At 41.7% G+C, this 142,397-nt stretch overlaps 4 protein-coding genes and 3 pseudogenes across 9 annotated transcripts; all 7 read right to left on the bottom strand.

The window, feature by feature from the left end:
• Positions 1 to 13,454: 13,454 nt before the first annotated feature.
• Positions 13,455 to 18,565, bottom strand: LOC139311942 (zinc finger protein 436-like). 2 transcript variants are annotated; one of them, XM_070936465.1, is made up of 2 exons: positions 18,493 to 18,565; positions 13,455 to 15,916 (listed from the first exon to the last, which is right to left on the bottom strand). In XM_070936465.1, the coding sequence occupies exon 2, from the start codon at positions 15,097 to 15,099 to the stop codon at positions 14,302 to 14,304; it is 798 nt and encodes a 265-aa protein (XP_070792566.1). In that variant the 5' UTR covers positions 15,100 to 15,916; positions 18,493 to 18,565; the 3' UTR covers positions 13,455 to 14,301. The 2 variants fall into 2 exon arrangements, with proteins under 2 accessions (XP_070792566.1, XP_070792564.1); XM_070936463.1 differs by having other exon boundaries at positions 18,489 to 18,557.
• A 2,099-nt stretch (positions 18,566 to 20,664) lies between these two features.
• LOC139310035 (zinc finger protein 208-like) lies at positions 20,665 to 59,179 on the bottom strand. Its single transcript, XM_070934206.1, has 8 exons — positions 58,714 to 59,179; positions 58,122 to 58,629; positions 43,935 to 45,412; positions 43,497 to 43,615; positions 42,881 to 42,952; positions 35,978 to 36,950; positions 33,896 to 35,893; positions 20,665 to 22,948 (listed from the first exon to the last, which is right to left on the bottom strand). The coding sequence occupies exons 1-8, from the start codon at positions 59,177 to 59,179 to the stop codon at positions 21,846 to 21,848; spliced, it is 6,717 nt and encodes a 2,238-aa protein (XP_070790307.1). The 3' UTR covers positions 20,665 to 21,845.
• A 6,793-nt stretch (positions 59,180 to 65,972) lies between these two features.
• LOC139311941 (zinc finger protein 268-like) lies at positions 65,973 to 74,035 on the bottom strand (annotated as a pseudogene).
• A 12,546-nt stretch (positions 74,036 to 86,581) lies between these two features.
• LOC139310036 (zinc finger protein 84-like) lies at positions 86,582 to 95,132 on the bottom strand (annotated as a pseudogene).
• Positions 95,133 to 101,400: 6,268 nt separating this feature from the next.
• LOC139311943 (zinc finger protein 850-like) lies at positions 101,401 to 105,069 on the bottom strand (annotated as a pseudogene).
• Positions 105,070 to 114,697: 9,628 nt separating this feature from the next.
• Positions 114,698 to 121,613, bottom strand: LOC139311945 (zinc finger protein 268-like). The gene is made up of 2 exons (XM_070936471.1): positions 121,551 to 121,613; positions 114,698 to 117,885 (listed from the first exon to the last, which is right to left on the bottom strand). Exon 2 carries the CDS (start codon positions 117,158 to 117,160, stop codon positions 115,298 to 115,300), a length of 1,863 nt encoding a protein of 620 aa, XP_070792572.1. The 5' UTR covers positions 117,161 to 117,885; positions 121,551 to 121,613; the 3' UTR covers positions 114,698 to 115,297.
• A 3,317-nt stretch (positions 121,614 to 124,930) lies between these two features.
• Positions 124,931 to 139,511, bottom strand: LOC139311944 (zinc finger protein 84-like). 5 transcript variants are annotated; one of them, XM_070936466.1, is made up of 3 exons: positions 137,772 to 139,511; positions 127,309 to 127,526; positions 124,931 to 127,059 (listed from the first exon to the last, which is right to left on the bottom strand). In XM_070936466.1, the coding sequence occupies exons 1-3, from the start codon at positions 139,371 to 139,373 to the stop codon at positions 126,753 to 126,755; spliced, it is 2,127 nt and encodes a 708-aa protein (XP_070792567.1). In that variant the 5' UTR covers positions 139,374 to 139,511; the 3' UTR covers positions 124,931 to 126,752. The 5 variants fall into 5 exon arrangements, with proteins under 5 accessions (XP_070792567.1, XP_070792570.1, XP_070792568.1 ...); XM_070936469.1 differs by having other exon boundaries at positions 124,931 to 127,479; positions 138,223 to 139,511; XM_070936467.1 differs by having other exon boundaries at positions 124,931 to 127,540; positions 138,122 to 139,511.
• Between the last annotated feature and the right edge of the window lie 2,886 nt (positions 139,512 to 142,397).

The following is a 142,397-nucleotide window of genomic DNA, read 5'->3' on the forward strand; positions in this document are numbered from 1 at the left end:
CTTCCCTCCCTCCCTACCCAGGCTTCTTGCATGGCCCCAGGTGGTCTGGACCAGGAGCCAGTGTGGGCAGGGTGGTGGGCTGCCTGCGCAGATGACCCTGTGGCTGGTCTCCACCCCGCTGGGAGCCACCCTTTCCCGGCTTGCCATGTGCCTACCAGGGAAGCTCTGAACACGCGGCTTACCTGGGCTCCTTACCTCTATGAGCCACCATTCCCTGGCTGATGGCCACACTCTTGGTCCCGCCGGGGAAGCTTTAAACGCGCGGCTTGCCTGGACTCCTTCCCACTGGGAACTGCAGGTCGAGCAGGTGGGGACGGGGACTGGCTGTGCCCACCACCTAAGTGGAAAGCCCAAAGAGGAGCATCACGGACGTGCGTGCTGCCCTTGGCGCTTCCCCGACACCTACCTGCCGCCCCCGCGCCTTGCCTGCTTCCCCAGCTGCGGAGAACAGAAGGCAGGAGAGAATGAACACATTTAGCAGGAAATTTGTGAGTTGCCTGATCATCAGCCGAGCTCACAGTGGGGAGATTTGTTCCCGGTTTCCGCCTCCTGTTCTCCACAAGCACAGCTCTTTAGTCAGATTTCTCCCCCCTACAAGCGCGGCCCTTTTAAACAGGGAAAGAAGATGGGTGAGAGAATGAACACTTTTAGCAGGAAGCTTTGGAGTTGCCCGATAATCAGCCAAGCGAATTCCAGCTCTAGAGCCACCCCAAACTCCACAGCCCACGAGCGGGGCGGCAGAAGTGAAAAGCCCCACTCTTTTCAGTTCCCCATCGGGCTGGCTCCGCCAAAGGCCACCTCCCGGTCTCGCAGTCATTTCTCTCCTGAAGTTTCAAGGGCCACCATATGATTTCCATGAACTTGAGCTGAGCAGATCTGCGGGGGCCGAACATGGGGAAAGCGGTGGCTCCTGTTTTTCCTGGCCAAGCGCTCAAATAATAATAATAATAATAATAATAATAATAATAATAATAATAATAATAATAATAATAATAATAATAATAATTTTATTTCTATACTGCCCTTCTCCCGAAGGACTCAGGGTGGTGTACAGCCAATTTAAAACACAAGACAAAACAATGATTAAAAATTAAAATAATTAAATAGATTTGGCCCGGTTTAAAATCCCGAAAATTTAAAATACCCCAATTTAAAATTATGTTGATAGCCCGGCCTGGCAGAACAACAGGGTCTTCAGTGCGCAGCGAAACACCCGGAGGTGTGTTAGAGAAGAGCAGCTGGGGAAGCAGGCAAGGTGCAGAAGCAGTGGCAGCAGGCAGGTGTCGGGGAAGCGCCGAGAGCAGCACGCATGTCCGGGATGCCCCTCTTTGGGCTTTCTGCTTAGGTGGCAGCGGGCGCAGCCAGTCCCCGTCCCTATCTGCAGCTCCCAGTGGGAAGGAGCCCAGGCAAGCCACCCGTTCAAAGCTTCTCTGGCAGTGCCGAGAGCGCGGCCATCAGCCAGGGAACAGCAGTTCCCAGCAGGAAGGAGCCCAGGCAAGCCACACGTTCGGAGCTTCCCCGGTGGTGCTCTCAGCCCCACCATCTCAGCAGCACCGTGTGCCGGCCGGGGAAAATCTGTCTCGCTAGGGAACGGGCTGGTACCTAGTTGTCCTCTGGTAAGAGGCATGCTGGCCCTCTTGGAAAAAGGGGGGGGTGCATGTGCAGTGCAGGGTGCATGCATAGAGGGAGCCTGGGGGGTATATGTGCACATGCGCAAATGGGGGGGGCGCATTACATTATGGTGCCAGCATGCAGGAGCACGACAGCTCTCGTGCACTCAGACTTTTGGCATGCAATGCCAAAAAGGTTTGCCATCACTGCTCTATAACATTTCAGACAAGTGGCTGTTTAGTCTCTTTTTGAAATCCTCCAGTGATGGAACACACACAACTTCTGAATGCAAGCTATTCCTTTTGTTGATTCCTCTAATCCAGGGGTGTCAAACTCGTGTTGTCATGACGTCATGTGATGTATTGAGACTTTCCCCCCTTTCGCTAAACCAGACATGGGCTTGGCCAGCACATGACGCATCTGGCCCGTGTGCCACGAGTTTGACAAACTTGCTCTAATAATTAGGAATTTTCTCTTTAGTTCTAGGTTGCTTCTCTCCTTAGTTTCCATCCAATGTTTCTTCTATTGGAACACTGCTATCATGTCTCTGCTAGTCCTTTTCATTAGACTAGACTAGACATACCCAATTCCTGTAACCATTCTTTGTATGTTTTATCCTCCGGCACCCTAATTACCAAAGATGCATTTTTGGTTTCAGACTTTACCAATACTAGTAAGTGATACTCCATTTAAACAATGGCAGATGGAGATCTCTAAGTTTATATTGCAAGGGGAAAAAACCAAGAATGAAATATAAATTATTGCAAGATGCTAAGGAAAGAGGAGGTTGGGTTTACCAGATTTGAAATTGTATTTTGATGCTTGTTGTTTTGTCTGGCAAAAAAAGTGGCTCAGTGGGTAAGAGGCTGAGCTTGTCAATTGAAAGTTTGGCAGTTCAGCCGTTTGAATCTCTAGTGCCACATAACGGGGTGAGCTCCCGTTACTTGTCCCAGCTTCTGCCAACCTAGCAGTTCGAAAGCACGTAAAAAATGCAAGTAGAAAAATAGGGACCACTTTGGTGGGAAGGTAACAGCGTTCCATGCGCCTTTGGTGTTTAGTCATGCTGGCCACATGACCACGGAGACGTCTTTGGACAGCGCTGGCTCTTTGATTTTGAAACGGAGATGAGCACCACCTCCTAGAGTCAGCACATATATGCGAGGGGAACCTTTACCTTTACCTGAGCTAGAGGGCCATGAATTAAGATTTTGATGGCACAACTATTTCTGGTATGATAGGGTTAGGGAATGATATAAAGGCAATGAAATTTGGATATATAAAGAAGAGCTTTTTATAATTTATGGTGCACATGTGACAAAGCAAAGAAAGTGATCAGTTCCAAGTAAGGGCAGAATATATTTTCCACAAGCACTCTGGTGATATCCCAATTCAAGTAGTCCTCATTTAAGTGACTGCATTTGGGACTGGCATCTGTGTCACTAAGCAGCCTGATCATTAAGCATGATGTACCAACTTACATTTGTCCCTCTGCAGTTGTTAAGCAAATCCCTGTGGGTTGTTAAAGGCCATTTCACATGACTGCACTTGCAACTTCCTGCCGACATCCCCACTGATCCTGCTTTTCAGAAGCTAGCTGAGAAGGTCACAAATAGGGATCATGAGTGTGGGATGCAACCATCCTAAAAGTGCAGTGGTTGGTAACACCTGAATTGGTGCAACTCCTTTTCCTGCACTTTCATAACTGTTGGAAGAAATATCTTTCTGTGTTCAGTTCCAAGTGGGGAAATAGACACTGGATTCATGGAAGTTGCTTGGAAAGAAAAATTATTGGTGATCACAGGCCTTGGAGATCTTGGGTGAAAAAAGGGAAGAGTTGCAGAGACTCCCTGGTTTTATAGCCTCTCTGGCCTTGAACTTCCTGGGGCAAAGGAAGAGTATCCTGATTGGTTGCTGTCAGAGGTCATAGCTAGCTTTTTAGGTTGTCTGTGCTAAGTTTGGTTGAATCTTGCTGGGTGATGCAATGAAGGGCAATTAAATAGCTCTACCTGAAGGAGGTAGATCTTTGTTATGTAGAATAGACTGGTCCAGGCCTTAATGGCCCATTAACAAACGGTGAGTTTCTCCCTTCATTTTGGGGGAAATATTCTGCCCTTTTAATATTTCCTAAAATATTTCATTTTCTAGGAGAGGTGGGTTTTAACTTCCTACATAACCATAGGGCCAATAACACAAATTAACCACAAATTTGTGGACCAGGTGTGCATCTGTGTAACTTTGAAATCTCATGAAACAAATGGCAAGCAAGGAGTAGATATACAACTAAACATCCCAGAAGGTTGTCAATCGCTATTTTTTTTTTTTTAGTTTAACCTGGTTAATTCATGGAATGGGGCACCAATAGGAAATAGTGTGCTTGTTGGCTAGACATGGAAGTAAAAAAACAACAACACCACAGCAGGTACATACAGAATAAGAAAATTAAAAGGGACCTTGGTGGTCTTCTAGTCCATCCCCTGTTCAGGCAGGAGACCCTATTCCATCCAGAACAAATGGCTGTCCAATCTCCTCTTAAAAACCCTCCAGTGACGGAGCAGCCACAACCTCTGTAGGGAAGCCATTCCCAAAGAATCAACCTCCACTTGAAAGAGGCTTTTTCAAGCTTCCCACCAGCAGAAATTGCAGCCCCCAGTTTCCCAGCCTGCAGCACCAGTGGGCTTCCATTTGGGGAGGGAAGAAACCTGCAGCAGCCGCAGCTGAGAGGCTTCAGCCCAGTTGCTTCTCCGCTTCCAGGCCGTGGAGGGAACCGAACAGCCCGACTCTCCTCCCACCTGCTGCCCTCCACTCACCTGCCAGCTGCTGCTTCGACCCTGGGAAGAGCACAAAAGCCGCTCTGCACACCAACTTCCTCCCATCAATCATCCGGAAGAGGAAGATCTTCTCCGCTTCCCCTCGCCTCCCATCCTTTCTAGCAATACAATACTCGATGGTTTTAACCCCTTAAAGCTCAACCACAGATGCCTCTACTGTACTGAGGGGTTCTAGTCACTGATGCTGCCTATCTGACCGCCATCTCCCCATAAGAGGCAAAAGAACACTTTTATATGTGGGTATAGGCATAATTTTGTATTTATTTATTTTGTCATGTTTATGTAGTGTATATTGGAGGGGGTGACCCTTTGAGAGCTGTATGCCATAAAATTTCATTTTAATGTATGCTGATTAGTGTACGTTCAAAATGACAATAAAGTTATTCTGAGTCTAAGTCCCATCCCTACCTAAGACGTTTTCACTGGCTAAATGCTATCAAGTCGTTTTCGACTCCTAGAAACCGACCTTTGCAAGTAATCCATGTGAAATAGTGAAATGTGATGCTACTTAGCTTGTGAAGATTAGCTGTGTGCTGAGTCCTAAAGGTTTATGAAGGTCTTACAGATTGATTGATTATTTATTTATTTATTTATTTATTTATTTAGTTAGTTAGTTAGTTAGTTAGTTAGTTAGTTAGTTAGTTAGTTAGCTAGCTAGCTTATATGCCACCCTATCTCACAATGGACTCAGGGCAGCTCACAACAATAAAACGCAAGCCACAATAAAAATAAAGACTAAAATCTAAAAAATTTAAAATTAACCCATTAAAACCCTTAAAACCCCATCATCAGACCAGGTCAAGGGATTTGAAAAGCCAAGTTTTTAATTCCCGGAGGAGACCAACTCTCCAAGCAGGAGACCCAGTGGTGGGATTCAGCCAGTTCTCACCACTTCGGGAGAGCCGGTTGTTAACTTTCTGAGCAGTTTGGCAAACTGGTTGTTGGAAGAAATCATTAGGGCAGAGAACCGGTTGTTAAATTACTTGAATCCCACCACTGAGGAGACCCTACTGTTCCAGACAAATGGCTGTCGAATCTCCTCTTTAAAAACCTCCAAATGGACCACCCTCAACTTCTGGAGGCAAGCCATGGAAGCTGTCAGGTCATCCTTACTTCTTCTCTGTGTTAGAATGGACATGTCCTGCAATCATTCATTGTATGGTTTAGCCTCCAGTCCCCTTAACATCGTTGTTGCTCTTCTCTGCATTCTTGTTTCAACATCTGGGTTTTCTCATGGTGATGAACCCTAAACTGGTGTAGTCTTACCAGTACAGTATAACACAGTACTAATACTTCTTGCAATCTTGATACTATCCCTCTGCTGATGCAGACTAGGACTGTGTTGGCTTTTTCTGCAGCTGCAGCACACTGGTAGCGGATACATAAGAGGGGTTGTCCACTAAAATTCCTAGATCCCTCACAGCACAGTTCCTGCTGTTCAGCCAGAATCAAAGTCAAGATCCTTTTTCAAATATTGGGCTAGAATTCAAAAATGGATTTTAGAAATCATAGGACATAGAATAGATTTGAACCCGGAAACGTTTTTACTAGGCATGAAACCAGAGAACTTAAACAAATCTAATTGGTATCTCGCTCTCCACATCATCACTGCAGCCAGGATCTCGTTCGCGCAAGAATGGAAATCCAAAAATATCCCATCGGAGGCTACGTTAATTGCAAAGATCATGGACTGTGCAGAAGCAGACAAGCTTACTGGACTTTTGGGAGATAGACAAGAATCGGGGTTATATAGGAGCTGGGACAGATGGTATGCTTGGCTGCAAAAAAAGAAATCTTAAGAAGAATGAAAATATTAACCTTAATGTGAACGTGGGTAAATATTTATAGGAGCATTGCATGGCAGTTGAGAATTTTTTCTCCTGGATAAACTTTTCTTTCTTTTGATGAGTTGGCTTAATGGAGGTTTGTACTTTCTCTAGGCGAAAATTGATACTTTAAAACTCTATATGTATTATATTACTCTCTGCAATTCTATCCATATTGTTATACTTTTTTTCTGTATTTTTTAATAATTTTCAATAAAAATTAAAAAAAAAACAAATGTTAATCTGAATGTTCATATTTTCTTTTCCCTGTATCCCTACACCAAGGAAGTTTTTAAAAATTATTTTTAACAGTACTTCAATATGTGGGAACATGTGTGGGAAATGCCCTTGGCATTAAACTTACTGAACAGTTTTGCATTAAAAATGATTGATCCAGGCACTGATTTATCCTTTCAAAGCGCCTCGGGAAAAGGGACCTTGCCCTCCCCTTTAAAAAAGCCCAAAATACCATCATCCATGTGCCAACCTGAAGTTAGTAGGCTCTGAAGTGCCTCGATATTTACTTTATGTTAAAATACTTAAAATAATATTTACAGAAAGGGAAAGCTATGAAAGCAAACTGAGGAAACTCAGGGAAATTCTCCACCTGATAAAGACATGGAATTTGGAGAAAAACTGAAAATTGGCAAGGGGAGAATGTAATACAATAACTAGAGGAAGCTGGATAGGATATGAACAGAAATGCACCATGTGGCATTTTATTCCAACAATTTGAAGCTTCTCTGGAGCCCACCAACCTGGCCTTTCTGCACACTAGTCTCTGTTCCCCAAAATGCTCTGCAGGCAGATACTAGAGCCGTGATGGCAAACCAATGGCACGTGTGCCACACGTGGCACGCAGAGCCATATCAGTGGGCACGTGAGCATTGCCCTACCTGAGCTCCAGTGCACATGTATGTGCCAGCCAGCTGATTTTCGGGCCCCCGGAAGTCGGGAAATGGGCTGTTTCTGGCCTCCGGAAGGCCTTTGGGAGGATAGGGAAGGCTGTTTTTGCCCTCCCCAGGCTCCTAGAAAGCCTCTGGAGCCTGGGGAGGGCGAAAAACAGGCCTACCGGGCTCACCGGTTCATTGCATGCCAAAAGGGAGTACGGGGGGGAGGGGGCATGCGTGGGGGGGCAGGGCACATTGAATTATGGGTGTGGGCACGCGCATGACCCTCCCACACTCCCTCTGCTTTTGGCACGCGACGGCAAAAAGGTTAGCCATCACTGTACTAGAGCTTCCAGGCCTGTCACTTGACCTGAAATTCGCTTATCTTTCTAAATACAGTTAATCCTCAGTTTACGGCCACAACTGAGTCCAAAATGTATGTTGCTAAGTGAGAAATTTGTTAAGTGAGCTTTGCCCCATTTTACAACTTTAAGTGAATCACTGCCATTTTAATTTAATTTAATTTAATTTGTCGCATTTCTATGCCGCCCAACTCCCAAGGGACTCTGGGCGGCTTACAGCAAAACTAATGCGAACAATGAACATAAAAAAATTATTTTAAAAAATTATAAAAACATTTTAAAAACATTAAAAGCCCATGCACATTATTCATGGCTGGATCTCGCAAGATTGCAACAGCGAGATCAATGGCCCCAGGCCTGCCGGAAAAGCCAGGTCTTCACCGCTTTCCAGAAGGCCAATAGGGTGGGGGTAGTCCGGATCTCAGGAGGTAACTGGTTCTACAGAGCTGGGGCAGCCACAGAGAAGGCCCTCCCCTGTGGGCCTGCCAGCCGGCATTGTTTAGCTGACGGGACCCGGAGGAAACCAACTCTGTGGGATCTTACCGGTCGCTGGGAGCTATGCGGTAGAAGGCGGTCTCGAAGATAGCCTGGCCCTGAGCCATGTAGCCATTAAATTAGTAACACGGTTAAGTGAATCTGGGTTTCCCCACTGACTTTACTTGTCAGAAGGTTGCAAAAAGGAATCACATGACCCCAGGACACTACAACTGTCATAAATATGAACCAGCTGCCAATATAAATCACATGACCATGGGAACGCTGCAATGGTCATAAGGGTAAAAAATGGCCACAAGTTCCTTTTTTCAACACCAGTGTAACTTGAGAAATGTCACTAAATGAACTGTTGTAAGTCGAGGATTACCTGTGTATATCACAGAACCCCCTTCATCTCATCTCATCATCTCGGTTTGTAAACACAGCAGAAAGCTTCTTTTTCAGGGTAGATTGTACAGCCCATAAAAGGGCTAAAATTAAAACTGAAAACTTCCATGGGTGATGATCAGTTAGTGGGGTGGAGATGAATAGGGATGCATTTCATTTCATTTCATTTTATTAGATTTCTATACCGCCCTACTCCCGAAGGACTCAGGGCGGTGCACAGCCAAACAATAAAAAACACATACAATACAAAATTTAAAAATAGAATAAAATCAAATTAAATAATTTTGGCCCCGACAAATTTAAAACCCCAAACCAATTTAAAATTGAATATATAAAATACTAAAAGATATTTAAAATTTTAAAAATCTTTTATAAAAGAGGGGGAAAATTAGGCCAGGCCGGCCTGGTGAAATAGTAAGGTCTTTAAGGCGCGGCGGAAGGTGCGCAGATCCGGGATCCTCCATATCTCTGGGGGGAGCTCATTCCAGATAGTAGGTGCCCCCACAGAGAAGGCTCTCCCCCTGGGGGCCGCCAGTCAGCATTGTTTGGCTGACGGCACCCGGAGGAGCCCCTCTCTATGGGAGCGTACCGGCCGGTGGGAGGCTATTGGTGGTAGTAGGCAGTCCCGCAAGTACCTGGGTCCTAAGCCATGGAGCGCTTTAAAGGTGGTAACCAGAACCTTGAAGCGCACCCGGAAGACCACCGGGAGCCAGTGCAGCTCGCGTAGGAGGGGTGTTACATGGGAACGCCATGTCGCTCCCATTACCACCCGCGCGGCCGCACTCTGTGCCAGTTGGAGCCTCCGGGTACTCCTCAAGGGGAGCCCCATGTAGAGAGCGTTGCAATAGTCCAGGAGGGAGGTGACAAGGGCATGAGTGACCGTGCGTAACGAGTCCCGATCCAGAAAGGGACGCAACTGGCGAATCAGGCGAACCTGATGAAAAATCCTCCCGGTCACGGCCGTCAAGTGCTCTTCTAAAGACAGCTGTGAATCCAGGAGGACGCCCAAGTTGCGAGCCCTCTCCGTGGGGGCCAGTGATTCGCCCCCAATAGTCAGTGATGGCGTCAACTGACTATATCGGGATGTCGGAAACCACAGCCACTCAGTCTTGGATGGGTTGAGCCTGAGCCTGTTCCTCCCCATCCAGATCCGTACGGCCTCCAGGCACCGGGACATCACTTCAAGGGCATCATTGGGGTGATCCGGTGATGCAGCGGTCACCGTGCAGATAAGAGAGGCAGATCCAGGTGCTGCATCTCCAAGCAAGCCCACCTGGACAGGGCTGCCCATTGGCCAAGCCCACCTGGACGCCTCTCAGGTCTCCATCACCCGCCATTCAGATGCCACTGGGCTCCTACTAGCAGGGTTCCCGCCCTCGGAGGGAGCCCCGAAAGCCACGATCCCTCTGAGCCCAGATCCTCTTCCTCTCCTCCAGACTCTGGGAAGCTGATCCTCCCCAGCAGCCACAGGGGAACGAGGGAACAGCGGTGCCGGAAAAGACCAAGCGGTCTCACCCTGGGAGCCGATTTGCACCAAATGTGGGGCTGCGGGGAAGGAGAAGGGCTCGAAGGGAGGATTTTAAGGGGACCGGAGAGCCGTTTGCAGAAGTAGTAACCGAGGAGGAGGAGAAAGGGCGGGGTAGCGGTTCTCACGGGAGCAGAAAAGCTTGCAAGGAAAGGTGGAGAGTCGGAAGGGGAGGGGACGCAACTGGGGAAACCCCACCTCGCTCTCCTTCCCTCCCCCAAGGAATCCCCCCTCCCTTCCCACACCTGGGGATTCCCCCCTCCTCCCCTCTCCTGGTCCCCTCCCCCTCTTGCAGCATCCTCGCCCACCTGGCACCCCTCCCCGAGAGGGGATCTCTGTAGCCCTGGCTTAAGAAGCATTGGGAGACCAGAAAGGGGGGCAAGGAAGGGCCTGAAACTGGTTCCCAGCCCCCCTTTCCCCCTTTTTTGCCTCCTCTCTAGTCGCAAAAGCTCTCTGCGTTTAACTCCTTCACTGAAGCTCTGCAGGGAGGGGGCGACTGGGGCGCCACGGGGATCGCTAACGGCTGTCACCCCTCAAGGGAAGGCCAAAAGACCCAAAACAAGGGCCCAGATTAAGAAAAAGATAGTTGCATGTGCTAATCTGCACCTCTAAATGCAAATTAGGAATTCATGGCTATTGAAGATGGGCGAGAAAGTCCTGTAGATGTGTTTGGACATCTTCACCCTGGCAAAGGATGTTGCGATTTGCTAAATACAAATACAACATCTCACCTTATAAGGTATGTCCAGTAGTGGGTTTCAAATTTTTTTTACTACCGGTTCTGTAGCTGGGTGGGCGTGGCATGGCCTGGTGGGCATGGCAGAGGAAGGGTTACTGCAAAATCCCCATTTCCTCCTGATCAGCTGGGACTTGGGAGGCAGAGAATAGATGATAGTCAGAATATTTACTACCGGTTCTCCGAATCACTCATATTTTCCGCTACCGGTTCTCCAGAACTGGTCAGAACCTGCTGAAACCCACCTGTGGGTATGTCAAGAGGAGTCTGGTGGCATCACTTCTGACTAACAAATTGCATTGAAATGCATAATTCACTCCAGTGGTGAAATCTCGCCAGGCTCAAGGTTGACTCAGCCTTCCATCCTTTCTAAGGTAGGTAAATTGAGGACCCAGTTGTGGGGGCAATAAGCTGACTTTGTATAAATATACAAAAGGATGAAGGCTATTGCTTAGCGCATTGTAAGCCACCCTGAGTCTCCGGAGAAGGGCGGCATATAAATCAAAAAATTATATATATATATATATATATATATATATATATATATATATATATATATATATATATAAAAATTCAAATTTTTTTACTACTGGTTCTGTGGGCATGGCTTGGTGGGCATGGCAGGGGAAGGATACTGCAAAATCTCCATTTCCACCCCACTCCAGGGGAAGGATACTGCAAAATCCCCATTCCCTCCCCACTCTGGGACCAGCCAGAGGTGGTATTTGCCAGTTCTCCAAACTGCTGAAAATTTCCACTACCGGTTGTTCAGAACCTGCTGGATTTCACGCCTGATTCACTAATACTCTGCAAAAGGGCTATTCGATACCATCCAATTTTTGGCTCCCATAGACTCACAAAAATATGGAAAATCGCTCACTCTGAGTAGATGATCCATTTCCTGCCTTCCTTCTCCTGTTCTAAAATGAAGGGGAGTGAGTGATAGGAAGGAAGAAAAACTGAGCTATAAAGTAGGAGATACAGGAAGCATAGCCATGGTTAGCCATACAGGATTCAAATGCCTATGCTCAAAAGTTTGGGGGACAAATGGGGTGAACATGGAAGAACTAATACATAAGGGTGAGTATGATATAATTGCAATTTCTGAAATTTGGTCGGATAAAACTCAGGACTGGAATGTACTGATGGAAAGATTCAAACCTCAAAAGAAAAGGCCCTTACAAAAGAGCTGGAGTCACACTATTTGTAAGCGATCACTACATCTCTACAGAAATGCACAAAATCGAGAATAAAAGCCTTATTCCTAGAGGGGTGATGAGGGTAATAGTCTTTTGCAGGGTCCCAGCTGGAGCATTTTGTATTGTTCACTCCAGTCACCCCCTCACCACAGCTGCTTCAGTAAAGGGGTTAAAAGGAGTTGTGGGATTCAAATTTTTTTTACTACCGGTTCTGCGGGCATGGCATGGTGAGTGTGGCAGGGGAACGATACTGTAAAATCTCCATTCCCACCTCACTCCAGGGGAAGGATACTGCAAAATCCCCATTTCCTCCTGGGAGGCAGAGAATAGATGGGGGCGGGGCCAGTCAGAGGTGGTATTTACCGGTTCTCCGAACTACTCAAAATTTCTGCTGCCAGTTCTCTAGAACTGGTCAGAACCTGCTGAATACCACCTCTGGTTAAAAGAAAAGAGAGCTTTCCCTTTGTGCCTAGAGAGGAGGCAGAAAGCGGGGGAAAAGGGGCTGGGAGCTCAGTTTCCATGCTCTTCCACTCCCCTTCCTGATCTCCAGCCACTTCTGTGTGCCAGGGCTGCAGAGATCCCCTCGCAGGGAAGGGTGCACAAGGGGCACTAGATGGGCAAGGACACTGCAAGAAGGGGAGGGAACCAGGAGGAAGGATCAGGCTAAGGGGCGGGGGGGGGGGGGGGTGGGAGAATCCCCAGATGCAGGAAGACTCCTTGGGGTGAGGAAAGACAGGGCTTTTCCCCAGCTGCTCCCCTCTCCTTCTGAGTCCTTTACTTGCCAGGTTTTCTGCTCTGTGGAAACTGCTTGCCTTATATGACCATGTAATTTGGAGAAAAACGGAAAATCACCAATAAAGGAGAATATTTGTAGCTCAGGTTTGAAATAAGGGGTCCTTGGTGGTCACACTGAGCTTGCTGGTTTTCTTGCAAATGTTTCATTGCCCAAACAAGGTAACATCAACAGTGCTAGTGAAAATTGGAAAGGGGAGAATGTAGTGGAATAACTAGAGGAAGCAGGACTGGCTCGATCGATTGTAAACAGCGGCATTTTATTCCAACAACTCAAGTCTCTTTGGAGCTCAACCAACCTGCCTCTTGTGCACACCAGTCTCTCTTCCCCAAAATGCTCTGCAGGCAGTTATTGGAGCTCCCAGGCCTGTTCCTTGACCTGAGAATCTTTTATCTCTCAATATATATCACAGAACTCTCTTGATCTCTTTGTAATGATGTTTGTAAACACAGTGGAAAGCTTATTTTTCAGTGCGGATTATGCAACCAGTAAAAGAGCTAAAATTAAAATTGAAAACATCCATGGATAGGGCTGTTCCCTTACACGGGCAGAGAGAAACAGGGATGCAGCAGTCACCAGAAAGGGAATCTGGGCATGTAAGAGAGGCAGATTCAGGTGCTGCATCTCAAAGCAAGCCCACCTGGACAGGGCTGCCCATTGGCCAAGCCCACCTGGACGCCTCTCTGGTCTGTCACCCATCTTTCAGATGCCACTAACCTCCTCCTAACATGGTTCAAGCCCTCGGAGGGAGCCCCTCCAGCCACAATTCCTCTGAAGTCAGATCTCCCCAAGTCTTCTCCTCTTCCTCCCCTCCACACACTGGGAGGCTGAGTCTCCCCAGAAGCCACAGGGGAACATGGAAACATTGGTGCCCAACCTTTCAGAAAACACCAGGACACTTCACCCTGGGAGCTGGGCTGCACCAAGGCGTCAGGCTGAGAGGAAGGAGAGGGGCTTGAAGGAAGGATTTTAAGGGGATTGGAGAGCCATTCACAGAAGCAGCAACCAAGGAGGACAAGCGACTGGATGGACCATTTTTAATGCAAAGTAAGTTTACTGCCAAGGGCATTCCCCATACATTCTCCCACATATTAAAAGTTTCTTGTAGGATACAGGGGGTGGGGCAAGCCTGGGCCTGAACTAGCCCTCCATGAGTTTTCCCCAACACTGAGGTAGCCAGTGTCCTATTTAGCGACTTGCACATTCATTTAACAGCTGCATAAGAGAGATCAGTGGGTGGAGTTAGTTAATCAAAGCACTGTCGCCATTGCTAAATGCATCCATAAGAGGTAGGCCTCATTACAGTTGTATCTCGAGGATTACTTGTATGCTGGCTGGCGAATTGTGAGGATCAAAATCTGGTGGACACCAATATAGAAGGCTGAAACTCCAAATGTAGGATTTCAATAATCTCTATACAAAAAACACCACCCACAGGTCGTTTTGAGAAATTTCACAAATTCTGTAAAAGGAAATATCCAATAACCTCAACACAGACAGGTAGTTAGCCTTTATCAAACTAATATTTTCCATTTTTTTCTCCCAACCTAAAATTATAATCCTGGGAGATGCTGACTAAAACGAATCAAGTCACAATTCAAATTGTCAATTTCTCACTTACACTTCCAATCGGAAATCAGAAATGGAATTCAAGCCTTCTCTAAACCTGGTAGCGTTTGCCTCATATGTATTACCTTGTGTGCAATAAAGGATGATTTTCGTCTGAAATACCGTTCACAGACAGGACATCTGAAAGGTTTTTCCCCTGTGTGTAGAACTACATGACTAATAAGACTAGATCTACTACTGAAATCTTTCCCACAATCCGGACATTCGTATGGTTTCTCTCCTGTGTGAGTCCTTTGGTGTATCACCAGGCTAGAATTCTGACTGAAATGTTTGCCACAATCAGGACATTCAAAGGGTTTCTCTCCTGTGTGAGTCCTTTGGTGTGTCATCAGGTTGGAATTCTGACTGAAACGTTTGCCACAATCAGGACATTCAAAGGGTTTCTCTCCTGTGTGAGTCCTCTGGTGTGTTGCCAGGTTAGAATTCTGACTGAAACTTCTGCCACAATCAAGACATTCAAAGGGTTTCTCACCTGTGTGAGTCCTCTGATGGTTTACCAGGTCAGAATTCTGACTGAAACTTTTCCCACAATCAGGACATTCAAAGGGTTTCTCTCCTGTGTGAGTCCTCAGGTGTTTAACCAAATTGGAATTCCAACTGAAACGTTTTCCACAATCAGAACATTCAAAGGGTTTCTCTCCTGTGTGAGTCCTCTGATGAATCACCAGGCTTGAATTCTGACTGAAACCTTTCCCACAATCAGGACATTCAAAGGGTTTCTCTCCTGTGTGAGTCCTCTGGTGTATCACCAGGTGGGAATTTGCAATGAAACCTTTCCCACAATCAGGACAGTTATATGATTTCTTTCCTGTGTGCATTCTCTAGTGTACCACCAGGTTGGAATTCCGACCGAAAGTTTTCCCACAATCAGCATATTCAAAGGGTTTCTCTCCTGTGTGAGTCCTCTGATGTATCACCACGTTGCCATACTTGCAAAAGCATTTACTGCATTGGGAGCAGTTACAGGCCTTCTCTCCTGTTGGGTCCTTTCATGAAACACAAGGGAACTGGTGTAACTAAATCGTTTCCCACATTTGCTTTCCTCCAGTGTAGATCCTAGTATGCATAATCTGTGATTTGCTATGTGTGCTTTACCCACAATAGGCACTTCTATGGCCTTTTTCCACCACTGATGTTCTTGAAGAGGTCAAAATACATGTGTATTTTGTTGGGGTGTGTGCACTGAGGGAGTTCAACCAATCTCATTGTACAAATGTTGTGCACTGACAATAAAAATTTGAAATTTGTGGCCTTTTGTTCCATGGAGCTTTGATTCAAGCTACTGTTTTCTTCCTCACAGGGCAAGGCCTGTATTACTGTCTAGAGACCTGCATTACTTTCTACCTTTTGTGGCTATCCAATTGTCTTTTTCCGCCCCGCTCACCGCTAGATATTTCCCTCTTTTTCTGAATGGAAAAAATAATCTCCTTTGCCATTTTCATGTAATCTATTGCTGAGTTCTGAATCCTCTGCTTTTTCCAGTTTGAAATCTTTCTTGATTTTCTCCCCTTTGTCTCTCACCAGCTGGGGAAAGAGAAGAATTGTGTGCTTTTCTGAAGGCTGAGTTTGCTTTCATTTTCAAAGTTGCTGGTCATTCTCAGTTATCCAGAGTGCTCTCATTGGTATCCTCTTCATCTGTAAGATTTAAATAAAAGTGTAAGTTTAAAATTGTTTCTTTATAAAATGGTTGCACAAGATGCGAAAAAAGTATATATTACAAGTAAAAAACAAACATGCTTGAACACTGGAAGACTATAACAGAATTACAGAGTTGGAATGGATCTTGGAAGTCTTCTAATCCAACCCCATGCTCAGGCAGGCAGCTCTATACCAAATGTTTTTATGATGTTGGTATCTAACTTTGAATAAATTTTCAAGAATGTATAAAGGCACCTTGAATGTTGGAAATGTAAATAAAAGATTTTATCATTTATGGTGGACATGTGACAAAGAAATATTGGAGAAGGATTCATATCTTCATACAGAAGATTCTTAAAGAAAATATAAAGATAAAACCAGAAAGTTTTTTTAGTGGATAAAGAACTTGAAAAAAAATGAAACTTTTCTCTTTCTCTTTTCCTCCCATTTTTCCATTAGTTTTATTGCTACTTTGCACTTTTGTATTTTACGTTTTGATGACGTGTAAAAATAAATTCTTAGCACTGTAAAGGGTTATTACGAAATATATCTAGAAGTTCTTGGGATGGATTATACAATTGTAGATAGATGTATACAGAGAGAAGTACAAAACACACATCTACAAGTATGTACATAGGTGGAAAATCCATGTGTTTTTAGCCTGAAAGCTGTCCCTAAACCCAAAATGGTTACAGTCAAACCTTCTGTGCTAATTTAAGAGATATGGGGGTTTAATTGATAAAATGATGCCTAAAGACTCTGCAAGATTTGAAACACCACTTTTGCCATGGAAGTCCTCCGTTCCAAGTAAGGGCAGAAAATACTGTCCACAGCCATTCTGGTGACATTCCTATTGAAGCAGTCCTCACTTACTGACTGCACTTGGGACTGGCATATGTGTCACTAAGTAGCCTGATCAGGAAGCATGATATCACATGAAAGCGCCAACTTAAATCTGTTCCTCTGCAGTTGTTAAGGGAATCACTGTGGGACAATTTTACCTGACTGTGGCTGGCAACTTCCTGCTGGCATCCCCACTGATTTTGCTTGACAAGAATCTAGCTGGGAAAGTCACAAATGGGGATCCCGAGTGTGGGATGCTGAAACCATCATAAATGTGCACCGGTTGGCAGAACCCAAATTGTTGCAATTCCTTTTCTTTCACCTTCATAACCACTGGAATTGCTGGCTTGTTCAGGTCACTGAACAAGTGCTACAGTGAGCGCTAATTTGTGGACCAGATGTATATCTGCTTTACTGTGCCATTGTAACTTTGAAGGCTCAGGGATCAAATGGTAAGTGAGGACTACCTATACAACTGAACATCCCAAAGGTTCTCAAAGCTATTTTTAAAAAAGTGCTGGCTTAAACCCAGTTGAACCTGATTAATACATGGATGGGGCACCAATAAGAAATCAAATGCTTATTGGCTAGTTCAGGGCTCAGCAACCTGTGTCTCTGGAGCTGCATGTGGCTCTTTCATCTCCTTGTTGCTGATCAGCTCCACAATTGATAGGGCTTTCAGTTAGGACAGGTAGAGGAAAAAGGATGCCCCACTAGGAAGCAACTCTATGGTGGGGAAACCAACTTCCGGTCAGCAGAGAAAAAAGGACGCTGCGATAGGAGAATTTGATGTAGGACCTGGATTTCCAGTCGGGTCCAAAATTGAACGGGACCTTCCGGTTAGGACATTTGAGGCTCTTTGGGTGTTTACGGTTGCCGACCCCTGGGCTACATATTTGAAATAAAAAAGCAAAAATCCCAGATGAGATTTCTGGGGATTTCCGATATTATTGCCAAAAAACCCAGCAGGTCCATAACAGAACAACAGAGGTGGAAGGGATCTTGGAGATCTTCTAGATCTAGACCAATCCCCTGCTCAGTCAGGGGGAGAGCCCGTACCATTTTGGATAAAGGGCTGTCCAGTTTCTTCTTAAAGGTTCTTGAGGAACCTAACAACTATGTTGTGCAAAAAATAGAGAAGATAATTAGAGGGTCAGCTATACTGGATTTAATACTTACAAATAGGAAGGTTCGTTTGAAGAGAAGAAATGAAAGAGGAAGAAACATGACTGGGGGCTTGAGGCGAAAAGATATGAAGAACAGTTGTAGGAATTGGGTAGGTCTAGTCTGGTGAACAGAAGGATTAGAGGTGACCTGTTCCAATACTTGAGGTGCTGCCACAAAGAAGAGAAGATTAACTTCTTCTCCAAAGCACCAGAAGGCAAGGCAAGAAGTAATGGATGGAAAGCAATGAAGGAGAGAAGCATCCTAGAAACCAGAAGAAATTTCCTGACAGCGACCAGTGGAAGGAAGGGCTTCCCTGCCCAAGTTGTGGGTGCTTCTCACTGGAGGCTCTGAAGAAGATACTGGACGGCCATTTGTCTGAAATGGTCCAAGTTCTCTTGCTTGAGCAGAGGGTTGGACTACATGACCGCCAAGGTCCCACCCAACTCCGTTTTTCTATATTCTATTCTATGTTCCGGTTGCTTCTCTGCTTCCACGCAGCGGAGGAAATCAAGCAGCCTTTCCTGCTCCCAGCCTCTCCTCCGACCTGCCCTCCACTCACCCACCAGCTGCTGCTTCGGCTCTTGGAAGAGCAGAGAAGCCACTCGGCGCACCACCTTCCTCCCGTGAGCGATCCGGTAGATCCAGCCCTTCCCTCCCCTCCCCTCCCCTCTAGCAATGCAGTACTTGATGGTTTTAACTCCTTAAGGATCAGCCCCAGATGCCTCTGTAGCGACGGCTTCCTAGGCGCCGATGTTGCCCATCTGACCGCCATCTCCCGATAGGAGGCGGTAAAACAGGCTCCTCCCGTCTCTACCCATTACGGCGTTTGCGAGACGTTTTCACCGATTCCACGCCGTCAAGTCAGTTTCCACTCCTGGCAGCCGATGCGAGTGAAATAGTGAAACGTGACCCTACTTAACTTGGGAAGATTAGCTACAGGCTGAGCCTTAAACGTTCATAAAGTTATTAAAGAATTACAGAATAAGAGTTGGAAGGGACCAATTCTCCATGCAGGGAACCCTATACTGTTCCGGACAAATGGCTCTCCAGTCGCCTCTTAAAAAACACGGGTGATGGAGCAGCCACAACTTCTGGAGCCAAGCCATTCCACTGATCAATTGTTCCGACTGACAGGAAGTTTCTCCTTGATTCTAGGTTGGATCCCTTTCTGATATGTCTCCCTCTGTTCCTTCTCGTCCTACTCTCAGGAGCTTTGCAGAATAGGCTCCCCCCCCCCTTTCTGTGTCAACCCAGCTCAATTCTGGTTGTATGTCGAGGATTACCTGTAGCATCTGTTGGAAGAAATATCTTTCTGGGTTCAGTTCCAAGTGGGGAAAAAGACACTGGATTCATGGAAGTTGGACAGGATTAATGGTGGACAGGATCACATGCCTTGAAGATCTTCATTTTTGCATAGCCTAAAGAATTTCTCTGAACAACCTTCCCAATTTCCAGAGGAGGTAGATTTCCACCTTGATTTTTTCCGAGGCAGGCACCTTGGGCAAAACCCTTAGAGGGTGTTACATTGTAAAAAGCTGATCTAGAGATTCCTGATCTTTTTTTGGTGTGACTCTCAGTGGAGATCAAAACTGCTCTACATCCTGTCAGAAGAAAAATGCAGGTCCAGTTCCAAGCTGGGAATAAATGGAGGCTGTTTAAGAAAGGAAGTCAGTTTATTGATGAGCAGAACCAGCCTGTGGTTCCAGGGCAGCTGACCGACTGGTTGAACGAGTAGATCAGTGGTTCTCAACCTGTGGGTCGGGATCCCTTTGGGGGTCGAATGACCCTTTCACAGGGGTCGCCTAAGACCATCGGAAAACACATATTTTCAATGGTTTTAGGAATAATTTTATGGTTGGGGGTCACCACAACAGGAGGAACTGTATTAAAGGGTCGCAGCATTAGGAAGGTTGAGAACCACTGGAGATGAATCTTTATTGGTTTCTGTGATGCTGCTGGAGTTGTATAATGTAGTGAGCTCTGTTTTGCTATTCTAATGGTGGTGGGTTAATCCTATTATATCCTGTTCTTAGATGCCCCAAAGGTGCTTTTTCAGAAGGCAATTGGAGTTCCTTCTTTGTTTTCTTTTGAAGATGTTTCCCTTCTCATCCAAGAAGCTTCTTCAGCTCTGACAGGATAGTGGGGAATGGAATCCTGTCAGAACTGAAGAAGCTTCTTGGATGAGAAGCAAAACATCTTCAAAAGAAAAAAACAAACAAGAAAGTCCAGTTGCCTTTGGGACAACCATGACAAACCCACTGGCACAACCAATGGCTGCTTTAGGGGTTGTAAACTTACAAGGAAAACCTTAGTTGTCAGTTTGAAATGTCCTAATTTTATTGTCTCAGACTGGCAATGCTGGAGAAGACCATCCCTGAATCTGAGAATGCCAATCAAAACAGATCCAGTTTAGCCATTCTAATTTTTTAACTCTGCATAAAGAAATGTCATTCTTTCATAGAATTTAGGACTGAGGTAAATAGCAATGCAACAAATTAAGAGGCAGAAGACTAATTACAGCTCACATCAGAGGCAGAGTGGCTGGATTGAGGTTCTAGTGAAACTGAAAATTTAAATTTATAATGAGGGAAATGAAGCTGAAGAAGACAGATTGGTTATAGTGGTGCAGAATGCAAAAGAGACAGATTACAGGTAGATTAATAATTGTAGAGTGTTAGAAACCCAATGTATGCATGGAGAACTCACCAGTGAAGAATTGAGAAAGGGGCTTTGTGTTACAATGTTATTAATTTTATTATTAAACTTATTCACTGCACATCTTTGAGGCCATTCCGAGTGCCTTGCCTTGCCCTAACATTCATAGCAACATTGAGGCCACCCGATTTTTTCTTTGCCAAAAGATATTGATACTTCTTACATTACACAATGCATTATTAAAAATGAAAGATTTTCCACCGTTCAACTTGTTCCTCATATCGCCACCACCAAAGGGGATACAATAGAAATGTCAGAGTGCTGTTATTACCCAGCAGCCATCAAAGGGACACAACCAGGCACCTCCAAGAAAATAAGATCAAAGCAGGAGTTGCTAATAAAACTTTTAGATCCTGTCATCAAAGCCACGATCCCTTTTCTCAACTCAATATTTTTTCTAGATGCAAAGGAGAGGAGGCAGCTATGAGGCCTGGTGGGGTGGGAGTCAGGCCTAAGGACTGCGGGGACGCAGCAGGAGAGGAAAAAAGCCTTTGGGGACCCTGTGGATGGGGAAAAGGCCTGTGGGGACTCTGTGGGGAAGGAAACACCTGTGGGGGTCCTGGGAGGGAAATGGCTATAGGGACCCTGTGGGAGAGGGCAAAGCTTGGAAGGATCCTGTGGAGAGGGAAATGCTTGATAACAAACAAAAAAAAAAAAAAAAAATCCCAGATAGTACACCTTTTTCAAATTAATATTTTCCATTTTTTCTCTCCAATCACAGGTCTACTTCTGAAATATCTTTCAATAAAATAAATGAGGCCAGAACTTAAATAGTCAATTTCTCACCTACACTTCCAATGACAGATCAAAAATGAAGTTTGGCCTTCTCTAAACTCATCAACTTTTGCCTAATGTGGATTTCCTTGACTTTTACTCCTGTGTGTAAACCTACATTACTTATAGGCCATATGTATTGTTAAAATGGGGATTTTTCACACAATCCAGACATTCAAAGGGTCTCTCTCCTGTGTGAGTTCTTTAGTGTATCGCCAGGTTGGAAATCCGACTGAAAAGTTTCCCACAATCTGGACACTCATGCGGTTTGTTTCCTGTGTGGGTCCTTTGATGTTTCACAAGGTTGGAATTCTGACTGAAAATTTTGCCACAATCTGAACACTCATATGGCTTCTCTCCTGTGGGAATCCTCAGGCATTTCACCAGGTTAGAATAGTAAGTGAAACTTTTCCCACACTCTGGACATTCATACAGTTTCTCTCGTGTGAGTCCTCTGGTGTACCACCAAGTTGGACCTATGACAGAAACTTTTCCCACAATCAGGACATTCAAAAGGTTTCTCTCCTGTGTGAGTCCTCTGATGTTTAACAAAATTGGAATTCTCACTGAAATGTTTCCCACAATCAGGACATTCAAAGGGTTTCTCCCCTGTGTGAGTCCTCTGGTGTATCACCAGGCTTGAATTCTGACTGAAACATTTCCCACAATCAGGACATTCAAAGGGTTTCTCCCCTGTGTGTGTCCTCTGGTGTTTCACCAGACTGGAATTCTGACTGAAACGTTTCCCACAATCTGGACATTCAAAGCGTTTCTCTCCTGTGTGTGTCCTCTGGTGCTCCAACAGGTGGGAATTCTGATTGAATCCTTTCCCACAAACAGGACATTCAAAGGGTTTCTCTCCTGTGTGAGTCCTCTGGTGTATCACCAGGCTGCAGAACCAACTGAAACTTTTCCCACAATCAGGACATTCAAAGGGTTTCTCCCCTGTGTGAGTCCTCTGGTGTTTCACCAAATTGGAATTCAAACTGAAACATTTGCCACAATCAGAACATTCAAAGGGTTTCTCTCCTGTGTGAGTCCTCTGGTGTTCCAACAGGTGGGAATTCTGATTGAAACATTTCCCACAAACAGGACATTCAAAGGGTTTCTCTTCTGTGTGAGTCCTCTGGTGTATCACCAGGCTGGAGTTCCAACTGAAACTTTTCCCACAATCAGGACATTCAAAGGGTTTTTCTCCTGTGTGAGTCCTCTGATGGTTTACCAGGTCGTAATTCTGACTGAAACTTTTCCCACAATCAGGACATTCAAAGGGTTTCTCTCCTGTGTGAATCCTCTGATGTTTAAGCAAATTGGAATTCCAAGTGAAACGTTTGCTACAATCGGAACATTCAAAGGGTTTCTCTCCTGTGTGAGTCCTCTGATGAATCACCAGGCTTGAATTCTGACTGAAACCTTTCCCACAATCAGGACATTCAAAGGGTTTCTCTCCTGTGTGAGTCCTCTGGTGTTTAACTAAATGGGAATTCAAACTGAAACGTTTGCCACAATCAGGACATTCAAAGGGTTTCTCTCCTGTGTGAGTCCTCTGGTGTTTAAGCAAATTGGAATTCCAACTAAAACGTTTGCCACAATCAGAACATTCAAAGGGTTTCTCTCCTGTGTGAGTCCTCTGATGAATCACCAGGCTTGAATTCTGACTGAAACCTTTCCCACAATCAACACATTCAAAGGGTTTTTCTCCTGTGTGAGTCCTCTGGTGTATCACCAGGTGGGAATTTGCAATGAAACTTTTCCCACAATCAGGACAGTTATATGATTTCTTTCCTGTGTGCATCCTCTAGTATATCACCACGTTGGAATTCTAACTGACAATCAGAACATTCAAAGAGTTTTCCCCTCCTGTGAGTCCTCTGATGTATCACCAAGTTGCCATGCTTGCAAAAACACTTACTGCATTGGGAGCAGCTATAGGGCTTCTTCCTGTGTGGGTTCTTTCATGAACCACAAGGGAACTGGTCTTACTAAATCGTTTCTCACATTCGGATAATTTGTATGGCTTTCCTCCAGTGTGGATCCTAGTATGCATAATCTGTGATTTGTTATGTGAGCTTTTCCCACAATAGGCACACCTATGGAGCTTTTCCACCACTGATGTTCTTGAAGAGGTCAAAAATACGTGTGATCTTTTGTTGCATAGAGCTTTGATTCAAACTATTGTTTTCTTCCTCACAGGGCAAGGCCTGCATTACTGTCTACCTTTTGTGGCTATCCAATTGTCTTTTTCCTCCTCATTCACCTCTAGATATTTCCCTCTTTCTCAATGGAAAATGTAATCTATTGTTGAGTTCTGCATATTCTACTTTTTCCAGTTTGAAATCTCTTCTTTTCTCCCCTTTGTCTCTCACCAGTTGGGGAAAGAGAAGAATTGTGTGCTTTTCTGAAGGCTCAATTTGCTTTCATTTTCAAAGTTGCTGGTTATTCTCAGTTGTCCGAAGTGCTCTTATTGGTATCCTCTTCATCTGTAAGATTTAAATAAAAGTGTAAGTTTAAAATTGTTTCTTTATAAAATGGTTGCAGAAGAGGTGAAAATTATACATTACAAGTAAAAAGGAAACATGCCACAATACTGAAATAGCTTCTAATGTTAATTATGATTCATTTGACACATTGCAGATAACTGAGATCAAAGTTCAAATATACATTTAATCATGAAGACTTGGAGAAATGGAAGAATCTTCAATTGTCACTTATGGGAAGGATAGCAATTATAAAGATGAATTTATTACCAAGATTATTATTTCTATTTATTTGTTTGTTTGTTTGTTTGTTTGTTTGTTTTATATGCCGCCCTTCTCCGGAGACTCAGGGCGGCTTACAATGCATTAAGCAATAGCCTTCATACTTTTGTATATACCTGCTTAGTAGGGCTTTTTTGCCCCCCCACCCAAGCAGTGTTCTATTTCTATACAAAGTCAGCTTATTGCCCCCACAAACCGGGTCCTCATTTTACCTACCTTGAAAGGATGGAAGGCTGAGTCAACCTTGAGCCTGGTGAGAATTGAACTTGCAGTAATTGCAGGCAGCTAAGTGCTACTTTTAACAGTAGTTTAGTCTGCTGTGCCACCAGGCTCCTATTTTATCGATATTTCAGACAATACCGAGCCTGGATAGCTCAACAGACTAAGCACTGTAATTTAACACCAGCTGTCTGCAATTAAAGTAAGATCGAATCTCGCCAGGCTCAAGGTTGACTCAGCCTTCCATCCTTTCTAAGGTAGGTAAATTGAGGACCCAGTTTGTGGGGGCAATAAGCTGACTTTGTATAAAAATATACAAAAGGATGAAGGCTATTGCTTAACGCACTGTAAGCCGCCCTGAGTCTCCGGAGAAGGGCGGCATATAAATCAAATTAAAAAAAAAAAAATTGAAAATACTTATTTTCAATATCTAAATAAGATAATAAGGAAATTTATATGGCAAGCCAAAAAAGCAAGAATAAGTTTAAAAATGATTCAGGATACAAGATTACAAGGAGGATTCGGACTCCTGAATTGGGAATTATATTATCAAGCAGCAGCATTGACATGGTTGAAAGAATGGATTGAATTAAGAAATATAAGACTATTAACATGGAAGGACATGATTTACAATTGGGTTGGCATGCTTTTTTATGGTATGGTAGAAGTAAGATACAAACGTACTTTCAAAGACATTATTATTATTATTATTATTATTATTATTATTATTATTATTGTTGTTATTTATATACCGCCCTTCTCCTGAAGGACTCAGGGCGGTGAACAGCCATGATCAAATACATAAATATAAAAATTAAAAACAATTTAAAACCAGATTAAATACTTTGGCCCACAATTAAAAATATCCCATTAAAATCCAATTTAAAATTTAAAACCGTTAAAATTAGGCTAGCCCGGCTTGCTGTAAGAACAAAGTCTTCAGGGCACGGTGGAAGGTGCGCAGGCCTGGGATCCTCCATACCTCCGGGGGCAGCTCGTTCCAGAGGGCAGGAGCCCCCACTGAGAAGGCTCTTCCTGGGGGGTCGCCAGTCGACATTGTCTGACCGACAGCAACCCGAGGAGCCCCGCCCTGTGGGAGCGTACTGGCCGGTGGGAGGCTGTCGGTTGCAGAAGGCGGTCCCGTAAGTACCCAGGTCCTAAGCCATGGAGCGCTTTAAAGATGTTAATCAACACTTTGAATCGCACCCGGAAGACCACTGGAAGCCAATGCAGCTCACGCAGGAGAGGGGTTACATGGGAGCGCCCCGCCGTTCCCATAATCACCCGCGCGGCCGCATTTTGGACCAGCTGGAGCCTCCGGATGCTCTTCAAGGGGAGCCCCATGTAGAGAGCATTGCAGTAGTCCAGTCGGGAAGTGACGAGGGCATGACTGACTGTGCGCAGGGAGTCCCGATCCAGAAAGGGACACAACTGGCGGATCAGGCGAACCTGATAAAAAGCCCCCCTGGCCACGGCCATCATATGCCCTTCTAAAGATAGCCGCGCGTCCAGGAGGACACCCAAGTTGCGAACCCTCTCCGTGGGGGTTTATAAAAGAAATGCATTGTTATTGGTATGGGGAAAAGTTAAGAGATAAATATTATGTGAAAATACCAATATGGTTATCAACAATGTAAGCTTTAATTCACCCAAATGTTTTTAATCTTGGAAATATTGTTAGATATAAAGATTTGTTAACAAATAAGGTGGAGTTGAAAGGGAAACATGAACTGGAAGAACAGAGAATTGAAATGGATTGGTATATGTACATGCAGATACAAACAAAATATGAAAAGGATGTTAAACTACAGGGTTTTTATTTAGAGAAGACTGAGCTTGATAAGATACTCACGGGAACAGAGGATAAATTAATTAAAAAATGTTACAGTTTTCTACTAAATATAGAACCAGAGGAAGAACAAGTAAAAAAAACAATGATAGCCTGGGCAAAAAACTTTGGATATTCAATTGAATTGGATAAATGGCAACAATTATGGGAAAGAAATTATAAATTAACAATGTCCACTGCATATAAGGAAAATCAATATAAAATGTTTTATAGATGACATATGCCCCCTGAGAAACTGGCAAAAATGTTTAAAGATAAATCAGCTAAATGTTGGAAATGTCACCAGTTACCAGGTTCATATTACCATATGTGGTGGACATGCCCCGAAGCGAAAAACTATTGGAATAAAATTAAGTTATGGGTGGAGAAAATGATACAACAACGTATAGATTTGAAACCAGTGCTATTCCTACTGGGTATCTTACCAGAGAAAATTAGTAAAGATAATATATATTTGATTATACATGTAATAACAGCGGCAAGGATTGTTTATATACAAAATTGGAAAGCAGAGAATATACCTTCGGAGGGAGAAGTAATTAATTTTTGTTAGATTGTGCAGAAATAAATAGTTTAACTATGATGATAAAGGAAAGAGAAGATTCAGAATATTTTAAGATATGGAATAAATTTTACTATTGGTTAGAAAAAAGATACAAATAAGTTTTTAAGAAAGATTGAAAAAAAAATTGGTTGTAATTAGAATATTATATTAGTGGAAAATCTTTGTAATAGATTTGGTGAGATTGAAGACAGAAGAAGTAGAGAAGAGAAGAAACTTTTGAAGATAACACCGAAATGTCACATGGAAGAAATGAATGATGTACTAAATGTTTGTTGTCTTAAAAAAAAAAAAACTTTAAATATATAGATATATCTATATATATACATATATATATATATACACATACATTCAAACATAAAATATACTTGTTGACTTGGGTCAATCACAAATTCTTCATGCTGCAATTATTGGGTAGAATCAATTTAATTTAAACTATGGTAGGTGGACATCTCTAAGTTTATATGGCAAGGGGAAAAAACCAAAAATTAAACATAAATTATTGCAAGGTGGTAAGGAGAGAGATTTGAGTTGACCAGATTTGAAATTGTATTTTGATGCTTGTTGTTTTCTGGTAATGAGTGAGTGACTCTTGAAAATAAGAGGTTCCTTGAGCTTGACAGGCATGAATAAAGATTTTGATGGCACAGCTCTTTATGGGATGATAAGGTTAAACCAAATATTGATTTTAATCATCATTTTGTTAGACATGCCTTCCTCTTTGGGTGTCTCCCCAGGAAGCTTTTTTAGAAAAGAAATGGTGGCGAGGCCAGACTGGGGGATTTATGGTCAAGTAATATCATTCAATTATCATGATCCTATCCTCAAATCTAAAGAGGGAGTTGGAATCAGAAGGATGTATGCCATTGATTTATATATTTACAATTGAAAGGCAAAAAGGACTATGGATACGATTTTGTGAAAAATGAATTGGAAATGAATTGTTGAACATATTAAGCATGCTAAGGTTTATAAACTGCTATTGAAATTGAATTTCAGCCCTGGGGCCCATCTTTTCTTTTGGATCTTCAGGGCTGCCACATTTAGTGCCTGGGAAATCGGGAGTGGGGATTGTGAGCTGGTTGAGATATATAGCCATAACAATATTCTTTTCTCTGCTATTTTTTAATAAGTGCTGGCTTAAACACAGCTGAACCTGATTAATACATGGATGGGGCACCAATAGGAAATCAAATGTTTGTTGGCTAGATATGGAAATAAAAGCAAAAAACCCAGAAGACATTTCTGACATTATTGCCAAAAAACCCAGCAGGTCCATAACAGAACAACAGAGTTCGAAGGGATCTTGGAGATCTTCTAGATCTAGACCAATCCCCTGCTCAGTCAGGGGGAAAGCCAGTACCATTCTGGATAAATGGCTGTCCAGTTTCTTCTTAAAGGTTCCTGAGGAACATGACAACTCTGTCATGCAAAAGATAAAGGAGATAATTAGACTATACTGGACTTAATACTGAACAGGAAGGTTCATTTGAAGAGAAGAAATGAAAGAGCAACCAACATGACTGGGGGCTTGAGGCGAAAACATGTGAAGAACAGTTGTAGGAATTGGGTAGGTCTAGTCTGGTGAAAAGAAGGATTAGAGGTGACATGTTCCAATACTTGAGGTGCTGCCACAAAGAAGAGAAGATTAACTTCTTCTCCAAAGCACCAGAAGGCAAGGCAAGAAGTAATGGATGGAAAGCAATGAAGGAGAGAAGCATCTTAGAAACCAGAAGAAATTTCCTGACAGCGACCAGTGGAAGGAAGGGCTTCCCTGCCCAAATTGTGGGTGATTCTCACTGGAGGCTCTGAAGAAGATACTGGACGGCCATTTGTCTGAAATGGTCCAAGTTCTCTTGCTTGAGCAGAGGGTTGGACTACATGACCGCCAAGGTCCCATCCAACTCTGTTTTTCTATATTCTATTCTATGTTCCGGTTGCTTCTCTGCTTCCACGCAGCGGAGGAAATCAAGCAGCCTTTCCTGCTCCCAGCCTCTCCTCCGACCTGCCCTCCACTCACCCACCAGCTGCTGCTTCGGCTCTTGGAAGCGCAGAGAAGCCACTCGGCGCACCACCTTCCTCCCGTGAGCGATCCGGTAGATCCAGCCCTTCCCTCCCCTCCCCTCTAGCAATGCAGTACTTGATGGTTTTAACTCCTTAAGGCTCAGCCCCAGATGCCTCTTTACTGTAGCGACGGCTTCCTAGGCGCCGATGTTGCCCATCTGACCGCCATCTCCCGATAGGAGGCGGTAAAACAGGCTCGTCCCGTCTCTACCTGTGAAGGCGTTTGCAAGACGTTTTCTCCGATTCCACGCCACCAAGTCAGTTTCCACTCCTGGCAGCCGATGCGAGTGAAATAATGAAACGTGACCCTACTTAACTTGGGAAGATTAGCTACAGGCTGAGCCCTAAACGTTCATAAAGTTATTAAAGAATTACAGAATAAGAGTTGGAAGGGACCAATTCTCCATGCAGGGAACCCTATACTGTTCCGGACAAATGGCTCTCCAGTCGCCTCTTAAAAAACACGGGTGATGGAGCACCCACAACTTCTGGAGCCAAACCATTCCACTGATCAATTGTTCCGACTGACAGGAAGTTGCTCTTTAATTCTAGGTTGGATCCCTTTCTGATATGTCTCCCTCTGGTCCTTCTCGTCCTACTCTCAGGAGCTTTGAAGAATACCCCCCCCCCCCTTTCTGTGTCAACCCAGCTCAATTGTGGTTGTATGTCGAGGATTACCTGCAGCATCTGTTGGAAGAAATATCTTTCTGGGTTCAGTTCCAACTGGGGAAAAAGACACTGGATTCATGGAAGTTGCTTGGAAAGAAGGTTAATGGTGGACAGGATCACATGCCTTGAAGATGTTGGGTGAAGAAAAAAAAGGGAAGAGATGCTGAGAGTGCCTGAGTTTTATACTCTCTCTGGGCTTTTGAATTTGAGCTTGCTGATTGGTTGCATGACTCCCATGGGGCCATGCAGGGGCAATCTGTAGGCTGTCCTGAGTCCCATGCTTGGTTGAGCCTTGCTGTGTGATGTAATCTTCCCAGCTGCCATGTGGACAGTTCTGTTGCTAGATGGGTAGAGGGCTAATCCTACCTTTGTTGGAGCTTGGGTGAGAGCATTTGCCTATGAATAGACCTAGCAATCTCTTTATCTCTTAAGTGAGGATGATAGGGGCTATTAATAGTGAGTCCATTTCCTGCTTAAAAACATGTTTCTCCATTTGTCATTCAGGGAAATATAATATTCTGCTTTTTTAATATTTCCTGAAATATTTCAGTCTTCTAGGAGAGGGGTGGGTGCTAACTTCCTACATATCTTTTCATCTTCATTCTTGCAGAGCCTAAAGAATTGCTCTGAGCAACCTCCTCAATTTCCAGAGGAGCTACATTTCCACCTTGATTATTCCGAGGCAGGCACCTTGGGTAAAACCCTTGGAGGGTGTTACTTTGTAAAAAGCTGATCTAGAGATTCCTGATCCCTTTTTGGTGTGACTCTCAGTGAAGATCAAAAATGCTCTACATCCTGTTAGAAGAAAAATCCAGGTCCAGTTCCAAGCTGGGAATAAAATGGAGGCTGTTTAAGCAACGAAGTCTGTTTATTGATAAGCTGAACCAGCCTGTGGTTCCAGACAGCTGACCGACTGGCTGAATGAGTGGATGGATGTTTATAGGTGTAGGAAGTGTAGGAAGTTAGCACCCACCCCTTTCCTAGAGGAATGAAATATTTTGGGAAATATTAAAAAGGCAGAATATTATGTTTCCCTGGATGAGAAATGGAGAAGCATGTTTTAAAGACAAAGCAACTCCCACCTTCCTGCCTGCCCCCCTTTTGTCAATAGGCCAGAGGCAGAAACTCAAAACATCTTTCCAAGCAGTCTCCATGTTTCCAGTGTCTTTCACCACTTGGAGCTGAACCCAGAAGGATATTTCTTCTTACAGAAGTTAGCACCCACCCCTCTCCTAGAAGAATGAAATATTTTAGGAAATATTAAAAAGGCAGAATATTATGTTGTCAAGCCCTGGCTTGCCATACCTGGGGGGTATGGGGGAATGGCTGCCGGGGGCGGCGTGACGGCTGCGGGAGTGGCGTGGCTTCAGCACCTGACGTCCCAGGTGCTCCCAACGGCTTCTTGCTCCTTTGGCCAGCAGGTCCTTTTCCATCAGCTGAGTGGTGCTGATGGTGGAACAGTGGAAGGGCGGAGGACTGTGAATCGCCATTTCGTAGCTTCTGTGGTTCCTAATGGCTGCGCCTGCGCCATGATAGCCAGGGAGACTCAGGAGGAGGAATAAACACAGCCGGATGCTGGCTATGGGGGTGGACTGGGCCGTGGGCATGCCTATGTTAATTCAGAGCTATTTACAACGCTGGCAGTAGCTCCCAGCGCTGACTTTGTATCTGTCAAACTCAGTCCTGCTGGACTGCGGCGGCATTAAAACCTGCAGCAAGTAACCTTGTTTCCGAGTTTGATTTGCCTGGAAAGGAACGCCTGTGATATATTTCCCTGGATGAGAAATGGAGAAACATGTTTTTTTAGGCAGGAAACAAACTCACTCTTAATAGCCCCCACCCTCCTCAATAGCCCACAGCAGATGTCTGCACTTAAGAGATAGCTAGGTCTATTCATAAGCAAATGCCCTCACCCAAAATCCAACAAAGGTAGGATTAGCCTTCTAATCCTAATTGGAGCGGAATTGGTGAACACTGTATGGAACTGGGTGAGAAGAATCCTTTTTATTTAATGTGTAACTCCAAAAGAATATCCAGGAAAAGAGAGACTCATAATTATTTTTAAAATGGCTGCGACTTAACACCTTGAGTAAAACTTTAAAATGGAAGGAAAAAGAATCAAAGGTAAGAAAACAGAAAATTTGCTAAAAATACAGAAAGTTGGATTTTCAAATTGGACAGGCGTTGGTTTTGGATAGGCATTTTAAAATGCTGGAGTTATTTACATAAAAAGCTAACCATATTTATATTTTGGAGTATTCCAGTAAAATTGGATAAAAATGGTTAATATTGAAATCTGATTTAAGATTGCCACCTGCTGCCAAAGGAAGGTACAACATATTCCCAAAATCCTGGAAAGACTTGGCTCTTGGAGATCTAAGTGTGATAATAACATTAATGACGGTTAATCTTGAATATGTTTGAATAATATGGTGATGGGTATAAAAATAACATATTGAAATATTGAAGAATCAAACAATAGAAGATTATAACTTAACCTAAATATATGTATTATTAGTAGAATTATATAAGTTTGTTAAATGTAACAAATATGATTACCAACATTCTATTTGTAGTAAAAGGAATGATATTCAGAATTTGATCAGCATAAAAACAACATACTAAAATATTGAACAACTTAATAAGGAAAGATTAGAATTTAACAAAAACATGTGTATTATTAGAATTATGTAACGTCAAACGTAAATATGATATTATTTTATTTGTAGTAAAATGTGACTAGAAAGGGAATATTTTTAAATATAACAGTGGCATAACTAAAAATGAGATTATAATTTAATATAAATGTGTGTATTACTATTAGAACTATATAAGTCTTAAATACAACAAATATGATTATTAATATTTTATTTGTAGTAAAAGGAGTGACATTTAGTATATGGAGATTGGCATAAAAATAACATACTGAAATATCGAATAATCAAATAATGAAAGATTATAATTGAACAAAATAGGTGTATTATTACTAAAACTATATAAGATTGTCAACTGTATTAAATATGAAGAATATTGTTTTATTTGTACCAAAATGTAAGACGCTCCGGTGTCACACTGTTCACATAACAATATGTTTGTAAAAAAATAAAAAATAAAAAACTTGGGGGGGGGGGAAAGAATTTGGGTGGTACAGAACGTAAATGTTAATCCTATCACTGGAGATGAAGGTCTTTCTTAATGAACACAAACTATCTGCTGGGGGCTATTAAGAAAGACTGCTTTCTTTCTTTAAAAGCCTGTTTCTCCATTTCTCCTTTTGGGAAATATAATATTCTGCCTCTATAAACGATTTCCTGTGGCTCCTTGTTGTGGCCCCCCAGCTGCCAGGGGAGGCCTGTTCCAGATGCACATATGCACAGAGCAGTTAGGAGAGGTGAAAAAAGGAGGACAAGGAGTCCACTCAGGAAGCAAATGCTGAATGGCTCCTCCCTGGGAATAAATAGAAGGAAAGGGGAGTGGTTGTTCTAGGAGACAACAGTCCTTTTTCTGGAGATTTTGCTCATTGTGTTTCATGCAACAAAGACTGCTTGCCAGAACTTAATTTGCAGCCTTTTCGTTGGGAGCTCAAGGGTTTGCAATTATCCTGAGGAACTGATAATTGATTGCTTATTTGTACCCTATAACTATCATTAACTGCTGTACCTTATGATTCTTGATGAACGTATCTTTTATGTGCACTGAGAGCATATGCACCAAGACAAATTCCTTGTCTGTCCAATCCCACTTGGCCAATAAAAATTCTATTCTATTCTATGTGTAAAGCTACATTACTTAAAGGTAATTTGTATGGTTTCTCTCCTGTATAATTCTGAGTGAAATCTTTCCCACAATCAGGACATTCAAAGGGTTTCTCTCCCGTGTGAGTCCTCTGGTGTATCACAAGGTGGGAATTTGCAATGAAACGTTTCCCACAATCAGGACAGTAATATGATTTCTTTCCTGTGTGCATCCTCTAGTGTCACACCAGGTTGAAATTCTGACTGAATTTTTTCCCACAGTGTGGACATCCATATGGTTTTTCTCCTGTGTGAGCCCTCTGGTGTTTCACCAGGTCAGAACAGTAAGTGAAACTTTTCACACACTCTGGTCACTCGTATGGCTTCACTCCTGTATAACTCCTCTGGTGTATCAGTAGATCAGAATTCCGACTGAAACTTTCCACAATCTGGACATTCATATTGTTTCTCTCGTGTGAGTCCTCTGGTGTTTCACCAGTTTGGAATTCTCACTGAATTTTTTCCCACAAACCGGACATTCAAAGGGTTTCTCCCCTGTGTGAGTCCTTTGATGTATCAACAGGCTGGACCTATGACAGAAACTTTTCCTACAATCAGGACGATCAAAGAGTTTCCCCCTTTTGTGAGTCCTCTGGTGTTTCACCAGGCTGGAATTCTGACTGAATCGTTTCCCACAAACAGGACATTCAAAGGGTTTCTCTCCTGTGTGAGTCCTCTGGTGTACCACCAAGCTGGACTTCTGACTGAAACTTTTCCCACAATCAGGACATTCAAAGGGTTTCGCTCCTGTGTGAGTCCTCTGGTGTTGAACCAAATGGGAATTCAAACTGAAATGTTTGCCACAATCAGGACATTCAAAGGGTTTCTCTCCTGTGTGAGTCCTTTGGTGTTTTGCCAGGTTGGAATTCTGACTGAAACTTTTCCCACAATCAGAACATTCAAAGGGTTTCTCTCCTGTGTGAGTCCTCTGATGAATCACCAGGCTTGAATTCTGACTGAAACCTTTCCCACAATCAGGACATTCAAAGGGTTTTTCTCCTGTGTGAGTCCTCTGGTGATCCAACAGGTGGAAATTTGCAATGAAACTTTTCCCACAATCAGGACATTCAAAGGGTTTCTCTCCTGTGTGAGTCCTCTGATGTTGAACCAAATGGGAATTCAAACTGAAATGTTTGCCACAATGAGAACATTCAAAGGGTTTCTCTCCTGTGTGAGTCCTCTGGTGTTGAACCAAATTGGAATTCAAACTGAAATGTTTGCCACAATCAGAACATTCAAAGGGTTTCTCTCCTGTGTGAGTCCTCTGATGAATCACCAGGCTTGAATTCTGACTGAAACTTTTCCCACAATCAGGACATTCAAAGGGTTTCTCTCCTGTATGAGATCTCTGGTGTATCACCAGGTAGGAATTCTGACTAAAACGTTTCCCACAATCAGGACATTCAAAGGGTTTCTCTCCTGTGTGAGTCCTCTGGTGTTTCACCAGGCTGGAATTTTGACTGAAACTTTTCCCACAATCAGGACATTCAAAGGGTTTCTGCCCTGTGTGAGTCCTCTGGTGTTTCACCAAACTGGAATTACAGCTGAAACGTTTGCCACAATCAGAACATTCAAATGGTTTTTCTCCTGTGTGTGTCCTCTGGTGTTTCACCAGGATGGAATTCCGACTGAAACTTTTCCCACAATCAGGACATTCAAACAGTTTCTCCCCTGTGTGACTCCTCTGATGTTTAACCAAGCTAGAATTCAAACTGAAACTTTTCCTACAATCAGGACATTCAAAGGGTTTTTCTTCTGTGTGAGTCCTCTGATGAATCAGCAGGCTTGAATTCCGACTGAAACTTTTTTCACAATCAGTACATTCAAAGGGTTTTTCTCCTGTGTGAGTTCTCTGGTGTTTAACCAAATTGGAATTCCAACTGAAACGTTTTCCACAATCAGAACATTCAAAGGGTTTCTCTCCTGTGTGAGTCCTCTGATGAATCACCAGGCTTGAATTCTGACTGAAACCTTTCCCACAATCAGGACATTCAAAGGGTTTTTCTCCTGTGTGAGTCCTCTGGTGATCCAACAGGTGGGAATTTCCAATGAAACTTTTCCCACAATCAGGACATTCAAAGGGTTTCTCTCCTGTGTGAGTCCTCTGATGAATCACCAGGCTTGAATTCTGACTGAAACCTTTCCCACAATCAGGACATTCAAAGGGTTTCTCTCCTGTGTGAGTCCTCTGATGAATCACCAGGCTTGAATTCTGACTGAAACTTTTCCCACAATCAGGACATTCAAAGGGTTTCTCTCCTGTGTGAGTCCTCTGGTGTTGAACCAAATTGGAATTCCAACTGAAACGTTTGCCACAATCAGAACATTCAAAGGGTTTCTCTCCTGTGTGTGTCCTCTGGTGTTCCACCAGGATGTAATTCTGACTGAATCGTTTCCCACAAACAGGACATTCAAAGGGTTTCTCCCCTGTGTGAGTCCTCTGATGTTTAACCAAACTGGAATTCCAACTGAAACGTTTGCCACAATCAGAACATTCAAATGGTTTCTCTCCTGTGTGTGTCCTCTGGTGCTTCACCAGAATGGAATTCCGACTGAAACCTTTCCCACAATCAGGACATTCAAAGGGTTTTTCTCCTGTGTGAGTCCTCTGGTGTGTCACCAGGTCATAATTCTGACTGAAACTTTTCCCACAATCAGGACATTCAAAGGGTTTCTCCCCTGTGTGAGTCCTCTGATGTTTAACCAAACTGGAATTACAACTGAAACGTATGCCACAATCAGGACATTCAAATGGTTTCTCTCCTGTGTGTGTCCTCTGGTGTTCCACCAGGATGGAATTCCGACTGAAACTTTTCCCACACTCAGGACATTCAAAGGGTTTTTCTCCTGTGTGAGTCCTCTGGTGTTTCACCAGGTCATTATTCTGACTGAAACTTTTCCCACAATCAGGACATTCAAAGGGTTTCTCCCCTGTGTGAGTCCTCTGATGTTTAACCAAGCTGGAATTCAAACTGAAACTTTTCCCACAATCAGGACATTCAAAGGGTTTTTCTCCTGTGTGAGTCCTCTGATGAATCAGCAGGCTTGATTTCCGACTGAAACTTTTTTCGCAATCAGTACATTCAAAGGGTTTTTCTCCTGTGTGAGTTCTCTGGTGTTTAACCAAAGCGGAATTCCAACTGAAACGTTTTCCACAATCAGAACATTCAAAGGGTTTCTCTCCTGTGTGAGTCCTCTGGTGTTGAACCAAATTGGAATTCAAACTGAAATCTTTGCCACAATCAGAACATTGAAAGGGTTTCTCTCCTGTGTGAGTCCTCTGATGAATCACCAGGCTTGAATTCTGACTGAAACCTTTCCCACAATCAGGACATTCAAAGGGTTTCTCCCCTTTGTGAGTTCTCTGGTGTTTCACCAGGCTGGAATTCCGACTGAATCGTTTCCCACAAACAGGACATTCAAAGGGTTTCTCTCCTGTGTGAGTCCTCTGGTGTACCACCAAGCTGGACTTCTGACTGAAACTTTTCCCACAATCAGGACATTCAAAGGGTTTCTCTCCTGTGTGAGTCCTCTGGTGTTGAACCAAATGGGAATTCAAACTGAAACGTTTTCCACAATCAGGACAGTTGTATGATTTCTTTCCTGTGTGCATCCTCTAGTGTACCACCACGTTGGAATTCTGACTGAAAGTTTCCCCACAATCAGCAAATTCAAAGGGTTTTCCCCTCCTTCTAGGTATTTCCCTCTTTTTCTGCATGGAAAAAAATAATTTTCATGTAATCTACTGTTGAGTTCTGCATACTCTACTTTTTCCAGTTTGAAATCTCTTCTTGATTTTCTCCCCTTTGTCTCTTACCAGCTGGGAAAAGAGAATTGTGTGCTTTTCTGAGGGCTCAATTTGCTTTCATTTTCAAAGTTGCTGGTTATTCTCAGTTGTCCAGAGCGCTCTTATTGGTATCCTCTTCATCTGTAAGATTTAAATAAAAGTGCAAGTTTAAAATTGTTTCTTTATATAATGGTTGCAGAAGATGTGAAAAAAGTATACATTACAAGTAAAAAGCAAACATGCCACAATGCTGGAATAGCTTCTAATGTTAATTATGATTCTTTTGACACATTGCAGATTACTGAGATCCAAGTTCAAATATACATTCAATCATGAAATACACTTCTTGACTTGGATCAATCACAAATTCTTCATACTGCAATTATTGGGTAGAATCTTTGTAATTCAGATAAATGTTTTACCAAACATGCTATTTCTCTTTCATACTTTAAGTGTTATAACTGAAAATATGGCAGATGGACATCTCTACGTTTATATGGCAAGGGAACAATCAAAAATTAAACATAAATTATTGTAAGGTACTAAGGAAAGACGTTTGAGTTTGCCAAATTTGAAATTGTACTTTCATGCCTGTTGTTTTCTGACAAAAAGAGTGAGTGACTCTCCAAAATAAGAGGTTCCTTGAGCTTGACAGTCATGAATAAAGGTTTTGATGGCACAGCTCTTTATGGTATGATACGGTTAAACCAAATGTTGATTTTAATCATCACTTTGTTAGACGTGCCTTCCTTTTTGGGATGTCACCCCAGGAAGTTTTTTTAGAAAAGAAATGGTGGCGAGGCTAGATTGGTAGATTTATGGTCAAATAATATCGTTCAATTATTGTGACCCTATCCTCAAATCTAAAGAGCATTTGGATTCAGAAGGATGTTTGGAAATAAATTGTTGAAAATATTACTGCTAAGGTTTATAAGCTGCTATTGAAATTGAATATCAGCCCTGGGACACATCTTTTCTTTTGGATTTTAACGGCTGCCACATTTAGTGCCTGGAAATCAGAGGGGGGATTGTGTGCTGGTTGAGATAGATAGCCATAACAACATTCTTTTCTCTGGGAGTCAAGGATGTTCAGCCTCCACCTGGATAGGCCTGATGGGGGATGTCTCCAGTTGGGAAGGTGGAGTGATTGGATCGTGTGATGGACATGTGGGTGCAGGGGATGGAATTATGACTTAATTTTGGGTGGCAAAAACCAGAAGTGTTCAGATTTGGTTTTTCCCAGATGTGCCAATATGACATCTTCAATAAATTGGAACTTTGAGGAATTGCCTGCCTTGGAATCTTCATTAGTTGAGGGTGTTACTTCGAACCCTGACACTTAACTTGCAGAATGAGTATGTAAAGCATTGTATGATTCAGTGGGCAAAGAACTTTGGATTTAATATAATGCTTGAACACTGGAAGAATGTAACAGAATTACAGAGTTGGAAGGGACCTTGGAGGTCTTCTAGTCCTACCTCCTGCTCAGGTAGGAAGCTCTATACCAAATGGTTTTATGATATTGGTATCTAGCGTTGAAGAAATTCTCAAGAATGTATAAGGCACCTTGAATGTTGGAAATGTAAATAAGAGATGTTATCATTTATGGTGGACATGTGACAAAGAAATATTGTATTAAGATTCACATCTTAATACAGAAGATTCTTATAGAGAAAATAATGATAAAACCAGAAAGTTTTCTTTTAGATAAAGAAATTGAAAAAACTTCGATGTTATATGTGTTGTTGGCATCAAGAATGCTATATGCACAAAAATGGAAGGATATTTTCATTCCCACAATGGATGAATGGCTGCAAAATCTGATGGTTAGCAGAGATGGTTAAATTGACTGCTTTGATTAAAGAAAAGAACAGGATTAAGGAAACCGCTTTTGGACTTTGTTCCTGAGATAGAAAAAAATGAAAGTTTGATTTTGGGTTTTGTTGATTAAATACGTTTGTTGTTATACAAGTAGCTAGTTCATATTATCAGATAAAAGTAAACAGTTGAGGTTTTATATTATTATTCTACTGCACCAAGAGAGTCAGAAGACAATGCTTTTCTTTTTCCTTTCCCCTTTCCCCTACACTTTCCTCTCTTCCTCCATTTTTCCATTATTTTTATTTCTTCTTTGTACTTCCGTATTTTACATTTTGATGAATTAATAAAATATTTGGTTAAAAACAAATTCTTAACACTGCAAAGGGTTATTATGAAATATATCTAGAAGTCCTGGGAATGGATTATACAATTTAGATAGATGCATACAGAGAGAAGTACAAATAGACACTCCTACAAGTATGTATATATGTGGAAAATCCATGTTTTCTGCCTGAAAGCTGTCCCAAAACCCAAAATGGTTACAGTCAAACCTTCCGTGTTAATTTTAGAGATGTGGGGGCTTTAATTGATAAAATGATGCCTAAAGATGAAATGAAAGAGCAACAAACATGACTGGGGGCTTGAGGCGAAAACATATGAAGAACAGTTGTAGGAATTGGGTAGATCTAGTCATGACCGCCAAGGTCCCATCCAACTCCGTTTTTCTATATTCTATTCTATGTTCCGGTTGCTTCTCTGCTTCCACGCAGCGGAGGAAATCAAGCAGCCTTTCCTGCTCCCAGCCTCTCCTCCGACCTGCCCTCCACTCACCCACCAGCTGCTGCTTCGGCTCTTGGAAGAGCAGAGAAGCCACTCGGCGCACCACCTTCCTCCCGTGAGCGATCCGGTAGATCCAGCCCTTCCCTCCCCTCCCCTCTAGCAATGCAGTACTTGATGGTTTTAACTCCTTAAGGCTCAGCCCCAGATGCCTCTGTAGCGACGGCTTCCTAGGCGCCGATGTTGCCCATCTGACCGCCACCTCCCGATAGGAGGCGGTAAAACAGGCTCGTCCCGTCTCTACCTGTGAAGGCGTTTGCGAGACGTTTTCTCCGATTCCACGCCATCAAGTCAGTTTCCACTCCTGGCAGTCGATGCGAGTGAACTAGTGAAACGTGACCCTACTTAACTTGGGAAGATTAGCTACAGGCTGAGCCCTAAACGTTTATAAAGTTATTAAAGAATTACAGAATAAGAGTTGGAAGGGACCAATTCTCCATGCAGGGAACCCTATATTGTTCCGGACAAATGGCTCTCCAGTCCCCTCTTAAAAAACACGGGTGATGGAGCACCCACAACTTCTGGAGCCAAGCCATTCCACTGATCAATTGTTCCGACTGACAGGAAGTTTCTCCCTGATTCTAAGTTGGATCCCTTTCTGATATGTCTCCTTCTGGTCCTTGTCTTCCTACTATCAGGAGCTTTGCAGAATAGGCTCCCCCCCCCCTTTCTGTGTCAGCCCAGCTCAATTGTGGTTGTATGTCAAGGATTACCTGTAGCATCTTTTTATCTCATTCTTGCACAGCCTAAAGAATTTCTCTGAACAACCTTCCCAATTTCCAGAGGAGGTAAATTTCCATCTTGATTATTCCGAGGCAGACACCTTAGGCAAAACCCTTGGAGGGTGCTTCTTTGTAAAAAGCTGATCTAGAGATTCCTGATCTTTTTTTGGTGTGACTTTCAGTGGAGATCAAAACTGCTCTACATCCTATTAGAAGAAAAATGCAGGTCCACTTCCAAGCTGGGAATAAATGGAGGCTGTTTAAGAAAGGAGGTCAGTTTATTGATGAGCAGAACCAGCCTGTGGTTCCAGGGCAGCTGACCGACTGGCTGAATGAGTGGATGGATCTTTATTAGTTTCTGTGATGCTGCTGGAGTTGTATAATGTAGTGAGCTCTGTTTTGCTATTCTAATGGTGGTAGGTTAATCCTATTATATCCTGTTCTTAGATGTCCCAAAGGTGCTTTTTCAGAAGGCAATTGGAGTTCCTTCTTTGTTTTCTTTTGAAGATGTTTCCCTTCTCATCGAAGAAGCTTCTTCATCTGTGACAGGATAGTGGGGAATGGAATCCTGTCAGAACTGAAGAAGCTTCTTGGATGAGAAGCAAAACATCTTCAAAAGAAAAAACAAACAAAACAAGGAAGTCCAGTTGCCACCTGAAACAGTACCTTTGGGACAACCATGATCTGGATGACTGAGAATCTCTACAAACTCCTGTTCTTAGAATTTGGGTGGTGGAGAATGTAAATGTTAATGCCATCGCTGGAGATGAAAGTCTGTTAAGTTGTGAATTGGCTGGCCCAGTCTTTCTTAATGAATACAAAATATCTGCTGGGGTCTATTAAGAAAGACTGCTTTCTTTCTTTAAAAGCCTGTTTCTCCATTTCTCCTTTGGGGGAATATATTCTGCCTCTTAATATTCCCCAAAATATTCCATTCTTCCACGTGTAGGGTCTTTCCCACAATCCCAAAACTTTGACTGATTTCCTGCAGTGCCCAAGAATTTAGGATACGGCAGCACCATGAAGCCAGACACTCCAAGGGAGCCAGCTTCATTCCTGCTGGCCAGGGCTGCATCCAAGAGCACCCACAGCGCCAATTCATTCCTGGAGGAAATTTTATATCTGAAAAAATGCCATGTGCTTCTGTAAATCTGCCTGCATGGAAGTCTCCATTAGGTCAGAGAGAGAGAACAATATGCAGCAGGGCCTAGAAAACGGGGTCTAAAAAAGAGGGGTTGATTGTATATGGTAGAAGAAATGTTTCAAAAGAAATATTTGTAAAGTTACAAGGGAAACTTTAGTTGTCCAGTTTGAAATGTCCTAATTTTGACCTCTAGCAATCCTGGAGAAGACCTGAATCTAAGAATGCCAATCAAAACAGATCCAGTTTAGCCATTCTAATTTTTTAACTCTGCATAATGAAATGTCATTCTTTCATAGAATTTAGGACTGAGGTAAATAGCAATGCAACAAATTAAGAGGCAGAAGCCTAATTACAGCTCACATCAGAGGCAGAGTGGCTGGACTGAGGTACTAGTGAAACTGAAAATTTAAATTTATAATGTGGAGGGAAATGAAGCTGAAGAAGACAGATTGGTTATAGAGGTGCAGAATGCAAAAGAGACAGATTTCATGTAGATTAACAATTGTAGAGTGGTAGAAACCCAATGTATGTGTGGAGAACTCCCCACTGAAGAATTGTTGAGAAAACGGCTTTGTGTTATAATTTTATTATTAAACTTATTCCCTGTACATCTGGCAGTTTGAGGCCATTCTGAGTGCCTTGCCTTGCCTTGCCCTAACATTCATAGCAACACTGATGCTGCCCAATTTTTTCCTTGCCAAAAAATATTGATAGTCCTTACATTACACAATGCATTATTAAAAATGAAAGATTTTCCACTGTTCAACTTGTTCCTCATATCGCCACCACCAAAGGGGATACAATAGAAATGTCAGAGTGCTGCTATCCCCCAGCAGCCATCTAAGGGAAACAAGCAGGCACCTCCAAGAAAATGAGATCACAGCAGGAGTTGCTAATAAAACTTTTAGATCCTGTCATGAAAGCCACAATCCCTTTTCTCCTCAACTCAATATTCCTCCTGGAGGCAGCCATGATTTTTACTGCACCCACAATCCCATAATGCAGTTTGCACAGTGTTAAGGAAGCGAAACAGAGCATTTTCTCCCTCTCCCACACAACAATGACTCAGAAGCAGCCGCCATTTTGGCCCTGAGGGAGGTGTGACAAAATGGCAGCTGCTTCCACAAGTCCATCACATGGCCCAGGGTTGAATCCCGGGCACACTGAAAATAACGGCTGCATCCAGGACATAGCCATCCGGCCCTGGGATGCGTGTCCTGGCCTTCTTCACCAACTTGATGGTCAGAGATCTTCAAAGGAGAGGAGGAAGCTGTGAGGCCTGGTGGGGTGGGAGTCAGGCCTAAGGACTGCGGGGACAGAGCAGGAGAGGGAAAAAGCCTTTGGGGACCCTGTGGGTGGGGAAAAGGCTTGTGGAGACCCTGGGGAGAAGGGAAATGCCTATAGGGACCCTGTGGGAGAGGGAAAGGCTTGGAGGGATCCTGTGGAGAGGGAATTGCTTGATAACACACACACACACACACACACACACACACACACACACACAAAACACCAGACAGTACACCTTTATCAAATTAATATTTACCATTTTTTCTCTCCAATCACAGGACTACTTCTGAGATATATTTCAGTAAAATGAATCAGGACGGAACTTAAATAGTCAATTTCTCATCTACACTTCCAATGACAAATCAAAAATGAAATTTAAGCCTTCTCTAAACTCATCACCTTTTGCCTAATGTGGATTTCCTTGACTTTTTCTCCTGTGTGTAAACCTACATTACTTATAGGTCATTTGTATGGTTGAAATGGTGACTTTTCGCAGAATCCAGACATTCAAAGGGTTTCTCTCCTGTGTGAGTTCTCTAGTGTAGGTTGGAATTCCAACCTCACGAGGTTGGAAGTTAGGCTGAAACTTTTCCCAAAATCTGGACACTTATGTGGCTTCACTCCTGTATAAGTCTTCTGGTGTATCAGTAGCAGGGGTGAAATCCAGCAGGTTCTGATAGGTTCTGGAGAACCGGAAGCAGAAATTTTGAGTAGTTCAGAGAATAGGCAAATACCACCTCTGGCTGCTCCCAGAGTGGGGCAGGAATGGAGATTTTGCAATATCCTCCCCCTGCAATGTGGTAGGAATGAATACTTTGCAGTATCCTTGCAGTATCCTTCCCCTGTGACGCCCACCAAGCCAAGCCCACCAAGCCACACCACACCACGCCCACCAAGCCACACCCACAGAACCGATAGTAAAAAAAATTGAATTTCAGCACTGATCAGTAGATCAGAATTCCGACTGAACCTTTTTTCACAATCTAGACATTCATATCGTTTCTCTCGTGTGAATCCTCTGGTGTTTCACCAGTTTGGAATTCTCACTGAATTTTTTCCCACAAACAGGACATTCAAAGGGTTTCTCCCCTGTGTGAGTCCTGCGGTGTTTCACCAGGCTGGAATTCTGACTGAATCGTTTTCCACAAACAGGACATTCAAAAGGTTTCTCTCCTGTGTGAGTCCTCTGGTGTATCACTAGGCTGGAATTCCGACTGAAACATTTCCCACAATCAGGACATTCAAATGGTTTCTCACCTGTGTGAGTCCTGTGGTGTTCCACCAGGCTGGAATTCTGACTGAAACGTTTCCCACAATCGGGACATTGAAAGGCTTTCTCCCCTGTGTGAGTCCTCTGGTGTTTCACCAGGCTGGAATTCTGACTGAAACGTTTCCCACAAACAGGACATTCAAAGGGTTTTTCTCCTGTGTGAGTCCTCTGGTGGTTAACCAAACTGGAATTGAAACTGAAACCTTTTCCACAGTCAGGACATTCAAAGGGTTTATCCAATGTGTGAGTCCTCCGGTGTTTAACCAAACTGGAATGGAAACTGAAACTTTCCCCACAATCAGGACATTCAAAGGGTTTTTCTCCTGTGTGAGTCCTCTGATGGTTCACCAAGTCATAATTCTGACTGAAACTTTTCCCACAATCAGGACATTCAAAGGGTTTTTCTCCTGTGTGAGTCCTCTGGTGTTTCACCAGCTCAGAATTCCAAATGAAACGTTTGCCACAATCAGAACATTCAAAGGGTTTCTCTCCTGTGTGAGTCCTCTGGTGTTTCACCAGGCTGGAATTCTGACGGAATAGTTTCCCACAAACAGGACATTCAAAGGGTTTCTCTCCTGTGTGAGTTCTCTGGTGTTTCACCAGGTCATAATTCTGACTGAAACTTTTCCCACAATCAGGACATTCAAAGGGTTTCTCCCCTGTGTGAGTCCTCTGATGTTTAACCAAGCTGGAATTCAAACTGAAACTTTTCCCACAATCAGGACATTCAAAGGGTTTTTCTCCTGTGTGAGTCCTCTGATGAATTAGCAGGCTTGAATTCCGACTGAAACTTTTTTCACAATCAGTACATTCAAAGGGTTTTTCTCCTGTGTGAGTTCTCTGGTGTTTAACCAAATCGGAATTCCAACTGAAACGTTTTCCACAATCAGAACATTCAAAGGGTTTCTGTCCTGTGTGAGTCCTCTGATGAATCACCAGGCTTGAATTCTGACTGAAACCTTTTCCACAATCAGGACATTCAAAGGGTTTCTCCCCTGTATGAGTCCTCTGGTGATCCAACAGGTGGGAATTTGCAATGAAACTTTTCCCACAATCAGGACATTCAAAGGGTTTCTCTCCTGTATGAGTCCTCTGGTGTTGAACCAAATTGGAATTCTGACTGAAACGTTTTCCACAATCAGGACATTCAAAAGGTTTCTCTCCTGTGTGAATCCTCTGGTGTATCACCAGATGGGAATTTGCAACGAAACTTTTCCCACAATCAGGACAGTCATACGATTTCTTTCCTGTGGGCATCTTCTACTGTAACACAAGATTGGAATACTGCATTGGGAGCAGCTATAGGGCTTCTCTCCTGTGTGGGTCCTTTAATGAACCACAATGGAGCTAATCTAACTAAATCGTTTCCACATTCGGATAATTTCTATGGCTTTCCTCCAGCATGGATTCTGTTATGCATAATCTGTGATTTGCTATGCATGCTTTTCCCACAATAGGCACATCTATGGAGCTTTTCCACCACTGATGTTCCAGAAGGAGTCAAAAATACGTGTGATCTTGTTGCATGGAGCTTTGATTCAAGCTACTGTTTTCTTCCTCACAGGGCAAGGCTTGCATTAATGTCTACCTTTTGTGGCTATCCAATTGTCTTTTTTCTCCTCACTCACCTCTAGATATTTCCCTCTTTCTCTGAATGGAAAAAATAATCTCCTTTGACCTTTTCATGTAATCTATTGTTGAGTTCTGCATACTCTACTTTTCCAGTTTGAAATTTCTTCTTGATTTTCTCCCCTTTGTCTCTCACCAGCTGGGGAAAGGGAAGAATTGTATGCTTTTCTGAGGGCTCAATTTGCTTTCATTTTCAAAGTTGCTGGTAATTCTCAGTTGTCCGGAGTGCTCTTATTGGTATCTTCTTCATCTGTAAAATTTAAATAAAAATGTAAGTTTAAAATTGTTTCTTTATAAAATTTATAAAGCAAACAGGCCACAATGCTGAAATAGTTTCTAATGTTAATTATGATTCATTTGACACATTGAAGATTAATGAGTTCCAAGTTCAAATATATATTCAAATATAAATACACTTGTTGACTTGGATCAATCACAAATTCTTCATACTGCGATTATTGGGTAGACTCTCTGTAATTGAGATAAATGGTTTACCAAACATGCTATTTGTCTTTCTTTGGTGTGTTTCTGGCCAGAGAGATGCAATTCATGCCGCCGCTGCCATTATTGTTATTAAGTGCGGTGGCTGTGGCAGTGTGGCCACCACTGCCACTGGTGGCAGCTTTGCCATCACTCACCCTGACCAGCGGTGCTTGTTTGGCCCGCATCTTCTCCAACTTAGCCTTCCACTCTTCCAAGAAATGGGTTGTGGCAGCACCGCTGCCCCGATAGCCGCCGGTGGCCATGTTTCAGGGGAGCTGCCGATTCCTTGGCGCCCTCCCAACGAGCCCCGACGTGGCTGCTGACCTTCCGAGTTTTACTAATCAAAAGGACTGGCAAAAGTTGCTGGCCAACCAAAGGAGAGTCACCGAGCGGGGTGGGGAGGACTCCACACAACCCTCCTCTGATGTTGCCTAGTAAGAAGGCTACAGAGGCTGCGGCTTCCCCAGGTAAGTTGTCTGGTTGCGGCTGTGGAATTACATTCCTCTGGCCAGAAACACCCCAAAGGAGCCCCAGCTGGCAGCCAGAACCAGAGCAGGAGGCGGAGCCCCCGGGGAGCAGAACCAGCGTGGCGCCAACTTCCCCTGAGGAGGAGAAGTGGCTCCCAAGGGCAAAGACTCCTCTGGCCCCAGTGCTTGGAAAGGAAAAGGGCAGATCGAGAAAAGGAAGCTGAGGGAGAAAAGATGCTCGACAGGTGTCGTGAACATCCCAGCCACCGAGAGCTTGGATGAATATGATGATGATGAAGCAGGACAAAAAGAACATAAAAGAGAAGATACAATCACACAACAAAATACAATACGAAACAAATCCACTGTTTTGGATCCAAATCCTTCATATATACTGCAGATGGCGGTGGCGGCAACAACACCGCCACGGAAAACAACACCGGAAACTCTTCGGCTCCTGCTCGAGAAAACATATTAAAAATTCCTTACCTATCGAGATGAGGATTGCTGGAGGAATAATATCTCCCTTAAAAAAAACACCTGATCCAGCTAGCCCGGCTGGTAGCACCTCGTAAGGGCTCCTTTCCAGGGTTACAGGAGAAGGTAGTCAATGGTTTTTGATGCCAGAAGAGAGCTTTATGCCCCAACGGCAGATAAAATGGCAGAACCATCTTCTAGGAGAAGGGAAACTTTGATTACAAACCTCCACTGCCTTGTGGCTATATCTACTATTGGAAAAGGCTTCAGGAGTCAACCTCGAGGCAAAATCCGGAGCCAGAGCCCTGGAAGGAGTTCGTGATTGTGTACAATCACGTTCTGATAACTCCTGCGATGTAGCTGGAACTAATCATATCTGCTCTGCTGTTCCATTGGACTATTCCAGCAATGTGGAGAGGGGGGATCTGCTGCTTTGGTAACAGTTTATCCTCCATATTAATATACTGAGGCTTCGTGCACTGAAGAGGACAATCCAGCTTTGCATACAGCATTGAAACAACACGGGAAGTGGCAGTTACTGGTTATAAGTCTTTGCTCGATTGGCGTAGAGCATGACGCCAGGGCCCACTTTCGACGGTCAGAGAGGTCATCATACCTCATTGGGCGCCTACTGCCTGTCTTAAGCAGGGCAGCCCCCAGCCAGTAAGGTGCTGCCCCACCACAGTCTGCCAACCTCACAGGGTGCATGGGATTTAAGGTCAAAGCCAACAAGCAGATTGATAACTTTGCACCATGCAACAAACATAAGGAAACTTTAGCCCTGAAGTTGGGCACTTAGAATGTTCGGACAATGACCCCCCCTAAATCATTTCAGACGATTTACAAGAAATAGATGACTTACGTAAGTCAGATGTCATAGACACGGAGCTGAGCAGACTGCAGATGGATAGGATAGGATAGCAAGGTTTTAGCCTGCCAAGACTTTGGGCTAACAATCAGCCTGAAAAATACACAAGTCTTGGGTCAGGACGTGGATTTATCTCCCTGTATTACAATCTCTGCACCAGAACTGGAGGTCGTTCATGACTTTGTGTACCTCGGTTCAACTATATCCGATACTCTCTCTTTAGATACTGAGCTGAATAAATGTATTGGTAAAGCGGCTACCACGTTCTCCAGACTTACAAAGAGAGTATGGCTTAATAAGGAACAGGTCTATAGAGCCTGTGTCCTGAGCACACACCTGTACTGTAGTGAGTCTTTGACCCTCTATGCACGGCAGGAGAAAGTTGAACACCTTTCATATGCGCTGTCTCCGACATATCTTTCGCATTTCCTGGCATGTCAAAGTTCCAAATAGCACAGTCTTGGAATGTCCTGGAATTTCTAGCATGTATACACTATTGAAACAGCGACGTCTACGCTGGCTTGGACATGTTGTGAGAATGGCTGATGGTCGGATTCCGAAAGATCTCCTGTATGGAGAATTAGTGCAGGATTAGAGGGAGACCACAGAGGGAGTCTTAGAGGGAGCCTTAGAGAGAGAGTCTTAGAGGGAGCATTAGAGGGAGACCACAGCTGCGATATAAGGATATCTACAAGAGGGATCTAAAGGCTTTGGGAATGAGCATTAATGACTGGGAAACCTTGACCTCTGATCATTCAGTTTGGAGGCTAAAGACACAGCATGGCCTTCTTCAATTCGAAGAGACACTTGTTTGGCAAGCTGAGGCAAAGAGGCAGTCCCGGAACCAGCAATATCTGGGGGCTGGGCAGGGGACAGAATGTACAGTATCTGCTCTCAGTGTGGAAGGGATTGCCACTCTCGAACTGGCCCGTTTAGTCACACCAGATGCTGTTTTAGGACCTCTTTCCAGAGCACAATACCAGTGTCTTTTGAGACTGAAGGTTGCCAATGAATATTTCTCTTTCACACTTTAAATGTTATAACTGAAACTCTTTCTTTTGGATTTTAAAAGCTGCCATATTTAGTGCCTGGAAATCAGGAGGGGGGGATTGTGTGCTGGTTGGGATAGATAGTCATAACAACATTTTTTTCTCTGGGAGTCAAGTACGTTCAGCCTCCACCTGGATAGGCGTGACTGGGGCATGTCTCCAGTTGGGAAGGTGGAGTGATTGGATTGTGTGATGGACATGTGAGTGCAGGAGATGGAATTATGACTTACTTTTGGGTGGCAAAAACCAGAAGTGTTCAGATTTGGTTTTTCCCAGATGTGCCAATATGACATCTTCAATAAATTGGAACTTTGAGGAATTGCCTGCCTTGGAATCTTCATTGGTTGAGGGGTTTACTTGGGACCCTGACACTTAACTTGCAGAATGAGTATGTAAAGCATTGTAAGATTCAGTGGGCAAAGAACTTTGGATTTAATATAATGCTTGAACACTGGAAGAATATAAGAGAATTACAGAATTGGAAGGGACCTTGGAGGTCTTCTAGTCCTACCTCCTGCTCAGGTAGGAAGCTCTATACCAAATGGTTTTATGATGTTGGTATCTACCATTGAAGAAATTCTCAAGAATGTATAAGGCACCTTGAATGTTGGAAATGTAAATAAGAGATGTTATCATTTATGGTGGACATGTGACAAAGAAATATTGTATTAAGATTCACATCTTAATACAGAAGATTCTTATAGAGAAAATAATGATAAAACCAGAAAGTTTTCTTTTAGATAAAGAAATTGAAAAAACTTCGATGTTATATGTGTTGTTGGCATCAAGAATACTATATGCACAAAAATGGAAGGATATTTTCATTCCCACAATGGATGAATGGCTGCAAAATCTGATGGTTAGCAGAGATGGTTAAATTGACTGCTTTGATTAAAGAAAAGAACAGGATTAAGGAAACCGCTTTTGGACTTTGTTCCTGAGATAGAAAAAAATGAAAGTTTGATTTTGGGTTTTGTTGATTAAATACGTTTGTTGTTATACAAGTAGCTAGTTCATATTATCAGATAAAAGTAAACAGTTGAGGTTTTATATTATTATTCTACTGCACCAAGAGAGTCAGAAGACAATGCTTTTCTTTTTCCTTTCCCCTTTCCCCTACACTTTCCTCTCTTCCTCCATTTTTCCATTATTTTTATTTCTTCTTTGTTCTTCCGTATTTTACATTTTGATGAATTAATAAAATATTTGGTTAAAAACAAATTCTTAACACTGCAAAGGGTTATTATGAAATATATCTAGAAGTCCTGGGAATGGATTATACAATTTAGATAGATGCATACAGAGAGAAGTACAAATAGACACTCCTACAAGTATGTATATATGTGGAAAATCCATGTTTTCTGCCTGAAAGCTGTCCCAAAACCCAAAATGGTTACAGTCAAACCTTCCGTGTTAATTTTAGAGATGTGGGGGCTTTAATTGATAAAATGATGCCTAAAGATGAAATGAAAGAGCAACAAACATGACTGGGGGCTTGAGGCAAAAACATGTGAAGAACAGTTGTAGGAATTGGGTAGATCTAGTCATGATCGCAAGGTCCCATCCAACTCCGTTTTTCTATATTCTATTCTATGTTCCGGTTGCTTCTCTGCTTCCACGCAGCGGAGGAAATCAAGCAGCCTTTCCTGCTCCCAGCCTCTCCTCCGACCTGCCCTCCACTCACCCACCAGCTGCTGCTTCGGCTCTTGGAAGAGCAGAGAAGCCACTCGGCGCACCACCTTCCTCCCGTGAGCGATCCGGTAGATCCAGCCCTTCCCTCCCCTCCCCTCTAGCAATGCAGTACTTGATGGTTTTAACTCCTTAAGGCTCAGCCCCAGATGCCTCTGTAGCGACGGCTTCCTAGGCGCTGATGTTGCCCATCTGACCGCCATCTCCCGATAGGAGGCGGTAAAACAGGCTCGTCCCGTCTCTACCTGTGAAGGCGTTTGCGAGACGTTTTCTCCGATTCCACGCCATCAAGTCAGTTTCCGCTCCTGGCAGCCGATGCGAGTGAAATAGTGAAACGTGACCCTACTTAACTTGGGAAGATTAGCTACAGGCTGAGCCCTAAACGTTCATAAAGTTATTAAAGAATTACAGAATAAGAGTTGGAAGCGACCAATTCTCCATGCAGGGAACCCTATACTGTTCCGGACAAATGGCTCTCCAGTCGCCTCTTAAAAAACACGGGTGATGGAGCACCCACAACTTCTGGAGCCAAACCATTCCACTGATCAATTGTTCCGACTGACAGGAAGTTTCTCCTTGATTCTAAGTTGGATCCCTTTCTGATATGTCTTCCTCTGGTCCTTGTCTTCCTACTATCAGGAGCTGTAGGCTGTCCTGAGTCCCATGCTTGGTTGAGCCTTGCTGTGTGATGTAATCTTCCCAGTTGCCATGCGGAGAGTTCTGTTGCTAGATGGGTAGAGGGCTAATCCTACCTTTGTTGGATCTTGGGTGGGAGCATTTGCCTATGAATAGACCTAGCAATCTCTATCTCTTAAGTGAGGACCTCTGCTTTGGGCTAGTGAGGATAATAGGGGCTATTAATAGTGAGTCTATTTCCTGCTTAAAAACATGTCTCTCCATTTGTCATTCAGGGAAATATAATATTCTGCTTTTGTAATATTTCCTGAAATATTTCAGTCTTCTAGGAGAGGGGTGGGTGCTAACTTCCTACATATCTTTTTATCTTCATTCTTGCAGAGCCTAAAGAATTGCTCTGAGCAACCTCCTCAATTTCCAGAGGAGCTACATTTCCACCTCGATTATTCCAAGGCAGGCACCTTGGGCAAAGCCCTTGGAGGGTGTTACTTTGTAAAAAGCTGATCTAGAGATTCCTGATCCTTTTTTGGTGTGACTCTCAGTGAAGATCAAAAATGCTCTACATCCTGTTAGAAGAAAAATGCAGGTCCAGTTCCAAGCTGGGAATAAATGGAGGCTGTTTAAGAAAGGAGGTCAGTTTATTGATGAGCTGAACCAACCTGTGGTTCCAGGCCAGCTGACAGACTGGCTGAATGAGTGGATGGATGTTTATAGGTGTAGGAAGTTAGCACCCACCCCTTTCCTAGAGGAATGAAATATTTTGGGAAATATTAAAAAGGCAGAATATTATGTTTCCCTGGATGAGAAATGGAGAAGTGTTTTAAAGACAAAGCAACTCCCACCTTCCTGCCAGCCCCCCTTTTGTCAATGGGCCAGAGCAGTGGTGAGATTCTGCCGGTTCTAGGCAGTTCGGCTGAACCGTTTGTTAAATTGCTGGTTTGTCCCACCCCTTGCCCCGCCCCTCTGCACCACTGGGTGAGGGGTGGGCGAGCCAGCAATTGAACAAACAGTTCAGTGTTTTTTATAATTTTATTGGCCTCGCAGCTGCCACGGCGCTTCAAAGGGCCACCCTAGAGCTGATCAGTGTTAAAAGAAAACAAATGAGTAGACCAACGCCTGCAAAAATAAATGGGTAGATCCAGAGGTGGGATTCTACTTTGGTAGAACCGGTTGTTAAGTAGTTAAGCCAGTGGTTGCCAAAGTGGGCTGTACCGCCCCCTGGGGGGCGGTGGAATGCCTTAGGGGGCAGTAAGAGGCAAGGGGGGCGGCAGGGGGGGCTAAGTGGCAAGGAGGGTGGCCCCCACCCTTTGGCCTGTGCCTCGCAGCACTTACCTCCTTGCAAGCAAACAGCAAGAAAAAACAGCCCCTTTAGCTTCAGCATCGGTTAATTAGCACAAGTTGATTAGATCAGCCTCCCGACTCTCAGCTGATTTGCTCTCAGCTGATTTTCCAGGGCTCTGTTGCTATCTGCAAAGAGTGCTGGAGCAGATTTTTTTCCCCCAGCTATGCTGAAAAAGCGAAACTGAAAGTAAAGTAGGGTCTTTGCTGCAAGGTGACAAAATGAGGCAGAGAGAGATTTCTTTTTCTTTTTCCTCACCAAAAAAGGTAGGTTCAAAACTGCAAACAATGGGAAATTTAGGGCAAAAGAGGAGAGTTCAAGATTTTAAAACACAAAAGAAAAAAAGCTCTATTTAACTAGGGAATTGTAATAATTGAGATACTATTAATTGTAAATTGTGTTGAAAGCAGAAATGGTTAAGTTGTGGTTTGGAGGAATATATGGGGGAAATTATTTGGTTTATTATTATTATTGGTAAATATAATTAATTGATTTGTAAGAAATTGGGTTGCATGGAAATAATTGGAATATTCATGTTCATATTGATTAATATACAAAAAAGATAGTTATATAACTAATTGATTTATATTAAAATGTTGAATTTGTATTAAACAACTGTAATATTATATAATTAACCAATGTGAGGATGGATATAAAAATAGATGACAATGGGAAGGGGTATAATATAGAAGGAAAAATTGAATTTGATTAAGATTAAAGATGAGGATGAAGAGTAATATTGGCTTTTTTAAAAAAATAGATGAGGAATAAATATGGCAAAAAGGAAATATAGAAATTGTAAATTTAAATGAAATGACTAAACACTGTTTAAATTTGTGAACTGGCCAAATACTCTGTTCAAAGAATATACATTATATGTTTGTATTTGTGTTTCTAATTATTGCTATTTATTCATATTTGTTCTCTTTTATTCTTTAAAGTTTAACAAGTCATTCTTTATCTTAATATCTTTATATTTATTTGGGGTTGGCTTTCTTCCCTTTTTGACTGGTCCTCGCAGTTTTGACCAGTCCTCGAACTTACGACTGTCCTCACATTTTACGTTTTTGCCCTATCTTGTCACCATGATGAAGAGAAGCAGTTGTGAAATGAGTGACACAGTTGTTAAGAATGCCGCAACGGGCATAAATGTGAGGATGGTCATAAGTGCGAGGACCGGTCAAAAGTGCGAGGACCAGTCAGAAATGACTTTTTTCAGCCCTCTGAGTAGTCCCTATGCAGATAGCCATGCCCACCCAGTCACATGACCAGCTAGCCACGCCCACCCGGTCACATGACCAGCTAGCCATGCCCACCCGGTCACATAACCAGCTAGCCATGCCCACCCGGTCACATTAACACCAAGCCACACCCCCAACTAAGCCATGCCGACAGAACCGGTTGTTAAAAAAATTGAATCCCACCACTGGGCCAGAGGCAGAAACTCAATCTTTGTCAATGCAACACAATAGGACCCATCTAGGGACAGAAACTCACCACATGGCACCTGAGAAGATTACATCAGCCAGCAAGGCTAGCTAAGACCCCCCACCCCCTTGGAGTCTGACAACCATGGAATAGGACCTAGTTTTCTTCAAGACCGCCTGCTGCTACCGACGACCTCCCACCGACCTGTGCGCTCCCACAGAGAGGGCCTCCTCGGGGTGACATCAGCCAAACAATGTAGGCTGGTGACCCCCAGGGGGAGGGCCTTCTCTGTGGGGGCACCTACCCTCTGGAATCAGCTGCCCCCTGAGATAAGGAGGATCCAAGACCTCGGTGCCTTCCGCCGTGCCCTTAAAACTTTCTTTTTTCAGCAAGCCGGGCTGCCTTAACATATTTTTTAATATTTTTTTAATTTTTAATTGGTTTGTTATCTTAAATTGGGGCCAAATTAATATCCTTTTAATTGTTTTTTAATGTTTATATTCTATGTTTTTATCTGGCTGTACACTGCCCTGAGTCCCTCGGGAGAAGGTGCGGTATATAAATTTGAGATAAAATAAAAATAAATAAATAAATAAAACCAATCAAGGTACACTTTCAGGGCCCCAGTTCAAAGCCAGAGAGAGCATAAAAACCCAGGGACTCGCTGTATGTCGCTCCTTTTCTGTTCAGGAACTCAACCATGTGATCCTGTCCACCATTAAACCATCTTTCCAAGCAGTCTCCATGTTTCCAGTGTCTTTCCCCACTTGGAGCTGAACCCAGAAGGATATTTCTTCTTACAGAAGTTAGCACCCACCCCTCTCCTAGAAGAATGAAATATTTTAGGAAATATTAAAAAGGCAGAATATTACGTTGTCAAGCCCTGGCTTGCCATACCTGGGGGGTATGGGGGAATGGCTGCCGGGGGCGGCGTGATGGCTGCAGGAGTGGCGTGGCTCCAGCACCTGACGTCCCAGGTGCTCCCAACGGCTTCTTGCTCCTTTGGCCAGCGGGCCCTTTTCCATCAGCTGAGTGGTGCTGATGGTGGCACAGTGGAAGGGCGGAGGACTGTGAATCGCCGTTTCGTAGCTTCTGTGGTTCCTAATGGCTGCGCCTGCGCCATGATAGCCAGGGAGACCCAGAGGAGGAATAAACACAGCCGGATGATGGCTATGGGGGTGGACTGGGCCGTGGGCATGCCTATGTTAATTCAGAGCTATTTACAACGCTGGCAGTAGCTCCCAGCGCTGACTTTGTATCTGTCAAACTCAGTCCTGCCGGACTGCGGCGACATTAAAACCTGCAGCAAGTAACCTTGTTTCCGAGTTTGATTTGCCTGGAAAGGAACGCCTGTGATATATTTCCCCGGATGAGAAATGGAGAAACATGTTTTTTTAGGCAGGAAACAGACTCACTCTCAATAGCCCACAGCAGATGTCTGCACTTAAGAGATAGCTAGGTCTATTCATAAGCAAATGCCCTCACCCAAAATCCAACAAAGGTAGGATTAGCCCTCTAATCCTAACTGGAGCGGAATTGATGAACACTGTATGGAACTGGGTGAGAAGAATCCTTTTTATTTAATGTGTAACTCCAAAAGAATATCCAGGAAAAGAGACTCATAATTATTTTTAAAATGGCTGCGACTTAACACCTTGAGTAAAACTTTAAAATGGAAGGAAAAAGAATCAAAGGTTAAGAAAACAGAAAATTTGCTAAAAATACAGAAAGTTGGATTTTCAAATTGGACAGGTGTTGGTTTTGGATAGGCATTTTAAAATGCTGGGGTTATTTACATAAAAAGCCAACCATATTTATATTTTGGAGTATTCCAGTAAAATTGGATAAAAATGGTTAATATTGAAATCTGATTTAAGATTGCCACCTGCTGCCAAAGGAAGGTACAACATATTCCCAAAATCCTGGAAAGACTTGGCTCTTGGAGATCTAAGTGTGATAATAACATTAATGATGGTTAATCTTGAATATGTTTGAATAATATGGTGATGGGTATAAAAATAACATATTGAAATATTGAAGAATCAAACAATGGAAGATTATAACTTAACCTAAATATATGTATTATTAATAGAACTATATAAATTTGTTAAATGTAACAAATATGATTACCAACATTCTATTTGTAGTAAAATGAATGATATTCAGAATTTGATCAGCATAAAAACAACATACTAAAATATTGAACAACTTAATAAGGAAAGATTAGAATTTAACAAAAACATGTGTATTATTAGAATTATGTAACGTCAAACGTAAATATGATAAATATTATTTTATTTGTAGTAAAATGTGACTAGAAAGGGAATATTTTTAAATATAACAGTGACATAACTAAAAATTAGAGAGGGGATAAACAACGGAAGATTATAATTTAATATAAATGTGTGTATTACTATTAGAACTATATAAGTCTTAAATACAACAAATATGATTATTAATATTTTATTTGTAGTAAAAGGAGTGACATTTAGTATATGGAGGTTGGCATAAAAATAACATACTGAAATATCGAATAATCAAATAATGAAAGATTATAATTGAACAAAATAGGTGTATTATTACTAAAACTATATAAGATTGTCAACTGTATTAAATATGAAGAATATTGTTTTATTTGTACCAAAATGTAAGACGCTCCGGTGTCACACTGTTCACATAACAATATGTTTGTAAAAAAATAAAAAATAAAAAACTTGGGGGGAAAAAAAGAATTTGGGTGGTACAAAATGTAAATTTTAATCCCATCACTGGAGATGAAGGTCTTTCTTAATGAACACAAACTATCTGCTGGGGGCTATTAAGAAAGACTGCTTTCTTTCTTTAAGAGCCTGTTTCTCCATTTCTCCTTTTGGGAAATATAATATTCTGCCTCTATAAACGATTTCCTGTGGCTCCTTGTTGTGGCCCCCCAGCTGCCAGGGGAGGCCTGTTCCAGATGCAGATATGCACAGAGCACTTAGGAGAGGTGAACAAAGGAGGACAAGGAGTCCACTCAGGAAGCAAACGCTGAATGGCTCCTCCCTGGGAATAAATAGAAGGAAAGGGGAGTGGTTGTTGTAGGAGACAACAGTCCTTTTTCTGGAGATTTTGCTCATTGTGCTTCATGCAACAAAGACTGCTTGCCAGAACTTAATTTGCAGCCTTTTCGCTGGGAGCTCAAGGCTTTGCAATTATCCTGAGGAACTGATGATTGATTGCTTATTTGTACCCTATGACTATCATTAACTGCTGTACCTTATGATTCTTGATGAACGTATCTTTTATGTACACTGAGAGCATATGCACCAAGACAAATTCCTTGTGTGTCCAATCCCACTTGGCCAATAAAAATTCTATTCTATTCTATTCTATTCTATGTGTAAAGCTACATTACTTAAAGGTAATTTGTATGGTTTCTCTCCTGTATAATTCTGAGTGAAATCTTTCCCACAATCAGGACATTCAAAGGGTTTCTCTCCCGTGTGAGTCCTCTGGTGTATCACAAGGTGGGAATTTGCAATGAAACGTTTCCCACAATCAGGACAGTAATATGATTTATTTCCTGTGTGCATCCTCTAGTGTCACACCAGGTTGAAATTCTGACTGAATTTTTTCCCACAGTGTGGACATCCATATGGTTTTTCTCCTGTGTGAGCCCTCTGGTGTTTCACCAGGTCAGAACAGTAAGTGAAACTTTTCCCACACTCTGGTCACTCGTGTGGCTTCACTCCTGTATAACTCCTCTGGTGTATCAGTAGATCAGAATTCCGACTGAAATTTTTTCCACAATCTGGACATTCATATTGTTTCTCTCGTGTGAGTCCTCTGGTGTTTCACCAGTTTGGAATTCTCACAATTTTTTCCCACAAACCGGACATTCAAAGGGTTTCTCCCCTGTGTGAATCCTTTGGTGTATCAACAGGCTGGACCTATGACAGAAACTTTTCCCACAATCAGGATGATCAAAGGGTTTCTCCCCTGTGTGAGTCCTCTGGTGTTTCACCAGGCTGGAATTCTGACTGAATCGTTTCCCACAAACAGGACATTCAAAGGGTTTCTCTCCTGTGTGAGTCCTCTGGTGTACCACCAAGCTGGACTTTTGACTGAAACTTTTCCCACAATCAGGACATTCAAAGGGTTTCTCTCCTGTGTGAGTCCTCTGGTGTTGAACCAAATGGGAATTCAAACTGAAATGTTTGCCACAATCAGAACATTCAAAGGGTTTCTCTCCTGTGTGAGTCCTCTGGTGTTGAACCAGATTGGAATTCAAACTGAAACTTTTCCCACAATCAGGACATTCAAAGGGTTTTTCTCCTGTGTGAGTCCTCTGATGAATCACCAGGCTTGAATTCTGACTGAAACCTTTCCCACAATCAGGACATTCAAAGGGTTTTTCTCCTGTGTGAGTCCTCTGGTGATCCAACAGATGGGAATTTGCAATGAAACTTTTCCCACAATCAGGACATTCAAAGGGTTTCTCTCCTGTATGAGTCCTCTGGTGTTGAACCAAATTGGAATTCAAACTGAAATGTTTGCCACAATCAGAACATTCAAAGGGTTTCTCTCCTGTGTGAGTCCTCTGGTGTTGAACCAAATTGGAATTCAAACTGAAATGTTTGCCACAATCAGAACATTCAAAGGGTTTCTCTCCTGTGTGAGTCCTCTGATGAATCACCAGGCTTGAATTCTGACTGAAACCTTTCCCACAATCAGGACATTCAAAAGGTTTCTCTCCTGTGTGTGTCCTTTGGTGTTTTGCCAGGTTGGAATTCTGACTGAAACTTTTCCCACAATCAGGACATTCAAAGGGTTTCTCTCCTGTGTGAGTCCTCTGGTGTATCACAAGGTAGGAATTTGCAATGAAACTTTTCCCACAATCAGGACAGTTATATGATTTCTTTCCTGTGTGCATCCTCTAGTGTACCACCACGTTGGAATTCTGACTGAAAGTTTCCCCACAATCAGCAAATTAAAGGGTTTTCCCCTCCTGTGAGTCCTCTGATGTATCACCAAGTTGCCATACTTGCAAAAGCATTTGCTGCATTGGAGGTACTTATAGGGCATCCTTCCTGTTCTTTTGGGTCCTTTCATGAACCACAAGGGAGCTAATCCAACCAAATCTTTTCCCACATTTGGATAATTTCTATGGCTTTCCACCAGCGTGGACCCTGTTATGCATAATCTATGATTTGCTGTGTGCTTTTCCCACAATAGGCACATCTATGGAGTTTTTTCACCACTGATGTTCTTGAAGAGGTCAAATATACGTGTGATCTTTTGTTCCATGGAGCTTTGATTCAAAGTATTGTTTTCTTCCTCACAGTGCAAAGCCTGCATTACTGTCTACCTTTTGTAGCTATCCAATTGTCTTTTTTCTCCTCACTCACCTCTAGATATTTCCCTCTTTTTCTGAATGGAAAAAAATAATTTTCATGTAATCTACTGTTGAGTTCTGCATACTCTACTTTTTCCAGTTTGAAATCTCTTCTTGATTTTCTCCCCTTTGTCTCTCACCAGCTGGGAAAAGAGAACTGTGTGCTTTTCTGAATGCTCAATTTGCTTTCATTTTCAAAGTTGCTGGTTATTCTCAGTTGTCCAGAGTGCTCTTATTGGTATCCTCTTCATCTGTAAGATTTAAATAAAAGTGCAAGTTTAAAATTGTTTCTTTATATAATGGTTGCAGAAGATGTGAAAAAAGTATACATTACAAGTAAAAAGCAAACATGCCACAATGCTGGAATAGCTTCTAATGTTAATTATGATTCTTTTGACACATTGCAGATTACTGAGATCCAAGTTCAAATATACATTCAATCATGAAATACACTTCTTGACTTGGGTCAATCACAAATTCTTCATACTGCAATTATTGGATAGAATTTTTGTAATTCAGATAAATGTTTTGCCAAACATGCTATTTCTCTTTCACACTTTAAATGTTATAACTGAAACTATGGCAGATGGACATCTCTAAGTTTATATGGCATGGGGAAAAAACCAAAAATTAAACATGAATTATTTCAAAGTGCTAAGGAAAGAGGTTTGAGTTGACCAGATTTGAAATTTTAGTTTGATGCTTGTTTTCTGGCAAAAAGGGTGAGTGACTCTCCAAAATAAGAGGTTCCTTGAGCTTGACAGGCATGAATAAAGGTTTTGATGGCACAGCTCTTTATGGTATGATACGGTTAAACCAAATGTTGATTTTAATCATCACTTTGTTAGATGTGCCTTCCTTTTTGGGTGTCTCCCCTGGAAGTTTTTTTAGAAAAGAAATGGTGGCGAGGCCAGATTGGTGGATTTATGGTCAAATAATATCATTCAATTATCGTGACCCTACCCTCAAATCTAAAGAGCAGTTGGATTCAGAAGGATGTTTGCCATTGATCTATACATTTATAACTGAAAGAAAGATTTGAACTAGACAAAAAAAGCTATGGATACAATTTTGTGAAAAATGAATTGGAAATTGGAAATAAATTGTTGAAAATATTACTGCTAAGGTTTATAAACTGCTATTGAAATTGAATATCAGCCCTGGGACCCATCTTTTCTTTTGGATTTTAAAGGCTGCCACATTTAGTGCCTGGAAATCAGAGGGGGGATTGTGTGCTGGTTGGGATAGATAGCCATAACAACATTCTTTTCTCTGGGAGTCAAGGATGTTCAGCCTCCACCTGGATAGGTGTGACTGGGGGATGTCTCCAGATGGGAAGGTGGTGTGATTGGATCGTGTGATAGACATGTTGATGCAGGGGATGGAATTTTGACTTACTTTTGGGTGGCAAAAACCAGATGTGCTAATATGACATCTTCAATAAATTGGAACTTTGAGGAATTGCCTGCCTTGGAATCTTCATTAGTTGAGGGTGTTACTTCGAACCCTGACACTTAACTTGCAGAATGAGTATGTAGAGCATTGTATGATTCAGTGGGCAAAGAACTTTGCATTTAATATAATGCTTGAACACTGGAAGAATATAACAGAATTAGAATTGGAAGGGACCTTGGAGGTCTTCTAGTCCTACCTCCTGCTCAGGCAGGAAGCTCTATACCAAATGGTTTTATCTACCATTGAAGAAGTCCTCAAGAATGTATAAGGCACCTGGAATGTTGGAAATGTAAATAAGAGATGTTATCATTTATGGTGGACATGTGACAAAGAAATATTGTATTAAGATTCACATCTTAATACAGAAGATTCTTATAGAGAATATAATGATAAAACCAGAAAGTTTTCTTTTAGTAGATAAAGAAATTGAAAAAATTGAAACTTTGATGTTATATGTGTTGTTGGCATCAAGAATGCTATATGCACAAAAATGGAACAATATTTTCATTCCCACAATGGATGAATGGCTGCAAAACCTGATGGTTAGCAGAGATGGCTAAATTTACTGCTTTGATTAAAGAAAAGAACAGGATTAATTTTGTTTCTACATGGAAACCACTTTTGGACTTTGTACCTGAGATAGAAAAAAATGAAAGTTTGATTTTGGGTTTTGTTGATTAAATACGTTTGTTGTTATACAAGTAGCTAGTTCATATTATCAGATAAAAGTAAACAGTTGAGGTTTTATATTATTATTCTACTGCAGCAAAAGAATCAGAAGACAATGTTTTTCTTTTTCCTTTCCCCTTTCCCCTACGCTTTCCTCTCTTCCTCCATTTTTCCATTATTTTTATTTCTTCTTTGTACTTCCGTATTTTACATTTTGATGAATTAATAAAATATTTGGTTAAAAACAAATTCTTAACACTGCAAAGGGTTATTATGAAATATATCTAGAATTCCGGGGAATGGATTATACAATTTAGATAGATACATACAGAGAGAAGTACAAATAGACACTCCTACAAGTATGTATATGTGGAGAATCCATGTGTTTTCAGCCTGAAAACTGTCCCAAAACCCAAAATGGTTACAGTCAAACCTTCCGTGCTAATTTTAGAGATGTGGGGGCTTGAATTGATAAAACGATGCCTAAAGAAGAAATGAAAGAGCAACAAACATGACTGGGGGCTTGAGGCAAAAACATATGAAGAACAGTTGTAGGAATTGGGTCATGATCGCAAGGTCCCATCCAACTCCGTTTTTCTATATTCTATTCTATGTTCCGGTTGCTTCTCTGCTTCCACGCAGCGGAGGAAATCAAGCAGCCTTTCCTGCTCCCAGCCTCTCCTCCGACCTGCCCTCCACTCACCCACCAGCTGCTGCTTCGGCTCTTGGAAGAGCAGAGAAGCCACTCGGCGCACCACCTTCCTCCCGTGAGCGATCCGGTAGATCCAGCCCTTCCCTCCCCTCCCCTCTAGCAATGCAGTACTTGATGGTTTTAACTCCTTAAGGCTCAGCCCCAGATGCCTCTGTAGCGACGGCTTCCTAGGCGCCGATGTTGCCCATCTGACCGCCATCTCCCGATAGGAGGCGGTAAAACAGGCTCGTCCCGTCTCTACCTGTGAAGGCGTTTGCAAGACGTTTTCTCCGATTCCACGCCATCAAGTCAGTTTCCACTCCTGGCAGCCGATGCGAGTGAAATAGTGAAACGTGACCCTACTTAACTTGGGAAGATTAGCTACAGGCTGAGCCTTAAACGTTCATAAAGTTATTAAAGATTTACAGAATAAGAGTTGGAAGGGACCAATTCTCCATGCAGGGAACCCTATACTGTTCCGGACAAATGGCTCTCCAGTCGCCTCTTAAAAAACACGGGTGATGGAGCAGCCACAACTTCTGGAGCCAAACCATTCCACTGATCAATTGTTCTGACTGACAGGAAGTTTCTCCTTGATTCTAGGTTGGATCCCTTTCTGATATGTCTCCCTCTGAAGAATAGGCTGCCCCCTCCCCCCTTTCTGTGTCAGCCCAGCTCAATTGTGGTTGTATGTCAAGGATTACCTGTAGTATCTTTTTATTTTCATTCTTGCAGAGCCTAAAGAATTGCTCTGAGCAATCTTCCCAATGTCCTACCAATCGAGGAGGTAGATTTCCACCTTGATTTTTTCTGAGGCAGGCACCTTGGGAAAACCCTTGGAGGGTGCTTCTTTGTAAAAAGCTGATCTAGAGATTCCTGATCTTTTTTTGGTGTGACTTTCAGTGGAGATCAAAACTGCTCTACATCCTGTTAGAAGAAAAATGCAGGTCCACTTCCAAGCTGGGAATAAATGGAGGCTGTTTAAGAAAGGAAGTCAGTTTATTGATGAGCAGAACCAGCCTGTGGTTCCAGGGCAGCTGACCGACTGGCTGAATGAGTGGATGGATCTTTATTAGTTTCTGTGATGCTGCTGGAGTTGTATAATGTAGTGAGCTCTGTTTTGCTATTCTAATGGTGGTAGGTTAATCCTATTATATCCTGTTCTTAGATGTCCCAAAGGTGCTTTTTCAGAAGGCAATTGGACTTCCTTCTTTGTTTTCTTTTGAAGATGTTTCCCTTCTCATCGAAGAAGCTTCTTCATCTGTGAGAGGATAGTGGGGAATGGAATCCTGTCAGAGCTGAAGGATCTTCTTGGATGAGAAGCAAAACATCTTCAAAAATAAAAACAAACAAACAAGGAAGTCCAGTTGCCATCTGAAACAGCCCCTTTGGGACAACCATGATCTGGATGACTGAGAATCTCTACAAACTCCTGTTCTTAGAATTTGGGTGGTGGAGAATGTAAATGTTAATGCCATCGCTGGAGATGAAAGTCTCTTAACTTGTGAATTGGCTGGCCCAGTCTTCTTTAATGAACACAAAATCTGCTGGGGTCTATTAAGAAAGACTGAGTTTGCTTCCTTTAAAAGCATGTTTCTCCATTTGTTCTTTAGGGAAATATAATATTCTGCCTCTTAATATTCCCCAAAATATTTCATTCTTCCGGGTGTAGGGTCTTTCCCACAATCCCAAAACTTTGATTGATTTCCTGTAGTGCCCAAGGATTTAGGACATGGCAGCACTATGAGGCCAGACACTCCAAGGGAGCCAGTTTCATTCCTGCTGGCCAGGGCTGCATCCAAGAGCACCCACAGCGCCAATTCATTCCTGAAGGAGAAAATTTTATATCTGAAAAAATGCCACATGCTTCTGTAAATCTGCCTGCATGGAAGTCTCCATTAGGTCAGAGAGAGAGAGAACAATATGCAGCAGGGCCTAGAAAACTGGGTCTAAAAAAGAGAGGTTGATTGTATATGGTAGAAGAAATGTTTCAAAAGAAATATTTGTAAAATTACAAGGGAAACCTTAGTTGTCCAATTTGAAATATCCTAATTTTGTTGTCTCAGACTGGTAATGCTGGAGAAGACAATCTCTGAATCTAAGAATACCAATCAAAACAGATGCAGTTTAGCCATTCTAATTTTTTAACTCTGCATAAAGAAATGTCATTCTTTCATAGAATTTAGGACTGAGGTATATAGCAATGCAACAAATTAAGAGTCAGAAGCCTAATTACAGCTCACATCAGAGGCAGAGTGGCTGGATTGAGGTTCTACTGAAACTGAAAATTTAAATTTATAATGAGGGAAATGAAGTTGAAGAAGACAGATTGGTTATGAGGTGCAGAATGCAAAAGAGACAGATTACAGGTAGATTAACAATTGTAGAGTGTTAGAAACCCACTATATTTGTGGAGAACTCACCACTGAAGAATTATTGAGAAAACGGCTTTCTGTTATAATTTTATTATTAAACTTATTCCCTGTACATCTGGCAGTTTGAGGCCATTCTGAGTGCGTTGCCTTGCCCTAACATTCATAGCAACACTGACGCCACCTGATTTTTCCTTGCCAAAAGCTATTGATAGTCCTTACATTACAGAATGCATTATTAAAAATGAACGATTTTCCACTGTTCAACTTGTTCCTCACATTGCCACCACAAAAGGGGATACAATAGAAATGTCAGAGTGCTGCTATCCCCCAGCAGCCATCTAAGGGAAACAAGCAGACACCTCCAAGAAAATGAGATCACAGCAGGAGTCGCTAATAAAACTTTTAGATCCTGTCATCAAAGCCACCATCCCTTTTCTCCTCAACTCAATATTCCTACAGCTCTTCATCATCAGGTTCATCTGCAAGGCAGAATAGCCTTTTCATTTGAAATTTTACATTGATATTTTCATTGGGCTTTGGGCCTATTCCCTACACTCCCCTCACCCATCAAACACTTAACTTTTGGAGACCTCCTGGAGGCAGCCATAATTTTCAGTGCACCCACAATCCCTTAATGCAGTTTGCACAGTGTTAAGGAAGCGAAACAGAGCAGTTTCTCCCTCTCCCATGCAACAATGACTCAGAAGCAGCCGCCATTTTGGCCCTGAGGGAGGTGTGACAAAATGGCAGCTGCTTCCACAAGTCCATCACATGGCCCAGGGTTGAATCCCGGGCACACTGAAAATAACGGCTGCTTCCAGGACATAGCCATCCGGCCCTGGGATGCGTGTCCTGGCCTTCCTCACCAACTTGAGGTTCAGAGATCTTCAAAGGTTATGGAGGAGGCTGTGAGGCCTGGTGGGGTGGGAGTCAGGCCTAAGGACTGCGGGGATGTAGCAGGAAAGGAAAAAAGCCTTTGGGGAAACTGTGGGTGAGGGAAAGGCTTGTGGAGACCCTGCGAAGGAAGGAAACCCCTGTGGGGACCCCGGGGAGTAGGAAAATGCCTATAGGGACCCTGTGGGAGGGAAATGCTTAATAACAAAAGAAAACAGGTTAGTACCTTCATCAAATTAATATTTACCATTTTTTCTCTCCAATCACAGGTCTACTTCTGAGATATATTTCAGTAAAATGAATCAGGACGGAACTTAAATAGTCAATTTCTCACCTACACTTCCAATGACAAATCAAAAATGAAATTTAAGCCTTCTCTAAACTCATCACCTTTTGCCTAATGTGGATTTCCTTGACTTTTTCTCCTGTGTGTAAACCTACATTACTTATAGGTCATTTGTATGGTTGAAATGGTGACTTTTCGCAGAATCCAGACATTCAAAGGGTTTCTCTCCTGTGTGAGTTCTCTAGTGTAGGTTGGAAGTTAGGCTGAAACTTTTCCCAAAATCTGGACACGTGTGTGGCTTCACTCCTGTATACGTCCTCTTGTGTATCAGTAGCAGGGGTGAAATCCAGCAGGTTCTGACAGGTTCTGGAGAACCGGAAGCAGAAATTTTGAGTAGTTGAGAGAACCGGCAAATACCACCTCTGGCTGCTCCCAGTGGGATGGGAATGGAGATGTTGCAATATCTTTCCTCTGCAATGGGGTGGGAATGGAGATTTTGCAGTATCCTTCCCCTGTGACGCCCACCAAGCCATGCCCACCAAGCCACACCCACAGAACCGGTAGTAAAAAAAAATGAATTTCAGCACTGATCAGTAGATCAGAATTCATATCGTTTCTCTCATGTGAGTCCTCTGGTGTTTCACCAGTTTGGAATTCTCACTGAATTTTTTCTCACAAACAGGACATTCAAAAGGTTTCTCCCCTGTGTGAGTCCTGTGGTGTTTCACCAGGCTGGAATTCTGACTGAATCGTTTTCCACAAACAGGACATTCAAAAGGTTTCTCTCCTGTGTGAATCCTCTGGTGTATTACTAGGCTGGAATTCCGACTGAAACATTTCCCACAATCAGGACATACAAATGGTTTCTCACCTGTGTGAGTCCTGTGGTGTTCCACTAGGCTGGAATTCTGACTGAAACGTTTCCCACAATCAGGACATTCAAAGGCTTTCTCCCCTGTGTGAGTCCCCTGGTGTATCACCAGGCTGGAATTATGACTGAAACATTTCCCACAAACAGGACATTCAAAGGGTTTCTCTCCTGTGTGAGTCCTCTGGTGGTTAACCAAACTGGAATTGAAACTGAAATCTTTTCCACAGTCAGGACATTTAAAGGGTTTATTCAATGTGTGAGTCCTCCGGTGTTTAACCAAACTGGAATGGAAACTGAAACTTTCCCCACAATCAGGACATTCAAAGGGTTTTTCTCCTGTGTGAGTCCTCTGATGGTTCACCAAGTCATAATTCTGACTGAAACTTTTCCCACAATCAGGACATTCAAAGGGTTTTTCTCCTGTGTGAGTCCTCTGGTGTTTCACCAGCTCAGAATTCCAAATGAAACGTTTGCCACAATCAGGACATTCAAAGGGTTTCTCCCCTGTGTGAGTCCTCTGATGTTTAACCAAGCTGGAATTCAAACTGAAACTTTTCCCACAATCAGGACATTCAAAGGGTTTTTCTCCTGTGTGAGTCCTCTGATGAATCAGCAGGCTTGAATTCTGACTGAAACTTTTCTCACAATCAGAACATTCAAAGAGTCTCTCTCCTGTGTGAGTCCTCTGGTGTTTCACCAGGCTGGAATTCTGACGGAATAGTTTCCCACAAACAGGACATTCAAAGGGTTTCTCTCCTGTGTGGGTCCTCTGGTGTTTCACCAGGTCATAATTCTGACTGAAACTTTTCCCACAATCAGGACATTCAAAGGGTTTCTCCCCTGTGTGAGTCCTCTGGTGTTTAACCAAGCTGGAATTCCAACTGAAACATTTGCCACAATCAGAACATTCAAAGGGTTTCTCTCCTGTGTGAGTCCTCTGATGAATCAGCAGGCTTGAATTCTGACTGAAACCTTTCCCACAATCAGGACATTCAAAGGGTTTTTCTCCTGTGTGAGTCCTCTGGTGATCCAACAGGTGGGAATTTGCAATGAAACTTTTCCCACAATCAGGACATTCAAAGAGTTTCTCTCCTGTGTGAGTCCTCTGGTGTTGAACTAAATTGGAATTCTGACTGAAACTTTTCCCACAATCAGGACATTCAAAGGGTTTCTCTCCTGTGTGAGTCCTCTGGTGTATCACCAGGTGAGAATTTGCAACAAAACTTTTCCCACAATCAGTACAGTCATATGATTTCTTTCCTGTGGGCATCTTCTACTGTACCACCAGATTGGAATACTGCATTGTTAGCAGCTATAGGGCTTCTCTCCTGTGTGGGTCCTTTCATGAATAATCTAACTAAATCGTTTCCCACATTCGGATAATTTGTATGGCTTTCCTCCAGCATGGATCCTGTTATTCATAATCTGTGATTTGCTATGCATGCTTTTCCCACAATAGGCACATCTATGGAGCTTTTCCACCACTGATGTTCTTGAAGAAGTCAAAAATATGTGATCTTTTGTTGCATGGAGCTTTGATTCAAGCTACTGTTTTCTTCCTCACAGGGCAAGGCTTGCATTACTGTCTACCTTCTGTGGCTATCCAATTATCTTTTTTCTCCGCACTCACCTCTAGATATTGCCCTCTTTCTCTGAATGGAAAAAAATAATCTCCTTTGACCTTTTCATGTAATCTATTGTTGAGTTCTGCATACTCTACTTTTCCAGTTTGAAATCTCTTCTGGATTTTCTCCCCTTTGTCTCTCACCAACTGGGGAAAGAGAAGAATTGTGTGCTTTTTTGAGGGCTCAATTTGCTTTCATTTTCAAAGTTGCTGGTAATTCTCAGTTGTCCGGAGTGCTCTTATTGGTATCTTCTTCATCTGTAAAATTTAAATAAAAGTGTAAGTTTAAAATTGTTTCTTTATAAAATGGTTACAGAAGATGTGAAAAAAGTATACATTACAAGTAAAAAGCAAACATGCCATAATGCTGAAATAGTTTCTAATGTTAATTATGATTCATTTGACACATTGAAGATTAATGAGTTCCAAGTTCAAATATACATTCAAATAAAAATACACTTTATACACTTTATACAAAAATACACTTATTGACTTGGGTCAATCACATATTCTTCATACTGTGATTATTGGGTAGAATCTCTGTAATTCAGATAAATGGTTTACCAAACATGCTATTTGTCTTTCTTCGGTGTTTTTCTGGCCAGAGGGATGCAATTCATGCCGCCCCTGCCATTATTGTTATTAAGTTCGGTGGCTGTGGCTGTGGCAGTGCAGCCACCACTGCCACTGGTGGCAGTTTTGGCGGCAGCTTTGCCATCACTCACCGTGACCAGCGGTGCTTGTTTGGCCTGCATCTTCTCCAACTTAGCCTTCCACTCTCCCAAGAAATCGGTTGTGGCAGCACCGCTGCCCTGATAGCCCCCGGTGGCCATGTTTCAGGGGAGCTGCCGATTCCTTGGCGCCCTCCCAATGAGCCCCGACGTGGCTGCTGATCTTTTGAGGTTTACTAGTCGAACGGACTGGCAAAAGTTGCTGGCCAACCAAAGGAGAGTCACCGAGTGGGGTGGGGAGGACTTCACACAACCCTCCTCTGTTGCTGCCTAGTAAGAAGGCTGCAGGGACTGCGGCTTCCCCAGGTGAGTTTTTTGGTTGCAGCTGTGGAATTGCATTCCTCTGGCCAGAAACACCCCGAAGGGGCCCCAGCTGACAGCCAGAACCAGAGCAGGAGGCAGAGCCCCTGGGGAGCAGAACCAGCGTGGCGCCAACTTCCCCTGAGGAGGAGAAGTGGCTCCCAAGGGCAAAGGCTCCTCTGGCCCCAGTGCCTGGAAAGGAAAAGGACAGATCGAGAAAAGGAAGCTGAGGGAGAAAAGACGCTCGACAGGTGTCATGAACATCCCAGCCACCAAGAGCTTGGATGAATATGATGATGATGAAGCAGGACAAAAAGAACGTAAAAGAGAAGATACAATCACAGAACAAAATACATATATACATATATATAGTGCAGATGGCGGTGGCAGCAACAACAACACTGTGGAAAACAACTCCGGGAACTCTTCAGCTCCTGCTCGAGAAAACGTATTAAAAATTCCTTACCTATTGAGATGAGGAGTGCTGGAGGAGTAATATCTCCCTTAAAAAAAACACTTGATCCAGCTAGCCCGGCTGGTAGCACCTCATAAGGGCTCCTTTCCAGGGTTACAGGAGAAGGTAGTCAATGGTTTTTGATGCCAGAAGAGAGCTTTATGCCCCAATGGCAGATAAAATGGTATTTTATCTGCCATTTCTCTTCTAGGAGAAGGGAAACTTTGATTACAAACCTCCACTGCCTTGTGGCTATATCAACATTCTATATCTCTCTGCCCCCCCCCCACGCCTTCACTCACCCTCACCCTCTGCCTCAGTTGGATCACCGTTCGCTTACCCCACCCACTCCCAATCTATTGCTGCCTCCGGAGTCCCAGCTGATGGCTAGAGGGAAAAAAACTTTAAATTCTTGCCGCGGGGCTTCAAAGAGCCGCCCTACAGCTGATCAGTGTTAAAAGAAAACAAATGAATAGACTGGTGCCTGCAAAAATAGAAAAAACAGCTCCTTTCAGCTTCAGCATAGGTTAATTACCATCAGTTGATTTGATCAGCCTCCGGACTCTCAGCTGATTTGCTCTCAGCTGTTTTGTGGAGGGCTCTGTTGCTAGCTAGCTGCAAAGAGGTAAATTCCTGGAGCAGATTTTTTTTTCCCCTAGCTATGCTGAAAAAGCAAAATTGAAAGTAAAGCAGGGTCTTTGCTGCAACGTGACAAAATGAGGCAGAGAGATTTCTTTTTCTTTTTCTTCACCAAAAAAGGTAGGTGCAAAACTGCAAACAATGGGAAATTTAGGGCAAAAGAGGAGGTTCAAGATTTTAAAACACAAAAGAAAAAATGCTCTATTTAACTAGGGAATTGTAATAATCGAGATACTATTAATTGTATATTGTGTTGAAAGCAGAAATGGTTAAGTTGTGGTTTGGAGGAATATATGGGGGAAATTATTTGGTTTATTATTATTGGTAAATATAATTAATTTGTAAGAAATTGGGTTGCATGGAAATAATTGGAATATTCATGTTCATATTGATTAATATACAACAAAGATAGTTATATAACTAATTGATTTATATTAAAATGTTGAATTTGTATTAAACAACTGTATTATATAATTACATTAACCAATGTGAGGATGGATATAAAAACAGATGACAATATGAAGGGGTATAATATAGAATAGAAGGGAAAAATTGAATTTGATTAAGATTAGAGATGAGGATGAAGGGTAATATTGGTTTTTTTAAAAAATAGATGAGGAATAAATATGGTAAAAAGGAAATATAGAAATTGTAAATTTAATTGAAATGACTAAACACTGTGTTGGAAGAAATATCCTTCTGGGTTCTGCTCCAAGTGGGGAAAAAGACACTGGAAACATGGAGACTGCTTGGAAAGATGGTTTAATGGTGGACAGGATCACATGGCTTGAGTTCCTGAACAGAAAAGGGGCAGATACAGTAAATCCTCGGGTTTTTATGCTCTCTCTGGCTTTACATTTCTTGGGGCCCCGAAAGAGTATCCTGATTGGTTGTCAGACTCCCAGGGGGTGGGTGTCTTAGCTAGCCTTGCTGGCTGATGGTCACATGTGCTTCCCAGGTCACATGCTTCCCAGGTCACGTGTGGTGAGTTTCGGTTGCTATATGGGGCCCATCGTGTTAGTTTTTGTTGCTATTGTGTTGCAAATGTCCTTTGACAAAGGATTGACTTTCTGCCTCTGGCCCATTAACAAAGGGTGGGGGGCAGGAAGGTGGGAGCTGCTTTGTCTGTAAAATATGTTTCTCCATTTCTCATCCAGGGAAATATAATATTCTGCCTTTTTAATATTTCCCAAAATATTTCATTCTTCTAGGAAAGGGGTGGGTGCTAACCTCCTACAACTGTTTAAATTTGTGAACCGGCCAAATACTCTGTTCAAAGAAAATACGTTGTATGTTTGTATGTGTGTTTCTAATTATTGCTATTTATTCCTATTTGTTCTCTTTTATTCTTTAACAATTCATTCTTTATCTTAATATCTTTATATTTTTGGGGGTTGGCTTTCTTCCCTTTCATCTTTTTTATTGTAAAGCAATCTTTCTCCTCAAACCTACCACCTCTGTCTTTTTTTTCCTTCTTCCTTTCTCTTTCTCCTCCTCTCTTCCTCCCTCTCTTACCCTCACTCCTACTCTAATTTCCCTTCCCTTCCTTCATCCCTTTCTATTGCTATATCCTTTTATGGATATGGACTACTCAGAGGGCTGAAAAAGTTATTTTTGACTGGTCCTCGTACTTTTGACCAGTCCTCGAATTTACGACTGTCCTCACATTTTACGTTTTTTGCCCTATCTTATCACCATGTTGAAGAGAAGCAGTTGTGAAATGAGTGACATGGTTGTTAAGAATGCTGCACAGGCATAAATGTGAGGATGGTCATATGTGTGAGGACCAGTCAAAAGTGTGAGGACCTGTCAGAAATGACTTTTTTCAGCCCTCTGAGTAGTCCCTATACAAATAGCCATGCCCACCCAGACACATGACATCCAAGCCACGCCCACAAAATAAGCCACGCCCACAGAACTGGTAGTAAAAAAATTTAGAACCCACCCCTGGTTGGGGGTCACCACAACATGAGGAACTGTATTAAAGGGTTGCGGCATTAGGAAGGTTGAGAACCACTGATGTAGAGCATTGTAAGATTCAGCGGGCAAAGAACTTTGGATTTAATATAATGCTTGAAGACTGGAAGAATATAACAGAATTACAGATTTGGAAGGGACCTTGGAGGTCTTCTAGTCCTACCTCCTGCTCAGGCAGGAAGCTCTATACCAAATGGTTTTATGATGTTGGGATCTACCATTGAAGAAGTTCTCAAGAATGTATAAGGCACCTTGAATGTTGGAAATGTAAATAAGAGATGTTATCATTTATGGTGGACATGTGACAAAGAAATATTCTATTAAGATTCACATCTTAATACAGAAGTTTCTTATAGAGAATATAATGATAAAACCAGAAAGTTTTCTTTTAGTAGATAAAGAAATTGAAAAAAATGAAACTTTGATGTTATATGTGTTGTTGGCATCAAGAATGCTATATGCACAAAAATGGAAGGATATTTTCATTCCCACAATGGATGAATGGCTGCAAAATCTGATGGTTAGCAGAGATGGTTAAATTGACTGCTTTGATTAAAGAAAAGAACAGGATTAATTTTGTTTCTACATGGAAACCGCTTTTGGACTTTGTTCCTGAGATAGAAAAAATGAAAGTCTGATTTTGGGTTTTGTTGATTAAATATGTTTGTTGTTATACAAGTAGCTAGTTCATATTATCAGATAAAAGTAAACAGTTGAGGTTTTATATTATTATTCTACTGCACCAAGAGTCAGAAGACAATGCTTTTCTTTTTCCTTTCCCCTTTCCCCTACACTTTCCTCTCTTCCTTCATTTTTCCATTATTTTTATTTCTTCTTTGTACTTCTGTATTTTACATTTTGATGAATTAATAAAATATTTGGTTAAAAACAAATTCTTAACACTGCAAAGGGTTATTATGAAATATATCTAGAATTCCGGGGAATGGATTATACAATTTAGATAGATGCATACAGAGAGAAGTACAAATAGACACTCCTACAAGTATGTATATATGTGGAAAATCCATGTGTTTTCTGCCTGAAAGCTGTCCCAAAACCCAAAATGGTTACAGTCAAACCTTCCGTGCTAATTTTAGAGATGTGGGGGCTTGAATTGATAAAATGATGCCTAAAGAAGAAATGAAAGAGCAACAAACATGACTGGGGGCTTGAGGCGAAAACATATGAAGAACAGTTGTAGGAATTGGGTAGATCTAGTCATGACCGCCAAGGTCCCATCCACCTCTGTTTTTCTATATTCTATTCTATGTTCCGGTTGCTTCTCTGCTTCCACGCAGCGGAGGAAATCAAGCAGCCTTTCCTGCTCCCAGCCTCTCCTCCGACCTGCCCTCCACTCACCCACCAGCTGCTGCTTCGGCTCTTGGAAGAGCAGAGAAGCCACTCGGCGCACCACCTTCCTCCCGTGAGCGATCCGGTAGATCCAGCCCTTCCCTCCCCTCCCCTCTAGCAATGCAGTACTTGATGGTTTTAACTCCTTAAGGCTCAGCCCCAGATGCCTCCGTAGTGACGGCTTCCTAGGCGCCGATGTTGCCCATCTGACCGCCACCTCCCGATAGGAGGCGGTAAAACAGGCTCGTCCCGTCTCTACCTGTGAAGGCGTTTGCGAGACGTTTTCTCCGATTCCACGCCATCAAGTCAGTTTCCACTCCTGGCAGTCGATGCGAGTGAACTAGTGAAACGTGACCCTACTTAACTTGGGAAGATTAGCTACAGGCTGAGCCCTAAACGTTTATAAAGTTATTAAAGAATTACAGAATAAGAGTTGGAAGGGACCAATTCTCCATGCAGGGACCCTATATTGTTCTGGACAAATGGCTCTCCAGTCGCCTCTTAAAAAACACGGGTGATGGAGCACCCACAACTTCTGGAGCCAAGCCATTCCACTGATCAATTGTTCTGACTGACAGGAAGTTTCTCCTTGATTCTAGGTTGCATCCCTTTCTGATATGTCTTCCTCTGGTCCTTCTCTGGGAATAAAATGGAGGCTGTTTAAGCAACAAAGTCTGTTTATTGATGAGCTGAACCAGCCTGTGGTTCCAGGTAGCTGACGGACTGGCTGAATGAGTGGATGGATGTTTATAGGTGTATGAAGTGTAGGAAGTTAGCACCCACCACTTTCCTAGAGGAATGAAATATTTTGGGAAATATTAAAAAGGCAGAATATTATGTTTCCCTGCATGAGAAATGGGGAAGCATGTTTTAAAGACAAAGCAACTCCCACCTTCCTGCCAGCCCCCCTTTTGTCAATGGGCCAGAGCCGTGGTGGGATTCTGCCGGTTCAAGGCGATTCGGCTGAACCGTTTGTTAAATTGCTGGTTTGTCCCGCCCCTTGCCCCGCCCCTCTGCACCACTGGGTGAGGGGTGGGCGAGCCAGCAATTGAACAAACAGTTCAGTGTTTTTTATAATTTTATTGGCCTCGCAGCTGCCACGGGGCTTCAAAGGGCCACCCTAGAGCTGATCAGTGTTAAAAGAAAACAAATGAGTAGACCAACGCCTGCAAAAATAAATGGGTAGATCCAGTGGTGGGATTCTACTTTGGTAGAACCGGTTGTTAAGTAGTTAAGTAGTTAAGGCAGTGGTTGCCAAAGTGGGCTGTACCGCCCCCTGGGGGGCGGTGGAATGCCTTAGGGGTCGGTAAGAGGCAAGTGGGGTGGCAGGGGGGGCTAAGTGGCAAGGAGGGTGGCCCCCACCCTTTGGCCTGTGCCTCGCAGCACTTACCTCCTTGCAAGCAAACAGCAAGAAAAAACAGCCCCTTCAGCTTCAGCATCGGTTAATTAGCACAAGTTGATTAGATCAGCCTCCCGACTCTCAGCTGATTTGCTCTCAGCTGATTTGCCAGGGCTCTGTTGCTATCTGCAAAGAGTGCTGGAGCAGATTTTTTTCCCCCTAGCTATGCTGAAAAGGCGAAACTGAAAGTAAAGCAGGGTCTTTGCTGGAAGGTGACAAAATGAGGCAGAGAGAGATTGCTTTTTCTTTTTCCTCACCAAAAAAGGTAGGTGCAAAACTGCAAATAATGGGAAATTTAGGGCAAAAGAGGAGAGTTCAAGATTTTAAAACACAAAAGAAAAAAAGCTCTATTTAACTAGGGAATTGTAATAATTGAGATACTATTAATTGTATATTGCATTGAAAGCAGAAATGGTTAAGTTGTGGTTTGGAGGAATATATGGGGGAAATTATTTGGTTTATTATTATTGGTAAATATAATTAATTGATTTGTAAGAAATTGGATTGCATGGAAATAATTGGAATATTCATGTTCATATTGATTAACATACAAAAGCTAGTTATATAATTAATTGATTTATATTAAAATGTTTAATTTGTATTAAACAACTGTAATATTACATAATTAACCAATGTGAGGATGGATATAAAAATAGATGACAATGGGAAGGGGTATAATATAGAAGGAAAAATTGAATTTGATTAAGATTAGAGATGAGGATGAAGGGTAATATTGGCTTTTTTAAAAAAATAGATGAGGAATAAATATGGCAAAAAGGAAATATAGAAATTGTAAATTTAATTGAAATGACTAAACACTGTTTAAATTTGTGAACTGGCCAAATACTCTGTTCAAAGAAAATACATTATATGTATGTGTGTTTCTAATTATTGCTATTTATTCATATTTGTTCTCTTTTATTCTTTAAAGTTTAACAAGTCATTCTTTATCTTAATATCTTTATATTTATTTGGGGTTGGCTTTCTTCCCTTTCATCTTTTTTATTGTACAGCAATCTTTCTCCTGAAACCTACCACCTCTCTCTTTTCTTTCCTTCTTCCTTTCTCTTCCCCCCTTCTTCTCCTCCCTACTTCCTCTTTCTCCTTCTCCTCCTCTCTTCCTCCCTCTCTTACCTTCGCTCCTACTCTAATTTCCCTTCGCTTCCTTCATCCCTCTCTATTGCTGCATCCTTTTATGCATATGGACTACTCAGAGGGCTGAAAAAGTTATTTTTGACTGGTCCTCGCACTTTTGACCAGTCCTCGAACTTACGACTGTCCTCACATTTTACGTTTTTGCCCTATCTTGTCACCATGATGAAGAGAAGCAGTTGTGAAATGAGTGACACAGTTGTTAAGAATGCCGCAACGGGCATAAATGTGAGGATGGTCATAAGTGCGAGGACCGGTCAAAAGTGTGAGGACCAGTCAGAAATGACTTTTTTCAGCCCTCTGAGTAGTCCCTATGCAGATAGCCACGCCCACCCGGTCACATGACCAGCTAGCCACGCCTACCCAGTCACATTAACACCAAGGCACACCCCCAACTAAGCCATGCCGACAGAACCGGTTGTTAAAAAAATTGAATCCCACGACTGGGCCAGAGACAGAAACTCAATCTTTGTCAATGCAACACAATAGGACCCATCTAGGACAGAAACTCACCACATGGCACCTGGGAAGATTACATCAGCCAGCAAGGCTAGCTAAGACCCCCACCCCCTGGGAGTCTGACAACCATGGCATAGGACCTAGTTTTCTTCTAGACCACCTGCTGCTACCGACGACCTCCCACCGACCTGTGCGCTCCCACAAAGAGGGCCTCCTCAGGGTGCCATCAGCCAAACAATGTAGGCTGGCGACCCCCAGCGGGAGGGCCTTCTCTGTGGGGGCACCTACCTTCTGGAATCAGCTGCCCCCTGAGATAAGGAGGATCCAAGACCTCGGTGCCTTCCGCCGTGCCCTTAAAACTTTCTTTTTTCAGCAAGCCGGGCTGGCTTAACATATTTTTTAATATTTTTTTAATTTTTAATTGGTTTGTTATCTTAAATTGGGGCCAAATTAATATCCTTTTAATTGTTTTTTAATGTTTATATTCTATGTTTTTATCTGGCTGTACACCGCCCTGAGTCCCTCGGGAGAAGGTGCAGTATATAAATTCGAGATAAAATAAAATAAATAAATAAATACAACCAATCAGGGTACACTTTCAGGGCCCCAGGAAGTTCAAAGCCGGAGAGAGCATAAAAACCCAGGGACTCACTGTATGTCGCCCCTTTTCTGTTCAGGAACTCAACCATGTGATCCTGTCCACCATTAAACCATCTTTCCAAGCAGTCTCCATGTTTCCAGTGTCTTTCCCCACTTGGAGCTGAACGCAGAAGGATATTTCTTCTTACAGAAGTTAGCACGCACCCCTCTCCTAGAAGAATGAAATATTTTAGAAAATATTAAAAAGGCAGAATATTATGTTGTCAAGCCCTGGCTTGCCATACCTGGGGGGTATGGGGGAATGGCTGCCGGGGGCGGCGTGACGGCTGCGGGAGTGGCGTGGCTTCAGCACCTGACGTCCCAGGTGCTCCCAACGGCTTCTTGCTCCTTTGGCCAGCGGGCCCTTTTCCATCAGCTGAGTGGTGCTGATGGTGGCACAGTGGAAGGGCGGAGGACTGTGAATCGCCGTTTCGTAGCTTCTGTGGTTCCTAATGGCTGCGCCTGCGCCATGATAGCCAGGGAGACTCAGGAGGAGGAATAAACACAGCCAGATGATGGCTATGGGGGTGGACTGGGCCGTGGGCATGCCTATGTTAATTCAGAGCTATTTACAACGCTGGCAGTAGCTCCCAGCGCTGACTTTGTATCTGTCAAACTCAGTCCTGCCGGACTGCGGCCGCATTAAAACCTGCAGCAAGTAACCTTGTTTCCGAGTTTGATTTGCCTGGAAAGGAACGCCTGTGATATATTTCCCTGGATGAGAAATGGAGAAACATGTTTTTTTAGGCAGGAAACAGACTCACTCTTAATAGCCCCCACCCTCCTCAATAGCCCACAGCAGATGTCTGCACTTAAGAGATAGCTAGGTCTATTCATAAGCAAATGCCCTCACCCAAAATCCAACAAAGGTAGGATTAGCCCTCGAATCCTAACTGGAGCGGAATTGATGAACACTGTATGGAACTGGGTGAGAAGAATCCTTTTTATTTAATGTGTAACTCCAAAAGAATATCCAGGAAAAGAGAGACTCATAATTATTTTTAAAATGGCTGCGACTTAACACCTTGAGTAAAACTTTAAAATGGAAGGAAAAAGAATCAAAGGTAAGAAAACAGAAAATTTGCTAAAAATACAGAAAGTTGCATTTTCAAATTGGACAGGCATTGGTTTTGGATAGGCATTTTAAAATGCTGGAGTTATTTACATAAAAAGCTAACCATATTTATATTTTGGAGTATTCCAGTAAAATTGGATAAAAATGGTTAATATTGAAATCTGATTTAAGATTGCCACCTGCTGCCAAAGGAAGGTACAACATATTCCCAAAATCCTGGAAAGACTTGGCTCTTGGAGATCTAAGTGTGATAATAACATTAATGACGGTTAATCTTGAATATGTTTGAATAATATGGTGATGGGTATAAAAATAACATATTGAAATATTGAAGAATCAAACAATGGAAGATTATAACTTAACCTAAATATATGTATTAATAATAATAATAATAATAATAATAATAATAATAATAATAATAATAATAATAATAATAATAATTTTATTTCTATACCGCCCTTCTCCCGAAGGACTCAGGGCGGTGTACAGCCTATTTAAAAACACAGAAACAAAACAACAATTTAAAATTTAAAATCATTAAATAATTAGGCTCCAATTAAAATCCCAGAAATTTAAAATACCCCAATTTAAAAACGTTATGTTAATAGCCCGGCCTGGTGGAACAACAGGGTCTTCAGAGCGCAGCGAAACACCCGGAGGTCGGAGATCTTACGTATTTCCGGGGGCAGTTCATTCCACAGGGCTGGGGCTCCCACAGAGAAGGCCCTTCCCCTGGGTGTCGCCAGCCGACATAACTTGGCCGATGGCACCCTGAGGAGACCCTCTCTGTGGGAGCGGACTGGTCCTATTATTAATAGAACTATATAAATTTGTTAAATGTAACAAATATGATTACCAACATTCTATTTGTAGTAAAAGGAATGATATTCAGAATTTGATCAGCATAAAAACAACATACTAAAATATTGAACAACTTAGTAAGGAAAGATTAGAATTTAACAAAAATATGTGCATTGTTAGAATTATGTAACGTCAAACGTAAATATGATAAATATTATTTTATTTGTAGTAAAATGTGATTAGAAAGGGAATATTTTTAAATATAACAGTGACATAACTAAAAATGAGATTATAATTTAATATAAATGTGTGTATTACTATTAGAACTATATAAGTCTTAAATACAACAAATATGATTATTAATATTTTATTTGTAGTAAAAGGAGTGACATTTAGTATATGGAGGTTGGCATAAAAATAACATACTGAAATATCGAATAATCAAATAATGAAAGATTATAATTGAACAAAATAGGTGTATTATTACTAAAACTATATAAGATTGTCAACTGTATTAAATATGAAGAATATTGTTTTATTTGTACCAAAATGTAAGACACTCCGGTGTCACGCTGTTCACATAACAATATGTTTGTAAAAAAATAAAAAATAAAAAACTTGGGGGAAAAAAAAGAATTTGGGTGGTACAAAATGTAAATTTTAATTCCATCACTGGAGATGGTCTTTTACTTGTGAATAGGCTGGCCCAGTCTTTCTTAATGAACACAAAATATCTGCTGGGGGCTATTAAGAAAGACTGCTTTCTTCCTTTAAAAGCCTGTTTCTCCATTTCTCCTTTTGGGAAATATAATATTCTGCCTCTATAAACGATTTCCTGTGGCTCCTTGTCGTGGCCCCCCAGCTGCCAGGGGAGGCCTGTTCCAGATGCATGTATGCACAGAGCACTTAGGAGAGGTGAAAAAAGGAGGACAAGGAGTCCACTCAGGAAGCAAATGCTGAATGGCTCCTCCCTGGGAATAAATAGAAGGAAAGGGGAGTGGTCATTGTAGGAGACAACAGTCCTTTTTCTGGAGATTTTGCTCATTGCGTTTCATGCAACAAAGACTGCTTGCCAGAACTTAATTTGCAGCCTTTTCGCTGGGAGCTCAAGGCTTTGCAATTATCCTGAGGAACTGATAATTGATTGCTTATTTGTACCCTCTGACTATCATTAAGTGCTGTACCTTATGATTCTTGATGAACGTATCTTTTATGTACAGTGAGAGCATATGTACCAAGACAAATTCCTTGTCTGTCCAATCCCACTTGGCCAATAAAAATTCTATTCTATTATATTCTATGTGTAAAGCTACATTACTTAAGGGTAATTTGTATGGTTTCTGTCACAAGTAAATGCCTTATTCTCCATTATGTAAATAGTACATGGACAGTGTGTGTCAGGGGTTAACTTATTCTTCACTTCTTAATGTATTCATACTTTACCACTCCCATACTTAGCTCCACCCATTGTATATATAAGGAGCTGCATACCTCCATTCTGTGCTTCTATCTGTGAATATTCAGCGAATATAGAATGCCTTATGTAAATAAACAGAGATATATTTGAATATCTGATTCTCGAATTATTTATTGAGTCTGATCCTGAAAATATCGTAACAATCTGGTAGCAGAGGATGGTTGAATAGACTCAATAAAAACTTAAACATGTCTAAAAGAGATAGGCCCAACACCAGGGCATACAGCAAAGAAATGGAAGCGGATCAAGAAATAATAGATGAGTCCACGAATGCAATTTCGAGAGAATCTGAAGAATACACCACAGAAGACGAAGAAATAATAAATGAAGATGATGACCAAGAAGAAAACGAAATAGAAAACAACGAACTCAGGTCAGAGATACTAAAACTTTTAAAAAGCCAAAAGAGCGATGAAAGTCTTGTCACGAACCTCCAAGATATACTAAAAAACAACGGAGCAGCGAGAGAGAAGCACATCGCTACTGAAAAATCAAAAGACTCAAAAATAGTAAGTGATATGCTTACAGATAAAAATGCAGCGAAGAAGAAAACCAACAATCCCGCGCAAAATTTCGAATGGCAGCCATCTTGGTTCCAACAGACCCCTAAGATGAGTGAAGCAGAGCCAGTCAGAATGCGGGATTCAAAATGTCTGGCGCGAAAAGCCTTACTCGATACAAAAAATGAAAGAGAAAAAATATATACCTCAGAAGAATCAGAAACAGAGAACGAAGAAGATTCAGTAGACATGCAAGTAAAGTCAGCAATGAAAACGCTTTTTGCTGCATTTGGACCAAAACTGAAGATTGCTAAAAAATCAACAAAAAAGCAAGCAAGCGAACCAACGCATCAAAATCCACCCGCTTCTATCCAGACGGCGAGAGAATCGACACCTGAACCCAGAGAGCCCTGCAGATACCACCCCACGCCGCAGACTAATCCAAGGACCAGCGCCTTCAGCAAAAGAAAACGAGTGCCCGCTATCACCAGGACTCCCAAGATCGAGCCGGGGACTGATTCATCGGAAGGAGAACAAAGCGAGGGAGCTGCAGCAGCGAGAACCTCTCTCGATGACTCCAAGAACGAAATGAACAACGCGCATGCACAGGACTACGCAGACAACCCAGGAAGACATGGAATGCGGAGAGAATCATGCAGACTTGTAGCGAGCATCCCCACACCGTTTTGCAACTTTAAACATCTACAAGACCATGGACTACCCCCGGTTGTAAGTAATGGACCCAACAACGTTGGGAATTTACCCAGTGACTTCCCAAAGCTGAGAATAGATGGCATTAATTTGCAAGAATGGTATCAGCAGCTACAGGTTGTCTTTATGAAAGAAAACTTACTGTTTTTTATTACTAACCCCCCAAAAAGACCTTGGACTCTAAAGTTAGATTGCCTACACCACAGAGCATTTTTCTTATTAATTTCTAGTGTGTCTCCTGCCATGTATCACAGTATTAAGCAAAATCTGACTGTCTCAGAAATTATTCAATGCATGTTTAATTTGTTTCACAGTGAAAGCGTAGCCACTACCACAAGAATGTCTAAAGATTTCTTCTCTTCTAGGGTAAAGCCAGGGGTTACCATAAGTGAACATTTAATATCTTTAAACAAGATTAGAGCAGAGCTGCACTTAAGGGGGGAGGTGATTTCAGATCAAACGATGAAAAGTGTTATCATCAATTCACTTGACCCATCATGGGATAATTATATTTCACACTTAGACACAATCAGTCTAGGATACTTATCCATAGAAAGTCTATCCAATAAGTTAATAGCTGAAGACAATTCAAGGAGAAGTCGTTATAACAACCACATAGAGCACAAACAATATAAAAAGGTAGCATTTCAAGAAAGATATCATGAAACACTTAGATGCCACAATTGTGGGTCCAAAGAGCATAATAGGAGGGATTGTCCTAAAATTCTAAGAGAAAGACATAGATCAGAATATAGAAATAGGTACAACAACAGACAGTCTTCCATTGATAGACATAGGTATAGAAGTCCACCCAACTATAGAGAACATAGAGGGGGCAGAGATAATTCAAAGGATAGAAAATTTGGTTCACTGAATGGGCTAAATAAACATGACAACATTAACATACAACAACCAGAGAACAATAATTGGCTTATTGATTCTGGAGCAACTAATCACACTACAAATAATAAAAACATATTATCTTCATTTATAGAAGATAAATTTGTAATCAAAGTAGCTAATCAAGAAAAGGTTCAAGTGATAGGTAGAGGGAATGTAACCTTACCTGGCCTAGGAAAAATAGAGGGGGTATTACTAATACCTGAAATTCCTCATAACATACTTAGTGCCATAAAACTAAGCAGAGACTCTGACATTAACATTGTGTTCTCGAAAGGAAAAGCAACATTAGAGAGAAACAAAATAAATATAGGTATAGTAATAATCAAAGGAGGTCTACCTTACTTAATGACAAAGGAGGAATGGTTACACAACATTGATTCAAGTATGGAAAATGACAATGAGATAGATAATGGAGACAATAGTAACAGTGACAATGAGGAACGTGAAGTAACCCATAATCACAAAGATACACACAATATAAAAAAACCTAAGATAGGTAAACCAATTCATGATGAGTGTGCTCATGTCTTGCATAGGAAATTAGGACATGCCAGTTTTCCTGTAGTGCAAAAGATGACTGAACATGCAGAAGGTGTTAAAATAAAAAATTGTGAAAACTATTTGGAATGCTCAGTATGTAAATCTACAAAACTCAAAACTAATCCCAGACCTAGAAAATCAACGAGATCAACCAACAAAATTTTTGATTTGGTACATATGGATCTAGTTGGTCCTCTAACACCATCAATTACTTATAAAAAACGCTATTTTCTGACCATTGTGGATGATTATAGTCGTTATGGATTTGTTTACACATTAAAACATAAAGATGAAACTTTTCAGAAATTTAAAGAATTTTACAAACGCATAGAGACACAACACAACATTAAAATAAAACAAATCATGACAGATAGGGGATGTGAATTCATGTCTAAAGAATTCTCCCAATGGCTAAAAGATAAAGGAATGTTACATTACACATCTAGCCCTTTTTCTGCATTCCAGAACGGAGTGGTAGAGAGAAAGAACTCAACATTACAAACCATGATTAGATGCACACTAGAAGATGCTGGCTTAAGTAAACAATTCTGGTCAGAAGCCCTACAATATTCTAATTACACACAAAATAGAACTTGGTCCAGCATTGTAAATAAGACACCATATGAAGTAATGTATAATAGGAAACCAAAATTAGCACACATGCACATATTTGGAGTCACTGCAGACGTACACATACCTAAACAACTAAGGCGCAAAGGTGAGAATGTATCCAGAAGACTTAGATTTATGGGATACGAGACAGGTACAAAAGGGTACAGATTTATCGATAATAACAATAAATTTATAGTTTCCAGAACAGCTGTGTTCCATGAACAGGCCAACTGGTCTAAAATACATCTTAATGAAATATTCTCAAACACCAACCCAGACACCAAACTCCAAGAAAAAAGGATTAGAGAAGAACACAGTAACAACGTACATAAAAATAAAATCAAAACATGGACAAACAGTCAACATAAAATAAAGACAGATTCATTAACTAAAAAAGAAGCAAGGTATTTACATGACAATGATAGTAAACCAGAAAGAGCAATCAGAAGTAGCAGAAATCAAATGCCAAACAAATATAAAGATTATGTAATGTATATGGATGGAGAATCATCAATACCTAACACATATGAAGAAGTGTTAAAACTTCCTCCTGAAGAAAAGAAAAAATGGGAAGCAGCCATGACTAAAGAGATGGATAGTTTACGAGGGCTAAATGTGTTCACACCTACAGTTGCACCAAAAGACAAAACCATCATTGGCACTAGATGGATATATAAAATTAAAAATTTAGAGGGAGGCAATACCCTATACAAAGCTAGATTAGTTGCACAAGGTTATGCGCAGAAATATCCCGAGGATTATACAGACACATACTCCCCCACAGTGAGAACAGAGAGTGTCAAAACAGCTCTGGTTATAGCATCAGCACTCAACCTCGATGTGTTTCAATACGACATACAGACTGCATATTTACACGCAAAATTAGATAAGGAAATATATGTAAGAGCACCTCACAGTCAATACACAAACAAAAATGAGACTTGGTTATTAAATAAAAGTTTATACGGGTTAAAACAATCTGGTAAACAATGGTATGATTGTTTGGTAAAAGTTCTTAAAACCATGAACTTCAATGCCACTACTGCTGACAATTGCTTCTTTGTTAAAAAAGAGAATGATTCCCTAGAATTTGTATTAATCTATGTGGATGACATTTTGTACATAGGTAAACATAAAGAAAGGAAAGAGGCGTTTGTAGCAAAACTGAATGAACATTTTTCATTGAAATCTTTGGGTAAGGTAAATAAATACCTTGGTGTTCAAATAAGCAAAACCAGAAGGGGATTTAAACTTTCTCAAAGAGACAAAATCATAGAGCTCTTGAATAAATGTAATTTAAGTAACGCTAAGCCCTGTGACACTCCCATGCAAACTGATTTTTTGAAGAATACAGAAGAATCATCTCCTGAATTTAAAGATAATACATTTTACAGGTCAGTCATAGGTTCACTTCTTTATATCTCTAATTGGACTAGACCTGATATTGCTTTACCTCTCAACTTATTGTCCAGACATGTCAGCAAACCATCACTATACCATTGGGAAGCTGTCAAAAGAATATTAAGATATTTAAAGAATAGTTTAGATTTCTGTTTATTGTTAGAACCTAATAATGTCAAGGAGCCCATCCTCACATGTTACGCCGATGCGGATTGGGCTGGAGATACCTCATGTAGAAAAAGCACATCTGGTTATATATTCTTTCTCAACGGTTGTCCAGTTTACTGGTACACTGGCAAACAAGATTTAGTAGCCACCTCGACAACAGAGGCAGAATATGTTTGTCTATCTAAGGCAGCAAATAATCTTGTATGGTTCAATGATTTACTTTCAGACATTTGGAAAAAACCCATTTTGCCTTTTATTATGTATGAAGATAACAAAGCTGCTATCGAAATATCTAGATCAGATGCCATTGGACAAAGGTCCAGACATATAGATATAAAATTTAAACATGTGAGACAGTTATCTCAGGATGGATTTATCAAAGCAGTTCATTGCGAAACATCAGAGCAAATAGCTGACATATTAACAAAGCCTTTGCCGTCTAAGCAACATAAATACTTGACTTCTAAGTTACATGTCTTATATTGTTCTGAATCTGAATGTAATTGTTATAATATATCGAATCGGCATTTAGAGGGGGATTTGTCACAAGTAAATGCCTTATTCTCCATTATGTAAATAGTACATGGACAGTGTGTGTCAGGGGTTAACTTATTCTTCACTTCTTAATGTATTCATACTTTACCACTCCCATACTTAGCTCCACCCATTGTATATATAAGGAGCTGCATACCTCCATTCTGTGCTTCTATCTGTGAATATTCAGCGAATATAGAATGCCTTATGTAAATAAACAGAGATATATTTGAATATCTGATTCTCTAATTATTTATTGAGTCTGATCCTGAAAATATCGTAACAGTTTCTCTCCTGTATAATTCTGAGTGAAATCTTTCCCACAATCAGGACATTCAAAGGGTTTCTCTCCCGTGTGAGTCCTCTGGTGTATCACAAGGTGGGAATTTGCAATGAAACGTTTCCCACAATCAGGACAGTAATATGATTTCTTTCCTGTGTGCATCCTCTAGTGTCACACCAGGTTGAAATTCTGACTGAATTTTTTCCCACAGTGTGGACATCCATATGGTTTTTCTCCTGTGTGAGCCCTCTGGTGTTTCACCAGGTCAGAACAGTAAGTGAAACTTTTCACACACTCTGGTCACTCGTATGGCTTCACTCCTGTATAACTCCTCTGGTGTATCAGTAGATCAGAATTCCGACTGAAATTTTTTCCACAATCTCGACATTCATATTGTTTCTCTTGTGTGAGTCCTCTGGTGTTTCACCAGTTTGGAATTCTCACAATTTTTTCCCACAAACCGGACATTCAAAGGGTTTCTCCCCTGTGTGAGTCCTTTGGTGTATCAACAAGCTGGACCTATGACAGAAACTTTTCCCACAATCAGGATGATCAAAGGGTTTCTCCCATGTGAATCCTCTGGTGTTTCACCAGGCCGGAATTCTGACTGAATCGTTTCCCACAAACAGGACATTCAAAGGGTTTCTCTCCTGTGTGAGTCCTCTGGTGTTGAACTAAATTGGAATTGTGACTGAAACTTTTCCCACAATCAGGACATTCAAAGGGTTTCTCTCCTGTGTGAGTCCTCTGGTGTTGAATCAAATGGGAATTCAAACTGAAATGTTTGCCACAATCAGAACATTCAAAGGGTTTCTCTCCTGTGTGAGTCCTCTGGTGTTGAACCAGATTGGAATTCAAACTGAAACGTTTGCCACAATCAGAACATTCAAAGGGTTTCTCTCCTGTGTGAGTCCTCTGATGAATCAGCAGGCTTGAATTCTGACTGAAACCTTTCCCACAATCAGGACATTCAAAGGGTTTTTCTCCTGTGTGAGTCCTCTGGTGATCCAACAGGTGGGAATTTGCAATGAAACTTTTCCCACAATCAGGACATTCAAAGGGTTTCTCTCCTGTGTGAGTCCTCTGGTGTTGAACTAAATTGGAATTCTGACTGAAACTTTTCCCACAATCAGGACATTCAAAGGGTTTCTCTCCTGTGTGAGTCCTCTGGTGTATCACCAGGTGGGAATTTGCAACGAAACTTTTCCCACAATCAGTACAGTCATACGATTTCTTTCCTGTGGGCATCTTCTACTGTACCACCAGATTGGAATACTGCATTGGGAGCAGCTATAGGGCTTCTCTCCTGTGTGGGTCCTTTCATGAATAATCTAACTAAATCGTTTCCCACATTCGGATAATTTGTATGGCTTTTCTCCAGCATGGATCCTGTTATTCATAATCTGTGATTTGCTATGCGTGCTTTTCCCACAATAGGCACATCTATGGAGCTTTTCCACCACTGATGTTCTTGAAGAAGTCAAAAATATGTGATCTTTTGTTGCATGGAGCTTTGATTCAAGCTACTGTTTTCTTCCTCACAGGGCAAGGCTTGCATTACTGTCTACCTTTTGTGGCTATCCAATTATCTTTTTTCTCCTCACTCACCTCTAGATATTTCCCTCTTTCTCTGAATGGAAAAAAATAATCTCCTTTGACCTTTTCACGTAATCTATTGTTGAGTTCTGCATACTCTACTTTTCCAGTTTGAAATCTCTTCTTGATTTTCTCCCCTTTGTCTCTCACCAACTGGGGAAAGAGAAGAATTGTGTGCTTTTCTGAGGGCTCAATTTGCTTTCAATTTCAAAGTTGCTGGTAATTCTCAGTTGTCCGGAGTGCTCTTATTGGTATCTTCTTCATCTGTAAAATTTAAATAAAAGTGTAAGTTTAAAATTGTTTCTTTATAAAATGGTTACAGAAGATGTGAAAAAGGTATACATTACAAATAAAAAGCAAACATGCCATAATGCTGAAATAGTTTCTAATGTTAATTATGATTCATTTGACACATTGAAGATTAATGAGTTCCAAGTTCAAATATACATTCAAATAAAAATACACTTTATACACTTTATACAAAAATACACTTGTTGACTTGGGTCAATCACATATTCTTCATACTGTGATTATTGGGTAGAATCTCTGTAATTCAGATAAATGGTTTATCAAACATGCTATTTGTCTTTCTTCGGTGTGTTTCTGGCCAGAGGGTTGCAATTCATGCCGCCACTGCCATTATTGTTATTAAGTTCGGTGGCTGTGGCTGTGGCAGTGCAGCCACCACTGCCACTGGTGGCAGTTTTGGCGGCAGCTTTGCCATCACTCACCGTGACCAGCGGTGCTTGTTTGGCCCGCTGTCAGCGTTCCAAATTAGGCTCTCTTCCAACGCTGACATGAACGAGATTAAGCAGAGAGCAGAAGTTTGATTTATTGCTGAGATGAACTTTTACCTAGTTTTTTGTATGTTACAGATAGTGTTTCCTGGGTGACGAGGGTGGGGGCCACATTCCTGTGAAAAGAACGTGCCGGGATGTAGAGATGGATCTGCATGATGGCCAATGGGACATTGGGGTTGGAGAGCGGAAGAGGAGGGGGTTGGAAGGAGGGGCCAGTTTGGCTGCAACTTGAATCAGGAATGTCGGATTCTGCTATTCGTAAAATAAAAGTGATTCATTAGAGACTTTGCGCTTGAGAATGAAGTTTATTTAAGATAGCACCGAAACCTGACAGACAGCCAAACTCTCCTCCAAATCCAGGCTGGCTGAGTTTAAATCATCCCGTTCCCTCCCAGACATCTGGTCGGACGGACTATGGCTGAAGCCAAGCTCTCGGAGGAAAGCCTGCTTCAAGAAACGGGAGGAGCAGAAGCGGTCATGATTCCAGCCAACTTGGAAAATACAAAGGTTCAACTTTCTCCGCCTTCCCTCCCCGCAGAACTTCAAGCAAAGAAACGTGAGCCAGATAAGTACCCGGGGACTGTGCCAAAAGCCTTAGAGGCGGAATTTCCTTTTGCAAATGTAAAAGATAAAGAAAAACCCCTAAGTGAATTGGGAAGGGCGAGCTGGGGATGGGAATGGCAGCGAAGCTCAGACAAGGCAGCACCTCCCTACCCCAGGATGAGAGATGAGGCAGAGGACTATCAACACCAAGGCCGGCCCTCCAGAGCTCAGCACAGAGAGGAGAGGGCAGAGAGGGAGGAGCCACCCCAGTTCAGAGGGAAGTTCGATGGTGATCCAGACAACCTCGCCCAATTCCTCGATTCAGCTGAGATATACATAGAGCGGTTCGGACACCTCTACCCTTTCCCCAGAGCCCTAGTGAATGCTATCTCGGAAGGGCTGGAGGGAGAAGCAAAGAGGTGGTCAGCATCACTCTACAAAAACAGGGGCCCCCAGCTACAAGATGCGGATGGGTTCTTGCAACTATTGAGAGCCCATTATGAGGAGGAGGAGGAGGACCCCTATGTGGAAGACGAGCTCAGAAACCTAATGCAGAGGGGGAAGCCTATCAGAGAGCATATCCGTGAATTCAGGAGAGTCATTGGGACACTGCCTCCCCTACCAGAGTGATTGCTGGTGTATTTTTTTAGAACAAGCCTAGATAAAAGAATTTTCCAAGTGACTGCCTATCGTGACATCCCAAACCGACTCGCTGAATGGTTCCGGGTAGCGATAAAAGTCGACAGAGGGCTGCGGGCGAGTGACACGTCAAAACCACCAGAGGGAAAGGAGAGAGGCCGACCAGACCAGGGGCCACTCAACAGACGAGAAACCCCAACGTCACAGCCCTCCTACAGACCAACTGCCCCACGGAGCCCACTGAAATGCTACAGATGTGGAGGAAGCGGCCACATAGCAGCAAGATGTGGAACGCCTAGACCGGGACCAGCTCCACCGCCCAAAGCACGACCGGAACGAGGGCCCAAGCGCGTCACCCATGTACCGCGGGAAGCTCCCCAAATCCCGGAGTTTTTCGCTCATCTGACCGAAACCAGAGGAATCCCAGATGAGGGAGATCAGTCCCCCGAACCCTATGACACTGAGGACGAAGGCGAGGATGACCTGATGGTGAGTGGACCCGTCCATCCTTTTCTTTTCCCCATACGCCTAACAGCCCCCAAAACAGGGGCCCAAGAGACTTTCCAAGCCCTAATAGACTCGGGTAGCACACGGTGCCTAATCAACCTACCCACAGTTCTAAAATTGGGAATCCGAGCTAAACAGCTCAAACAACCAATTCGCTTCGAGCAAGTTGATGGGTCCCTAGTGGGAGGAGCGTACGCCACACACTTGACTGAACCCGTGAGACTAGAACTCGCAGATCACTGGGAGACGATCCGCTTCATAATAGCCCCCAAGATGACAGAACCAGTCATATTGGGACTCTCGTGGCTCGACAAATGGGGCCCAATCATTTGGTGGCAAGAGGGAACCCGCAGACTGGGAATAGCAAAGGGGCCCCAACCCCTGCTGCCCCGACCAGAAGAATTCCCTCCCACGCTGAAACCCCAAAGCAGCCCTCCACTACAGAAGAAAACGCCACCAACACAAGGGTCCCTCCCAGAAGGTGCAGCAAAGCAATTGGCAGCCGCACCCACCACCGCTTGTAACGCAAACCAGATCCCAAGGGAGTACCAAGACCTTGCAGGGGTATTCAGTGAGGCCACGAGGGGGTCTTAGCTAGCCTTGCTGGCTGATGGTCACATGTGCTTCCCAGGTCACATGCTTCCCAGGTCACGTGTGGTGAGTTTCGGTTGCTATATGGGGCCCATTGTGTTAGTTTTTGTTGCTATTGTGTTGCAAATGTCCTTTGACAAAGGATTGACTTTCTGTCTCTGGCCCATTAACAAAGGGTGGGGGGCAGGAAGGTGGGAGCTGCTTTGTCTGTAAAATATGCTTCTCCATTTCTCATCCAGGGAAATATAATATTCTGCCTTTTTAATATTTCCCAAAATATTTCATTCTTCTAGGAAAGGGGTGGGTGCTAACCTCCTACAACTGTTTAAATTTGTGAACCGGCCAAATACTCTGTTCAAAGAAAATACGTTGTATGTTTGTATGTGTGTTTCTAATTATTGCCATTTATTGCTATTTGTTCTCTTTTATTCTTTAACAATTCATTCTTTATCTTAATATCTTTATATTTTTTGGGGTTGGCTTTCTTCCCTTTCATCTTTTTTATTGTACAGCAATCTTTCTCCTCAAACCTACCACCTCTGTCTTTTTTTTCCTTCTTCCTTTCTCTTTCTCCTCCTCTCTTCCTCCCTCTCTTACCCTCACTCCTACTCTAATTTCCCTTCCCTTCCTTCATCCCTTTCTATTGCTATATCCTTTTATGGATATGGACTACTCAGAGGGCTGAAAAAGTTATTTTTGACTGGTCCTCGTACTTTTGACCAGTCCTCGAATTTACGACTGTCCTCACATTTTACGTTTTTTGCCCTATCTTATCACCATGTTGAAGAGAAGCAGTTGTGAAATGAGTGACATGGTTGTTAAGAATGCTGCACAGGCATAAATGTGAGGATGGTCATAAGTGTGAGGACCAGTCAAAAGTGCGAGGACCTGTCAGAAATGACTTTTTTCAGCCCTCTTAGTCCCTATACAAATAGCCACGCCCACCCAGTCACATGACCTCCAACCCATGCCCACAAAATAAGCCACACCCACAGAACCGGTAGTAAAACAATTTAGAACCCACCCCTGGTTGGGGGTCACCACAACATGAGGAACTGTATTAAAGGGTTGCGGCATTAGGAAGGGTGAGAACCACTGATGTAGAGCATTGTAAGATTCAGTGGGCAAAGAACTTTGGATTTAATATAATGCTTGAAGACTGGAAGAATATAACAGAATTACAGAGTTGGAAGGGACCTTGGAGGTCTTCTAGTCCTACCTCCTGCTCAGGGAGGAAGCTCTATACCAAATGGTTTTATGATATTGGGATCTACCATTGAAGAAGTTCTCAAGAATGTATAAGGCACCTTGAATGTTGGAAAGATAAATAAGAAATGTTATCATTTATGGTGGACGTGTGACAAAGAAATATTCTATTAAGATTCACATCTTAATACAGAAGTTTCTTATAGAGAATATAATGATAAAACCAGAAAGTTTTCTTTTAGTAGATAAAGAAATTGAAAAAATTGAAACTTTGATGTTATATGTGTTGTTGGCATCAAGAATGCCATATGCACAAAAATGGAAGGATATTTTCATTCCCACAATGGATGAATGGCTGCAAAATCTGATGGTTAGCAGAGATGGTTTTGTGCAAAATGAGGAAAATTTGGTAAAACAAATTAGAGATCAAAAACAAATGCATATCAAAAGGTTGTATAATGCTTTATTGGAAATAGATTCAGAGACGGAACTGGTTAAAGATTGCATGATGAAATGGGCACAAAATTTTCAAGAGCCAGTGATGATGGAGATTTGGGAAAAGATTTGGATTAGAAATGTGAAATTTACACAAGCACAAAATTTAAGAGAAAACTTTTATAAAATGTTTTATAGAATGCACTTAGATCCCAAAAAACTATCATGTATGTATCCTAATGTGCAAGCTAAATGTTGGTGATTGTGATGATGCAACTTATTATCATATATGGTGGACTTGTAAAAAAATCAAAGCATTCTGGATAAAGATTTGGTGGGTGATGCAGAATATTTTTTAAAAAAGATTGAAATTTACTCCACACTTGTTTCTACTGGGTATAACTACGGACTGTACAGTTGTAGAGACTAAACTGATCTTGAATTTAATAACAGCAGCAAGATTGTTGATAGCACAACATTGGAAGAAGGACTTTTTGCCTACTATTGATGCTTGGATACTGAAAGTAACTAATTTAGCTGAAATGGCTAAAATCTCAGCATACTTGAAGGATCATACACAAGAAAGATATATATTGGATTGGAGAAGATGGATTGATTATATTCAAAATAAGTATCAGACTAAAAAATATCAAATAGCTTATGAATGAATCTTTAATGGTATAAGCGTTACATGAGTGATTTCAGAAGTATTATATCCAAGAAGCATGATTTTATCTATGGGGGGGTTAAGAATTTTTTTAAAGAGGGGATGTTAGTTTAATGGATAGTTAAGCAATTTAGTTTATTGTTAAAAAGTTAACTGAAATACCTTGTGTTCTGCTCTGGGAAGTCGGGGAGGGGGAGGGGGGATGGGTGGGAGGGTTGTGGGAAAATTGTGTTTTTTCTTGCTTAAAACTTTTTCAATAAAAAAAAAAGAATGCTATATGCACAAAAATGGAAGGATATTTTCATTCCTACAATGGATGAATGGCTGCAAAACCTGATGGTTAGCAGAGATGGCTAAACTTACTGCTTTGATTAAAGAAAAGAACAGGATTAATTTTGTTTCTACATGGAAACCACTTTTGGACTTTGTTCCTGAGATAGAAAAAAATGAAAGTTTGATTTTGGGTTTTGTTGATTAAATACGTTTGTTGTTATACAAGTAGCTAGTTCATATTATCAGATAAAAGTAAACAGTTGAGGTTTTATATTATTATTCTACTGCACCAAGAGTCAGAAGACAATGCTTTTCTTTTTCCTTTCCCCTTTCCCCTACACTTTCCTCTCTCCCTCCATTTTTCCATTATTTTTATTTCTTCTTTGTACTTCCGTATTTTACATTTTGATGAATTAATAAAATATTTGGTTAAAAACAAATTCTTAACACTGCAAAGGGTTATTATGAAATATATCTAGAAGTCCTGGGAATGGATTATACAATTTAGATAGATGCATACAGAGAGAAGTACAAATAGACACTCCTACAAGTATGTATATATGTGGAGAATCCATGTGTTTTCAGCCTGAAAGCTATCCCAAAACCCAAAATGGTTACAGTCAAACCTTCCGTGCTAATTTTAGAGATGTGGGGGCTTTAATTGATAAAACGATGCCTAAAGAAGAAATGAAAGAGGAAGAAACATGACTGGGGGCTTGAGGCGAAAACATGTGAAGAACAGTTGTAGGAATTGGGTAGGTCTAGTCTGGTGAACAGAAGGATTAGAGGTGACCTGTTCCAATATTTGAGGTGCTGCCACAAAGAAGAGAAGATTAACTTCTTCTCCAAAGCACCAGAAGGCAAGGCAAGAAGTAATGGATGGAAAGCAATGAAGGAGAGAAGCATCCTAGAAACCAGAAGAAATTTCCTGACAGAGACCAGTGGAAGGAAGGGCTTCCCTGCCCAAATTGTGGGTGCTTCTCACTGGAGGCTCTGAAGAAGATACTGGACGGCCATTTGTCTGAAATGGTCCAAGTTCTCTTGCTTGAGCAGAGGGTTGGACTACATGACCGCCAAGGTCCCATCCAACTCCGTTTTTCTATATTCTATTCTATGTTCCGGTTGCTTCTCTGCTTCCACGCAGCGGAGGAAATCAAGCAGCCTTTCCTGCTCCCAGCCTCTCCTCCGACCTGCCCTCCACTCACCCACCAGCTGCTGCTTCGGCTCTTGGAAGAGCAGAGAAGCCACTCGGCGCACCACCTTCCTCCCGTGAGCGATCCGGTAGATCCAGCCCTTCCCTCCCCTCCCCTCTAGCAATGCAGTACTTGATGGTTTTAACTCCTTAAGGCTCAGCCCCAGATGCCTCTGTAGCGACGGCTTCCTAGGCGCTGATGTTGCCCATCTGACCGCCATCTCCCGATAGGAGGCGGTAAAACAGGCTCGTCCCGTCTCTACCTGTTAAGGCGTTTGCAAGACGTTTTCTCCGATTCCACGCCATCAAGTCAGTTTCCACTCCTGGCAGCCGATGCGAGTGAACTAGTGAAACGTGACCCTACTTAACTTGGGAAGATTAGCTACAGGCTGAGCCTTAAACGTTCATAAAGTTATTAAAGAATTACAGAATAAGAGTTGGAAGGGACCAATTCTCCATGCAGGGACCCTATACTGTTCCGGACAAATGGCTCCCCAGTCGCCTCTTAAAAAACACGGGTGATGGAGCACCCACAACTTCTGGAGCCAAGCCATTCCACTGATCAATTGTTCCCACTGATAGGAAGTTTCTCCTTGATCCCTTTCTGATATGTCTCCCTCTGTTCCTTCTCGTCCTACTCTCAGGAGCTTTGCAGAATACCCCCCCCCCTTTCTGTGTCAGCCCAGCTCAATTATGGTTGTATGTCGAGGATTACCTGCAGCATTTGTTGGAAGAAATATCTTTCTGGGCTCAGTTCCAAGTGGGGAAAAAGAGACTGGATTCATGGAAGTTGCTTGAAAAGAAGGTTTAATGGTGGACAGGATCACAGGCTTGAAAATGTTGGGTGAAGAAAAAAAAAGGGAAGAGATATTGAGAGTGCCTGAGTTTTATACTCTCTCTGAGCTTTTGAATTTGAGCTTGAGGGGCAATCTGTAGGCTGTCCTGAGTCCCAGGCTTGGTTGAGCCTTGCTGTGTGATGTAATCTTCCCAGCTGCCATGTGGAGAGTTCTGTTGCTAGATGGGTAGAGGGCTAATCCTACCTTTGTTGGATCTTGGGTGAGAGCATTTGCCTATGAATAGACCTAGCAATCTCTTTATCTCTTAAGTGAGGACCTCTGCTTTGGGTTGTTGAGGATGATAGAGGCTATTAATAGTGAGTCCATTTCCTGCTTAAAAACATGTTTCTCCATTTCTCATTCAGGGAAATATAATATTCTGCCTTTTTAATATTTCCTGAAATATTTCAGTCTTCTAGGAGAGAGGTGGGTGCTAACTTCCTGCATATATTTTTATCTTCATTCTTGCACACCCTAAAGAATTGCTCTGAGCAACCTCCTCAATTTCCAGAGGAGCTAGATTTCCACCTCGATTATTCCGAGGCAGACACCTTGGGCAAAGCCCTTGGAGGATGCTACTTTGTAAAAAGCTGATCTAGAGATTTGTGATCTTTTTTTTTTAGCATGGCTCTCAGTGGAGAACAAAACTGCTCTACATCCTGTTAGAAGAAAAATCCAGTTCCAGTTCCAAGCTGGGAATAAAATGGAGGCTGTTTAAGAAAGGAGATCCATTTATTGATGAGCTGAACCAGCCCTGTGGTTCCAGGGCAGCTGACCGACTGGCTGAATGAGTGGATGGATCTTTATAGGTGTAGGAAGTTAGCACCCACCCTCTCCTAGAAGAATGAAATATTTTAGGAAATATTAAAAAAAGCAGAATATTATGTTGTCAAGCCCTGGCTTGCCATACCTGGGGGGTATGGGGAAACTGCTGTGGGGGTGGCATGACGGCTGCTGGAGTATCGTGGCTTCAGCACCTGACATCCCAGGTGCTCCCAACGGCTTCTTGCTCCTTTGGCCAGCAGGCCCTTTTCCATCAGCTGATTGGTGGTGATGGTGGCACAGCGGAAGGGCGGAGGACTGTGAACCGCCGTTTCATAGCTTCTGTGGTTCCTAATGGCTGCGCCTGCGCCATGGTAGCCAGGAAGACCCAGGAGGAGGAATATACACAGCCGGATGATGGCTGTGGGGGTGGACTGGGCCATGGGCATGCCTATGTTAATTCAGAGCTATTTACAACGCTGGCAGTAGCTCCCAGCGCTGACTTTGTATCTGTCAAACTCAGTTCTGCCGGACTGCGGCCACATTAAAATCTGCAGCAAGTAACCTTGTTTCCGAGTTTGATTTGCCAGCAAAGGGACGCCTCTGATATATTTCCCTGGATCAGAAATGGAGAAACATGTTTTTTAGGCAAGAAACAGACTCACTCTTAATAGCCCCCACCCTCCTCAACAGCCCACAGCAAATGTTTGCACTTATGAGATAGCTAGATCTATTCATAACCATATTTATATTTTGGAGTATTCCAATAAAATTGGATAAAAATGTTAATATTGAAATGTGATTGAAGAGTGCCGCCTGCTACCAAAAGAAGGTACAACATATTCCCAAAATCCTGGAAAGACTTGGCTGTAGGAAATCTAAATGTGAGAATAAGAACTTTATTATTAAAATGACCCCTGAAAGCTTCAATATAAGACTGAACTGGCAGAGGGATTTATGAAGTTTCCACTTTTGGACTACAGGCTAATTAATTTTGGGGTATAAAGACTCTTGGACATTGGACATTGAATTTTTTGAGAAGTGACTTTAGGTTTGAATATAATGTTGTTGGATTATTGGACAAAAAGAAACAAAATAAACAAAAGAAGAAATGAGTGGAATTTGGGAAGAAATCACGTTGATAACTCAGAGTATTAAAGACACCTTGACAAGAAGATGCGAGGAGATTATGAACAAAATGCAGAGTATAGATGAAGAGTTGGAAATTATGACACAAAGGACAAGGAGAAACCATGATGCCCAGGAAGAGGAAGAGCTAACTGAAAGAGCAGCTGAAAAAATAAAACAGACAAAACAACAAACAAAAAGAAATGACAAGAAGGAGATAAAAATAAAAATAATAATGATTGATGAAATAAACCAAGGGGAGAGTATTTTAAGGGAAGTTAAACTGGAACTGGAACTGCAGGAAGACTTTTTTGAGAGAGAGATAGGGGCAAGAGTAGACAACTTGAAAATTAGACAATGGAACAGGGTAGAGAAGGAAGAAATGTTTAAGAAGATTGGCCAAGAAGTGGAAGCAGATAGAGATAAAGATCCAAGAGAGGAATATGGGAGAAGCTAAGAAATGAATAATTAAAGCTTTAAAGTGGGCGAGAGATGATGGATAAAAAAGGGAACATTTCTTAAAAACAATAGTGATATAAGTTAAAATAGGGTTGGAACTTAGAGAAAGGGGGACTAATGGAATATACATTTTTACATTACAAGGTGAAGTAATAACAAGAAAGGAACCTAGAATTTTAATGACGGTAATCTTTAATATGTTTAAATAATATGGTGATGGGTATAAAAATAACATTGAAATATTGAATAATCAAACAATGGAAGATTATAACTTAACATAAATATATGTATTATTAGTAGAACAATATAAGTTTGTTAAATGTAATAAATATGATTACCAACATTCTATTTGTAGTAAAAGGAATGATATTCAGAATTTGATCGGCAAAAAAGCAACATACTAAAATATTGAACTATTTAATAAGAAAAGATTAGAATTTAACAAAAACATGTGTATTAGAATTATGTAACTTGTCAAACATAAATATGATATTATTTTATTTGTAGTAAAATGTGACTAGAAGGAATATTTTTAAATATAACAGTGGCATAACTAAAAATTAGAGAGGGGATAAACAATGGAAGATTATAATTTAATATAAATGTGTGTATTACTATTAGAACTATATAAGTCTGTAAATACAACAAATATGATTATTAATATTTTATTTGTAGTAAACAGTGACATTTAATATATGGAAATTGGCATAAAAATAACATACTTAAATATCTAATAATCAAATAATGAAAGATTATATTGAGCAAAATAGGTGTATTATTACTAAAACTATATAAGATTGTCAATTGTATTAAATATGAAGAATATTGTTTTATTCGTACCAAAATGTAAGACACTCCGGTGTCACACTGTTCACATAACAATATGTTTGTAAAAAAATAAAGAATAAAAAACTTGGGGGGGGGAAGAATTTGGGTGGTACAAAATGTAAATTTTAACCCCATCACTGGAGATGAAGGTCTTTTACTTGTGAATAGGCTGGCCCAGTCTTTCTTAATGAACACAAAATATCTGCTGGGGGCTATTAAAAAAGATTGCTTTCTTTCTTTAAAAGCATGTTCCTCCATTTCTCCTTTTGGGACATATAATATTCTGCCTCTATAAACAATTTCCTGTGGCTCCTTGTTGTGGCCCCCCAGCTGCCAGGGGAGGCCTGTTCCAGATGCACATATGCACAGAGCACTTAGGAGAGGTGAACAAAGGAGGACAAGGAGTCCACTCAGGAAGCAAACGCTGAATGGCTCCTCCCTGGGAATAAATAGAAGGAAAGGAGACTGGTTGTTGTAGGAGACAACAGTCCTTTTCTGGTGATTTTGCTCATTGTGTTTCATGCAACAAAGACTGCTTGCCAGAACCTTTTGGCTGGGAGCTCAAGGCCTTGCAATTATCCTGAGGAACTGATAAGGTCTGCTGCTGCAGTTAACTCCTTGCAGGACTTTTGCCTGGACTTTCGGTGGGTGAATCCAATTAATTCACAAGAGGTAAATAAAGAAGGGTTTTTGCTGGTGAGGAGTCTATTTCTTGTTTCTGCTAACCCTGGGTCAGAACAGCTCCCAAGGATTTAGGACACGGCAGCACCATCAGGCCAGACACTCCAAGGGAGCCAGCTTCATTCCTGCTGGCCAGGGCTGCATCCAAGAGCACCCACAGTGCCAATTCATTCCTGAAGGAGGAAATTTTATATCTGCTAAGGGCCATGTGCTTCTGTAAATCTGCCTGCACTGAAGTCTCTGTTAGGTCACAGAGAACAATATACAGCAGGGCCTGGAAAATGGGGTCTAAAGAAGAGGGGTTGATTGTCTGTATATGGTAGAAGAAATGTTTCAAAAGAAATATATGTAAAAAAAAACAAAAAGGAAAAACAGAATATTTCACCAAAGCACAAGGCTGATTGAACACCAAGTTAACCTTTTTAGAGAGTGTGAGACGTACACCCCAAAATGACAGTGCCAGAAACCTCACAGGACCAGAAATATCAGAAAACAGTGCCAAGAGACACAAGCTAGCCCTTCCACTTTAAGAAAGCCTAAAACGAAAGTCCCAGCCAGAGCTGATTGAAAGTCTGGGTGTGCTGCCAAAAGTCATTAACGCTCCTTACTAGAAATAACAAAGTAAACTAAAAGTCTGGGCTACAGCCGAAGGAATAACAGAAAAACTGGACTATGACGCAGGTCCTGAAAATACTCAAACCAACCAAAAATAACTCACCTGAGACTCCCCTTTCCCTCTTTCCTGGCAGAATCCCAGGATAAGAAAGACAAAGCCCCAGGAACAGAATTAACCCATTAAGGCAGGAAGACAGAACTCGGAGCAAAATCTCATCAAACCACACAAACGTCAAAGGGAAAATGGATATAAAAATCCAGAAACTTATCATGCCACTCTGCTTGCAAGCCAGGAACGCTTGGTCTGTGTCACTTTTTGATTCTTGACTTCCTACATTAAAAGAATTCCATTTTCTGGCAGCTGGCTTCTGCATCCATTTCTTCTCAGCTTCGGTAGTGTGTCCCAGCTGGGAATGAACTGGGGAAATTTCTTTCAACAAGAGGCATTCTGCACTGCCATTTTAATGCAGATTTAATAAAGTAAGAATGGTGATAACGGCCATTTCATCTATTGGCTGTGTTTCCATTGCCTTGCTTTGCTTTAACATTCATAGCAACACTGATGCTATTTGATTTTTTCCTGGCCAAAAGCTATTGATAGTTCTTACATTACACAATGTATTATTAAAAATGAAAGATTTTCTGATCCCCAGAGCCTGTGGGGACTCTATGGGGAAGGAAAGGTGTACTGTCTGGGGACCCTGGGTAGGAGGGAAATGCCTATAAGGACTCTATGGGAGAGGGCAAAGCTTGGAGGGATCCTGTGGAGAGGGAAATGCTTGATAACCAAAAAAACCCTTTCTCTCCTGTGTGTAAACCTACATTACTTATAGGTCATTTATATGGTTTCTCTTCTGTATGTTTCCTCTGGTGCCTCACCGGGTTAAAATGGTGAGTGAAACTTTTCCCACTATCAGGACATTCAAAGGGTTTCTCTCCTGTGTGAGTCCTCTGATGTTTCACCAGGTCAGAACAGTAAGTGAAACTTTTCCCACACACTGGACACTCGTATGGCTTCACTAGATCAGAATTATGACTGAAACTTTTTCCACAATCTGGACATTCATATTGTTTCTCTTGTGTGAGTCCTCTGGTGTCTCACAAGTTTGGAATTCTCACTGAAATGTTTCTCACAATTAGGACATTCAAAAGGTTTCTCCCCTGTGTGAGTCCTCTGGTGTACCACCAAGTTCGACCTTTGACTGAAACTTTTCCCACAATCAGGACATTCAAAGGGTTTCTCTCCTGTGTGAGTCCTTTGATGTTTAACCAAACTGGAATTCCAACTGAAACGTTTGCCACAATCAGAACATTCAAATGGTTTCTCTCCTGTGTGTGTCCTCTGGTGTTCCACCAGGATGGAATTCTGACTGAAACCTTTCCCACAATCAGGACATTCAAAGGGTTTCTCTCCTGTGTGAATCCTCTGGTGTATCACCAGGCTGCAGTACCAACTGAAACTTTTCCCACAATCAGGACATTCAAAGGGCTTTTCTCCTGTGTGAGTCCTCTGATGGTTCATCAGCTCAGAATTCTGACTGAATTTTTTCCCACAATCAGGACATTCAAAGGGTTTCTCTTCTGTGTGAGTCCTTTGATGTTTAACCAAATGGGAATTCAAACTGAAACGTTTGCCACAATCAGAACATTCAAAGGGTTTCTCTCTTGTGTGGGTCCTCTGATGGTTCACCAGCTGGGAATTCTGACTGAAACTTTTCCCACAATCAGGACATTCAAAGGGTTTCTCTCCTGTGTGAGTCCTCTGGTGTTTAACCAAATTGGAATTCCAACTGAAACGTTTGCCACAATCAGAACATTCAAAGGGTTTCTCTCCTGTGTGTGTCCTCTGGTGTTCTAACAGGTGGGAATTCTGATTGAAACATTTCCCACAAACAGGACATTCAAAGGGTTTCTCTTCTGTGTGAGTCCTCTGGTGTATCATCAGGCTGGAGTTCCAACTGAAACTTTTCCCACAATCAGGACATTCAAAGGGTTTTTCACCTGTGTGAGTCCTCTGGTGTTTAAACAGGCTGGAATTCCGACTGAAACGTTTCCCACAATCAGAACATTCAAAGGGTTTCTCTCCTGTGTGAGTCCTCTGGTGTTTAACCAAATTGGAATTCCAACTGAAACGTTTGCTACAATCAGAACATTCAAAGGGTTTCTCTCCTGTGTGAGTTCTTTGGTGTTCCAACAGATGGGAATTCTGATTGAAACATTTCGCACAAACAGGACATTGAAAGGGTTTCTCTTCTGTGTGAGTCCTTTGGTGTATCACCAGGCTGGAGTTCCAACTGAAACTTTTCCCACAATCAGGACATTGAAAGGGTTTCTCTCCTGTGTGAGTCCTCTGGTGTTTAACCAAATAGGAATTCAGACTGAAACGTTTGCCACAATCAGGACATTCAAAGGGTTTCTCTCCTGTGTGAGTCCTCTGGTGTTTAACCAAATTGGAATTCAAACTGAAACTTTTCCCACAATCAGGACATTCAAAAGGTTTCTCCCCTGTGTGTGTCCTCTGATGAATCACCAGGCTTGAATTCTGACTGAAACCTTTCCCACAATCTGGACATTCAAAGGGTTTCTCCCCTGTGTGAGTCCTGTAGTGCTTAACCAAATGGGAATTCCAACTGAAACGTTTGCCACAATCAGAACATTCAAATGGTTTCTCTCCTGTGTGTGTCCTCTGGTGTTCCACCAGGATGGAATTCTGACTGAAACCTTTCCCACAATCAGGACATTCAAAGGGTTTCTCTCCTGTGTGAATCCTCTGGTGTATCACCAGGCTGCAGTACCAACTGAAACTTTTCCCACAATCAGGACATTCAAAGGGCTTTTCTCCTGTGTGAGTCCTCTGATGGTTCATCAGCTCAGAATTCTGACTGAATTTTTTCCCACAATCAGGACATTCAAAGGGTTTCTCTTCTGTGTGAGTCCTTTGATGTTTAACCAAATGGGAATTCAAACTGAAACGTTTGCCACAATCAGAACATTCAAAGGGTTTCTCTCTTGTGTGGGTCCTCTGATGGTTCACCAGCTGGGAATTCTGACTGAAACTTTTCCCACAATCAGGACATTCAAAGGGTTTCTCTCCTGTGTGAGTCCTCTGGTGTTTAACCAAATTGGAATTCCAACTGAAACGTTTGCCACAATCAGAACATTCAAAGGGTTTCTCTCCTGTGTGTGTCCTCTGGTGTTCTAACAGGTGGGAATTCTGATTGAAACATTTCCCACAAACAGGACATTCAAAGGGTTTCTCTTCTGTGTGAGTCCTCTGGTGTATCATCAGGCTGGAGTTCCAACTGAAACTTTTCCCACAATCAGGACATTCAAAGGGTTTTTCACCTGTGTGAGTCCTCTGGTGTTTAAACAGGCTGGAATTCCGACTGAAACGTTTCCCACAATCAGAACATTCAAAGGGTTTCTCTCCTGTGTGAGTCCTCTGGTGTTTAACCAAATTGGAATTCCAACTGAAACGTTTGCTACAATCAGAACATTCAAAGGGTTTCTCTCCTGTGTGAGTTCTTTGGTGTTCCAACAGATGGGAATTCTGATTGAAACATTTCGCACAAACAGGACATTGAAAGGGTTTCTCTTCTGTGTGAGTCCTTTGGTGTATCACCAGGCTGGAGTTCCAACTGAAACTTTTCCCACAATCAGGACATTGAAAGGGTTTCTCTCCTGTGTGAGTCCTCTGGTGTTTAACCAAATAGGAATTCAGACTGAAACGTTTGCCACAATCAGGACATTCAAAGGGTTTCTCTCCTGTGTGAGTCCTCTGGTGTTTAACCAAATTGGAATTCAAACTGAAACTTTTCCCACAATCAGGACATTCAAAAGGTTTCTCCCCTGTGTGTGTCCTCTGATGAATCACCAGGCTTGAATTCTGACTGAAACCTTTCCCACAATCTGGACATTCAAAGGGTTTCTCCCCTGTGTGAGTCCTGTAGTGCTTAACCAAATGGGAATTCAAACTGAAACGTTTGCCACAATCAGTACATTCAAAGGGTTTCTCCCCTGAGTGAGTCCTCTGGTGTTTAAGTAAATTGGAATTCCGACTGAAACGTTGGCCACAATCAGGACATTCAAAGGGTTTCTCTGCTGTGTGAGTCCTCTGGTGTTTAAGCAAATTGGAATTCCGACTGAAACGTTTGCCACAATCAGGACATTCAAAAGGTTTCTCTCCTGTGTGAGTCCTCTGGTGTATCACCAGGTGGGAATTTGCAATGAAACCTTTCCCACAATCAGGACAGTTATATGATTTCTTTCCTGTATGCATCCTCTGGTGTACACCAGCTTGGAATTCTGACTAAAAGTTTTCCCACAATTAGCACATTCAAAGTGTTTTCCCCTCCTGTGAGTCCTCTGATGTATCACCAAGTTGCCATGCTTGCAAAAGCGTTTACTGCATTGGGAGCAGCTATAGGGCTTCTCTCCTGTGTGGGTCCTTTCATGAACCACAAGGGAACTGGTCTAACTAAATCTTTTTCCACATTTGGAGAATTTGTATGGCTTTCCTCCAGCATGGATCCTGTTATTCATAATCTGTGATTTGCTATGCGTGCTTTTCCCACAATAGGCACATCTATGGAGCTTTTCCACCACTGATGTTCTTGAAGAAGTCAAAAATATGTGATCTTTTGTTGCATGGAGCTTTGATTCAAGCTACTGTTTTCTTCCTCACAGGGCAAGGCTTGCATTACTGTCTACCTTTTGTGGCTATCCAATTATCTTTTTCCTCCTCACTCACCTCTAGATATTTCCCTCTATTTCTGAATGGAAAAAATAATCTCCTTTGACCTTTTCATGTAATCTATTGTTGAGTTTTGCATACTCTACTTTTTCCAGTTTGAAATCTTCTTGATTTTCTCCCCCTTGTCTCTCAGCAGCTGGGGAAAGAGAAGAATTGTGTGCTTTTCTGAAGGCTCAATTTGCTTTCATTTTCAAAGCTGCTGGTTGTTCTCAGTTATCCGGAGTCCTCTTATTGGTATCCTCTTCATCTGTAAGATTTAAATAACAGTGTAAGTTTAAAATCGTTTCTTTATAAAATGGTTGCAGAAGATGTGAAAAAAGTATACATTACAAGTAAAAAGCAAACATGCCACAATGCTGAAATAGCTTCTAATGTTAATTATGATTCATTTGACACATTGAAGATTACTGAGATCCAAGTTCAAATATACATTCAATCATGAAATACACTTGTTGACTTGGGTCAATCACAAATTCTTCATACTGCAATTATTGGGTAGAATCTCTGTAATTCAGATAAATGTTCTACCAAACATGCTATTTCTCTTTCACACTTTAAAGGTTATAACTGAAAGTATGGCAGATGGACATCTCTAAGTTTATATGGCAAGGAGAAAAAAACAAAAATTAAACAAATTATTGCAAGGTGCTAAGGAAAGAGGTTTGAGTTGACCAGATTTGAAATTGTACTTCCATGCCTGTTGTTTTCTGGCAAAAAGAGTGAGTGACTCTTCAAAATAAGAGGTTCCTCTATCCTTTTTTGTATTAAGTTTTTTTCCCCCAATAGGAACATACATATTTTGTGGACAGTACATTGATTGGGCCAGGTCTTTTTTATACAACATTAACAATAATAATACAAATAATATATCGAATTCTAATCTTCCAACTTCAAACAATACTAGTCTCATTTCAAATTCCTTTTACATTTCCTCTTTAATTCATTTAAGCATAAATAACATTTCTTCACATCCTGTGTTTATTATCCCTTAGTAAATGTTGTCATTCAATATTATTGAATATTATATTATTCCACCATAACATCAATATTCCAAATGTATAGGATTACTAATAACACCAATTATTAACAGTATTCAATCCATCACAGGAGTATATCTCAAAGTCCCCACCCTTTCTAATCCTTAATATTTTAAATTCACAATATCTTTTAGTACACTGTTCATATTAGTACTTCAGTTAAAATGTCTAATCTTAAATTACCATCTACTAACTTAAACATATTGGGGTTGTGCTGTTTTCCCATTTTATTAATATATTTTCTCATTATCCATCATCTCTTACTTTCTGAAATTCCATCGTTTATTGATTTTTTGGTCAGTCTTTTATCTCTCCCTCTTGGAATCTTGTATCTCTTTTTAATTTTTTTGTGTCTACTAAACTTTCCCTTCTGGGTGCCTTTTGCCTCTTTCTGCTGCATTTTTTGAACACCCATTCACAAAACTCCCTTTTGTTTTTTTAAAGGGGTTTTTCTCACTTTTCTCTATACCATTATAAATTGTGATGTTATGTATTTGTCTTATTTATTAGTCTCTTCTTCTCTTTGTTCCTAACTTCTTGCTTCTCATTTTTATTCTCCCCTTCCCCTGCTTTTTCTAGTTTCTCATCTATTTTTTGAATATCATGTTCCTCTTTTCCCACCAATTGTTGAATAGCTTCTACATTTTCTGTATCTTTAAACAATCCCTTTGTCTCTTTGTTATTTCTTAAGGATTCACAAAGACTTTTTAACATGCACAATATTTCTTCATACATTTCTAGATTCATTTTATAGTGATTTAATACAGCTTATAAAAAGTATTCTATTATTCCAATACCTCAATATTGAAGAAGCTTCTATTTAATCGTTACATCAATCCCATAGTTATACCTCCAAACCCCTACATTTTATTTCATAATACTGTGTTTCCCTGAAAATAAGACCCTGTCTTATATTTTTTTGAACCCTGAAATAAGCGCTTGGCCTTATTGCCATGCGCTCAAAAGCCCGATTGGGCTTATTATCAGGGGATGTCTTATTTTGGGGGAAATGGTGTAATTTACAATCATATAGTTCCCCAATTATGTATCTCCCAATTGTCCAAATGTTAAAGTCTTATTTCCTTTTTCTCTCTTTTCTTCTGGCCTTTTCTTCTTTTGCCTCTTAGAATATTCTATTAAATAACATTAATAGTCCAAGTCCAAATTAATTCAAGTTAATCCACCAAATTCTTCCAGTCTTTTCAATCCATAATCCAATTGTCAATTTTAATAAAATTTAGTTATTTGCAAATTAGTTCCTTTTGTAACTCTTCAAAAGGAAAGGAAAAAAACACTATTGAATGTTCTCAAATTTTCCCAGTCTTCTTCTAACAACAGAGTCAAGGTCAGGCCATTTACCAGATGTTGTTACTTCTGTTCTGTGTATTAGACTTTGTGTGTATTAGATTAGCTTTCATTGAATATACTGGGGCTATAGTGTTGTAGTACTTCTCTTTCTCCAGTAGATGGGTCTCATGCCCAGATCCAAGGTAAGCAATCTGTCAAAAACAGTTGATTGTCAGATAAATCCAAGGGGTTTAGAAATTCAAATAAAAAATTTCTCCCTAAAGTCGCTTTCAAATTATTTGGGCTTTTTTCAAAGCTGTCTGTATTCTTAAAGCTTCCCTTGGGCCTTTTTCGCCTTTTTGTTTCCGGGTTTTTTTCCCTCCGTTTGTCAATTTGCCGCTATTTTAAGCTTAGGAGTTTTTTCATATTCTTTTTTTTACTGCAAGCCATTAAAGTAAAAGTTGGTAAATATCTCATCAATTTCAAGCTCTATACCAAATGGTTTTATGATATGGGTATCTAACATTGAAGAAATTCTCAAGAATGTATAAAGGCACCTTGAATGTTGGAAATGTAAACAAGAGATTTTATCATTTATGTTGGACATGTGATAAAGAAATATTGGAGTAGGATTCACATCTTAGTACAGAAGATTCTTAAAGAGAATATAAAGATAAAACCAGAAAGTTTTTTTTTAGTGGATAAAGAACTTGAAAAAAATGAAACTTTTCTCTCTTCCTTTTTTCTTCCCATTTTTCCATTAGTTTTATTTCTTTTTTGCACTTCTGGGGATGGATTATACAATTGTAGGTAGATGTATACAGAGAGAAGTACAAAACACACATCTACAAGTATGTATATATGTGGAAAATCCATGTTTTCTGCCTGAAAGCTGTCCCTAAACCCAAAATGGAGTCAAACCTTCTGTGCTAATTTTACAGATATGGGGGTTTAATTGATAAAATGATGCCTAAAGACTGCAATATTTGAAGCACCAGTTTTGGCATGGAAGTCCTCAGTTCCAAGTAAGGGCAGAAAATACTGTCCACAACCACTCTGATGACATTCATATTGAAGTAGTCCTCACTTACTGACTGCATTTGGGACTGGCATCTGTGTCACTAAGCAGCCTGATCAGGAAGCATGATATCACATGACAGTGCCAACTTACATCTGTTCCTCTGCAGTTGTTAAGCGAATCACTGTGGGTTTTTAAAGGCAAGTTCACCTGACTGTGGCTTGCAAGTTCCTGATGGCATCCCCACCGATTTTGCTTGACAAGAATCTAACTGGGAAGGTCACAAATGGGGATCCTGAGTGTGGGATGCTGAACCAGTTCTGCAAACCGGTGCACATCATAAATGTGCACCAGTTGGCAGAACCCAAATTGTTGCAACTCCTTTTCTTCCACCTTCATAATCACAGGAACTGCTGACTTGTTCAGGTCACTGAACAAGTGCTACAATAAGCACTAATGTGTGGACCAGATGTATATCTGCCTTTACTGTGCCATTGTAACTTTGAAGGCTCAGGGAACAAATGCTAAGTAAGGACTACCTATACAACTGAACACCCCAAAGGTTCTCAAAGGTATTATTAAAAAAGTGCTGACTTAAACACAGTTGAATGTGATTAATACATGGATGGGGTACCAATAGGAAATACCGTGCTTGTTGGCTATACCTGGAAATAAAAAAGCAAAAATCCCAGAAGAGATTTCTGGGGATTTCCGATATTATTGCCAAAAAAACCAGCAGGTCCATAACAGAACAACAGAGTTGGAAGGGATCTTGGAGAGCTTCTAGATCTAGACCAATCCCCTGCTCAGTCAGGGGGAGAGCCCGTACCATTTTTGATAAATGGCTGTCCAATTTCTTCTTAAAGGTTCTTGAGGAACCTGACAACTCTGTTGTGCAAAAAATAGGAGATAATTAGAGGGTCAGCTATACTGGATTTAATACTTACAAATAGGAAGGTTCGTTTGAAGAGAAGAAATGAAAGAGGAAGAAACATGACTGGGGGCTTGAGACGAAAAGATATGAAGAACAGTTGTAGGAATTGGGTAGGTCTAGTCTGGTGAAAAAAAGGATTAGAGGTGACATGTTCCAATATTTGAGGTTCTGCCACAAAGAAGAGAAGATTAACTTCTTCTCCAAAGCACCAGAAGGCAAGGCAAGAAGTAATGGATGGAAACCAATGAAGGAGAGAAGCATCCTAGAAACCAAAGAAATTTCCTGACAGAGACCAGTGGAAGGAAGGGCTTCCCTGCCCAAATTGTGGGTGCTTCTCACTGGAGGCTCTGAAGAAGATACTGGACGGCCATTTGTCTGAAATGGTCCAAGTTCTCTTGCTTGAGCAGAGGGTTGGACTACATGACCGCCAAGGTCCCATCCAACTCCGTTTTTCTATATTCTATTCTATGTTCCGGTTGCTTCTCTGCTTCCACGCAGCGGAGGAAATCAAGCAGCCTTTCCTGCTCCCAGCCTCTCCTCCGACCTGCCCTCCACTCACCCACCAGCTGCTGCTTCGGCTCTTGGAAGAGCAGAGAAGCCACTCGGCGCACCACCTTCCTCCCGTGAGCGATCCGGTAGATCCAGCCCTTCCCTCCCCTCCCTTCTCGCAATGCAGTACTTGATGGTTTTAACTCCTTAAGGCTCAGCCCCAGATGCCTCCGTAGTGACGGCTTCCTAGGCGCCGATGTTGCCCATCTGACCGCCATCTCCCGATAGGAGGCGGTAAAACAGGCTCGTCCCGTCTCTACCTGTGAAGGCGTTTGCAAGACGTTTTCTCCGATTCCACGCCATCAAGTCAGTTTCCACTCCTGGCAGCCGATGCGAGTGAAATAGTGAAACGTGACCCTACTTAACTTGGGCAGATTAGCTACAGGCTGAGCCTCAAACGTTCATAAAGTTATTAAAGAATTACAGAATAAGAGTTGGAAGGGACCAATTCTCCATGCAGGGACCCTATACTGTTCCGGACAAATGGCTCTCCAGTCCCCTCTTAAAAAACACGGGTGATGGAGCACCCACAACTTCTGGAGCCAAGCCATTCCACTGATCAATTGTTCCGACTGACAGGAAGTTTCTCCTTGATCCCTTTCTGATATCTCTCCCTCTGTTCCTTCTCGTCCTACTCTCAGGAGCTTTGAAGAATAGGCTTTCCCCTCCCCCCTTTCTGTGTCAGCCCAGCTCAATTGTGGTTGTATGTCGAGGATTACCTGTAGCATCTTTTTATCTTCATTCTTGCAGAGCCTAAAGAATTGCTCTGAGCAATCTCCTCAATTTCCAGAGGAGGTAGATTTCCACCTCGATTATTCCGAGGCAGACATCTTGGGCAAAACCCTTAGAGGGCGTTACATTGTAAAAAACTGATCTAGAGATTCCTGATCTTTTTTTGGTGTGACTCTCAGTGGAGATCAAAACTGCTCTACATCCTCTTAGAAGAAAAATGCAGGTCCAGTTCCAAGCTGGGAATAAATGGAGGCTGTTTAAGAAAGGAGGTCAGTTTATTGATGAGCAGAACCAGCCTGTGGTTCCAGAGCAGCTGACCCACCTGGTTGAATGAATGGATGAGTCTTTATTGGTTTCTGTGATGCTGCTGGAGTTGTGCAATGTAGTGAGCTCTGTTTTGCTATTCTAATGGTGATGGATTAATCCTATTATGTCCTAAAAGGTCATGTCCTGTTCTTAGATGCAACTGGACTTTCTTTTTTCTTTTCTTTTGAAGATGTTTCCCTTTTCATCCAAGAAGCTTCTCCAGCTCTGACAGGATAGCGGGGAATGGAATCCTTTCAGAGCTAAAGAAGCTTCTTGGATGAGAAGTAAAACATCTTCAAAAGAAAATCAAACAAGAAAGTCCAGTTGCCTCCTGAAAAAAAGCACCTTTGGGACAACCATGACCTGGATGACTGAGAATCTCTACAAACTCCTGTTCTTAGAATTTGGGTGGTGGAGAATGTAAATGTTAATGCCATCCCTGGAGAAGAAGGTCTGTTACTTGTGAATTGGCTGGCCCACTCTTTCTTAATGAACACAAAATATCTGCTGGAGTCTATTAAGAAAGACTGCTTTCTTTGATTAAAAGCATGCTTCTCCATTTGTCCTTTAGGGAAATATAATATTCTGCCTCTTAATATTCCCAAAAATATTTCATTCTTCCGGCGGTGGGGTCTATTCCACAATCCCAAAACTGACTTCCTGTGGCATCCAAGGATTTAGGACATGGCAGCACCATAAGGCCAGACACTCCAAGGGAGCCAGCTTCATTCCTGCTGGCCAGGGCTGCATCCAAGAGCACCCGCAGTGCCAATTCATTCCTGAAGGAGGAAATTTTATATCTGAAAAAATGCCATGTGCTTCTGTAAATCTGCCTGCATTCCATTAGGTCAGAGAGAGAGAACAATATGCAGCAGGGCCTAGAAAACGGGGTCTAAAAAAGAGGGGTTGATTGTCTGTATATGGTAGAAGAAATGTTTCAAAAGAAATATTTGTAAAAAAAACAAAAAGGAAAATTTGAATATTCCACCCAAGCACAAGGCTGACTGAACACCAAGTTAATGTTTTTAGAGCTGTATCCTGCACTGCCATTTTAATGCAGATTTAATAAAGGATGAATGGTGATAGTGGCCATTTCATCTATTGGCTCCGTTTCCATCCACGAGGACCTTGACTTTCATGTCTGTTGGATCCGGTTCAGAACTGGGAGAATCATCAGGGAAGTCAGACAGACCCTCTGTAATTGTATGATTTTCAAAAGCTACAAACCCACTGGCACAACCAATTCTTACATTACACAATGCATTATTAAAAATGAAAGATTTTCCAACCTTCAATTTTTTTCTCGCATCGCCACCACCAAGTGGATATAATAGATATGTCAGAGTTGTCAGCTTTGGAAGCCATATTAGGCTGGAAGCTTCCACGCTGCCACCTTCTCATGTGTGGGAAAGTAGGAGGGGGAATATGGTAGAGGGGTTGTCGGTAGACATAATAGCATTCTTCCTGTTGGTCAAGGTCAGGTCTATCCTGCATCTGGAGAAGAAGTGGTTGGAGTGATGTCTCGAGATGGGATGGATGGTGATTGGAGCATGTGATCGGCTGAGGAGTGAGGGGATGGTTTTGGGGGTTTTGATTTACTGAAGGAAAACCCGGACCTCTCAGGTTTGGGTTTTCCCAGATGTGCCAGTTTACCTATTCTAGTAAATAGAACTTTGAAAAATGCTTGCTTCAGAGTTTTTAGTTGGAGTTGGGGTTTTTCTGGAACGTTGACAAGAGTGCTGCTATCCCCCAGCAGCCATTAAAGGGAAACAAGCAGGCACCTCCAAGAAAATGAGATCACAGCAGGAGTTGCTAATAAAACGTTTAGATCCTGTCATCAAAGCCACGATCCCTTTTCTCCTCAACTCAATATTCCTACAGCTCTTCTCCATCAGGTTCATCTGCAAGGCAGAATAGCCTTTTCAGTTGAAATTTTACATTGCTATTTTCATTGGGCTTTGGGCCTATTCCCTACATGCCCCTCACCCATCTAACACTTACCTTTTGGAGACCTCCTGGAGGCAGCCCTCATTTTCAGTGCACCCACAATCCCTTAATGCAGTTTGCACAGTGTTAAGGAAGCGAAACAGAGCAGTTTCTCCCTCTCCCATGCAACAATGACTCAGAAGCAGCCGCCATTTTGGCCCTGAGGGAGGTGTGACAAAATGGCAGCTGCTTCCACAAGTCCATCACATGGCGCAGGGTTGAATCCCGGGCACACTGAAAATAACGGCTGCTTCCAGGACATAGCCATCTGGCCCTGGGATGCGTGTCCTGGCCTTCCTCACCAACTTGAGGTTCAGAGATCTTCAAAGGAGAGGAGGCGGCTGTGAGGCCTGGTGGGGTGGGAGTCAGGCCTAAGGACTGTGGAGATGCAGTGAGAGAGGATAAAAGCCTTTGAGGATTCTGTGGGTGGGGAAAAGGCCTGTGAGGACTCTATGGGGAAGGAAACACCTATGGGAACCTTGGGGAGGAGGGAAATGCCTATAGGGACTCTATGGGAGAGGGCAAAGCTTGGAGGGATACTGTGGAGAGGGAAATGCTTGATAAAAAAAAAAAAAACCCCAGATAGTACACCTTTTTCAAATTAATATTTTCCATTTTTTCTCTCCAATCACAGGTCTACCTCTGAGATATCTTCCAGTAAAATGAATCAGACCAGAACTTAAATAGTCAATTTCTCACCTACACTTCCAATGACAGATCAAAAATGAAATTTAAGCCTTCTCTAAACTCATCAACTTTTGCCTAATGTGGATTTCCTTGACTTTCTCTTCTCTGTGTAAACCTACATTACTTATAGGTCATTTGTATGGTTTGTCTCCTGTATGTGTCCTCTGGTGTCTCACGAGGTTAAAATGGTGATTGAAACATTTTGCACAATCAGGACATTCAAAGGGTTTCTCTCAGTGGTGAAATCCAATTTTTTTTACTACGGGTTCTGTGGGCATAACGTGGCTTGTTGGGGTGTGGCAGGGGAAGGATACTGCAAAATCTCCATTCCCACCCCACTCAAGGGGAAGGATACTGCAAAATCCCCATTCCCTCCCCACTCCTAGGGGATGTTGCAAAATCTCCATTCCCACCCCACTCTGGGGCCAGGCAGTGGTGGTATTTGCCGGTTCTCTGAACCACTCAAAATTTCTGCTACCGGTTCTCCAGAACCTGTCAGAACCTGCTGGATTTCACCCCTGGTTTCTCTCCTGTGTGGATCCTTTGGTGGTTCACCAAAGGAAATTCTGACTGAAACTTTCCCCACACTGTGGACATTCATATGGTTTCTGTCCTGTGCGAGTCCTCTGGTGCTTCACCAGGTCAGAACAGAAAGTGAAACTTTTTCCACACTCTGGACATTTGTAAGCTTTGATGGGTTGTCTGCTAAAATAAAGCCAGGTCATGGCACACACTTGAAAGTAAATCAAGAAGCCTGTAATTGTGGAGTCTGTCTGGCAAGAACTAAGAATGCTTATCTACAGGAAATATGCATGTGTAAATCTTGTAACAATTCTGGGTAGTTAGAAAGCTGATAAAAGTAACAAGAGTTAGACAACATGCAGACCTCAGCTAAAAGTTAGGAATAGAGATGGCCTGCAGCAAATAAAATGTGTATTAGATAACTCCTGGGGCATTCATTAGCCAAAGCTTAGGAATAGGGACAGCTAGAGACCAATAGAACAAATTGTAGAATTATTGCTAAAATGTTTATTAGATGATATTTTGTATTATAAATCTTGTCCCGCCTTCTTCTTTACTGAAAATGTATGAAGCTTTCTTAAATCTTTGTTCTTGGCTCTCTTTGCCAAGAACAAGGTCCTTTGGTGGTTCACAGGTTGAAATTCTGACTGAAATTTTTCCCACATTGTGGGCTTCACATCGTATGGCTTCACTCCTGTATAAGTCCTCTGGTGTATCAATAGATCAGAATTATGACTGAAACCTTTTCCACAATCGAGACATTCATATCGTTTCTCTTGTGTGAGTCCTCTGGTGTTTCACCAGTTTGGAATTCTCACTGAAATTTCTCCCACAATCAGGACATTCAAATGGTTTACTCTCCTGTGTGAGTCCTTTGGTGTGTAGCCAGATTGGAATTCTCACTGAAACATCTGCCACAATGAAGACATTTGTTACAGTGGTTATGTCTTCTGTGTTGGCAGGATTAGGTTGAGATGCATTTCATGCATCTCCAGCAGTTGCCTTCAGCTGCTCCTGTGAGGTATTTCCGGTTTCTGTCATATGTAGATATATACTTGTAATGATGGCTTATCAGGGCTTTTCAATCCAACTTCTGACACCATGTTTCAAGAAGTTTCTATCCTGTGTGAGTCCTCTGGTGTTTAACCAAATGAGAATTCAAACTAAAACATTTGCCACAATCAGAACATTCAAAGGGTTTCTCTCCTGTGTGAGTCCTCTGGTGTACCATCAAGCTGGACCTTTGACTGAAACTTTTCCCACAATCAGGACATTCAAAGGGTTTCTCTCCTGTGTGAGTCCTCTGGTGTTTAACCAAATGGGAATTCCAACTAAAACATTTGCCACAATCAGAACATTCAAAGGGTTTCTCTCCTGTGTGAGTCCTCTGATGTACCACCAAGCTGGACCTTTGACTGAAACTTTTCCCACAATCAAGACATTCAAAGGGTTTCTCTCCTGTGTGACTCCTTTCATGTTTCACCAGGTTGGAATTCTGACTGAAACTTTTCCCACAATCAGGACATTCAAAAGGTTTCTCTCCTGTGTGAGTCCTCTGGTGTTTCACTAGCTCAGAATTCTGACTGAAACTTTTCCCACAGTCGGGACATTCAAAGGGTTTCTCTCCTGTGTGAGTCCTCTGGTGTACCACCAAGCTGGACCTTTCACTGAAACTTTTCCCACAATCAGGAGATTCAAAGGGTTTCTCTCCTGTGTGAGTCCTCAGGTGTTTAACCAAATGGGAATTCAAACTGAAACATTTTCCACAATCAGAACATTCAAAGGGTTTCTCTCCTGTATGAGTCCTCTGATGAATCACCAGGCTTGAATTCTGACTGAAACATTTCCCACAAACAGGACATTCAAAGGGTTTCTCTCCTGTGTGAGTCCTCTGGTGTTTAACCAAATTGGAATTCCAACTGAAACGTTTTCCACAATCAGAACATTCAAAGGGTTTCTCTCCTGAGTGAGTCCTCTGATGAATCACCAGGCTTGAATTCTGACTGAAACATTTGCCACAATCAGGACATTCAAATGGTTTCTCTCCTGTGTGAGTCCTCTGGTGTTTAACCAAATGGGAATTCAAAGTGAAACATTTGCCACAATCAGAACATTCAAAGGGTTTTTCTCCTGTGTGAGTCCTCTGATGAATCACCAGGCTTGAATTCTGACTGAAACATTTCCCACAATCAGGACATTCAAATGGTTTCTCCCCTGTATGAATCCTCTGGTGTTTCACCAGCTCAGAATTCTGATTGAAACTTTTGCTACAAGCAGGACATTCAAATGGTTTCTCCCCTGTGTGAATCCTCTGGTGTACTACCAGGCTGCAGAACCAACTGAAACTTTTCCCACAATCAGGACATTCAAAGGGTTTCTCTCCTGTGTGAGTCGTTTGGTGTTTAACCAAATTTGAATTCAAACTGAAACTTTTCCCACAAACAGGACATTCAAAGGGTTTTTCTCCTGTGTGAGTCCTCTGATGGTTCACCAGGTCATAATTCTGACTGAAACTTTTCCCACAATCGGGACATTCAAAGGGTTTCTCTCCTGTGTGAGTCCTCTGGTGTACAACCAAATTGGAATTCCAATTGAAACGTTTGCCACAATCAGAACATTGAAAGGGTTTCTCTCCTTTGTGAGTCCTCTGATGAATCACCAGGCTTGAATTCTGACAAAAACCTTTCCCACAATCAGGACATTCAAAGGATTTTTGCCCTGTGTGAGTCCTCTGGTGTACCACCAAGCTGGACCTTTGACTGAAACTTTTCCCACAATCAGGACATTCAAAGGGTTTCTCTCCTGTGTGAGTCGTTTGGTGTGTTGCCAGGCTTGAATTTCGACTGAAACGTTTGCCACAATCAGAACATTCAAAGGGTTTCTCTCCTGTGTGAGTCCTCTGGTGTATTACCAGGTGGGAATTTGCAATGAAACCTTTCCCACAATCAGGACAGTTATATGATTTCTTTCCTGTGTGCATCCTCTAGTGTACCACCAGGTTGGAATTCTGACTGAAAGTTTTCCCACAATCAGCACATTCAAAGGGGTTTCTCCTCCTGTGAGTCCTCTCATGTATCACCAAGTTGCCATGCTTGCAAAAGGGTTTATTGCATTGGGAGCAGCTATAGGGCTTCTCTCCTGTATGGGTCCTTTCATGAACCACAAAGGAACTGATCTAACTAAATCTTTTTCCACATTTGAATAATTTCTATGGCTTTCCTCCAGTGTGGATCCTGATATGGATAATCTGTGATTTGCTATGTGTGCTTTTCCCACAATAGGCACATCTCTTGAGCTTTTCCACCACGGATGTTCTTGAAGAGGTCAAAAATACATGTGGTCCTTTGTTGCATGGAGCTTTGATTCAAGATACTGTTTTCTTCCTCATAGGGCAAGGCCTGCTTTAATGTCTACCTTTTGTGGTTATCAAATTGTCTTTTTCCTCCTCACTCACTTCTAGATATTTCCCTTTTTTCTGAATGGAAAAAATAATCTCCTTTGACTTTTTCATGCAATCTATTGTTGAGTTTTGCATACTCTATTTTTTCCAGTTTGAAATCTCTTCTTGATTTTCTCCCCCTTGTCTCTCAGCAGCTGGGGAAAGAGAAGAATTGTGTGCTTTTCTGAAGGCTCAATTTTCTTTAATTTTCAAAGTTGTTGGTTAGTCTCAATTGTCCGAAGTGTTCTTATTGGTATCCTCTTCATCTGTAAGATTTAAATAAAAGTTTACGTTTTAAATTGTTTCTTTATAAAATGGTTGCAGAAGATGTGAAAAAAGTATACATTACAAGTAAAAAGCAAACATGCCACAATTCTGAAATAGCTTCTAATGTTAATTATGATTCATTTGACACATTGAAGATTACTGAGATCCAAGTTCAAATATACATTCAATCATGAAATACACTTGTTGACTTGGATCAATCACAAATTCTTCATACTGCAATTATTGGGCAGAATCTTTGTAATTCAGATAAATGTTCTACCAAACATGCTATTTCTCTTTCACACTTTAAAGGTTATAACTGAAACTATGGCAGATGGACATCTTTAAGTTTACATGGCAAGGGAAAAAAACCAAAAATTAAACATAAATTATTGCAAGGTGCTAAGGAAAGAGGTTTGAGTTGACCAGATTTGAAATTGTCCTTCCATGCCTGTTGTTTTCTGGCAAAAAGAATGAGTGACTCCAAAATAAGAGATTCCTTGAGCTTGACAGGCATGAATAAAGATTTTGATGGCACAGCTCTTTATGGGATGATAAAGTTAAAGCAAATGTTGATTTTAATGATCACTTTGTTAGACATGCCTTCCTTTTTCGGTGTCTCCCCAGGAAGTTTTTTTAGAAAAGAAATGGTAGTGAGGCCAGATTGGTGGACCTATGGTCAACTAATATTGTTCTATTATCATGACCCTATCCTCAAATCTAAAGGAGTTGGAATCAGAAGGATGTTTGCCATTGATTTATATGTTTACAATTGAAAGATTTGAACTAGACAAAAACAGCTATGGATACCATTTTGTGAAAATTGGAAATTGGAAATGAATTGTTGAACGTATTACTGCTGAGGTTTATAAACTGCTATTGAAATTGAACTTGCAGAATGAGTATGTAAAGCATTGTATGATTCAGTGGGCAAAGAAATTTGGATGTAATATAATGCTTGAACAATGGAAGACTATAACAGAATTACAGAGTTGGAAGGGATCTTGGAGGTTGAAGATATTCTCAAGAATGTATAACGGCACCTTGAATGTTGGAAATGTAAATAAGATATTTTATCATTTATGGTGGACATGTGACAAAGAAATATTGGAGTAGGATTCACATTTTAATACAGAAGGTTCTTAAAGAGAATATAAAGATAAAATCATAAAATGTTCTTTTAGTAAAGAAGTTGAAAAAAATGAAACTTTTCTCTCTTCCTCTTTTCTTCCCATTTTTCCATTATTTTTATTTCTTCTTTGCACTACTGTTTTTTACGTTTTGATGATGTGTAAAAATAAATTCTTAGCACTGCAAAGGGTTATTATGAAATATATCTAGGAGTGCTGCGGATGAATTATACAAGTGTAGATAGATGTATACAGAGAGAAGTACAAAAACACACACCTACAAGTATGTATATATGTGGAAAATCCATGTTTTCAGCCTGAAAGCTGTCCCTAAACCCAAAATGGTGACAGTCAAACCTTCTTTGCTAATTTTAGAGATGTGGGGCTTTAATTGATAAAATGATGCCTAAAGACTGCAAGATTTGAAGCACCAGTTTTCTCATGGAAGTCCTGAGTTCCAAGTAAGGGCAGAAAATACTGTTCACAACCACTCTGGTGACATTCCTATTGAAGCAGTCCTCACTTACTGATTTTGTGAAACATGAATTGGAAATTGGAAATGAATTGTTGAACATATTATTGCTAAGGTTTATAAAGTGCTATTGAAACTGAATGTCAGTGCTGGGGCTCATCTTTTCTTTTGGATCTTTAGGGCTGCCACATTTAGTGCCTGGGAAATCGGGAGGGGGGAATTATGAGCTGGTTCACATCTATAGCCATAACAACATTCTTTTCTCTGGCAGTCAGGGATGTTCAGGCTGAACCTGGATATGCGTGACTGGGGAATGTCTCCAGATAGGAGGGTGGAGCAATTGGATCCTGTGATGAACATGATAATAAAGTTTGCAGATGATACAAAGGTGCTATGTCTCAAAACTGGAGGGGACAAATCAGCACACAGGGAATTCCTTATCCTGCGAAAAAATCAGGTGGAACAACAGCTGATGACCTCTTTCTATTGGTCCACAATAGAAAATACTGTGCACAACCACTCTGGTGATATTCCTATTGAAGCAATCCTCACTTACTGACTGCATTTGGGACTGGCATCTGTGTCACTAAGCAGCCTGATCAGGAAGCATGATATGACATGACAGTGCCAACTTACATCTGTTCCTCTGCAGTTGTTAAGCGAATCACTGTGGGTTTTTAAAGGCAAGTTCACCTGACTGTGGCTTGCAAGTTCCTGATGGCATCCCCACCAATTTTGCTTGACAAGAATCTAGCTGGGAAGGTCACAAATGGAGATCCTGAGTGTGGGATGCTGAACCGGTTCTGCAAACCGGTGCACATCATAAATGTGCACCAGTTGGCAGAACCCAAATTGTTGCAACTCCTTTTCTTCCACCTTCATAATCACAGGAACTGCTGACTTGTTCAGGTCACTGAACAAGTGCTACAATAAGCACTAATGTGTGGACCAGATGTATATCTGCCTTTACTGTGCCATTGTAACTTTGAAGGCTCAGGGAACAAATGCTAAGTAAGGACTACCTATACAACTGAACATCCCAACGGTTCTCAAAGGTATTATTAAAAATGTGCTGGCTTAAACACAGTTGAACCTGATTAAAGCAGAAGAGACTGTACCATTCTGGATAATGGCTGTCCAGTTTCTCTTAAAGGTTCCTGAGGAACCTGACAACTCTGTTGTGCAAAAAATAGGAGATAATTAGAGGGTCAGTGTTGTGTCTTGGGATCGGCTTGCCTGTGCTTCCGGGTTGCAATGGCCCCGCCCTGTGGTTATTTGTTCTACCAACAGCTGGCCGGGGTTTTAGGTCCAATCAGCTTTGCTGGTCAATTACTCCACCCAGTGGCCAGCCTGTAGCAGCAGTATATATTCTTGGTCTGTTTCTGGTTAAGCAAGCTTGTTCTAGCCTTTTACTACTTGCTTTTATCATGTAATAAAGAGATGCTGAAGTCACTTGGAGTTGCCTGGCTCATTGGAACCCACTACATTTCAGTCAGCTATACTGGACTTAATACTGAACAGGAAGGTTCGTTTGAAGAGAAGAAATGAAAGAGGAAGAAACATGACTGGGGGCTTGAGGCGAAAAGATATGAAGAACAGTTGTAGGAATTGGGTAGGTCTAGTTTGGCAAAAAGAAGGATTAGAGGTGACATGTTCCAATATTTGAGGTGCTGCCACAAAGAAGAGAAGATTAACTTCTTCTCCAAAGAACCAGAAGGCAAGGCAAGAAGTAATGGATGGAAAGCAATGAAGGAGAGAAGCATCCTAGAAACCAGAAGAAATTTCCTGACAGCGACCAGTGGAAGGAAGGGCTTCCCTGCCCAAGTTGTGGGTGATTCTCACTGGAGGCTCTGAAGAAGATACTGGACGGCCATTTGTCTGAAATGGTCCAAGTTCTCTTGCTTGAGCAGAGGGTTGGACTACATGACCGCCAAGGTCCCATCCAACTCTGTTTTTCTATATTCTATTCTATGTTCCGGTTGCTTCTCTGCTTCCACGCAGCGGAGGAAATCAAGCAGCCTTTCCTGCTCCCAGCCTCTCCTCCGACCTGCCCTCCACTCACCCACCAGCTGCTGCTTCGGCTCTTGGAAGCGCAGAGAAGCCACTCGGCGCACCACCTTCCTCCCGTGAGCGATCCGGTAGATCCAGCCCTTCCCTCCCCTCCCCTCTAGCAATGCAGTACTTGATGGTTTTAACTCCTTAAGGCTCAGCCCCAGATGCCTCTGTAGCGACGGCTTCCTAGGCGCCGATGTTGCCCATCTGACCGCCATCTCCCGATAGGAGGCGGTAAAACAGGCTCGTCCCGTCTCTACCTGTTAAGGCGTTTGCAAGACGTTTTCTCCGATTCCACGCCACCAAGTCAGTTTCCACTCCTGGCAGCCGATGCGAGTGAAATAATGAAACGTGACCCTACTTAACTTGGGAAGATTAGCTACAGGCTGAGCCTTAAACGTTCATAAAGTTATTAAAGATTTACAGAATAAGAGTTGGAAGGGACCAATTCTCCATGCAGGGAACCCTATACTGTTCCGGACAAATGGCTCTCCAGTCCCCTCTTAAAAAACACGGGTGATGGAGCACCCACAACTTCTGGAGCCAAGCCATTCCATTGATCAATTGTTCTGACTGACAGGAAGTTTCTCCTTGATCCCTTTCTGATATGTCTCCCTCTGAAGAATAGGCTGCCCCCTCCCCCCTTTCTGTGTCAGCACACCTCAATTGTGGTTGTATGTCAAGGATTACCTGTAGTATCTTTTTATCTTCATTCTTGCAGAGCCTAAAGAATTGCTCTGAGCAACCTTCCCAATGTCTTACCAATCGAGGAGGTAGATTTCCACCTTGATTTTTCCAAGGCAGGCACCTTGGGAAAACCCTGGAAGATGCTACTTTGTAAAAAGCTGATCTAGAGATTCCTGATCTTTTTTTAGCGTGAATCTCAGTGGAGGTCAAAACTGCTCTATATCCTGTTAGAAGAAAACTCCAGGTCCAGTTCCAAGCTTGAAATAAAATGGAGGCTGTTTAAGAAAGGAGATCCTTTTATTGATGAGCAGAACCAGCCCATGGTTCCAGGGCAGCTGACCGACTGGTTGAATGAGTAGATGGATCTTTATAGGTTTCTGTGATGCTGCTGGGGTTGTGCAATCTACTGAGGTCCCCTCCATTTTGCTATTTTAATGGTGGTGGGTTAATCCTGTTATGTCCTAAAAGATCATGTCCTGTTCTTAGATGTCCCAAAGATGCTTCTTCAGAAGGCAACTGGGCTTTCTTTTTTGTTTTCTTTTGAAGATGTTTCCCTTCTCATCCAAGAAGTTTCTTCAGCTCTGACAGGATAGCGGAGAATGGGATCCTGTCAAAGCTGAAGAAGCTTCTTGGATGAGAAGGGAAACATCTTCAAAAGAAAAAACAAACAAGAACGTCCAATTGCCTCCTGAAAAAGCACCTTTGGGACAACCATGACCTGGATGACTGAGAATCTCTACAAACTCCTGTTCTTAGAATTTGGGTGGTGGAGAATGTAAATGTTAATGCCATCCCTGGAGATGAAGGTCTGTTACTTCTGAATAGGTTGGCCCAGTCTTCCTTAATAAACACAAAATCTGCTGGGGTCTATTAAGAAAGGATGCTTTCTTTCTTTAAAAGCATGTTTCTCCATTTGTCCTTTAGGGAAATATAATATTCTGCCACTTAATATTCCGAAAAATATTTCATTCTTTCAGGGGTGTGGTCTTTCCCACAATTTCAAAACTGATTTCCTATGGGGTCCAAGGATTTAGGACACAGCAGAACCATGAGGCCAGACACTCCAAGGGAGCCAGCTTCATTCCTGCTGGCCAGGGCTGCATCCACAGTGCCGATCCCTGCTGGCCAAGAGCACCCACAGTGCTGATTCATTCCTGAAGGAGAAAATTTTATATCTGAAAAAATGCCATGTGCTTCTGTAAATCTGCCTGCAGAGAAGTCTCCATTAGGTCACAGAGAAGTGACCTAAAAAAGAAGGGTTGATTGTCTGTATAAAGTAGAAGAAATTCTTCAAAAGAAATATTTGTAAAAAAACAAAAAGGAAAAATAGAATATTCAACCAAAGCACAAGCCGATAGAACACCAAGTTAATGTTTTTAGACAGGTATCCTGCACTGCCATTTCAATAGAATTCTTTATTGTCCAAGTGTGATTGGACATACAAGGAATTTGTCTTGGTGCATGCACTCAGTGTACATAAAAGAAAAGGTACATTCGTCAAGAATCATAAGGTACAACACTTAATGATAGTAATAGGGAAACAGGTAATATAAATCTTAAGGATACCAGCAACAAGGTTACAGTCATAAGTGAGAGGAGATGGGTGATAGGAATGATGAGATTAATAGTAATGCAGACTTAGTAACTAGTTTGACAGTGTTGAGGGAATTATTTGTTGAACAGAGTAATTGTGTTCAGGAAAAAACTGTTCTTGTGTTTAGTTGTTCTGGTGTGCAGTGCTCTATAATGTTGTTTTGAGGGTAGGAGTTGAAACAATTTATGTCCAAGATGTGAGGGGTCTGTAAATATTTTCACAGCCCTCTTTTTGACTCATGCAGTATACAGGTCCTCAGTGGAAGGCAGGTTGGTAGTAACTGTATATTCTGCAATTCTAATTATCCTCTGAAGTCTGTGTCTGTCTTGTTGGGTTGCAGAACTAAACCAGTTATAGAGGTGCAGATGACAGACTCAATAATTCCTCTGTAGAACTGTATCAGCAGCTTCTTGGGCAGTTTGAGCTTCCCGAGTTGGCACAGAAACATTCTTTGTTGTGCTTTTTTGATGACGTTTTTGATGTTGGGTGTCCATTTTAGGTCGTGAGATATGTTACAACCTAAAAATTTGAAGGTCTCTACTGTTGATACTGTGTTGTCTAGTATTGTGGTGCATCTGTAATAATCTGTAATGCAGATTTAATGAAGTATGAATGGTGATAGTGGCCATTTCATCTATTGGCTCCGTTTCCATCCACGAGGACCACGACTTTCATAATGTCTGTTGGATCTGGTTCAGAATTGAGCGACTCATCAGGGAAGTGAGACAGACCCTCTGTAATTTTACGATTTTCAAAAGCTACAAACCCACTGGCACAACCAATGGCTGCTTTAGAGGTTGTAAAGTTAAAAGGGAAACCTTAAGTTGTCAGTTTGAAATGTTCTACTTTTGTTGTCTCAGACTGGTAATGCTAAAGACCATCCCTGAATCTGAGAAGAAGGCCAAACAAAACAGATCCAGTTTAGCCATTCTAATTTTTTAACACTGCATAAAGAAATGTCATTCTTTCATAGAATTTAAAACTGAGGTAAATAGCAATGCAACAAATTAAGAGGCAGAAGCCTAATTACAGCTCATATCAGAGGTACAGAGTGGCTGGATTGAGGTACTAGTGAAACTGAAAATTTAAATTTATAATGTGGAGGGAAATGAAGCTGAAGAAGACAGATTGGTTATAGAGGTGCAGAATGCAAAAGAGACAGATTACACGTAGATTAACAATTGTAGAGTGTTAAAAACCCAATGTATGCATGGAGAACTCACCACTGAAAAATAATTGAGAAAAGGGCTTTGTGTTACCATTTTATTAGTTTTATTATTAAACTTATTCACTGGACATCTGGCAGTTTGAGGCCATTCTGAGTACATTGCCTTGCCCTAACATTCCTAGCAACACTGACACTACCTGATTTTTTCCTTGCGAAAAGATATTGATAGTCCTTACATTACACAATGCATTATTAAAAATGAAAGATTTTCCATTGTTCAAATTTTTTCTCACATTGCCACCACAAAAGGGGATACAATAGAAATGTCCGAGTGCTGCTATCACCCAGCAGCCATCAAAGGGAAAAAAGCAGGCACCCCCAAGAAAATGAGATCACAGCAGGAGTCGCTAATAAACATGGAGATCCTGTCATCAAAGCCACGATCCCTTTTCTCCTCAACTCAATATTCCTACAGCTCTTCTCCATCAGGTTCATCTGCAAGGCAGAACAGCCTTTTCATTTGAAATTTTACATTGGTTTTTTCATTGGGCTTTGGGCCTATTCCCTACACGCCCCTCACCCATCAAACACTTACCTTTTGGAGACCTCCTGGAGGCAGCCCTCATTTTCAGTGCACCCACAATCCCTTAATGCAGTTTGCACAGTGTTAAGGAAGTGAAACAGAGCATTTTCTCCCTCTCCCACACGACAATGACTCAGAAGCAGCCGCCATTTTGGCCCTGAGGGAGGTGTGACAAAATGGCAGCTGCTTCCACAAGTCCATCACATGGCCCAGGGTTGAATCCCAAGCACACTGAAAATAACGGCTGCTTCCAGGACATAGCCATCCGGCCCTGGGATGCATGTCCTGGCCTTCTTCACCAACTTGAGGTTCAGAGATCTTCAAAGGTTATGGAGGAGGCTGTGAGGCCTGGTGGGGTGGGAGTCAGGCCTAAGGACTGTGGGGACACAGCAGGAGAGGAAAAAAGCCTTTGGGGAACCTGTGGGTGGGGAAAACGCCTGTGGGGACTCTGTGGGGAAGGAAACACCTTTGGGGACCCTGTGGGAGAGGGAAAGGCTTGATAACAAAAGAAAAAAGGTTAGTACACCTTTATCAAATTAATATTTAGCATTTTTTCTCTCCAAACACAGGTCTACTACTGAGATATCTTTCAGTAAAATGAATCAGGCCAGAACTTAAATAGTCAATTTCTCACCTACACTTCCAAAGACAAAACAAAAATGAAATTTAAGCCTTCTCTAAACTCATCAATTTTTGCCTAATGTGGATTTCCTTGACTTTCTGTCCTCTGTGTAAACCTACATTACTTATAGGTCATTTGTATGGTTTCTCTCCTGTATGTATCCTCTGGTGTCTCACGAGGTTAAAATGGTGACTTTTCACACAAAAGAGACATTCAAAGGGTTTCTCTCCTGAGTGGATCCTTTGGTGTTTCACCAGGTCAGAACTAGTGGTGGGTTTCAAAATTTTTTACTACCGGTTCTTTGGGTGTGGCATGGCTTGGTCGGCGTGGCAAGGGAAGGCAGAGAATGGATGGGCGCAGGGCCACTCAGAGATGGTATTTACCGGTTCTCCAAACTACTCAAAATTTCTGCTACCGGTTCTCTAGAACTGGTCAGAACCTGTTGAAGCCCATCTCTCCTCAGAACAGTAACTGAAACTTTTCCTACCCTCTGGATACTCATGTGGCTTCACTCCTGTATAAATCCTCTGGTGTATCCTTTTTTCACAAATTGGACATTCATATCGTTTCCCTCGTGTGAGTCCTCTGGTGTTTCACCAGGCTGGAATTCTGACTGAAACGTTTCCCACAAGCAGGACATTCAAAGGGTTTCTCTCCTGTGTGAATCCTCTGATGCTTAACAAAATTGGAATTCTCACTGAAATTTTTCCCACAATCAGGACATTCAAAGGGTTTCTCCCCTGTGTGAGTCCTCTGGTGTATCACCAGGGTGGAATTCTGACTGAAACATTTCCCACAATCAGGACATTCAAAGGGTTTCTCCCCTGTGTGAGTCCTCAGGTGTTTCACCAGGCTAGAATTCTGACTGAAACGTTTCCCACAATCAGGACATTCAAAGGGTTTCTCTCCTGTGTGAGTCCTCTGGTGTATCACCAGGCTGCAGAACCAACGGAAACTTTTCCCACAATCAGGACATTCAAAAGGTTTCTCCCCTGTGTGTGTCCTCTGGTGTTCCAACATGTGGGAACTCTGATTGAAACATTTCCCACAAACAGGACATTCAAAGGGTTTCTCTTCTGTGTGAGTCCTCTGATGTATTACCAGGCTGGAGTACCAAGTGAAACTTTTCCCACAATTGAGACATTCAAAAGGTTTCTCTCCTGTGTGAGTCCTCTGATGGTTTACCAGGTTAGAATTCTCACTGAAACTTTTACCACACTCAGGACATTCAAATGGTTTCTCTCCTGTATGAGTCCTCTGGTGTTTAACCAAATGGGAATTCCAACTGAAACGTTTGCCACAATCAGAACATTCAAAGGGTTTCTCTCCTGTGTGAGTCCTCTGGTGTATCACCAGCTGGGAATTTGCAATGAAACATTTCCCACAATCAGGACAATTATATGATTTCTTTCCTGTGTGCATCCTCTAGTGTACCACCCGGTTGGAATTCTGGCTGAAAGTTTTCCCACAATCAGAACATTCAAAGGGATTTCCCCTCCTGTGTCGTCTCATGTATCACCAATTTGCCATGCTTGCAAAAGCATTTACTGCATTGGGAGCAGCTATAGGGCTTCTCTCCTGTATGGGTCCTTTCATGAACCACAAGGTAACTGGTCTAACTAAATCTTTTCCAACATTTGGAGAATTTGTATGGCTTTCCTCCAGTGTGGATCCTGTTATGCATAATCTGTGATTTGCTATGTGTGCTTTTCCCACAATAGGCACATCTATGGAGCTTTTCTACCACTGATGTTCTTGTAGAGGTCAAAAATACGTGTGGTCTTTTGTTGCATGGAGCTTTGATTCAAGCTACTGTTTTCTTCCTCATAAGGTAAAGCCTGCATTACTGTCTACCTTTTGTGGCTATCCAATTGTCTTTTTCCTCCTCACTCACTTCTAGATATTTCCCTTTTTTCTGAATGGAAAAAATAATCTTCTTTGACCTTTTTCATGTAATCTATTGTTGAGTTCGGCATATTCTACTTTTTCCAGTTTGATATGTCTTTTTCTCCCCTTTGTCTCTCACCAGGTGGGGAAAGAGAAGAATTGTATGCTTTTCTGAAGGCTCAATTTGCTTTCATTTTCAAAGTTGTTGGTTATTCTTAGTTGTCCGGAGTGCTCTTATTGGTATCTTCTTCATCTGTAAGATTTAAATAAAAATGTAAGTTTAAAATTGTTTCTTTATAAAATTGTTGCAGAAGATGTGAAAAAAGTATACAAGTAAAAAGCAAACATGCCACAATGCTGAAATAGCTTCTAATGTTAATTATGATTTATTTGACACATTGCAGATTACTGAGATCCAAGTTCAAATATACATTCAGTCATGAAATATACTTGTTGACTTGGGTCAATCACAAATTCTTCATACTGCAATTATTGGGTAGTTTTTCCAAATACGCTATTTTTCTTTCATACTTTAAATCTTATAACTGAAAATATGGCAGATGGACATCTCTACATTTAAATGGCAAGGGAAAAATCAAAAACTAAACATAAATTATTGTAAGGTACTAAGGAAAGACATTTGAGTTTGCCAAATTTGAAATTGTCCTTCCATGCCTGTTGTTTTCTGGCAAAAAGAGTGAGTGACTCTCCAAAATAAGAGGTTCCTTCAGATTGACAGGCATGAATAAAGATTAAAGTGATAAAGAATATCAGATTTAGACATGCCTTCCTCTTTAAGTGTCTCCCCAGGAGACACTTTTTTTAGAAAAGAAATGTGGCGAGGCCAGACTGGTGGACTTATGGTCAAATAATATTGTTCTATTATTGTGACCCTATCCTCAAATCTAAAGAGGAGTTGGAATTAAAAGGATGTTTGCCATTGATTTATATATTTACAATTGAAAGTAAGATTTGAACTAGACAAAAACAGCTATGGATACCATTTTGTGAAAAATGAATTGGAAATTGGAAATGAATTGTTGAACGTATTACTGCTGAGGTTTATAAACCGCTATTGAAATTGATCTTGCAGAATGAGTATGTAAAGCATTGTATGATTCAGTGGGCAAAGAAATTTGGATGTAATATAATGCTTGAACAATGAAAGAATATAACAGAATTAAACCTTGGGTGCAGAGGTGGGATTCTACAAGTTCGCTAGAACTGGTTGTTAACTTTCTAAGCAGTTCGGAGAATCAGTTGTTAGAAGAAATCTCTTGTTTTTTTCCACTTTACAGGGTTAATCCTGTAAGGAATTACAACGTTCTGGTGTTGTTTCTAGCCTAATCTTTATTGCCCTGCTTACAGAAACTTCCTCTCTGTTAACCCTTATTACATTCTTCGTAAGACTTATTGTCTGAGATTCTCAGGAGTTTTTATGTTCTTTTATGTTCTTTGCTGGTACTTTCTTTTTCTTTGCTTGACTTTCTTAAAGGGGAAGGATTGTTTTAAGCTGTTTACAATGCTGTTGGGAGGAAATACTCCCCTGTTGGAGTTCTTCCAGCTGGGATGCAATGATCAGCACTTTGAAGAAATAATTGAATAAGGAACAGCTGGTGGAAAGAAGCTTTTAATGGCAAGGAACCAAGATGAGTGCCATTCAGCAAGGCTTCTTGGCTAACTAGGAAGATTCACATTCAAAGGTGAGTTAACATACTCTTTCTGACTTTTGGTCTAAAACTGGTCTTTGGTGAAGTTTAATTCTGTGCTTGGTGATGTTTATTCCTGTGTTTATTAATGGGATAATTTTCCCTATTCAGCTTTGTTTGAAAGGAAAAATGTTAATCTCTGTTCCTGAAAAGAAGCACTTCGGAAATCTGTCTAGTTCCTGTGTCTATTTGTTCTGTAATTGGTTTAACAACCAACAACTACTGTGTTTGCTCTTTTGCTACATTCTAATTGCTTTCTTTATAGTTAGGCTTATCTCAAGTGCTTTTTTTTATCTGGGGAGGGGGTCTTCCTTCACTGCTTTAGTGGTTCTTGGCACTGTCCTTTTGAGGTGTACTTCCAAGAGGCAGGATACAAGCTTCGCACTGATTTTGTTTACTGTCTTTCTGGGGGGCATGTGATCTTTCCTTAAATCTGGATGATTTCCTTGGGATATCTTATGGGGTGAGTAAGACCAGCTGGTATCTTTAAGTGGTGCTAATGCATCTAAGGATTGCTTCTCCTGGGTGTGCTCTTTCTGGAGAGCTTAAATTACCTCTCTGCTACAGGTTTTTACTTTATGAGCAAGAGTTGGCTGCTGATAGTTATCACTGCATTTTAACTATTTTAATTCCTCAAGGTGCTCTGGCACCCTGCCGGATTTGTAACTCCAGTAATTCTAATGTAATGATTGGTATTTAGGGCAGCTTTTTGCAAACAAAGAAGCTTTTTTGTATTTTTGTACAGGTAATCTTTGACTTACAACAGTTCATTTAGTGACCATTCAAAGTTACAATGGCACTGAAAAAAAGTGACTTATGACCGTTTTTCATACTTACTTATACCATCATCACATTTTTCGTTTTGCGCCCTATCTTGTCACCATGGTGAAGAGAAGCACCACAATTGTGAAATGAGTGATTCTACAGTTAATAATACTGCAATGGGCATAAATGTAAGGACGGTCAATCAGTATGAGGATCAGTCAAAAGTGCAAGGACCGGTCATAATTCACTTTTTTCAGCCCTCTTGAGTAGTCCTTATGCATGTAGCCATACCCACCCGGTCACATGACCACCAAGCCATGCCCCCAAATAAGCCACACCCACAGAACCAGTTGTTAAAAAAATTGAATCCCACCACTGCTTGGGTGAGTGTGACCATGGCATACTAGATCATGTCATACTAGAATTCAACATAATGCAAACACAAGTAACAGAACATAGTGATACCAGAGTCTTCAATTTTAAAAGAGCTGATTTTAATAAACTCAGAGAGAACTTGGGAAAGATTCCTTGGATGAAAATCCTAAAGAGGAAAACAACTCAAAAATCTTGGGAAAGTCTGCACAATATAATAATAAAAGCCCAGACTAGCACAATACCGCTGAGAAAGAAAGACAAGAAATCCAAGAAGAAACCAGCATTGCTGCACAAAGATCTCTCTGACAAATTGAAAGACAAAAAGGACAGATACAAAAAATGGAGAGAGGGACTAAGGCAGCATATCGGCAGATAGCCAGAATCTGCATAGACAAAGTCAGGAAAGCAAAGACTCAGAACGAACAAAAACTTGCAACAAAAGTCAAAGATAATTTAAAAAGTTTCTTCCAACATATAAACAACAAGAAAAAAATCAAGGAAACAGTTGGTCCACTAAAGAGAGAAAACAGCAAAGAAGTAACAGGCAACAGAGAGACAACAGAGCTGCTTAACTCATTCTTTGCATCGGTCTTCACGCAAAAAGAAACTATAGTCCAACGTACCAGAAACATAACTTTATAAAACAGACTGGAAATAAAAGTTAAAATAAGCAAAAAAACAGTAAGAGAATACCTGTCTGATTTTGATGAATACAAATCACCAGGACCTGACCGATTACATCCCAGAGTTCTAAATGAGCTGGCCAAAGTCATCTAGGAACCACTGGACCACGTTTCAAAAATCCTGGAACACCCGGGAAACTACCAGAGGACTGGAAAAGAGCTGATGTGGTTCCCATCTTCAAAAAGGAAAAAAAAACAGACCCAGGAAACTATAGACCAATCAGCCTAACATCAATACCTGGGAAGATACTGGAAAAGATAATTAAAAAAACAGATCTGCCAACACCTAGAAACGAGTAAAGTAATAACTAGTAGCCAGGACGGGTTTGTTAAAAACAGATCATGCCAAACCAATCAATATATCTAGGTGTGCTGGGGATGGATTATACAATTGTAGCTAGATGCATACAGAGAGAAGTACAAATAAAAACACCTACAAGTATGTACATATGTGGAAAATCCATCTGTTTTCAGCCTGAAAGCTGTCCCTAAACCCAAAATGGTTAGTCAAACCTTCTGTGCTAATTTTAGAGATGTGAGGGCTTTAATTGATAAAATGATGCCTAAAGACTGCAAGATTTGAAGCACCAGTTTTCCCATAGAAGTCCTCAGTTCCAAGTAAGGGCAGAAAATACTGTCCACAACCACTCTGGTGACATTCCTATTGAAGCAGTCCATACTTACTGACTGCATTTGGGACTGGCATCTATGTCACTAAACACCCTGATCAGGAAGCATGATATCACATGAAAGCGACAACTTAAATCTGTTCCTCTGCAGTTGTTAAGCGAATCACTGTGGGTTTTTAAAGGCAATTTCACCTGACTGTGGCTTGCAACTTCCTGCTGGCATCCCCACTGATTTTGCTTGACAAGAATCTAGCTAGGAAGATCACAAATGGGGATCCCGAGTGTGGGATGCTGAAACCATCATAAATGTGAACCGGTTGGCAGAACCCAAATTGTTGCAATTCCTTTTCTTTCACCTTCATAACCACAGGAACTGCTGACTTGTTCAGGTCACTGAACAAGAGTTACAATGAGCACTAATGTGTGAATCAGATGTATATCTGCCTTTACTGTGCCATTGTAACTTTGAAGGTTCAGGGAACAAATGCTAAGTGAGGACTACCTATACAACTGAACATCCCAAAGGTTCTCAAAGCTATTTTTTAAAAAGTGCTGGCTTAAACACAGTTGAACCTGATTAATACATGGATGGGGCACCAATAAGAAATCAAATGCTTCTTGGCTAGACATGGAAATAAAAAAGCAAAAACCCCAGAAGAGATTTCCGATATTATTGCAAAAAAAACCAACCAGTAGGTCCATAACAGAACAACAGATTTTGAAGGGATCTTGGAGATCTTCTAGATCTAGATCTCTCCCCCTGCTCAGTCAGGGGGAGAGCCTGTACCATTTTGGATAAAGGGCTATCCAGTTTCTTCTTAAAGGTTCTTGAGGAACCTGACAACTCTGTTGTGCAAAAGATAGAAGAGATAATTGGAGGGTCAGCTATACTGGACTTAATACTGAACAGGAAGGTTAGTTTGAAGAGAAGAAATGAAAGAGGAAGAAACATGACTGGGGGCTTGAGGCGAAAACATGTGAAGAACAGTTGTAGGAATTGGGTAGGTCTAGTCTGGTGAAAAGAAGGATTAGAGGTGACATGTTCCAATATTTGAGGTGCTGCCACAAAGAAGAGAAGATTAACTTCTTCTCCAAAGCACCAGAAGGCAAGGCAAGAAGTAATGGGTGGAAAGCAATGAAGGAGAGAAGCATCCTAGAAACCAGAAGAAATTTCCTGACAGCGACCAGTGGAAGGAAGGGCTTCCCTGCCCAAGTTGTGGGTGCTTCTCACTGGAGGCTCTGAAGAAGATACTGGACGGCCATTTGTCTGAAATGGTCCAAGTTCTCTTGCTTGAGCAGAGGGTTGGACTACATGACCGCCAAGGTCCCATCCAACTCCGTTTTTCTATATTCTATTCTATGTTCCGGTTGCTTCTCTGCTTCCACGCAGCGGAGGAAATCAAGCAGCCTTTCCTGCTCCCAGCCTCTCCTCCGACCAGCCCTCCACTCACCCACCAGGTGCTGCTTCGGCTCTTGGAAGAGCAGAGAAGCCACTCGGCGCACCACCTTCCTCCCGTGAGCGATCCGGTAGATCCAGCCCTTCCCTCCCCTCCCCTCTAGCAATGCAGTACTTGATGGTTTTAACTCCTTAAGGCTCAGCCCCAGATGCCTCTGTAGCGACGGCTTCCTAGGCGCCGATGTTGCCCATCTGACCGCCATCTCCCGATAGGAGGCGGTAAAACAGGCTCCTCCCGTCTCTACCTGTGAAGGCGTTTGCAAGACATTTTCACCGATTCCACGCCATCAAGTCAGTTTCCACTCCTGGCAGCCGATGCGAGTGAAATAATGAAACGTGACCCTACTTAACTTGGGAAGATTAGCTACAGGCTGAGCCTTAAACGTTCATAAAGTTATTAAAGAATTACAGAATAAGAGTTGGAAGGGACCAATTCTCCAAGTAGGGGACCCTATAACAGTGATGGTAAACCTTTTTGGTGCTGAGTGCCCAAAGCGTGCACATACAAGCCGGAATGCATGCACATTCTGTGAATCCTGAAAATGCAATGCTAGAGCCCCCAACACCTACACGTGTGTTCCCACGGATGAGCCCCAAGCCCCCCCCATGTGTCCTGGGCCCCTTGGCCCTGTTTTGGGCCTGGAAAGCTTCCTGCACCAACCCGCACGCCCCCCCCCATGCATGCACCCCACACCCACATATGCGCATGTGTGTCCCTACATATGCCCCACAAATCTGCGGTGGAGACCCGAAAACAAGCTGGCCAGCGGGAGGCGCACAGGCATGCGTGGTGGAACTGGGCTGGGGTGATGGCTGTTGTGCCCGCATAGAGGGCTCTGTTGCCAGGTGGCCACTATTTGAGCGGACAGTCCACTTTTTTCACATTATGTTCACTATTTTTTTTCACAAAATAGTGGACATTTTTTTTATTCAAAAGCTTTATGATGAAATGGTACGTAAGTTTTGCGAGTCAGAATTCCATGAAGTTTTGCGCCATGTTCCAACACGTTGGTTAAGTTTGTTTAAAGCGGTCGAAAGACTTCTTTTAAACTGGATACCTCTAAAATCGTATTTTATTTCTCTTGGATCTGATGAGTGCCATAAGGTTATCTGGAACCTTATTTCGGATCAGGAAAATGAACTCGCAAAGGACGATGAACCAACAATTTCAGAATTGTATTTATATTTCACGCACTTCTTCATGTCAATAATGCAAGACACCCTACTGAAGCTGGAAAGCAAGAAAATTCTTGCATGTGATCTGCACATTATCATGTGTAAGATTCTTTGCAAAAAAAATACGATGAGCAGTTTTTGGGAATGAAAGTTTTATTTGCCTTACGTAAAAAACATTTGCTTGAGAATGCCATTTCTCCTTTGGGGGAATATATTCTGCCTCTTAATATTCCCAAAAATATTTCATTCTTCCGGGGATGGGGTCTTTCCCACAATCCCAAAACTGACTTCCTGTGGCGTCCAAGGATTTAGGACACGGCAGCACCATGAGGCCAGACACTCCAAGGGAGCCAGCTTAATTCCTGCTGGCCAGGGCTGCATCCAAGAGCACCCACAATGCCAATTCATTCCTGAAGGAGGAAATTTTATTTCTGAAAAAATGCCATGTGCTTCTGTAAATCTGCCTGCAGAGAAGTCTCCATTAGGTCAGAGAGAGAACAATATGCAGCAGGGCCTAGAAAATGGGGTTTAAAAAGAAAGGGTTGATTGATTATATATGGTAGAAGAAATGTTTCAAAAGAAAATTTGTAAAAAAACAAAAAGGAAATATAGAATATTCAACCAAAGCACAAACTGATTGAACACCAAGTTAACGTTTTTAGAGCAGTATCCTACACTGCCATTTTAATGCAGATTTAATAAAGTATGAATGGTGATAGTGGCCATTTCATCTATTGGCTCCGTTTCCATCCACGAGGACCTTGACTTTCATAATGTCTGTTGGATCCAGTTTAGAACTGGGAGAATCATCAGGGAAGTCAGACAGACCCTCTGTATTTTATGATTTTCAAAAGCTACAAACCCACTGGCACAACCAATGGCTGCTTTAGATGTTGTAATTTTACAAGGGAAACCTTAGTTGTCCAGTTTGAAATGTCCTAATTTTGACCTCTGAGACAGGCAATCCTGGAGAAGACCATCCCTGTATCTGAGAAAAAGGCCAATCAAAACAGATCCAGTGTAGCCATTCTAATTTTTAACTCTGCATAAAGAAATGTCATTCTTTCATAGAAGTTAGGACTGAGGCAAATAGCAATACAACAAATTAAGAGGCAGAAGCATATAAAAATTTAAATTTATAATGAGAAGGGAAATGAAGCTGAAGAAGACAGATTGGTTATAGAGGTGCAGAATGCAAAAGAGACAGATTACAGGTAGATTAACAATTGTAGAGTGTTAGAAACCCAATGTATGCGTGGAGAACACCACCACTGAAGAAGAATTGAGAAAAGGGCTTTCTGTTATAATTTTATTAGTTTTATTATTAAACTTATTCACTGCACATCTGGCAGTTTGAGGCCATTCCGAATGTCTTGCCTTGCCCTAACATTCATAGCAACATTGAGGCCATCCGATTTTTTCCTTGCCAAAAGCTATTGATAGTCCTTACATTACACAATGCATTATTAAAAATGAAAGATTTTCCACTGTTCAAATTTTTTCTCACATTGCCACCACCAAAGGGGATACAGTAGATATTTCAGAGTGTTGCTATTACCCAGCAGTCATCCAAGGGAAAAAAGCAGGCACCTCCAAGAAAATGAGATCACAGCAGGAGTCGCTAATAAACATGGAGATCCTGTCATCAAAGCCACAATCCCTTTTCTCCTCAACTCAATATTCCTCCTGGAGGCAGCCCTCATTTTCAGTGCACCCACAATCCCATAATGCAGTTTGCACAGTGTTAAGGAAGCGAAACAGAGCAGTTTCTCCCTCTCCCATGCAACAATGACTCAGAAGCAGCCGCCATTTTGGCCCTGAGGGAGGTGTGACAAAATGGCAGCTGCTTCCACAGTCCATCACATGGCCCAAGGTTGAATCCCAAGCACACTGAAAATAACGGCTGCATCCAGGACATAGTCATCTGGCCCTGGGATGTGTGTCCTGGCCTTCTTCACCAACTTGAGGTTCAGAGATCTTCATAGGGTATGGAGGAGGCTGTGAGGCCTGGTGGGGTGGGAGTCAGGCCTAAGGACTGCGGGGATGTAGCAGAAAAGGAAAAAAGCCTTTGGGGACCCTGTGGGTGGGGAAAAGGCCTGTGGGGACTCTGTGGGGAAGGAAACACCTTTGGGGACCCTGGGAAGAAGGGAAATGCCTATAGGGACCCTGTGGGAGAGGGAAAGGCTTGGAGGGATCCTGTGGAGAGGGAATTGCTTGATAACACACACACACACACAAAACACCGAACAGTACATCTTTATCAAGTTAATATTTACCATTTTTTCTCTCCAATCACAGTTCTATTTCTGAGATATCTTCCAGTAAAATGAATCAGGACGGAACTTAAATAGTCAATTTCTCACTTACACTTCCAATGACGGATCAAAAATGAAACTTAAACTTTGTCTAAACTCATCACCTTTTGCCTAATGTGGATTTACTTGGTCTGTTGTGTGGATGTTTGGGTGGTTTAGGGGTGGAGAATTGCGGTGGGTGGGAGTGTGTTTGGGGATTGTTATGTGTGTTGGACCTGGTCTTTGGGTGTTAAGTGAATTTCGTTGTATGGGTATTATGTGCATACACGTACAATGACAATAAAGTTATTATTATTATTTCCTTGACTTTCTCTCCTGTGTGTAAACCTACATTACTTATATGTCATTTGTTTTCTCTCCTGTACTGTATGTATACTCACCAGGTTAAAATTGTGACTGAAACTTTTCCCACTATCAGGACATTGAAAAGGTTTCTCTCCTGTGTGAGTCCTCTGGGGTTTCACCAGATCAGAACAGTAAGTGAAACTTTTCCCACACTCTGGACCCTCGTATGGCTTCACTAGATCAGAATTATGACTGAAACGTTTTCCACAATCTGGACATTCATATCATTTCTGTCATGTGAGTCCTCTGGTGTACCACCAAGTTGGACCTTTGACTGAAATGTTTCCCACAATCAGGACATTCAAAGGGTTTCTCTCCTGTGTGAGTCCTTTGATGTTTAACCAAACTGGAATTCCAACTGAAACGTTTGCCACAATCAGAACATTCAAATGCTTTCTCTCCTGTGTGTGTCCTCTGGTGTTCCACCAGGTTGCAATTCTGACTGAAAGCTTTCCCACAATCAGGACATTCAAAGGGTTTCTGTCCTGTGTGAGTCCTTTGGTGTTTCATCAAGCTGCAGTACCAATTGAATTTTTTACCACAGTCAGGACATTCAAATGGTTTTTCTCCTGTGTGAGTCCTCTGATGAACCACCAGACTTGAATTCTGACTGAAACCTTTCCCACAATCAGGACATTTGTACGGTTTCTCTCCTGTGTGAGTCCTTTGGTGTGTCACGAAGCTGGACCTTTCACTGAAACTTTTCCCACAATCAGGACATTCAAAGGGTTTCTCTCCTGTGTGAGTCCTCAGGTGTTTAACCAAATGGGAATTCAAACTGAAACATTTTCCACAATCAGAACATTCAAAGGGTTTCTCTCCTGTATGAGTCCTCTGATGAATCACCAGGCTTGAATTCTGACTGAAACATTTCCCACAAACAGGACATTCAAAGGGTTTCTCTCCTGTGTGAGTCCTCTGGTGTTTAACCAAATTGGAATTCCAACTGAAACGTTTGCCACAATCAGAACATTCAAAGGGTTTCTCTCCTGTGTGAGTCCTCTGATGAACCCCCAGACTTGAATTCTGACTGAAACCTTTCCCACAATCAGGACATTTGTACGGTTTCTCTCCTGTGTGAGTCCTTTGGTGTGTCACCAGGTTGGAATTCACACTGAAGCCTCTGCCACAATGAAGACATTCAAAGGGTTTCTCTCCTGTGTGAGTTCTCTGGTGGCTTATCAAGTTAGAATTATGACTGAAACTTTTCCCACAATCAGGACATTCAAAGGGTTTTTCTCTTGTGTGAGTCCTCTGATGATTCACCAGCTCAGAATTTTGAATGAAACTTTTCCCACAATCAGGACATTCAAAAGGTTTCTCCCCTGTGTGAGTCCTCTGGTGTACCACCAAGCTGGACCTTTGACTGAAACTTTTCCCACAATCAGGACATTTAAAGGGTTTCTCTCCTGTGTGAGTCCTCTGGTGTTTAACCAAATGGGAATTCAAACTGAAACGTTTGCCACAATCAGGACATTCAAAGGGTTTCTGTCCTGTGTGAGTCCTCTGATGAATCACCAGGCTTGAATTCTGACTGAAACCTTTCCCACAATCAGGACATTCAAAGGGCTTCTCTCCTGTGTGAGTCCTCTGGTGTTTCACCAGGTTGCAATTCTGACTGAAACCCCTGCCACAATATAGACACTCATAGGGTTTCTCTCCTGTGTGAGCCCTCTGATGGTGTACCAGGTTAGAATTCTCACTGAAACTTTTCCCACAATCAGGACATTCAAAGGGTTTCTCTCCTGTGTGAGTCCTCTGGTGTTTAACCAAATGGGAATTCCAACTAAAACGTTTGCCACAATCAGGACATTCAAAGGGTTTCTCTCCTGTGTGCATCCTCTAGTGTCTCACCAGGTTGGAATTCTGACTGAAAGTTTTCCCACAATCAGAACAGATTTGCTATGTGTGCTTTTCCCACAACAGGCACATCTATGGAGCTTTTCTACCACTGATGTTCTTGAAGAGGTCAAAAATACGTGTGGTCTTTTGTTGCATGGAGCTTTGATTCAAGCTACTGTTTTCTTCCTCATAGGGCAAGGCCTGCATTACTGTCTAAAGACCAGCATTTCTGTCTACCTTTTGTGGCTATCCAATTGTCTTTTTCCTCCTCACTCACTTCTAGATATTTTACTTTTTTTCTGAATGGAAAAAATAATATCCTTTGACCTTTTCATATAATCTATTGAGTTCTGTATACTCTACTTTTTCCAGTTTGATATCTCTTCTTGATTTTCTCCCCTTTGTCTCTCACCAGCTGGGGAAAGAGAAGAATTGTGTGCTTTTCTGAGGGCTCAATTTGCTTTCATTTTCAAAGTTGTTGGTTTTTCTCAGTTGTCCGAAATGCTCTTATTGGTATCCTTTTCATCTGTAAGATTTAAAGAAAAGTGTAAGTTTAAAATTGTTTCTTTATAAAGTGGTTGCAGAAGATGTGAAAAGTATACATTACAAGTAAAAAGCAAACATGCCATGATGCTGAAATTTTCTAATGTTAATTATGATTCATTTGACACATTGAAGATTACTGAGATCCAAGTTCAAATATACATTCAATCATGAAATACACTTGTTGACTTGGATCAATCACAAATTCTTCACACTGCAAATATTGGGTAGAATCTCAGTAATTCAGGTAAATGATTTACGAAACATGCCGTTTCTCTTTTACACTTTAAATGTTTAATTGTAACTCAATTTAAACTATGACAGATGGACAACTCTAAGTTTGGTGGACTTATGGTCAAATAATATTGTTCAATTATTGTGACCCTATCCTCAAATCTAATGAGGAGTTGGAGTCAGAAGGATATTTGCCATTGATTTATACATTTACAAATACATTCACAATGGAAAAAAAGATTTGAACTAGACAAAAAGGGCTATGATATGATTTTGTGAAAAATACTTTTTCAAGCATTTTTAACTTCCAGTTCTGGAGAATCGGCAGTAAAAAAATGCTTAAAAAGTAAAAAAAAAAGTTCCGACGATTGCGGCTCACTTAGCTGATTGTCGGAACTTTTTAAAAAACATTTTTTACTACCAGTTTGGCGAAACAGTAGCATTTTTTTACTACCGGTTCAGATGAACTGGACCAAACTGGTAGCATTTCACCCCTGCTGCAAAGGGATATCATGAAATATATCTAGAAGTGCTGGGAATGGATTATACAATTGTAGATAGATGCCTACAGAGGGATGTACAAATACACACACCTACAAATATGTATATATGTGGAAAATCCATGTGTTTTCAGCCTGAAAGCTGTCCCTACAACATTCAAGACAGTTGCCAATGTTCCCAGGAGTGGACATCCCAGCAAATTCACCCCAAAGACCATACAATGCTCAGAGAAATAGCAAAAAAAGAGTTATATCTCAGACTCTACAGGCCTCAGTTAGCATGTTAAATTTTAAAGTTCATGACAATACAATCAGAAAAAGATTAAAGAGGTAGGTTTCCTTTGGAAGCGTTGCCAGGAGAAAGCCTCCTCTCTAAAAAAACATGGCAACATAACTAAAGTTTGCAAAGTTGCATCTGAACAAATTACAATTATTCTAGAACACTATCCTTTGACAGACAAAACCAAAGTGGAGAAGTTTGGCCATAATACACAGTGCCACCAAACACAGCATATCAGCACAAACATCTCATACATACCGTCAAGCACGGTGATTGAGGGATTCATGATTTGGGCTTATTTTGCAACCACAAGACTTGAACACTTTGCAATAATTGAGTCGACCATGACCTCCTCTCTATACCAAAGTATTCTAGAGTCAAATGAGAGGTCATCTGTCCAACAGCTAAAGCTTGGCCGACATCGGATTATGTACCAGGACAATAATCCCAAAGCACACCAGCAAATCTGCAACAGAATGGCTTAAAAAGAAAAGAATCAAAGTGTTGCAATGGCCCAGTAAAAGTCCAGACCTCAACCTGATTGAAATGCTGGTGCAGGATCTCAGGAGAGATGTGCAAAAATAAATGCCCAGAAACCTCAATGAATTGAAGCAATGTTGTAAAGAAGAGTGGGCCAAAATTCCTCCACAACGATGTTACAGACTGATAAAGTCATACAGAAAAGAATTACTTCAAATTATTGCTGCTAGATGATCCAAGATGGCAAAGACTGCCTCAGTCAAATGCTCTCTAATGGCTTCTTTATTTTTAATTATTCTCTGCTACTCACTATGGATTTCTTACTCACAAGACCATCTGCTAAGAATTAAGCAATGTTTCTTTAAGAAGCAACTTTCTGTGATCTCACACACATCCTACCCCCCCACCCCCGCCACCCCCCACCCCCGTCTTTACACACATGTAGGAGATTCTAATACAGGAAGAAGCAATTTCCCTGGAGCTATGGATTACCAAGAAAACCAAACAAAGAAAACTGAGACAAGGTAAAAGGGCGGGAATTTTAAACAAGGTAAGAAATAAGGGAAATAGAACAGCTCTCCCTTCGATCTTCCTGACAAATATAAACTCACTTGCTAACAAGATGGATTAAATACTCCTTTTAAACAGATGCAACTCTGATTTTCACAGTGCCTATGAAATAAATAAAGCTGCCCTATGCTTTATTGAAACCTGGTTACATGATGATTATTGATGACAACAGCATGCATATTCCAGGGTATGATTCATCTTGTACCTGCTTACAAGCAGAGACTTAAAATCACAAAACCAACAATTAAATCAGTGAAGACCTGGACTGAGGAGGCAAAGTTAAAGCTACAGGCCTGCCTTGACTGCACTGATTGGAATGTTTTCGAAAGTACCTCTGCAGACTTAGATGAACTCACAGATACTGTAACATCATATGTCAGCTTCTGCGTAGACCTATGTGTACCAACCAGGAAC

The sequence above is a fragment of the Pituophis catenifer genome, unplaced genomic scaffold (assembly GCF_029215685.1).
Source record: "Pituophis catenifer annectens isolate HBS135680 unplaced genomic scaffold, rPitCat1.0.hap2 SCAF_2, whole genome shotgun sequence".
NCBI lineage: Eukaryota > Metazoa > Chordata > Lepidosauria > Squamata > Colubridae > Pituophis > Pituophis catenifer.

Coding starts and splice junctions, on each gene's coding strand:
- LOC139311942 (XM_070936465.1), bottom strand. CDS start 15,099: ATGCACACAGGAAAGAAATCATATAACTGTCCTGATTGTGGGAAAGGT.
- LOC139310035 (XM_070934206.1), bottom strand. CDS start 59,179: ATGCACACAGGAAAGAAATCATATAACTGTCCTGATTGTGGGAAAAGT. Junction 42,953..43,496: donor TCAGCCTAACTTCCAACCTC/GTGAGGTTGGAA, acceptor CTGTCCCCGCAG/TCCTTAGGCCTGACTCCCAC. Junction 35,894..35,977: donor ATGTCCTGATTGTGGGAAAA/GTTTCAGTCAGA, acceptor ATTGTGGGAAAG/GTTTCAGTCGGAATTCCATT.
- LOC139311945 (XM_070936471.1), bottom strand. CDS start 117,160: ATGCACACAGGAAAGAAATCATATAACTGTCCTGATTGTGGGAAAGGT.
- LOC139311944 (XM_070936466.1), bottom strand. CDS start 139,373: ATGCACACAGGAGAGAAACCCTTTGAATGTCCTGATTGTGGCAAACGT. Junction 127,527..137,771: donor TGGTACACCAGAGGACTCAC/ATGACAGAAATG, acceptor CAGAGGACTCAC/ACAGGAGAGAAACCCTTTGA. Junction 127,060..127,308: donor TGTGGGAAAAGTTTCACTTG/GTACTCCAGCCT, acceptor GAAACGTTTCAG/TCAGAATTCTAGCCTGGTGA.